General features: G+C 43.1%; 1 protein-coding gene across 1 annotated transcript; it reads right to left on the reverse strand.

The window, feature by feature from the left end:
- Positions 1 to 9,099: 9,099 nt before the first annotated feature.
- Positions 9,100 to 91,689, reverse strand: LOC118291414 (cadherin-12-like). The gene is made up of 12 exons (XM_035619669.2): positions 91,311 to 91,689; positions 60,289 to 60,692; positions 45,516 to 45,810; positions 42,295 to 42,414; positions 40,167 to 40,334; positions 37,787 to 37,974; positions 25,709 to 25,962; positions 21,576 to 21,712; positions 18,075 to 18,196; positions 14,017 to 14,137; positions 12,141 to 12,392; positions 9,100 to 9,837 (listed from the first exon to the last, which is right to left on the reverse strand). Exons 2-12 carry the CDS (start codon positions 60,535 to 60,537, stop codon positions 9,326 to 9,328), a joined length of 2,418 nt encoding a protein of 805 aa, XP_035475562.1. The 5' UTR covers positions 60,538 to 60,692; positions 91,311 to 91,689; the 3' UTR covers positions 9,100 to 9,325.
- Positions 91,690 to 144,179: the final 52,490 nt, after the last annotated feature.

Here is a 144,179-nt window from a genome sequence, read left to right on the forward strand (position 1 = left end):
GCAAAACTGACACGGGTCGCGAGTTTCCTCATTTTCCCGCGGCCGGGTTCCATTTCAGCGACGTCGCTGCTTTTGGCAAAGTCATTAGAGTTGATCTTGTGCGACTGTCTGATGATATTCTTTCTTGTCTCCGACCGTTTTCAGGAGAGTCTCTAATAAACCGTGACCGTTGACCTTAATACAAAACACGTATGTTACTAATCCATCCATCCATCGTCTACCGCTTTATCTATTTAAGGGTGGAGGCTGGAGCCAATCCCAGCTGACATTGGGCGGGAGGCGGGGTTCACCCTGGACAGGTCCCAGCCTATCACAGGGCCACAGACGTGGATTTTCCACGTCTCAAACCTCAAATGTTTGGACGGAGTGAGACGCCGCCGACGTACCTATCACGACGACTAACGAGGTTTCAAAAAGAACAAACCGTGAAACAACAGAAATTGTGACAAGGAGACAAGAGGATGAGGATTTTCACTGAATGAAATGACGAAGAGAAGGAAACCTGGCTCGCGCGTCGGATGGGTGAAGTTTACTCGACGTGGGCGAGAGAGGCCGCCGGCGAAGTGTGACGCGGGGGGAAGTAGTGCAGCGGTCGTTTGTTCGATACCTTTCATCCCCAGACATCATCCGACCGGCCGCTCCTGTGTGGTCAACCGTCGCGACGCTGGCCAGTTAGTTTCGGCTCAGCGCTTCGAAACCGCTCCCGACATTGATTCCTTCCGTCCGATGTGAGACTGATGAACCTTCGAACAAAAGTCCGAATGCTTTTCTTTGCATTTCAACTTTGATGTGCAGGTATATATATATAAAAAAACAGACAACCCCTTTGTATTTCCACAGAAGAAATTCCTAGCGGAGGCTGGTAACATTTGCATATAGACACAGACGGAAAGGAAAAGACAAAGGCGTCAGTCAGAGCTCGGCTTTGGAAGGAGACGAGGTGACGAGGTGATGCAGGAAGAATGAGGCCCGTGCTCCGATCCCAGCAGGAAGTGGAGCTCCATGGAACTGGTCCTGTAAGAATCAGGTGCTGCACAGAGAGACTTCCCCCCCTGGAGCCAAGACGCTGGTGGTGGTGTGACTGGAGGGGGTTGGAGGAGAGAAGTTTTTAAACTTTGACAGCCTGTGATTGGCTCTAGGCGCGCGTGTCGGGCTGTGATTGGATGAACATGGGAATGAACTCTACGTGTGTTATAGGACAATTAACTTTTGCTTATAGCTTCATTTGTACATTTTTGTCCTCCACATACCTGAAATGCACAAACATACAGTCTGTAGATTAAAAGATAATGTAAAAAACATTTGTAGGGGGCATTTGGAGTGAATCTGAATAAATGTTGAAGTGACCGCTCAGGTCTATGCACGGATATCATGAGGAGGCAATGGAGGCGATGGAATCCGAGTAACGCGACGGTTATGATTAAGTTACGAAAAAATCTGGCAAAGGATGGGAACAAAGAAGTGACAAGCTTCGCCGTGACAACATCGATTACTTTTAGATAAGTGCCTCATATTCCTTCGTTTTTTTGAGTCTTCACTGAAATGTGAAATATTAGATTCTCGGAGGAAAAGTGTCGGGGGGGGCAGAAATTCTATTCATTGCACATACAGTCCCCCGATTGAATGATGAAGACATAATTACTGTTATTAAATTGTTCACGGACATCACATGTCACTGTCACGTCTTTGTGTGGATGCCGGGGGAAAACGCAGCCGGCACAGACGTCGCGGAACAACGGGGGGGGAAGTTACTTTTATTTTTTTCATCCACGTCTTTCTCGCTCGTAAAAAAAAACGACGTGGTTCCGTAGGGTCGCTGATATTTACGCCGGGGGTTGACGATAACCTTCATATTTAAAGAATGAAAAATTGACATTGTGTTCATGATACACATTTGGTAATGTGTTCACCAGCGAGCAGTGAAGACTTGCATGGAGACATGAATGATTTGACTTATGTAATTATTGACACTTCATAATTTAACTATTCAGTCCATTTTACATAAACCATGAGGGCAAAAGTATATTTTGTTAAGATTTACCAACATCGAAAACCTGCAAGATGACAAAAACAACGGCGACTCCCTGTGAATTTTGCTTTTCTGTCCAATATTTTACTATGTATATCAATATATGTCCTTAGACAGCGAGCGCACCTCGTCTCACAACCTGCCGATGATTTTCTGCCAGTTGTACCGTAGCCTGCGCTGTAGCTGGCCATTAGCTTTCTCCGTCTTTCTGGAGGTGTACGGCGATTTCCATTTTCAGTAATATTTAATGAAATATGACTATGAAAACATAGCAAAGCTTTTCTGAGCCATGTCTGAACTGATGTAGTTTCGGCTGTGTTTGAATCTTGTGCTAAACAACTGCACACACGTGTTGTTTCAAACAAACACTTAATTACTAAATATTAGACTGTTGCATAAATATATAAATATATATATATATATATATATATATGTGTGTGTGTGTGTGTGATGTTGACATTATTAGTGACTGAAGGTGTGGGATTAACAACAAAATATCACGGCTGCATTATTCCTTTTATAGTTGTCTAATTATTACCACAAGACTATTTTTGTTTGTCCCAAATGCATCATGTTTCACTTTCCTCAAACTCATTCAACTTCATTCATCAAGCACTTTAAACACGCACGAGTGTGATTTAACGTCCTTCGCATAAAAACAGAAGCAGCGAGACAAACGGAATAAAAATCCAAAAAAAACAAAAGTACGAAAAAAAAAGCACACAGTCGCAAACACAAATCATGTAGCAGCGATAAAAACACCCACGGAGGCTTCAGGGGGAAAAACAGGTGAGATGAGGCAACGTTAATGTCCAAAAAGGTAAAGAAAAAGAAAATAAATAAAGTTGACAGATTCAGTGAAACTGGAGGAAGAAGGAGGAAGAAGGAAGAAGAAGGAGGAAGAAGGAGGAAGAAGGAAGAAGAAGGAGGAAGAAGGAGGAAGAAGGAAGAAGGAAGAAGGAGGAAGAAGAAGGAAGAAGGAGGAAGAGGAAGGAAGAAGGAAGGAGGAAGAAGAAGGAAGAAGGAGGAAGATGAAGGAAGAAGAAGGAGGAAGAAGGAAGAAGTAGGAAGAGGAAGGAAGAAGAAGAAGGAAGAAGGAGGAAGAAGGAAGAAGGAGGAAGAAGAAGGAAGAAGAAGGAAGAAGGAGGAAGAAGAAAGAAGAAGGAGGAAGATGAAGGAAGAAGGAGGAAGAAGGAAGAAGAAGGAAGAAGGAGGAAGAAGAAGAAGGAAGAAGGAGGAAGAAGAAGGAAGAACGAGGAAGAACGAGGAAGAAGAAGGAAGAAGAAGGAGGAAGAAGGAGGAAGAAGAAGGAAGAACGAGGAAGAAGAAGGAAGAAGGAGGAAGAAGAAGGAAGAAGAAGGAAGAAGAAGAAGGAAGAAGGAGGAAGAAGGAGGAAGAAGAAGGAAAAGGAGGAAGCAGAAGGAGGAAGCAGAAGAAGGAGGAAGAAGGAGGAAGAAGAAGGAAGAAGGAGGAAGAAGACGGAAGAAGGAGGAAGAAGGAGGAGGAAGGAGGAAGAAGAAGAAGGAAGAAGAAGGAAGAAGAAGAAGGAAGAAGAAGAAGGAAGAAGAAGGCCTGCACCTCTCTACTTAGTGCCGGGTCACGGGGCAGTCAACAGCCTTTGGCCACGTGACCTCGGGTCGCCCACAGTGGAACATGGAGACAGGAAGTCAGTAACGGTCACTATATTCCCCTTTGTAGACAGCGAGCAAACAGACAAACAGAACAACAATCCAGAACGTGGACGAGTTAGGAGTCTTGTTGCAGACAGAATCAAGACAAATGAGCGATGCCCGGGTAAAGAGTCGCAGTAATCAAGACTTTCTATTTGGAGCTTTGTTCGTGTAATTTATACACGGGTCGATGAATATGAATCACGTCAAGCGATGTGTTTGTGAGTGTCGTACGAGCTGTAAACTGGGTGATACTGTGTAGATGTGTTGAGAAAAATCAAACAGACGGATTCTCCTGAGGCATAACAACGCCTCACGTCACGTCCTCTGATCATATGTTCTTGAATACGCGATAATGATCTGCCAAGTAACAAGTACCTAAAGCGTTCGGATAAAAATATTCGAACATGGTCAAAATGACAAAAGTGTGTCTCTTAAAGGGACGGTGAGCCTCTTAAGGTGAAAAATTGGCAGATTTTTTACAAAACGTGTATTGCTTCAGATTCGCTTACTGCCCCTTTAAATGTAGTGGAGAAGAACGATGAAGCAGCATAGTGTGCAATTGAATCGACTTCATTACCAGTGAACAGCTAAACACATTAAACAACAGTGGGAACCACTGTTTTTTTATTTTGGATTCAAATAATAGAAATATAATAACGAAGGTACTCTGTGGCCTTTAATAGTGAAATATTCATGAGCACTTGTTGCCGTACCACGCGAGCCCCCCGAGGGCAGCCCCCATCCCCGCCTGTTTACATCCCCACACGTCCGTGTTTCCCCCCGGAGATTTGACTCTGCCACAACAAATCCGTCCGGCCTGTAAATACGGCAATGTTATTTTTATAATTACAACATTTCATTCTGCATCTCCGTCGTCTCATCATCTTAAAAGTGTTGTTGCAGGTTAACAGCATGTGAACACGTTGACCTGATGTAATTGAGACACTTAAGTATTATTGTTACATTTACATTGATATATTTGTAACTTATTTTACTATTTATTCTAGTGCTTTATTAAAACAATCTGACTCACGAAACATATTCACTACTCATTCTAGTTTTTTCCATCTTCACGTCCTCTGTGTTTGTTTTTATGTTTGCGCCATGATGTAGCATTTTTTTATTCCGTCGTATGTACTTACAATGACAATAAAGTCAATGCTGGTATTGACTTTATCTATATAGATATAGATATAGATATCTATATCTATATATCTATATAGATATATATCTATATCTATATAGATATATAGATATCTATATATCTATATAGATATCTATATCTATATATCTTTATAGATATATATCTATATAGATAGATATCCTGAGTGTTGGCATCACAGAAGCTAACCTTTTTTATTGTAAGACTTCTTGTTGTTGAGTGTCAAATCGTATCTAATCCCTCTTTCCTGTGTTTTGAACCACATTTCTTCTTTCCTGATGAAAAGCCCTTTTTTCTTGCCTTTGTGTTTCGAAAGGTGCAACACCTATAAACTTTTCTTTCTCTATTGTATCGTGCAGCCGTTCTTTCTCTCAGTTATTCATTTTTTTTTCTTCATCCAGTGTTGAACTTATAGATCTGCGTGTTGCTTTTTCAGGGAAAAAGAAAGAGCAATAATTGCTGGGAGGGTTGAGGTGTAATACCTTTTTTTTTAAATGACACAATCAATCTTGTGTTTTAGATTTCCAAACTGACACAACCATGTACTGCGGGCCGCTTGTTAAGGTTGTGGAACCGTCACAGCTCGGTTCAGGTTCAGCCTCTGAATCGAACTGTTTCGGTAAAGATCACGATGAGAGTTAAAAGTAGAACTCACATCTCCGCCGCGGCCCAACAGTTTCTCCAACTCCAATCAAGCAGCACCAGATTGCTCACACGTTGGAACATCAACAGCCTAAACATCCCCGAATTATTTTGAAATCAAGATCTGTGCCCCGGGAAATCTGTGAAAATGACAAAAGAAATCACTCAGTGAAAATGTTTGGAGTTGTTTGGATCACAACGCTCGAGAGTTGGGAATTCAAAGACGCGACATCAGAGGAGAGTTTAGAATTTTTCCACACATGGATATTTCAAAAAGTTTAAGGATGGATTTAGCAAAAGAACCCCAGTGTTGCCCCGCAGCTGAAGTCGAATGTAATTCCTTCAAAGGGAAAAAACACACAATGCTCTTCATCCGCCGGCTGTGCCTCTTTCAACCCAAGTCTGCCGGTGTAACACCGGAGATGGGCTTGTGTTTCGGTAGCTGTGACTTCTTAAAGTGATTTCAGCGCAAATGAGCCGCGTGTGCGTGTTCCCTCGGCTTTGCGCTGTCATCGCTGGCTTTGAACCACAATGGGGGGAAAAGAATAGAGTCTGTTTTCACCCTCTCCTTGACTCCCAACGGGCTTCGGCACCAAAACAGATTAAGCGGCAGCAGATTCCAGTTCTCTCTCCCGACCCCCCGTCGCTTAACGCGGTCCCGAACAAAATAGAGATATAACACCTTTTTTTCTCCATTGGATCGCATTCGATTTATCAATCCAGGTGTTCCGCACAAACGTCTCCATAGGTTTATGTCCTAATCATCGCTGTTAACGACGACTGCTGCGCTCACCTACGGTCCGGCGTCTCGCCGCTGCTCCTGCACAATTACCAGGGGTGAACGAAGGTCAGTGGCCTCGAACACTGGCGTCTTCGCGCACCAGCATCGGCACAGTCCCCGCGAACGCGAAGCTGTCAGCTTAGAGAGCGCTCGGGCGGCAGCGGTGACAGCTCCATTTTCGTACGCGCCCGGCGCTCTCGGAAAAAAAGGGAAAACCTCAGACGCGGAATAATACAAAGTGACTGGTTTTTAATTAAAGCACCCATATGTATTAGGCGGCCCTAATCCCTAGCCGCAGAGCAATACAGGGTTTCATTGGGAGGCGCAGGCATATTTTCCGTGGCGCGCCTGAAGAACGAATAATAAAAGAGTGGTCGTGGTCGTGTGTTCATTTTGTTGCAGGCTAAGCAGATTGGTAAGTGCCGCAGAAGCAATAAGGAGGGGTTTATTCAAAAGGAGGCGCGGTGGCGACTCGTCTTTGTTGAGCGATGACAGTCCGCGGCGCTTGCACGCGCTTGTATCACTCAAAAATTTAAAACAAAAATGGAAAGCTGTGAACACGTCGTGCTGCCAGGGTTCGTGAATGCGTTTTTTTTCTCCAAAGACAAATGTTTGCTGCAATGTCTCTGTCCCCCTCTGCGTCGCTCCTTGCTGCGATGACACCTCCGATGAAGACGCTGCACCGCGGGGGGACGTTTCGGATTTTGCATACAAAGCGTCTGCGGCCGTCGTCGCGGAGAGAAGAGCGAGAGAACAGGCCGAACGATGAGACTGGACCGAGCCGCTCGCCGGAGCACAGAGGCTTGAACCTCGTCCAACACAAACAGTATCGATGCCATCGCTTCTTTCTGCTCTGGCCTGCCCTGCCCCCCCCCGAGCTATGCTGTGCACACAGTGCCAGTCCTCTCATGTTTATGCATTGGATGGCAGCACCACCACTCCCACCACTCCCCCCCCCCCCCCCCCCCGTTGGTGCTGATGTCTGTGTTTGGTCATGTCCGCGCAGCCGAGTGCCACTAGACCGGCTGACTCATAAGTGGTGTGGAGATGATGCGTTTGTGGGGGAAAAGGCAAACAAATCAGCAGGGGGGGGGTGTTGTAGTGTTTCAGCGATCACAACCTCCTGTTGTGCCCATTGAAAGACTGTTTTCATCAACATGAGCGCTCCTGCCGGACGATAAACTGAGGACACACAAAGTGCAGCGTTAGTTGCAGTCACTTAGTCCGAGTGAAGCGTTTTTAATTGAATACGAATTTAAATTTGTGCCGATGTGGAGGCAAGATTCAGAGTCACAGCTAAGTGGCAACCCAGCGTGACGTCAACCTAAATATGGAGCGCCATTGAGAAAGATAACATGATGTTGTATTGAAGAAGACTCGAAACTAGAGATTGAACCACCAGAGTCGCCCTCTGCTGGTCATTATATTTTGTCTATGGTCACCCCACGTCAATGCGTTAACGGTAAATCTGAAATTAGCCAAACGTTTTTAAGGGATTAACCGTCCGGAGGTCGGTAATGTGCATCGTGGTGCCAATCCGTTCCACAGGAGTTTGGGTTATTTCACAGGGTAGCTCGCATGTACGGCTAAGAACAACAATGCAGATCTGTACAAAAGGGAATGGGACAGAGAGAAACTACAAATCTTCACATTGGAAAAGGAACTCCAAGCGATTCATTCTGACTGTGTGTCGCTCTTGTTGCCGCGAGGGTCACAGATTACTCACCCTCCGTTCGAACGCACGGCCGCACCTCCACCGAAGCCTCGAGGTTCCCCTGTTGAACGTGACGGGGAGAGACAGAAAGGGGGGAATCACTCTGGGATCCGTTTGGTCTCGGACTCGCGAGTTGTGTGTCGCCGGCTGCTCTGGCTCTCGTCCAGACCTTCCATTACGCCGGCGGCAGACCGCTGCGAGAAAACGGTTTCAGCCACTCTGCTCAACGACGGAGGGAAATTGGGGATTTTTTTTTTTTGGTACCTAACTGAAAAAAACTGTGCGACTCGGCGGAATCATGTTTAGCAGGAATCGGGAGGAAACACTCTCTGAAAGCCGTTATTTGTTGACACGTCCGGGGAAAGGCAGTTCCTCTCTTTCAGGTGTGTGGGGAACAGGGACGGTAAGTATAAAAGATGTTGTTAGTAGTCCACGAAGGCCGGAGACCAAGTCCTCTGCAGGGTTCGGCCCCTGAATTGGGACAAAGCCGCAACGTAAAACTAAACATTTGAACGCAGAAAGAGATTTTTGTCCAAGTGTGGTTTATTTGAGAAAACGGTGTTTTTATTACACGACTGAACTGCAGTATTTTTAGCCCTAATGAATCTTTTTTTTTTTTTTTTTTTTACAACTCTAGTACAAGTCTATTCACAGGACCCACCTAACGGAAACGTACACTTTCATGTGGGCCTTGATTAAATTACAAAAAATTACTCGAGTGTCTCCAAAAAACTAAAAAATACAGATCGATGACTTGAGAGAGATAAATAGATAAATAAATAGAACAATAAATAACATTCAAAAACATCTTTGGCCAAACTCGGGCCACGTCGTTGGTCTTGGGTGCAGATGTCTGGGCCGGACTGACATCAGCTTCACCTACCGGGTGGGTTCTGAAGGAGCAACACTGGATATGTGGCATGAGATAGCAAAGAGAAAGAACAATTATATTGAGGCACTTATAAGGATGTCGTAGGAAATGACAACATTTCCACGTGTAAGCGTGTTTTCCCCCGGGGAGGAAACTACGTGTGAGACGAGAAACAACGTTCAATAGAAAGATAATTGAATGGTTGCTTTTGCTCGTCGGATCCAGACGTTTCCCTCGTTTTTCTTTTATTCTTTTTCTTTCTTTTTTTTTTTTTACAATTTTGGGACTGAACTTTGTTGAAGTACATAAACAAACATAAGAACAGTGAGCTGGAAAAAACATGAGAACGAACAACACGGGAGGAAAACAATGAGCCGAAACGTCGCGTGAAGTCGGCCGAAAGAACATCGTTACATATTTGCCTCTTTTTTTTTTGGAGTCTGTGGGTCGACATCAGTGGGTGTTCTCTGTGGTGGTTGAGTTCGACTGAGTGTCCGACTGCTCCCCAAATATCCCCGCCAACGTCTTAAAGCGGGGCCCCCAGTCGTTGAGGTAATCGTAGTCCTCCTCGAGGTCGACGGCGAGCGACTCGATGGAGCTGAGCGACTCGGCCACCGAGCCGTCGCCCTCGTAGGCGTACGTGGCCAGCGAGTCGTAGGGGGGCGCCGACTTGTCCGTGTCGTGCTCCGTCAGACGCTGGTTGATGAAGTCGCGGAGGTCGGCGCTGTCCTGCGACACGGCCGGCCGGGGATCCCTCTTCAGCTCGGGCTTCACGTCCCGGCGGTACAGGTTCTCTTTGACGACCTTGGGATTGCGAAGCGTGCCCATGTCGAAGGCGTGCGTGTCCTCCTCGCCGCCGCCTTCGTCGTCGTAGTGGATGACGTTGTCGCGGATGTCCTCCTTGGACGACATGAGGGTTTCCTTTTTCTTCTGACGCCTCAGGCCCACGTAGAGGACCACGATAACTGAGGGGAACAAATCAAAAGAATTCAATGTTAATGTATGTTCCCTCAACCTCATGTTCCCTCAGCTCTATGTTCCCTCAGCTCTATGTTCCCTCAACCCTATGTTCCCTTAGCTCTATGTTCCCTCAGCTCTATGTTCCCTCAACCCTATGTTCCCTTAGCTCTATGTTCCCTCAGCTCTATGTTCCCTCGTCCCTATTTTCCCTTATCTCTATGGTCCCTCAGCTCTAGGTTGTCATTCCTCATCTGTGAAATGTCTCCAAAAAGGACTGGATGGATTGCCATGAGATTTCGACACAGATGTTCACGTCTCCCTCGGGATGATCCGTCAACACTTGGGTCATCCCCCCAACATTCAATCAGCGGGTCAACATAAATCACTTACTCCGCCGAATGACTTTCAGAAAACGAATCACATTCCCATCAGCCTCGATGCTATTTAGCAAACATTAGCTTGTTGGTCACACGCTAAACTCACATAAGCATGTTCAGCATGCTGGCATGAGCAATTAGCGCAGAGCAACACTGTGTACACACACAGTCCTGTTTCTGTGTGTGACCTATGGTTTAACATTATTTCCGTGATGTGGTGTGGAATGCAATCTTGTTGAAACAACACAGTGTGCAACCTGCATATTTGCATTTGTCATTACTTTTGCAGCACAGTGCAAATAATGTGCCGTGCCAGCGTTCCACGCACGAGAACTGTAAACACCGCTGGGGGTAAATTCTCACCGCCGAGAACGAAGCCAAAGCAACACTTTACTGTTTTAGCACGCGCCCCTTCAGGGGGTTGTGTGAGGAGGCTCTGCATATTTTGGGCACAGTAAAGTGCCACCGTGTGATTCCTTACACACAACGTTCCCAATAAATTCTCTCTCTGCTCTCCTTCTTTCTCCCGTCAGTGCGATCTGTCTCCCTCCGTCCCTCCCCCTTCTCCCCTGTCTCCTCTGTGAAAGATGCAGTAAAATATGTGGGTTTCCCCCCCCCCCCTCTGGGTTTTTTTTTTAATATACAGTTACATCTCGGAGGAAGAGCAATGGCAAGGACATAAAAAAATGGAGTCATTCAGATGAGTCCAATAAATACATTCAGACTGAAAAGGAACTCTCAAGTAGGTCTCTTCACTTTCATCCTCCGTGTACATCCCTTCTCTTTCACGCCTTCCCTTCGTTCTGATTTTTATCTCGCTGTGTTTAGACAGTGTGTCGGCTCCCCCCAGTGGCACCTACGTAGACTTCGGCTGTGGGTCACGCCGGCTGAAGCGCAGCATGTGAGCGTGGAAGGAGAAAGCCGTGCAGATGAAAGTCTGCGCGCCGGTCCGTTTAATTTACCTCATCATTTCTCGGCGCGGGAGAACTGCGACAAACTGGGTCATCCTGACAAATCCTGCGCAGGAACTAAGTGGCTCTATGCAAATGTTCTGATTCATTTCTTTCCTCGCGCCGGCCTCACCCCTGGGTGCGAGTCGAGCTTTGAAAAATGTTTTTTCTACTCAGATGACGTGAAAACACCCACGCGGCTCGTGTGCTTCTTATGTTCCCCTCACATGTAAAAAACAATGAAACCCCAAGCTGATGTTCTACATGAATATGAATGAAAAGAGGATCAATGCTGGAGCACGGTCGCAATTGCCTGGATGATTCTTTTCTTGGAGTCCTATATTAGAAAAGTAATTACGGCTCAATTCAAAGGTCAGGGCCACCCCTTGACTTCCACTGTAAAACGTGAACTTCTTTAACAGCCGACCATCCCGCACTCATAATTTAGAAAATGGCGCCATAAACCTACATTTACTTCTTCTCTCGCTATGCAGATGAGCTTGGACATTAATGGTGGGGAATTAAAGAGGAGTTTTACAAGTATGACCTTGTGGGGAAATGCACATTAAAAGAAGCCTGGGAAGCTGCCACAGGGCCAGAAGAATTGGATTTAGTTTATGGAGCCGAGCGACCCTCCCTCCAATCTCCAACGTATTCGCTGAATGACCAGAATCATACGGGCTCGGTAATTAACTGCACACACTCCCACATAGATGAAGGCCAAACTGTGGTGGTGAGGAGCTCAGCTAATCAACCTAAAAAAAAAACTGATTCAATATCCTCCTGTTATGCTAAGACCCAAATAATCACAACTACTATTTCTGGGAATTAAAAGATGTATTTACCCTTTTAAAAAGCCAAACATTTACCTTTCAAACCCAGGTGGAGCTGCCAACGTGTAGGTGTTACCTTACACTTTGAGATCAAGGCAACACATATGAAACGCAGAGTGTTTACAGGCCGGGAGGCGACGGCTCTCACCTAACAAGATGATGATACACAGGAGGATGGCAATCAGGGCGCCGGTGCTGAGGCCCACGGGGAGGAAGATGGCCTCCGCGCTGCAGGTTAACAGGGAGCCGTCTGATTCGCAGCCGCACACGCGGATGGTCAGGGTGCCTGTGCTGCTCTTGGGCGGGTAGCCATTATCTTCAATCACCACGGGAAGCAGAAAGATCTCCTGTACACGCCGTCTAAAGCCACTCCGCCTTGTTACGATTCCAGCCGTGTTATCTAGGAGGAGACGGGGAGACAAGGGGAAATGTTTCTCTCTTACATGCGGCCTTGGATGAAAAGAGTCTTGCATATTTGTATGGAAAGGCCTGAAGAGTGCTCATTCCTCGGTCTGTACAGGTTAGAGGGTGATCTGACCAAAGCAACAGGAAATACACCGCCCTCCGCAACACCTCACACCAAACCCCCCGAAAGTCCTCTGAGCTACGTTACAAGTCTCCAGGTCCAATACATGAGCCAGATAAAACTTTTAAAATGTCCGATAGCTCTTTGTGTTTGATTCGAGAGGCGCCTCTCGGAATGTGATGAGGAACTGCAACGAATCAAAGACTCGGCTTATCAAAAGCTCTCGCCCAGTTTTTGCGCCGCTCGTTTCAAAAAGACGACAGAGCCAAAACCATACGAGGCAGATTATTCTCTCACGTTTTTCCACCTAACCTGCACTCTGAGAACTACTTGGATGCGTTCTTATTCTGCTATCTGTTTGTCCAGGAAGCGTCAACCCCGGAGAAACAGCAGATTAGCAATGATAGCTAATAGATTCAAACACACACACACACACACACACACACACACACAGGGAAGGACTGGGGAAGGGAGCCTAAGGTGTAAGGATGGCGAGCGGAATAGAGGTCGACAATGCGTACGAGAGCGAGGGAAGATGTCAGGTTGGACCAGCCTGGTTCTGCCGGCTACAGCGCGACTGTCTGACCCCTGTCAGGCCCGGTTTGTTCCTCTGACGAAGCCCGGCACATTTACTTGGCAGGAGGTCAGGCGTTTTAGCACACCTTGCATGTTGTGCTCAACTGCGATTTTGCTTGTGCTTCCCCCCCTTCCCTCCCCCGGCTCTCTCTCCGGCTGAACCTGTCCGCCGTGCCAGTGGTGTTTGCGCTTCCTGTCCCTGCCCATCAAGATCTCCAATCCCAATCTGGAGAGTGTACTCGCAGTGCCCCCGGCCGTCGGGAAACTGCAAGACAAGTGTGTCCAAAAGGTAAAAACTGGATCCGAGGTTCGGACCGGGGCTCGTCGAGGATGGTGAACGCATTCGTCTCCCCGGCCGCATTCCTGCCATGTCCCACTTTTCATTACCCATCTTTCTGGTGCCACTTCAAAGGGCCTTATATGCCCGTGACATACCGACCACAACGTCTGACCGCATGTGTTCGAGTTATTTTTAGAACAGGGAGTGAAACATGCCACTCTCCACGCTCAGAGCGGCAACATTTTCTACTAGTTTTTCATTTTTATTACAGCTTTTAACAAGAAAAAAATGCATTTGTGAACCACGCATGATGTAATTTTCACTTATCACATGAAACCGTACGATGGGGAATAATTTCATGATCAATTTAAGCTTTAGATTTTCTCCCTAGCCCAATTATTCGTGAGCAACATCTCGGGAACTTGTGTATTTTGGACCATGTTTTTGTTCTTCTTGACCTTGAACTTTGCCCAATCAGCTCCAAAAGTGACCTGGAGATACACTCCCAAGTAATATCTCCACCAAGGTTGGGTGCGAGCTGTGAGCTATCGAGCTGCCGCAAGGCAATATGTTCAGGCTCTACACTTCTCTGAGTCCCCACGACACGTGACTCAGCTGTTGTCGGAGTGTGAGGACGCTTACTTCCAAAATCCCGGATGGTGAAGTTCTTGTTGTTTTTCAAATCCTCCTTTGGCGATTTGAAGGAGAACTGTTGTCCAGAGGTCGGTAGGTCCTGGTCTTTTGCACCGAAGGTTTGAATCACCTGTTGACAATGAACAACAAAATGACTGTTAATAAATGATTATTTAAAAGAAAGATGTTTTTCATTGAACTTTTTTATTTATTACATTTGAACTCAGGGCACAATGGGGCACATTGGGTAACCATTTGCTCTACTTCCTGATGTTCACGGAAGGTTTTTTTTGAAGTAGTTGTTTCAATGTCAGTTATTTTTCTTTAATGGGAAAAAAAGACCATTGCTACAAGTCAATTTGTTCTGCTAGAAAATGTGAAATTATTCAACATAGACCACAAGTCATGTCCGACCTGTCAGTGCAGGAACCAGGCCGTGGTACTTGGCAGTTTTTTGGATACAGTCATTGGGCACTTGATTGAAAACTTCTTGAAGTTCCTAGATGACTTCAACCCACAGTGTGATGGAGTGCGTTCATCCAAAACTGCTGCCGCTCGTTCAAAAACAGTTGTTTTTCTGTTGTTCTCATTTTTACAGTACGTCTGTTATAGGCCACAGAAAGACTCACAGTCAGAGAAGGAAAAAGACCAAAATGTGATCATTCCGACAACAAACTCGATCATCTATGTGTGAAAATGTGTTAGTGAGACAACAGCCAGCCAACCGAAGGACTAAACTCTCTGTACTTCCACCCGGCTTAGACACGGACTGCCGACTCAGCCACCTCTGTACCAGACCGCCGACGGCTTTCTGCTTTCGTCTTTCCCCTAAGGGTCTTATAGCTTTTTTTCTGGAGCTGGCTGTCCTGTTCTACCAGCCTGCTCCTCGACGCGCGCTGGGCTTTGACCTCAGGGAGAGCCCCGATGCCCCCAACATGCAAGGTGGGGGGCAACTAATCAGCCCTCCTGCCCCGTTACATTAACCCGACAATGTTGCTCTCCGTCTCTCTCACCTCTCTGTGTTTGGATAAAGTCCCCCCAAGGGGAGTGAACCCGACTCCAGGTGTGATGAGTGTTCGTTGTGCTCCCCGCAGCAGCTGTACACTTCACACTATTGATTTCCCGCAACCAAATTAGCTCTGTGATGAATGAGTCACGACTGCTGCGACTAACAATTACACTTTCGTGTAATCTGTCCAACTCTTTTTTAATGTAGTAAATCACTTATGTTAGAATGAACGGCTCATCAATGCCAATCAAACGTCACCACAACCTCAAAATACTGTCTCTCCAATGGGAAAGAGTTGTCAAGTTGCGTCCCATAAAACTGCAGCGTCCCAGCTGCAAGTCAGCCTGTGATTTCAACCCATTACATTATTAACTACAAGCAACAGAATACCAGGAAATCATATATTTTCTGAAAAATAGTCCCAAAACCCAAATATATTCAGTTTACCACAAGTTTATACCAAAAAAAACCTTTGGCATCTTACTTAACGAATGACAAATACTTAAAGAACCCCCTCCAGTCACGTTTTGAAGTGTATAAGAATAATCTGCTATGCCTAATATTTAGTTTAACATTGTTTACCCCAAAAAACAGTCAACGTCAAATATGTTAGGGGAGAGAAACAGAAGAAAAACTCTTTTTTGAGTGGAGTGGCACTTTAATTAAAATGGTCTATGATGAATATAATCATCTGTCATGTACAAATGCTGCTTTTCTTGCTCTCTAACATGCTTCCCATCACAAGAAGAGCCTTGCCTGCTGCTGGTATCTGCTTATTATCGGCCGCTATTGGAAATGTAAAATGGCTTTAAGTGTCTGCTGCTTTTTGCACTCAGCTGCATTGTAGGTCGAGCCAGATAAGAGCGTCACGCTAAATGCCCTTTAATGTAAAATGTAATTATTCCTGCATAACAAAACTGATTCTTGCCGGTTAGCATTCCAAGCGTGGCATTTGGAAAAAAGAGGCGAAGGACCGGCATTAAAGAACGAGCGACGCGTCACCGCTGTAGCACCCGTCGCCTTCAGTCCATTCCTGGAAGTCCACAGTGATAAATGCCTGTTGTTTGTTTTTCTTTGTGCCGGATTCTTTTTTCTCATTTCACACATGACCAGTTGAGCGGTCAGGCCGCTTAGCACAGTAGATAATGAAATAAGGAAATATTCTACTTTAACGCCACAGCACTGACCCTTTCCCATTTGCAAATCTCCCTTTAAAGTCTTATGTCTCTCTTCCTCCTGTCCTTACAAGACAACTGTCACTTGGTCTGGGATACAGATTCTTTCCCACGGGATGCCGTGCCACAGCACGATCCACTCCAAAACAAGCGGTTTGTATGGGGTTTCTTTTGCAGAAAAACACTTAAAGGGAGCAATGTGATGGAGAGGAGCTGCAATTCTTCAACATCCACCGGCTGTGCACAGCCCCTGGTGGACTCACGCTGCGGAAACACCGGAGGAAAGTGGGAATTCAGCACCGGAGGGCAACAGAGGTGAGAGGAGCAGGAGAGGAGGAGGTAAAAAAAAGCAGGAGATTAGACTAAGAAGATAGAGGAGAGACGGGGACGACTTTAAAAATACGAGGCCCATACTTGTGCGATGATCACAGCTGATCTGAACGTGACGCTGCACTTGTTTCTGTCTCTGTTGACTTTGACTTGTCTTTGTGTCGACGTATTGTACTTTTCTACTCTTGTTAAAAACCCGGACAAAAGGAACAGGGAGGAGTGGATTAAATGATATGGACCTAAACTGTAATATTTCATCTTTCTGATGAATTGAATAGATTAAAGGTGAAATGTGACCTTTTTCAGAGTAAGACAAGGATGTGAATATAAAGATCTGTTGATCCTCGAGGCTCCGGAAAAACTGTAAGATCTATATACTATATAGAAAATACTTTGCTTTGAATAACAGCCTATGCCTGTGGTGGTTTATCGAGTTCAATTATCTTCTTGAAATGTGTCCAAATTGCATATCTGCTCATCCTCCCCCACTGAAAAAAAAAAAAATATCCAGGTTCTGTCAATGTGGCTAATTTCAAAAGTGTATCTAATGGACACAGAATGTCTCCTACTTGAGTTGAAATGTCTCTGTGAATGTGCACCGGGAGCTTCCTGTGTTCCTGTAAAGGGACACGACAAGTAGGTGACGTCAGTGGACAGACAACTTCAGAAACATTTAAATGAAATGTTATCTGGGGCCCTTTTTGTATTGTGATTTGATTTGTTTCGCAGCATCAAATTGGCGTCTCTCTCTCCTCTTTCCTAAGTGTCTCGAATCAACCCCGAAGGCTGAGAAGAGGAAGACAGCGATGCCTTGAGATGCAGGCTGCCGCGTTGATTACAACAGGCCTGAGGAGGAGCGGCGAAAAAACATCCTCGGCCTGATGAGGATTCTATGGTGCAATTTGAAATACTGCCAAAGGAGCTGTTCCCTCGCGACGCTAAGTGCATATAGATGCTAGTTAATGGGCTAATTTACCGGCACGGGTGGTTTACGAAAAAAGCACGTGGGGGCGAATTTCTCCGCCCGCATCTCGACTATATCACCGGAAATGTGCACCAGGTTGCTGATATGCAAAAGCGCGGCGGCGCTTCACGCTCGCTCCTCCTGCTGAATCACACTGTTCGACTCGATCAGTTCCGGATTTGAAATTCACACCGGGGCTGAAGAGTTCTCCGCAGGAGACCCTTGAAGAAAACTAGTGACCTTGTGTTGAAACAATGGAGACCATTAACCCTATAGGTGTACAGTGATATGGTGCCTCAGAGAAATGAGCAGGAATCACTGAATCTTTATCTCCATCACATCAGCTGTTTATTCCTGCCCGGGTGTAAACAGTGGCTCTTTGCCGGCGCTCATGTAAATCAACACCTCTCAGATTCAATTCAGCACCTCTCCATCGTGTCTTCCGACAATCCACGTTGAAGCCATAACATCTCTGTGGGCAGGACGAACAGCATCTATGGTTGTCAACAACGCCTTTTATCGCTGGAAAAAAAATGGTTGTGTTTCGCGCCACGAGCGCATGACGCGTGCACTTTTTATGCAAACGTACCTGTCCTATTTTAGAATTCTCACAAACAAAGGTCTCGTAGGGATTGGAGAGCTCCGGCGGGAACTCGTTGATGTCCAACACGTGGACGGTGACGGCCACCCGGCTGGTCAGAACTGGACTATCTGTAAGAAGAAAGAAAACACAAAACAGTTTCAGTAAATCACATGTTTGCGACCGGGACTGTGTTACGAGAATGCTGAAGAAAGGACAACACAGGGAGTTCACAGCACTGCACTGACATCATGTGGATGAGTTTGGTACTAACACCTTCCAAAGCACAAGGAAGCAGGATGGTTAAAGAGGCCCGCGCGCCTCGTGCCCTTGAGCAGATGCTACACCGCCGCTGACAGTCGCTCTGCTCAAGTACCAGGAAGGAAGAAAAAACCCCATCTAGAAACCCCCTGACGTGTGTCTGCAACATGTTGATGTGTAAATTGCACCTGCTGCTTTTTTTTATGACGCTCGTGATTGATGATGAAAAGCAGAACGAAACAAAAACAAACAGTAAAAAAGGCATCCCACGCGTTGCCTGGCAAATAAAGCACGCCTCACATTATGGGATATGGCTCTACGGAGAGATCGTTTCTTTACGGCGGGGGGGGGGGGGGGGGGGGGGGGGGGGGGGGGGGGGGGGGGGCGGTTGTGCTTCTGGTATGGGCTTTAGCCATAAGATGTGAAGCAGCCCATATTAATTATGGTGGGAGAGGGACTAACTGGAATCCGGGGTTGTTTGTTACGGTGCAGGGGCACAGCGGGGGAAAGGTTCTTTTCATGTGGAAAGCCCAAGTACAGGTCAACTTTATGGATTTGATGTGGGAACGGGCTTTTTCTCTTCAGCGGGGGGGGGGCTTTACAAGCACTTGTTTGTGTGAGTGCTTGTGCGTGGGTGTGAAGGTTTGTGTGTAGGCGGTTCGGTTGAGAAGAATGCGGGGCGGGGCCGCGGGATCTGTGTGGTCGTCGTCTCAAGGGGATTGGAGACGCAGCCACGGCTCAGTTAGTAACCTGTCTTTGACCTTGATGGCACAGGCAATGTTCCCACAGAGGTAAAAAAAAGAAAAATAGAAATGACACCGAGCATGGGGTTCACTTTGCTTTGCACAGACTGAACTACTATCACTGATGCTTTGGCAGCAAAAAAAAAAAATAATACAAATGTACAGATCTGTTCTGTCAGAGAGGTCCTGAATTCTTTGGCCTTTAAGACAAAAAGCTGCAGCAACAAGAAAACTTGCAGAAAAAAAAAATGCTCCAAGAGTCTCCGACCTCTGCACACAAACATTCATCATTTCCTCCTCGTCTCATCTTAAAAACACAATGCACTACAGCTGACGGACTCCCAGTGTCTCACCAGTGATGAATCATAAAGCCCACTAGATGGAGCAATGGTACCGTGGTTATATTCAGATCTAATGAGCATCAGCGTTTCAGCCCAATGACACGTGCTCTGTTTATTTCGCTACATCAGAATCCTGTGTAATTCTGACCCATAAAGTTACCTGACCTTAAACAATATATATACATATATATATATATATATATATATATATGGGTTTTTTTTTAACTAAGCTCATTTTATTAAGAAAAACCTTAAATTCAACTACAAATCTATAAAGTTTGCTGGAAAACAGAAACATCCCTGTGGATGACAATCGGTTCAAAAAGGCAACCGTGGCTGGAACGAGTGAGACGAAGAAAGAAGACAGAGCGACGACAACGTGCACGTTCAGTGCGAAATTAAAAATCCAGCTGCCGTAAATAGACGGAGAGTTCAGCCTCCTCGTTGCCTCCTTGCCAAGGTTGTCGTTGCATTAACTAGATCTTCCTCTTCTCTTTGACTCGTAAAATCGCCGGTGGGCTTAAACGCCCAAAAAGCGCAGCGTTAATGGAGCTCTCCTTTAGCTCGCCTGCTGCTGCTGCTGCTGCTGCTGCTGCTGCTGCGCCGCCGTGTCCCGGGAGAGCAGCAGACACTGCTCGGGTTTTTTGCTGCATGACTGCGGTGTCTCGCGCCGGCCGGACAGCTCTCCGAGGGCTTTGTGAGGGGAAGAGCCTCCAGAACTCAAGGTGTCGTGCCGATCATCGCGGGGTGGAGAGGGGGAGATCGGATGAATGTTAGAAACACAACAGTGTGTCAGGGGACACAGAGGAGAAATGCAGAGACAGGGTCAACTGCAAAGGTTAATTCGTTGTTTATTGGAAATAGGTGCGGTGCCAACCGGGGGGGAAAGAGTCGTGACCCGCTTCCTCCTACACACAATGCATCATTCAGAGCGGGCCTTGGAGGCCTCCTTTGTTTTTTTAGCATCTGTCGACGCCCTTCATGGTTCAAAACCCAAAGAACAAGGCAGCGGCGGTAATAGAATGTATCACAGAGGAGCCGTCGGAACAACAATCCAATACTCGGAACGCAGAGTTCTGCCAAATCTCACTCGCAAGGTCAGAAGCAAGATTTGAACCCACAAGTCGGGAACGTGAACCCCGGAGTGTCGGCGTTATGTCGATGCCTACTGCACCGGCGCGCACACTATTTTTGAAAACACTCAGGGGCCGGACTTTGCGGAGAGGTGATAAGGAATCAGTGAAGTGTAGGTGTGCGAGGTGCAACATGTGGCAAAACGCCGCTTGATCCCTGCGTCGGGAGTGATCGTCTGGAACACGCGACGCTCTTAACAAACCGCCTCCATCTCCCTGCGCACCGCATCCCTCCCTCATCCTCCAAATCCCTGACACTCGTACACACGGGCCACACAAAGAAAAACACACGCACACACACACACACACACACACACACACGTAGGAAACAACATTAGCATGTCACTGCCATGACCTTGAAGGGAAGTGAGTAATTCCTGTTGCCAAGGCGACGTCGCTGGATTTATTTTAACAGCACCATATTTCACAGTGGATCCTAATGAACATACAGCGTGGGTAATTTTGATTGAGCACCAGCCTGCCTCCGGGATAATGACTTTGACGGTTCTTAGCAGATTTGATGACTTGATGACGACGGATTTGCTTATATATCCGGGAAATTTGCTCCATAAAAAACAAACATAATTAGCCTGACGACGAGTCTCAAAGCCACGGCTCCACATCAGCTGGCTCCTCTCGATGCTCGGGGTTCCACGACACCTTTTTTTTTTAGTTTTTTTTTTTTTAACTGCAGTGTAAGTAAAAGTTGACTCTGCCAAGGAACAGCTCCCTTCTCAATGCCAATGTCGTCAAACGTGTTGAAGAAGAAAAAAAAAAGGCAGTTAAAAATGAAAACAGAGCTAAGGCGGGTCCGCTAGAGGAGAAAAAGGTCCTGAAGATACATTCCTCTGGGGGAGTCATCATGGTTTATAGTCACCTATAAACCTTTCCAGAAGAAATGGGATTGAGTATTGACTTGAGTGAAAAAAAAAAGTGCGTTAAATCCGTCACACAGATTATGGCGGTGGGAGGGACGGGGACAGTGACACCTGCGTGGGTCACAGCTATCCATCCCCCCGTTGACATACTCACTGAGTTTGGTCGCCACGACGGACACATTGTGCTGGGCGATGTTCTCCCGGTCGAGGAGTTCGTTGGTGGAAATCGTTCCCTCCACCGGGTCGATGTCGAAGTAGCTGTCCATGTCGCTCTTCCAGTCGATGGAATACCTGCCAAAATATATATATTTGCTCAATGACATTCAGTTCCAACATAAACCGGAGAATTAAACCACGGTGATCCCCCCCCCCCGACCCCACCTCGTCCCCTGGGCTCATGAATTAGATGTAATATAATGTTGGCATAGCCTTCATTACTCATTCTGAACGGTCATTTCCAGAAAAATGTGCTGAGGAGCGCATATACATTCCAATCTAGTAATGGGGCACATGTACTTTGGACCATGCTGAGCAAACGTTTTTTTTCTTCTTCTTGGGATCGTGAATGAATTTTTTTTCGGCACTTTTGAAAACCATATCAATCTCTCTCCGTCGCGGGCCGACGGCGAACCACGAAAGGCTCGGGGGCCGATCTGAGAGCAGAGGGTGAGGCGTCCTTCTCCGTGGAACGCATCTCTGCATGCACAATGAAATACAAAAAGTGATCAAAAAACCAAACCGCGTGCCGCTGACAGCGCCATTCATCACCGCGTGCTATTGGAACTTAAAAGGCAGATTTTTTCCATCAATAGTTTTGTCGTCATCGTCGCGGCGGACGGCAGCGTTCCCGGAGGAGATAACATCTTGTCTTTTCTTCCCAGAGGGCCAGAAGGGTTGGGGGGGGGGGGGTTTAGTGCCCAGTGTTTCTCATGGGCTGGGGCCTTTCAAATGAAGAACAGCCTCACCATCTTTTACACTATAGAGATTCCAACTGGACCCGGTCATCAAGAGAAAGAGGCCGAGCGCACAGGTCGACTTGGGGTACGAGAACGATGGTGAAAGAACCAAACGCTTCAGCAGAAATGTCTTTTTCTTCCTCTTCACAGAAGCGTTTGTTCCATCGGCTTTTCCGTTTCAATGCTGATATGTCCACGTCCGCTCTTTCACTCCCGCGTTGCGTGCAGCCTCCGAGCGAACACGGTCGCGTCAAAAGAGTTTTAGCCTGAGTCCCTTTGATAAATAGCGGAAGCCAAACTCCCATCAGGAGTTCAAAAGATCAACGGCTTCCAATTTTTTTTTCTTTCCTCGGGGCAAAACTCTGGTCCATGCCTCATAACCGGAATATTAAAAGGCTGAATCACAAACAGTTTGAACGAAATGTTTTTAAAATTAACCACAAGAAGAAAACAAACCAGCTCACTCACAAACACAAGTTTTTTTAAATATATATATATATGTGATTTGGATAATAATTCAACCTCTTAGATATGGAGCCCATCAACAGCTGTGAGAAAGACATCACAGAGCTACTTGGGCTCCAGTCAGCACTAAGGGCTGTAGATATGAAAATTAATTACAGCGTTATCTCCCGCTTTGGACTGCAAGTGATGTAAATTCAGTGCAGTCACGCACAATACATGAGGTAGTCTGAGAGAAGAAAAAAAGAAAGAATAAGTACCGCGTGAGTTTATTTGCAGTTGTGATTGATCGTTAAGCAGTTTTAAGCTTCTTGCTGCGGCAGCGGCAGAGCCTTTGAAAACCCGGGGCCACTGTGATTTGTGACATTTTGGACAGAGGGCCAAAGAGAGCAGTGTTTAAAACTCATTCAAACTCTAGGGGGAGGGACGGCTCTTTAGAAACGTCCAACAATGCAGTATTCATGATGCCCCTTTGTTTCCCCCGGAGATAACTCAGCACTGTATGGCGCTAAATAGCAGAATCAGTAAGCGTCTAAGAGTCTAAAAGCGTGATTCCCTATGCATGATGGGTCATCGGGTCTATTGTTCTGAAGTGAAGAATGCGCCGCTGCTCTCCGAAAGGCACACGGATGAACAATGTCAGCTGTGATATTGATGAATATTTAAAGTGCTGCAGACAAAGTGTGGGGGGGGGGGGGGGGGGGGATCCACTGAGCTAGGGGCTTTAAGCTTGTTTGTTGTACAAATATCTGAAATTTCCCCCCGTTCTTTTGTTGTCTCCGCGATAAAATATTCATAATAAAACAACTCTGCGCAACAGGTATCCTTCCTTCGCCCCTTTCGCGTTATGCTCGGCTGACGCATCTTTGAGGAAACCATTACTACCAAGCAATCTTGCCCGAGCAACAGCGGCTAATAGATTTTAAAAAACAAAAAAGGGTTCTCATTCATTTTTTAATACACTCCTTTTGTCTTTTGCAAAGGACGGTCTATTGTTACCTAGCACTCAGGTTTAATGCTGGGATAGAGTGTGTGTGTGTGTGTGTGTGTGTGTGTGTGTGTGTGTGTGTGTGTGTGTGTGAGGTGCATAGTAAGAAACAGAGATTGAGAGTGAAGAGGAACGACTCGCCCTGAGTTTAAATCAGTTGCGGAGTCGGTGATGTTTGATCGTCTCACCTCACAAGCACCAACTAAAGATCCACAATAAAGTGACGTGTATAATATGTACTGTATGTGTATTTATGAATTTGAAATATTTGAAAAACGATAAAATAGAAATCAAAACCTAAGGAACGAATGTATTAATTAGAAGGGTAGAGAAAGGTGCAGGTGGATGCGCAGTGGACGAGCTCTCGTCAGGCCCCACCACAAAATATGGTTACTTCTGGTCACAAAAAACCAAGATAGTGCCTGCCAAAACACTAAACTCTGCCGTTTCCAATGGTGACGTCATGGCGAGCCGCCACTTGGAGGTGAACTGATGGTTCTTAGTGAAACTAAAAGCAAGTAAAGTTTTCAAATCAAACGTCCAGCTGCAAATACGGCATCTGAAAGCATTAAAAATGCAGCTTTAATATAGTTTGTATCGGTCACTGTCAAAGTAAACTCAAGATAATATGCACTCACATGCAGATTTTTTTGAGAGTGCGTATATCAGGTGCAGATATGCAAACACGGGGCCACGTTAATAATATTCTCCGTCGCACCGCGTCACCAACAGCTCCGGACCTGCCAAGACGTGACGCCAGCAGGATTTGTTACATGACAATGTCAAATGTTCTACATAGACTGATTAGTCCTCGAGCCGATGAGTGAAACTGGCAATACTCTCGAGATTAAAAGTCACGGTGACATTGATGAATGGAGACTGGAGACGTTGATGAATGGATTAGAGTTCCTAAAACTTTCAATCACTGGTTTCATTATCACAGCACTGCGCCCCTTAAGCTCCTTTGTCCCCTCGGGAGTAACGAGGGAGACTCGGTTCGATAGTAAATCCTCTGGAGATGAAGATCCAGGCCTTCTTCATTAGAAATAAACTTTTTATTAGCCACAGTGGATTACACGAAGAGTATTTTACATAACCCACTAGATTTTCCAAACTGTGGATCAAACTGACGTGGAGTTTCTTTCTGATATTCCCTGATGGCTTTGTACTGGACTGAAGTAGCAACACACCAGTAAGACGATCAAACACTGAAAACACAGTATCCAGTGAAGTGAGGTTATGTCAGATTACTTCATCTGACTACTACAAAACAAAAACCTGAATTAAATTTCATCACTGTAGATGAAAAACTTGTTTTCTTGATTTGCTGTTTTTTTTTATTGCAGAAACTGTGATGTGAATTTCCCACCGTGACCTTAAAGTTTATCATAAAACGGCAATTGTTTGTCAATTTTTGCATCATATTTTTGGTCCATTTCTCAAAATTTTAGGGGAAATACACATGAAATTATTAAATAATTGTATTGGTATTTTCATGTTTGGCTTGTCTGTGATAAAAAAATGGACTTGAAAAATTCAGTGAAACTGCAGACGAATGTTTAAAAGGATTGAATTATTTTTTTTTCCAATGAATGACATGTATTTTTCAATTAAAAGAGCTAGACTCCAATCTCATCCGCAAATTATTCTGATATTTAAGCATTTTTTTTTAAAAAGCAGGTTGTGAATTTGAACTGTTTGCTAAAAATATTTAACCACAAGCTTAGAGAAATAGTTTTCCACTAAATAGAATCTTAATGCTGCTCATCGAGAGTCAAACTTGCTCTTGCCTCTGACTGAATCCTTTTAGAGCAGGTGTCTGTGCAAAGAGTGTGTGTGCGCGTGTTAGCGTGAGTGTGTTATTTCTGACAGTAACTTTACCTGACTGGACTGCTGCTGGCGTCCAAATCCTGCGCCGTCACCGCTCCGATGATGGTGCCCGCGGGCGTGTCTTCGTACACATCCATCACATACAAAGGCTTATTGAACACCGGCGGCTCATCCACATCCAGAACGTTAATCTTCACCGTCGCCGTGTCTTTGAAGGCCCCGAAGCTCTGGAACCGCGGATCCAGATGAGCGTTGGAGGCGTCTACTTTAAAGGTGTACGCCTTCTTGGTTTCGTAGTCCAGCGGCTACGAAAAGCGAAAAACAAAGACGAGAGTAACCAGTTAGAGTCTGACTTTACACCGAGAGTTTGTTTTTCGAATCGTTACTGTGTCACGGTCGAGACCGGTGTCAGCGCTCCTGCCGTAATGCCCCTTTCCCCGTGGTGCTCATCCCCGTGCGAGCGGAGAGCTCTTGAGGAGACGCTGTAACTAGGAGTAGGAGCATCGGCGTTGACGGCAGTTTGCCCCTCGGCTCACGTTTCGTTAGTCTGGCATTTACAGGGATGAGTAACTGCTATCGCATGTCAACGTCGGCCTCCTCATATCAAGCCGGTGCTTACTTGCTTCAGCAGAACTTCACCTCTTTGCAGGCGCTCTGCAGACAACAGCTCAAGGGGGGGGGGTTCAGGCGTTCCAGCCCTTCAAGCCCCTGACATATCAGCTCAGGGTCAATTAGTCAAAAAGCAAGGGGAAGAATTGGCATCCTCGGCATGTCTGGAGCCGCCGCATAAAGATCCGACAGCGGTGACACCTGTGTTTCCTGCTTCTGCCCGTCTCCTGCCCGCTCGCGTGTGACCGAACCGCACTTGGCGCGCTCGCGGTCGGCCATGCTCCAGCGGCCCTGGAGTCACATGAGAGACATTCCTTTCGGTGTATTCTCAAATTGACTAACATGTAACCGCTGTGGCGGCAGTGCTATCTTTCTGCCCCAGGACTTGAGCTTCTCTGGCATGTTGTTCCAAAAAGAGGCACCGGGTGAAAACAGCTGGTAATAGATCTGTGAACTGTGCGGTGGGAGGTGCACTACAGGATGTAGAGGAAGAGAGAGAGAGAGAGAAAAGAAGCTCTATGTGCTGCAAGATAAATACGACCAATCATCTGTCCAAATTAAATGCACATGAATTAGCGACGTAATTAGATTCCAACCACTAGAGGTGATCAGAGGCTGTGTACAGTCGTGATTTCACGGGGATGAGCAGATGCTCCTCGAGCCCCTCGGTGTCTCCTCCTCCATCTCCATGGTTTCACAGTCTCTCTGCTGCAGCAGGTGTCCGAGACAGAGGGAGAGAAAGAGAGCTGCATGCAGGCAAGACAATCTGAAACCAATCACTGACCATCAACCACCATGATTGGTCTGATTGCAGTGCGCCAGATGCAACTGGCTCGGCACGGCTCTACGATCCTTCAACAGGAAATACACTCTGTCCCTTTCAATCTCTCTTTCCAGGAGTGACAAGGCTAGCAGGAAGAAGACCGAGCTCTGCGGAGCTACAGTCCTCAGTGCAAATACTGAATTCATTGCAGGTGCCGTTCAAATGATGATCCCCCTGCGTTTAAACCCCGGAGACTTCCTGCCACGCGACGCGGACCAAAGTGGCTGCGGATGAGCAGCAGTCATTATTTCAGTTTTTCCGAACTCCCCGCTGGTTCCCGCTCCGGCTGGAAATAACCATCAAAAAGGGAACTCGGTGCACTTTCTGCTCTGAAAGGGAACACGTTTCTAGAGATTCCAATAGATGCATCAGTCTTACGATCAACACATTGCGGCGATTTGAAGTGGGTGCGATGCAAAAACCCCAGGTGACATACAAACTAATAACGCCTGATGCCTGATAGCAGTCGATAGCAGTGCCGCATATGATATTGTGCCCAGACTGGCGCGAATAGACGAGCACATGCCCAGGTGGAGTGCGAGGAGGGAAGGCGATGCTGCGGAAGTTGGACAGCAGGAGGTGTGTACACCGGGATTCATTAGCCACGAGTCTCGACAGGGACAAGGCGACAAGGCCTTGCTTTCCACTTCAACATGCTGAATCATCACACAACTCTCGCCATTTATTACTGAGTCTGATTTCTATGTATTAAACCAGCGAGCACCACCAGGCATCCTCGGGTTCCAGTCGACGATTAATTCGATTGAAAAAATGTCCTAATTTAACATCAGCTGAGCATGAGAAACATTGTTAAATGTTAAAATTGACAAGTTTGAAAAGATATTTGAAAATTCCAAGAAGATCCTTGACCTTCAAAGGCATCGTCACTCTCAATTATTTTTGAATTAAGACGCCTATCAAATACGTATAGATATGACACCACAAGCAAGTTGCTTCAGAACAGGTGAACCCCTTTTGAGAAACTGCACTCCGAGATTAGTTGAAAAGAATTAGGGCTGAAAGCTTTTATGACTATTAGTTAGCTTTTGTTTAGAGGACATTCTTCTAGTTGAACATTTGCACATGAGGAGACTACAAAAACACATCAAAATGGCTAATTCCCTGCAAAGAAAACAGCACAAAAACAGTCAACGGGGTGATATATTTGTTGACTATGTGATAGCATGATCCAAATCATCAAAAGTGGTGATTTTCACAATGGCGGTTGTGGTTTCCTGTAGTTGGGGGGATTTTGAAGTGTTAGGGGGCCTGAAGCGAAACGGGAGATGAGAACGACACTTTTACGCCTCTACCCCAAAGTCTAGCTCTGGTGTTTCAGACTGGGGGAACTTTTACACCCTTTTTCCTCGACAGCGCATAATTTACCAGCCTTGGTGCCAGTAACAACTTCTGAGTGCAATGCTGAAACTACAATGCAAATCAGATGCCGCCACTTTGACAAAAGTGTTGTTTGAGAGAGTTTAGTTGGCCAGATGCTCCGACGACGAGGGCCGGTGCTAAATGATCATCCAGGTCTCCAGACCTCTGTCAGGTGATTCTTTGTACATTAATTCATCATTACATGGCCACCCGTTATAAGATTTATTTATCCACGTAAAACAGTATAGTATTTTTTGTGTTAAAAAGGTGATGGAGGAAGCAGAGTGATGGAGGAAGCATGATTAAAATGTCGTGAAAATCCCCGATGATTCATTTGCAAATCCAGTTTTCTGGGGGGCAAAAAGCAGTGCCGCTCCGAGACGCAGGCCGGTCCGAGTGTGTCTGGGATATGTTGTCGTTAGATAGGAATGAAATGAGGCCAGGAGGGGGGGGGGGGGGTAATGAGAAACTCTGCGTTAATGAGAAGACGTGCTAATGTGTCAACACTTGACCTGGGGAGGATCTGGAGGCCACAGGGGAATTCTCCTTGGCAGGCGGAACGGGGAATGGTCACTCATTCCGCAGAGTCTCATTTCTCGTTTCTTTTCTTCCCCCAACCTCATCCTTGAAGATGGCCTACTTATGCACACGGAGCTGTGTGAATAACTATCGGCCAAAATCCACACGCTCGCGCATATGTCATAACTTTGAACAGCGCCGCGGACACCGGTGCGACGTCCAGTCGCGCGTTTGAAGTGTCGCCTGTGATGCACCTTCTAATGGGTTAGTGCGGGCGCAACGCGGAAGTGTACCGAGTGTAGAATTTGTAAAGGAGGACAGAGCGAGTTCCTCTCATGTCAGTGCTGCTGCTCTTCAACATCACAACAGAGCACACTTGAAATTCTAGACGTGGCGCGGCGCCCTTTGATATGTAAATGTGCACCTTCATTGCACTGGCAGTGATACTGAATGAAGGAACTTATTTTTTCTTCTTCATGCCGGTTGAACCTGTTATATTTTCCAAGGGAATTTGTTCATTTAGGACGAGGGGACTAATAAAGGCATCGCAGTCTCACAGGTACAGTTTTACACACACGTTGAAAAGTCCTTGCGTCGCCACATCCACGTGTGAACAAAGAACAATGGATGCGAGATATAACAAGAGGAAATCCATGGACTGAAACATGGTGTTCACCTGACACTAAGGTCTGTCTCTTTTTTTGTTCCCCCCGGCGTGGTGGTTATTTTAGGGATGGGGCGATAAGCAGACTGATATGCATATTTAATAAGTTCTCCGTTTGTTTGTGTGTGTTCACTTGAGAAGTACAATAGCAGGGTTCAATATTCCTTTCCCAACCTTCGCCAACTGATATGGGGGAACGATCTTGGGCGACTCCAGACTTTCCCCTGGAAGAATCATTAACGCGGCACAGCAAGTCATTAGCAGGCTGATTTCGTTTGTGTTTGTAGGAATTACCTGAAGAGGCTGCTGATAAAAAAACCAAAAAAAAAACCCACAGTGTAACCGGTGATACGCAGAGCAGCCCTTAAACCCATTTAACCACAGCATTATATATTTACAATACAACTTATGAATCATCAACACCCCCTCACAAGACTCGTCCCCCGAGAGCGAGTCAAAGCTCGGCAAAAAAAGAGAACATGCCAGGAATATGGCATGTTTCCTAATAAGCCAACACATTTCTCCGACCAGAAGCATTTAGGACTCGTCTGGCTGCTTAATTCTCGCAAAGTGGCAAAACCTCTTGATCCCACACGACAGCAGCCATCAGCGGGGAAGAAAGACCAAAGATTTGCCTGTTGGGTTGCGACGGAGCTCTAATAGTGCCAACTATTAAGCTCAGCTCATTATTTCTGCAATGCAAAGCCGCCACAGTGAGGGAAGAAATTTCTCTGAGATTCTGAGATAGGCAATTAGAACTCTGATGTCTGCGTTGTGAACGAAGGGCGTCTTCATAAGGTCACCGCAGTCAATGACTGACAGTCAAGAGATTCTGCCAGGCTTAAGAGCCAGCGTCGTGCCCGTCAGCAGTCAGCTGACCACAATGAGCTTATCATCAGAAGAGAAAAGCTAAACGCTGGGCCCAGAGAGCCATTTGATGTGCCGCCACCCCCCCCCCCCCCCCCCCCCCCCCCCCCCCCCCCTCTTAATACCGGAGGGGTCCTAACACTGTGGCCGAGGAGACGCTCACTTTATTGTGCTGCCATCAGTCACATCGGTTTGTGTCCTTGGCCGCCTCCGAGCGTCTCCATCGCGCCGCTGCTCACGACGGCGGAATGCCATCGGAGGGGCCTCGCCGGCGGTGCCCCGTCCGCGCTGCAAGTGGAGTGACTGTGAGAGGCTCTCTGGACAGGACACCACGGGATGAGCCCTCGAGACACCGGTTCAATCTATCACACCCTCGCCCTCCCCTGGGCCACCAGGGGGGGGGGGGGGGGGCACTTCATCGGCGCCAAAAGCACCACCTCCGCCTCCTCTTTCTCACTCCCGTCCGCACTCATTCTCCCGCACATGAAGAAGACGCGCGCTCTCCGTCCGGTTCGCTCGCTGAGTATTCTTCGTCTGCGTCGGGGGCAACCTGGATCTCCTGCTGCTGCTGAGGTGTTGTTTCTGTCTTTAGCCCCAGCTTCGTTTGACTCCTTTCACACACACACACCCACACACACACACACCTGGGCCTTAAAATAACTCATTTCACCTCCCGCCGGAACGTTCGGCTCTATAATCAATAGATTAGTTTCAACTGCTCGTCTGTGAGCAAGACTCCGCGAGTCGGCATCATGCCGCTGGATGAGCTCTCAGATACAGGGGCTATCAGTCTTTACAATGTAATATCCTGAAATTGCCCCCGTGGTAATACAGAGATCGCATACGAGTTTCTGTGACTCTTTTCTCAAGGTGAGGACATTCTTTAGTATTCAGCCAACACATCTCACTGTTTTTCTAGCCTTCAGTCCAGTTCGCAGTTCGCTCATTACCTATGGTAATTTGGCCATGTTACTTCCTGGTGGTATCTCATCAAGACTGAAAAGGCGGCTTCCATTCTCTGAAATGATTCACTCCTTCAAACAGCCCAGTAATGACATTTCTGATAGAGAAATGAGACCGCACTCACTCTCTGGTTTTAGAGAAATGAAGTCTTTAATTGACGGCGGGGAGGATGAAAAGGCTTCTTGCCTCGACACTGCCGATGGCTCCGACTCCAGAGGGAGGGAGGGGAAATTGTCTGAGCGGAGGCAAATCCGGGCAATTAGTTGCAGATATTTTGTATGCAAATGTTTGTCAGTTTCTGTTGGTGACGAGCTCTTCGTAAATGTCATGCGGCGACATAACATTAATCACCTAATGTGCTGTTCTGGGGCGAGGAGGAAAAAATGTCACCTTATGCGAGATGGATAAATCACTGCATACTTTTTTTTTGGTTTTCTATTTTAGACTGTTGCCTCATTAAGTATCAGTTTCCAGCGGTAGAGCAGTTTGTGTATTGTCTGGAGCCTTGGACTAGAGTCTGCTAGAGATCTCGCTCCCTCCTTGTTTTGAAAGTTTCAAACATTTACTGAAGTTATTATTTTCTAAAAAGTTAAATTAAAAAGGTTAAATTTGTGGCACAAACATCTACCAACACCTTAACAACCGACGTGGACATCGCCTATATGACGAACGCTCTCAGAGCATCCTTTCATTTACACTTGATATTAATCTGTCTCCACACTGAGGTCTGTGAAGGTCCAAGAAGACAACAAAAGAAAGATGGAAGAAGATTGTCGGTGAATCTTGGTTACTGCGTTTGCTTTCTCCTCGATTGGTCTCGTCCTCATTCAGTCCACGAGAGTCTTGATCAGGGCTGAGGACCTATTCCTTAGTTTACAGGATAATGGCTGCTGCCACCTGTTGCGCACGGTCAAATATTTCCGCCAACACAGTGGTTTCATGTGGATCCATCCCCCGTCACCCCTGGAGGTCCGGCTGCTCCCGTACTTTCGTGTGATCCAATCAGGTACAGTGCACATCGCCAGGAGATGTGAGGGGTGAAAAAACGCCCCAGCCCCCGAGTCCCAGCTGCCAATCCACATTGAGTATGCAAACACCATAGCAACTGTGATCACTGTAACGCCTTGGCAACAAGTCTTAAAATAACCTCACAACACTTCACCTGCCCCCTAAAGAACCGAGCAACCGACAATTTACCTTGACTGTTTTATTACCGTAAATCAAACTGCACTGTAACTTTTGCCTATGTATAAAGACATGAACATGTGTCAGTTGGCAGTTTACAAGTCACCTGCCCTCCTCTACATTGTTTTCTGAACGCCTGTGACAACGCGGGGCAAATGGATTTGGAGCCGGAGCCAGAGGTCTGCGAGCGAACGCCCTTCATCCGGTGCACTGTGGAGCGAGAGGGGCGCGAGAGATACAGTCATGTTTTCAAATGGGTTCCCTGAATGCGAGCCAGCAAAAGATATTGAGCTATACATGCTGTCGCTGCGCACACACTGCGCTGTTCCCCTTTTGACGACTCAGAAGAGCAAATTTCAATTTACGAATAATCCGCAGCCGTTCGCTCCCCCGGGGAGGAGGGAAATAAACATGCAGGAAAAGAGGACAAGTGACTAACAGTTCCTCTCAACACGACCCAAGGTTATCGTTCCAGGCGCTGCCAAGGTGCGGGAGTGCTCCTGCTCCCCCTTGTACGCACGCCGGTGTTTGAATAAAGCCGTGTCCCTCCACGTGCCTTCTTTTTTTTCTTCATGTACAGTATGTCGCTCCGTGTGCTCACATTTGTCTGCGCGATTCCCCGGGAATTCATCGGTGGATTTACCTATTGTCTCGCATAATCTTGTGTTTTGCAGATGGGATGTACAAACCCCCTCTGTGCCTTTTTCCCTTTTCTCTCTCTCTCTCTCTCTCTCTCTCCCCTTCTTCTGGGGAAAAAAAGATGATCATCCTTTGAACCCATTACTCAGCCTGATCCTCTTATCATAACCAACCTTCCTGAGTCTTTAATTTGGGATCTGCCAAAATTCTGCTCTGTGTACAATGTGGCTTTCGTCTCTGTCCTGCGGTATTATTCGTTCTCAACGTGTGTGTGTGTGTGTGTGTGTGTGTGTGTGTGCGAGTGAGGCAAGTGCAAAGAGAAAGAAACAGACGGAGAGAGAGCAAGAGGGGTAGAGAGGAGAGGATTGTCTGCACACATTTGCACACCTGTCTCGGGGGATATTCAACCAATCTGAAATAAGACAAGTGTGTGGGCGGGTCAGTATTCTGGGAACACAGTGAACATCTCATCTCCACAGCTACCTACTCCCCGCAACCTTTTCCAACGCTCAGCTCGTTCTTTCCCTCCTCTCGTTCTCTCACTCTGTCCATGTCCTGCCAAAATCCCAATCTCACATGTGTAGGATCACATGTTGTTTAGTGAATCACACCGCAGGGGGGGGGGGGCTGGTTTGGACAGTTAAAGTGGCTCACGGTGTCCCCCATCAACAGTGGCTTTGTGCAGCCGAGTCCCACTGTGGGGAATATATCACTCGGCCTCATTGTTATAGTTATGGCAGCGTATCAAACGCTGGACGTAAAACAATTAGAGGAAAAGACGCGTCCTGGCCGTCCGTCGAAGGGTATACACGACACGAACAAATAGCCGCAGTCATTTATGTCATAATTGCTCTCTGTCTCAGTCTGTTATTCCATTACTGCCAAACTGCGAAGGTCACCGTACGGTGATATATAGCCGTTCACATAATATAAGCACCAATCATAAACACATGCACACATGCATGATTTACACACACACACGCAGGAGGTGTTTTTGTGAAGCACGTGCACAGCGAGAGCCGAGGGAGCTCTTACGCTGAGCTGGGAATCAATTACTCACTCAGATGCAGATTTTTCGGGGGGGATCAAAGGATCTCACACACCTTTGTGTGCTGGTGTGCTGGGGCATGTACTAAAAATGCTCCCGCTAACGAATGCCTTAGTCAGGTAGATCAGAAAAACAAATGCAGATTTGCATTCACGCCCCCCCCGACCCGAAAAAAATGTTTTAGACACTTAAATCAGAAAAAACCCTTAAAGGCACAAAACCAGAGAGAAGTGGCTGCACAATTTTTTTTGTCCATTACTTTTGCAATCAGATGAAATTATGGCCTCTGCTTGAAATAAAATAAAGTGACAAAAACAAACTCCTTGAGAGTATTTTTTTTCTACTTTGACATGGAAAAGGCCAGATTTCATAAGAGAGCCACAATTTAAATCTTCCACAAGCTAATTCGCGTTTAACAGATAAAAATCTTTATTTGAGCGGGAAGTTAGATCGGTCACGGACGTCCTTCTCTCAGATACGACCCATACAACACTGCACAATAATACACACCTCGAATCAATGGTTCTTTCATTAGTTTTGGACACAAAACTACTTGGTTAGATTGAGGAAACGTCACCTGACGTCCTCCTTCGCTCCCAGCATAATCACCGCGGCCACCAGAGGGCGCTCAACAGCAAATACGTAACTACAGTGCGGCCTGCGCAGAACAACGGCAACAGAAAGAGCAACACCAGCGCTGCGTCAAATAAAAGTAAGATTTCCATTATTGGTAACTATTATTGTGTGCTCCCAGACGTGACGGTAGAGCCGAATGGCGTGTTTCGTAAAGTTGTGACATATCCGTTATACCTTCCCTTACACAACATCCTACCATCTTTTGAAAATGATGCCACAAACCTCCTTGTTCCTATATCTCAAAAAGGGAGAGAACTCCTCCAGAAATCCATCTCATCCTCGGAGCATTAAAGCATTGCATCGCAACGCAGCTTCACTTCCAATTTGCGCTTGTCGCATTACGCAAACTTTGCATTGCTCTGCAGTTCTTGTTTCCCCACTCTTCTCTATTGAACCACAGTGGCAGTGACAACAAATGGCACATAACCTCACCACGGGGATTTACTGCATCCTGCCAAAGGGAAGTGCAGCACGGAGAACGAGGGAATGAATGTGCGAGGGCTTGTGTGAGGCCGTCGCAGTCTGAGAACGTTACACACAAAAAAAAAAAACCCTCAACAACTGAAAGCTTTGAGTTTTCTTGCAGGTGTTGTTGTTGTTGTTGTTGACAGAGTAGCACAGCAAACAAAGCTAACATCAGCGAGCCCAGATTTCCTTATATTCAGATTATTGAATGACAGCGAGAAGCCAGTCTAATGACGACTGCATCAGTACAAATCATTTAATTGACGCTGGCCACGCTGTTAAAAGCAGGCGTACCTTTCTTTAAGACAACAGGCCTCGTGAAACCTTGACGGGACCACGCCGAGACTCTTTCATTGTCTCCCTCGCGCAGCTCTCACAAAATCCACATTACCCACCCACTGTCGCCAAGCTGAAAGAGCATTTGGCGTCTAAAGAGAAATAATATCACCCTCTCGCTTTGCACAGTCGAGCTCGGGGGTTCAGAAGAGTGATATCATTTCTATTAAGTGCGTTGGCGGGTACGATGGAGCTGGAAGTCTTTAACTAGGCATAAGGAGGCCGTCACAACAGAGCGCAGAATGTACACCAATGAGGGCAACACGTTTCCTTAACAAACCGCAATGCATGTGTCATCTTATCACAGTTCAGAGTTGGTGTGATTATTAATGGCATTGTTTAGAAAAAAATTGAAATGAAATGATTAATTCCTAAAGTCTTCAGGTCATGATATTAATTCAAGATCTGAATTTCGGAACAGAGCGTTATAATTTTTTAATATATAGGCTAAAGTTAATTTATTCCTCAAAATGCTGTTAGTACTCGTTGCACTGGACCCCTCTCTCTCCCCGTGTTATTTTAGTCTGTGGCTGTAACGTCACGTTATCTTCACCTCGTGCGGTCGCGTGTCCCCCTTGACAGTGAGATGAAAGATCTCAATGGGATTAATACGAGAACTGAGTACAGTAATAAATTCCTCTAATATATGAAGATGCTTTTGAGCCACTTGCCACTTTGCAAAGCGACACCACGGCTCCGCAAATGCTACATGTTGGTATTAAACGAGATACTTTCGTGCTTCAAAGAAAAGTACAAGCACAGAGCGAGACCTCTCTCGCTGCGGGTCACTCTGCACTGGATGTATTAATCCTCGCAGCGAAAAAAAAGAAAAAAAGAACATGAGGCAAAGTAAATGAGCCCCGAGATGCTGAGCGAATGCTTCATATAGCACAGTCGCTCACAGGAAGTAATGCTTCTACTCAGAACTGTGCTTTAAGGTACCGTACTGATGGCAATGAGACAAACTGCTCATACGTTCATCCCTTGCAACTGCCAGGTGTCCTGCGGAGATTCCATCTGCTCACTTAATTTATTCTATGATATCCTATTTGTGGATATTCATATTTAAAAAGTTACGCCTGCATTGATTTGTCCTGTTATAGGTTACTGAGGTAAATGCACGTAAAAGCATTTCCATGGGGCTCGACGGCAGCAGCAGGCACCGGTGTAACAGCATCGGCAGGAAGTTTCAAGGTGTAAATGTAACACACATCATGTACCTGTGGGATGTAGCGGGTAAGAGCTGCAGCACACCCGCCTCCAAGTTGCTGAGGTAGGCTCCATATATATGTAATGTTAAATATAAATATATGTGTGTGTAGTTGCAAGATTTTTTTTTGTTCAGCAGAAATGCTGAAGTTCAGTGTGATGAGCAGATATGTGCTACATCTTACTATAGAATTATTTTTAACTATGGTTTTACATAATGTGAGACTGTTTGACGGCATGATATGGTTCTGTTAAGACCTGGTGTGACTTATGATGTTGTCAACTTAAAGGGAAGCATTTAATTAATATGTTTTGCAGTACGTTTGATAATATTTATATTAAAGTTGTATATAAAAAATAGAATATAAACCATAAACTCTCAAATACATCCCTAGATGAGAGACGAGATTAGATGACGTACCCTCATCCCTTCCTCTTCCTAAATTCAAAGCTCAATGAACATTTCACTACAACAGCACATCTGTACTTCACTTTAACTTTCAAATAAGCATATTTTTCACATTTAAAATATTCCAGCCTTTCCATTATTGGTCGGCTGTTAACGTGAAAATTCGACAGGAAGTCTCGATCTTCTTTGGCAGCAACTTAAGATCAATTGTGAAAAAGAAAAGTACAAGGACTGGAAATAATCCTTGGATGAATAGAATTCAACTTGTGAGCTGTTCAAGAAGTGTTTTTGGTTTGTATTAGCCTTGATTGAACTGTTTGTGCAGTCCAACTTTTATTTGATACTCTGCCTTTACTTAGGTTTTTGTGACTTCCTACCCTTTTGAGAATGATGATGCCCTCCTGGTTGTGGCTGCTGGTGGTGATGTCGAACATGGCTCCTCCATCGCCTGGCACAATGGTGTACTCCACTTCGGCATTCTTCCCGATGTCCAAGTCGTGGGCCTTGATCCTCCCCACGGCCGAGCCCACTGCAGAAGACTCGGGAACTCTCAGGTGAAAGAAACCTGCGATCAAGCACAAAAAAAAAACCCATAACATACTGGCTTCTTGACATCGGAACGGAACTCCTGAGCTCCTCACATCCTCCGTCTTTCATGTGGTCTCTCTCCAACCGGAGGAAGTCTTATCCGCCCACAGGCAAGTAGCCGCGGTGCTCTCTGTCTGAAGTCAGGCCTGTAGCTATGGGCAAGACATTATTCAATTTTGATGTGTCCGGACATCAAGGCTGCTGAGCTCCTTATAATTGACAGACTCAACATGTGAGACCAACAAACACTAGAGCCCACGGGCTCCGATATCCCAGATAACACAGATCACTGCTATATGCCAACCAGCAAACAGTGGACTGCTCGGTCGTCACTGACACCTGACAATCCACAGAAATTAATCTTTCTTTCGGTGTTTCCCCGCCGCTGCTCGAGCCTGAGACATTAAAGCTTTTGGACAAGTCTTTGACACTACTTGTTCATACTCGACCTTACGGAGTGCCACAGAGAGAGGATGAGTCTCTAATAATTGATTCTCTACCTCTTGGAGGAGGAGGACGAAGTTGAGCACACAATGTCTACAGTGCTCCAGAGTGTCTGACTCTTGGAAATAAACTAGCTGTACTGACACAAAAACAAAATCTTAGTTTATTGGGAAAATGCTGCATCAAATGTTGTCTAAGTCAATAGAAATACATGAGCTCATGCTTCCCTACCTGATACTAGTCTTTACTGTATTTTATTGGATACTGACGGTGAAGGGGAGACAGGAAACGGAGTGATAGAGTAAAGGGAAGACCGGCAGTAAATGGTCCTCACCCGTTGGGAGTCAAACCGGGGACCTGCTGCTCCAGGCATATGCTCCGATAACCCCCCCCCCCCCCCCCCCCCCCCCGCCCCCGTCACGCACTGTTTATGTAATATCACTCCTTATTTGTCATTCCACCATTTTATCATGGATTTTAGGGCTTTTCCTCCGTCTTGATCCCAGGATTTAGAGAGGGATGGGGGGGGGGCTGACGCATATGGAGGAATTTGGGTACCATCATTTCAAGTACACTCAAGGACATGCATAAAAAAAATGTTTTTTCTCCGGTGCTCAAAATCAATCCGACAAAAGTGAACAAGCAGCTGCCGAGATGGCATCAGTCGGTCGGTCGGTCGCTAGGTAAACAAGCGTCTGGGATTATCAGGCAAAGGCAGATTAGGGTACAATACGGCCTCCGCAGGCTTCGCAGCTGCAACTCCCCTCTCGCGTCATCGTAAGAGATTCAGGGGATCGACTGTTCACATATGCATAATCTATAATAACGAGGGTTAAAAAACAAACAAGCAGATGTGTCAGAGATTCATGCAAAAAAAAGAAAAGTGAAACATTCTGTGGTTTCCTCTAAAGACACAATAGAGGACAAAGAGAGAGGCTTTGGGCCGGGGGGAGGGGGGGGGGGGGGGGGGGGGGGGGGGGGGTTGGGGCAGAGGAGCCGCCGCACTTGGCCCAAAACCTCTGTGCTGTGACAGCAACTATGGAAATATCATCTTTCCCACACGGCCTACAGGAGCTTGACCATCTGACTGCCTGCATTGACATTCAGAGGAAGGCACGCGGCGTCACCTCACCATACCTGAGGAGACTGCATCAGCATGAAGCCAGGTTTTTTTTTTCTCCTATCACGCGTTCGCTGTTCTACGATATGATATGATATGTAGAAAGGCCTTTTTCACAGATCAGTGCGTTTACAGCCGCGAGTCCAGCTTGGATTGTCGCCACGACCTGGGGAACAGTACAATCACATTAATCTGGTTTAGCAGAGCTTATATAAAATATGGGATGAAATGCAGTGTTTTTTAAATACACCGACTCGATCCCTGGCGCAGCGCCATCACACTCAAACTGTGATCTAAATATAGAAAGAGGCCCCCACGAGTGAAATAACACCAAGTCTGCCTCATTTGCTTGAAGAGTACTGTAGCTGCAGATTCAATAAACAAACAGACCTTTTTGCTTTGCGACAAAACATAATGACGAATAACGAAAACCAATTACAAAGAGTAGGAATGAGGCAGAGCCCCCTGCCCTGCTGTAATTGCAGTGCTCATTGCGTTTTCATCAAATGTGTCAACCTGTGTGAGGCCATCACCGTTATTAGCGTTTTCCAGGAAATGAAAATTGACGCCGTTATATTTAAAAACATCTTTAATTGAAAACTCACTTTTGGAGAACCTGGGCGGGTTGTCGTTGACGTCGCTGAGGGTGATGTTGACGGTGGCGGTCCCGGCCAGCCCCCCCAGCTGGCCCCCCATGTCCTTGGCCTGGATTAACACCTGGTACTGTTCCTTCACCTCTCTGTCCATATTGGGCAAGGCTGTCTTTATAACCCCTGGGTGCAGAGCAAGACGGATGACAGACACAGATAGTAAAAAAAAAGAGCACAAGAAGGAGAAGAGACGGTGGGAGACGGAGATGGCGGGATAAAACGAAGAAACCCCCCCCCCCCCCCCCCCCCCCCCCCCCCCCCCCCCCCCCCCCCCCCCCCCCCCCCCCCCCCCCCCCCCCCCCCCCCCCCCCCCCCCCCCCCCCCCCCCCCCCCCCCTGAAATATGTTTCACGCCACACGCACGATTTGCTTCAGCGTGCACGATAATATTTCAAACCTAAAGGAGTCGGCCTCCTCGGACCAAGGCTGAAATAGAGGTCACCTCACAAACTGGAGACACTTGACATTCAATAGGGGGAACTGTGGTGAAGCCATATAATGACTCACCTGAGGATCACAGAGCGTTTGTACTGCAAATGAATAGGCCGGTCGGCGGGAGGTTGGCCGGCTGAAGAGGAAGCGGGCGGCGCGGGTGGGTCTGCACTTTTCTACTCCATTCAATACGCTGCGGGCTTGAGGCCTGTCCCATCTGATCAACACACTCTCAACATGTGTGGGAAATGAAAGACTGTGTTTATTTTTGAAATGTCAATCAGATCTTTTTTTGGGAGAAGGAGGGGTGTCTGCCGCTGACAGTGATAATTACCGTGACAGGCGTTTCGCCGCCTCCGCCTCCGCCTCCCTTCGCTCGCCTTTCCTTTTGTTTCTTCTTCTCCCCCCCGTCCCCCCCTCGCGCTGCTTGTCGACGTGTGATTGGAAATGGATGCCGGCCCAGCGAGGGCAAACATTTTTACTTTAACAGTTGGATTTTTTCTTCTTCTTCCCCTGAATGAAATGCTGTCACAGGATGTGCTCTGTAAGCGGCGTAATCAGCAACAGATTCCACCGGATCCGCCTTGTGTGATATGTACCAACCTATTTTCATACGCTTTGAACTGTCCCAGATAGTGGAGCCAGCAGCGGCCAACTCCCGGCAAACACTGACGGCATGAAGGTATTTCAGATTTGGAGCAGCCGTCTGCTACACCCCCACCTCCTGCTGCCGCTCCACAGCCTCTTCTTTTTTTACCGCCACTTTCTCTCCGATGACGCCATCCTGCCTCACACGGCAGGTAGAACTAAAGTTGAAATACAGTTTGTGTTTCAGTTGTCGTGCTGCTTGTCTTTTCTTCATCCGCCTGCACGGTCGGGCACTTTGTGTACATCTCTGAACTGCTTCTACCTAAGTTCAGTTTTCAGACATCAGATACTCTGGAAAAGTTCCAGGGAAATTGGGACAGGACTTTTTCTTTTTCCAGAGTTCGTCGCTCACATGTGACGGACGAGGGCAGGAGATTGTCCGAGTCAGACGCGTTCGAGCCGGCGGGGAACATTTCTAGAACGTTCTGTGGCAACTGTTTTGTTCGTTTACAGCCATCAACGCGCTCACCGACTCGCTCTGAATTTTCCAGAGATTTCCCCGCCGTCCTCTCACGTGGGCTCACTTCCCCGAATGTCCACTAGGGGGCGGGCAGGAAAATGTCGGGAGCAACATTTGCGCTCTCACGTAAAGCCCCAATCCGGAAGAGTTCAGGAGAGTGTGCGGACTTCGGTGAATGATTTCCTCATCCAGGGTTTTTTTTGGGAGGTTTGATTTCATCACAAGTGACCCCTTTAATCTAATACCTGTCAAATAAATAATTCACTGTCCTATCTTGAGCGCACGCGTCCTTTTGTGTCCCAAGCGTCGACGCAGGGGTCTCGTTATGTTGTCCTGATGTACACGGTTCCCCGTGTCCACATTACCTTCCACCCATTAATCATGAAGACAACATTTCCATGCTGCCATATTTACAGGTGCACATAAAACAGAAGCACATTTCCTCTGACGCGTCTGAGTCGCAGATTGTGAATAATATAGAACCTTGTTTATGAACTTCACACGGGGCTAAATCTCCACTTTGAACGGAGGTAGAGCGCTTTACCTGTTTTGGGGTCGACGGAGAAGTAGGGCTGCCCGTGGAGGATGCTGTACACCACCCTGGCACTGTTTCCGTAAGTCGGGTCGTCCGCATCTGTGGCTGTCACTTGCGTCACATACGTCCCTGCGGAGACAGAGCGGGAGGACTTATTGACTTTGACTTTCCCCTTGTGAGACGGAAATCCACACTCTTTTAAGTTCACCCGTTCACCGGCCGATCTCACCTGACACTAATGAACGTTGAATCGCAACTGAGACAAGCTGGAGCTTTAACGCGGAGCAGTCAAAGTCCCTGATGCAGTGCGGAGAGGAGAGACTGAATGCGCCGGGGAGAGGTTCAATGTTCCTGCAGTGTGTGCGCGTGTCGTTGGGTTGTCTTTCCCACTTGCTCATTTTCCAGCATCACTAAGTGGCTATTATTTAAGAAAACAAATAAAAACAAAGCAAGGGGGTGAAAATGCTCTTGTGCAACCGTTCGTTAAACAATGCGCGCGTTGAGAAAAACAAGAGCTCCGTGGGAGGAATAGTATCGAGATCGTGGCAGTCTTCCAAACTCCTGCACCGACGGGGGGGAAGGAATAATGACTCGCAGGACGGTTTGGCTCATCTCCCTTAACTAGCCGGTGTCGAGAACACACCGTTCCATTAACACGCTGCTCATTCGCCAACAATTTTGTTTATCCCACAGATTCAGTCGGAGGTATCCAGTTTGGGACGCGGAGAGAAACACGGGCCTGGTGTTTTTTTTGAGGCAGATTTTTCAGTCCAAAACTCCTGTTTGCAGGATTTGTGGAGACACTGACCTGCTGGGATGGTGAGTTTAAAATGACCTGCCACAAGCTCCGAGTTGCCTGTAAAGTACCCGCTGTATAACAAATGGGCGCTGCGGTCTGAGCAGATGGAAACAATGGCATTAAAACATTGGGTGAGAGAGATGAGTGTCTCAATCCTCCCGAACAAAGCCACACTTTTCCTCCGTCGACACAGCGGGAGTGCGCCGCGCTCGACCAGCGATACGGTACATGAACATGTTTTGAGATAATACACAAAAGAGCTGAGATGAAGCGAAAGTTTAAAAAAAAGAGCCTTTTATGCACGGCTGACGCCCACGCAATCCTTTACCAGGCAAACAAAAGAAAAAAAGTCTAACAGCCTTTTACTTGGGTGTGAGACTGTAAACACTGTGAAATGAACATCTATTTGCATAATTATGGAAATTCAGGTGCGTGAGTAAAAGGCCTAGGTGGCAGCAATGCTGCTGCAGAGGTCACTGCTGGTAAAACAAAAAAAAAACACAGCAGAGGAATGCGGAGAGGAGTGATGCTAAATATAGAATTTCTATCTTGCAATGCAGAGTAAAAAACAACTACTCCAGTATCTAATGGACGCAGATTTATTGAAGTGTAAAACATATTTCAAGCGTTGTAAAAGTGCAAAAGACGATTGGCAGAGGACTTATTCTGCAGAGGTACAAGTCTTGATTGTAACAAATTAAAATGCAAGTCTGTCGACGGACGAGGAGCGGAATCGACAAATCCATCAAGCCGGCGACGGCTCGTGGTAATTGCAGTGTCGTCTCAGGAAAACTCTCTTAAGTATTTTCTTTTTTTTTGATATTTGTCACTTCTCTAAATTAATATCTGGGGGGATAAGCTCACTGCTAACAAACGCAAAAGGAGCCTCTGGATTATTGCCTTTTAGCAAGTTTACAATGTTTGGCCGTAGATTAGTCTTCATTACCAACCGGTAACGCGTATTTATGCTCGGCCTCTTTTCTCGTTTCAGTATTTGTTTTTGCCCCCCGGTCCACAGAGATATTCCAGCTAAAGACAACAGCGGTTAATGAAGCCATTGATTACACGAGTCACGCTGGTATAAAACACAAGTAACGACTCCGACTGGTGTGGTGGGTCTTTTTTTAAATTTATTTTCTTTACAATGGTTGCGTCTCCCGCAGGGTGCGATTTCAAATTTTGCAGAGGAAGTAAAAGGGTCTCGCTCGAATTGCAGGGGTACGTTTTCAAACTCACAATTGAATTCCCCAATAAAGATATTTCCAACAGATGTCGCGCACTGCATAATTCTGCACCATCGACTCTAACGTGTGACAGCTCATTTAGTTTTGTTTTAATGATCAGAACCTCTCATTTGCCCGACTTCAACTGCACCTTTGTGGGACTCGGCTTGGTTTGTACCTTGTATTATTTATCATATTTCCAGTTCCAGCCACAAAGGCTCTGACAATTTTCAGATATTTTTTGATGAGTTATCATGGCCAAGATCTTAATGTCACTTTCTTAGATGTATAAAATACCAGTTGGGATTTTCTTTCTTTTCTGTTTGTTAAAAATGTAATAAAATGTAAATTGAGATTTAGCCTCCAATTTAAAAAAAAAGTCTGGATAGAACACTTAATTCATTATCACGCCTCATTAACTTTATTCTCGTTTATGAAAAGGGGTAGAAATCCTCCAGGTCGTAGTTTTCCACAAGGGGGTTGAATCGGAGGAGAAACTTGACCTGGTTGTAGATTCTTGAAGATGTTTCACCTCTCAGCCAAGAGGCTTCTTCAGTTCCCTGTTGAATAAGGACAAACTGGACTTGGTTGTCGATTCAGTTCCCCGAAGAAGCGTCTTGGACTCGAGGTGAAACGTCTTCAAGAATCCACAACCAGGTCAAATTATGAATCCGCCTATCATCTACTTGATCATCTGTGTTTAAAGCTAATCTCCGTGGCCACCCCGGATGTGTTTTTGATTAACTCGATCTCTGGTTCTACCAGTCACCGGTTTCAGAGGAGTATAGTGAAAGATTTCAAGGGTTCATGGGGGCTATGGGCTGTGTTGTTCCTGCTCCCTGCTCGTACTCTATGGACTGCTGATTGTGGAGTTTTCGAGGGGGCTTCATTGCCATTCAGATCAAGAGGAACCATTCTCTCGGCGAATTAGCTTGATCGGTTCTCCCTGGAGGGCGGGGGGAAGGGGGAGGATGGGGGAGAGTGCATAAAGAGAAAGCTGTGAAATGTGCTAGGGGGCACACCAAGAATAACTTATTCTCTGAAATGTCGAATTCGGCTGGGAGCAGCAGCTTCGCCCCCTCTGGTTATACCACTGATGGTCCTGAAACTCAGTTAAAGAGGAGAGAACACTGCAAAGAATTCAAATTTGTGAATGAAACATGCCTATGTTTAGTGGGCAGATCGTGTGACTGTAGATGGCCACTTGCCTACTGGTGACATCTCGGGGACGCTGGCCGTGTACGGTCCCTCCAGGAACTTTGGCTCGTTGTCGTTGATGTCTTGGACCTTGATTACAAATTCAGATTCCGGCTCCAGGGGCCTGTTGTTGTTGCCGTCGACGGCCTGGGCGCGCAGGGTGTAGTAAGGCTTCTCCTCCCTGTCCAGGCTCCTTAAGGCGTGGATGTCCCCCGTCGTTTGGTCAATTGTGAAAATGGAGCCAGCCCCTTCACCGGAGAGAGTGTACTTCACCGCGCTGTCCCCCCTATCAAGGTCGGTGTGCAGCTGCAAGACAAAAGAGGGGCGAAGACAGGTTGAGTGCAAACATTGGCACAGATAATGATTCATTGAGAGGCGCCGGGGAAGCGCTGTCAAAGAACACTATTTCACAGAGACAGTCATGGAAACTGACTGCGCATCAAAGAGCAAATTCGTGTTTCTGCAAAGATCTGCAAAACACTAGGTCAGGAGGAAAAAAGAGAACACTTTCAGGGTGTCGCTCAGATTAATGAGGCTAAATCTGTAATAAATAATGTATTCTCTCTGAAGTGCAATTATGCCGCAGTGACAACTCCTCAACATTGCGGGACTCATTTCTACTCGAGCACGACTGGAGCATCCGCTCTTACGCGAGATGGGAACATTTTTTTTTCTTCCCTTTAAGTGGGTAAGATCAGAAAACTGGAGGTAGGTATTTACTCTCGACAGGAACCCGTTCACCTGACACGCCGAGGACCTCGACCAGATGACTCCTCGGCACAGTTGCAAAAGTATCACCGCCCCAGTCGGAGAGAGCACCATCGTTAATATAGGTCCGGGGGGCCACAAGCGGCTCTCTTTGTACCAGACAAACACATTCTGGGCTGTTGGCAGAAAGCCTATTGATACAGTTATGTTTACCTCCCCTGCAGAGGCCCGCCACGCAATCCGAAAGCATTTTAAATATTTAAGGGCTCTAATGCAATGTGATCATCAGCATGTACGGCGTGGGTGGGTATGGATTTTTTTGCCTTTTTTGTCAATGGCGTGAACTTTCCCCCGACACTGCTAAGCGGCAAGGACACGAGAAAAGATATATTTTACAGTAAGCACTGAAGCAGGAACATGGATTCTTCCATAATTTGATACCTCTGGTTCTACACTTTCTTTCATTTCAAGCACTTTTTTAATTGAGTCTCTCTGAACCCAACCTTTGAGTATAGAATGCAATGCTTTGCACATATACTGGTGCCAGCCAGGGAGAGGACAGGAAATTCGAGATGCAGCGATACATTCTCTCTGTAGGTTGCCGTTCAAAAACAAACCAGAGGCGAGCAGATGCGGGCGCCAACACACCGGGAGTGATTGGTGATTCAGTGCAAATTGCTCAGTTACCCAATGAGCAAAGCACGAGGTTATTATGTTCTCACCCGTGGTGCAGTATTCATTGCTATTCAAATGAATGACTATTTAGAACATGACCCTTATTGGTTCACAACTAGGTCCCTTAACATTTCCTGCGGCGGGCACACTTAGCTGAAATGTAGATTATATATATATATAGTCTTTGAATAGTGTGAAAAATACGCTACTCCACCACAAAGTAGACAGCAGCAAAACGATATTCCATGCTGAACTCTGTGTTCATCCTCATCCAGAGCTAATGCTGGGTATGTTCAGGCAGATGTTGTTATTGTTAAGTTCAGGCAGGCAAAGCATTCTGCTCGTTAGAAAATATGAAGAATTGATATTTTCACAGCTGAAGCCCGAAATCATGTGTTATTGCCAACCAGCCCTTATTTGAAAATGTGTATCCTCTACAATTTGCTTTTTCTTCAGCACCAGCACTAAAGATGACCGTAATTCTTACGATAATTACTATTTTAAAGCGTTCCCCGGTCATACCCGGGTTTAATGAGGTTTAAAATGATGTGTCACTTCCACTCATGATTAACAATGGGGAAAGTAGGGTGTCAAGCGTATTAGTAAATATGTCCATAAAACAATTTTTATAGCAGCGTATGATTAACACGTCCAGTCGCCTGAGAAAGACCGAGAAGAACGTATCTCATGTCATTTACCTTAATGGCTTTTTTAACAGGTCTACTGTAGTTCACGACATGTAGTATTGACCTATTACCGACTTAAATACAATCATCTGCGAATAATACGCTTTAATGTGGCATTTCCTGACTTCAGGAGTGTGAAAGAAACATCTCAAATTTCTGAGGACTGCAAAAACATTCAACTCGCTCAAATTTGAAGCATGGAAACCTGAAGAAGTAAACAATGCTTCAAGAGCCTTTTCACTGAGGCAAATCTCACGTGAAATAATATAGGTAAACAACAGGTGTAACTAAATAATGAATGCCTCGCAACTTGATAGAACAGAAGCTCCATTATTGTCATTAGTAACACTCGGTTTACCTTCTACTTCATTGGAAATATCCGCTGTTTAAAAAAAGGAATGCTTAAAAAAGAAAAAAAGAAAAACTTAATCCCAATCATGCTTGACCTGTTTCATTTTCTCCAGGACTCCTCAATGATTATTAATTAGGGCTTCTGTTTTTTTTAATTTTTTTATTATGTGGCCTTAATTAAAATAATTCAAAAATATGCTCCGGGGCCCTTTTTTCTTTTCTTTAACAGCCTGTCTACAGTACAGAGCAGCCCTGTGAACCAACAGAAAGTCAAAGGGGATTTATGTAAACAAATTTACATATCACCTGCAATCTGTAGGATCACGGAAAAACACCTTTACCCTTCCACCTGTGCAAGGAAGTGGGGTTGCAGGTGAACTTTGGAACATGTCAAGTTGAACCTAGCATTTTGGACACTTGCTACAAGGAGATAAGATGAGGAAAGAAGCTAGCTAACCAACCAACCAACCAACCAACCCACTCACTAACTAACTAACCAACCATCTAACTAGCTAACTGTGGAACATGTCATGAGGCCGGGTTGCCAGGTTCGTGGCTTTCCCATGGATTCGGGGTTTTCATTTTTCCTCCCCTGCGGTTTGTGTACACCTGTTTTGCATACAAATAACAAAGATACTATCTATAAATAAATAAAAACATGAACCAACATCCTAAATTGACTCGGGCCCGGGTCCGACCCCGCCTTCAAACCAGTAAACCATCTTTCTGCGAGGCAACAGCTCTAATCCCTGAAGATTGGTGCCGTCCCGGGGGGTTGCCACCTGGGCGAAAATACAGTTGAGTCTGTGCTTCGGTGAATCGGTCACCACGTTCACAGAGCTTCCATTTTTAATTTGTGATTGATGATTTACCGCGTCTAATTATACGAGGCCATTTTACGGCCTCGTTGAAGCGATAAGGTGCTCTCAATGCTGGCACACTACAACATTCATATGCTTCTTAATGTTGTGTTTGTAGATATTATAGCACAATTGGGCGGCCGTGGCTCAGCAGTGGGAATGGTAAAAGTGTCCTTGGGCAAAGACGGTATGAATGTGACAGAAAAGAACGCGGTAAAAAGAACCATTTGGCAATGATAGTAATGCTGTTGGACTATTTTGAGTCGTGGTATTGCTTGTTTTGTCACGCAGACCTGGCAACCCTGTCAAGAGGAACCAAGCATTGTAGGCAACTGCTTCAAGATGAGGGGAACAGGAGAGGGGGTTTAAGCATCCACTAACCTGGCAACCATCCTCCCCTCCCCCCTCAGTCAATTAGGGGTTTCCCCTGCTCATTTCCAGGGAGAGATGGAAGTGGGAACACCTGCCAGGTGATTGACGGCAGCCTGGGCCTCCAGGAGGAAACACTCAACAGGAAGAAGTTCTCTTTGAGCTAAATGAGGCTGATGTTATTATGTGGAAGAACGCGTTGTTGGCCAGAGAAGATGAAACGTTTAGCCAGGCAATGAACGCTGGATCAAACTAATACAACAGTGGTTGGGCGACATTTTGAACTGACCGTGACTTTCTTTTCTCCTTGAAGACTTTTTCGGCGGCAAAATCAACGCGCAGTTAACATCGGACCCCCCGCCCACCCTGGGAGACGGAGCTAGCACGACGTTAGCATAACGATGCTAACAACTGCGTCACATTCGGGACGGATACCTTGGACGTGACCGGTCGTTGGGCTCGGAACACGGGGACGTCCTGAACAAAACGGCGCGTTCTCCGGGGGTTCGGAGGAGTTGGACCGGAGCAGCAGTCCGCGGACGTCAGTGGACGATGGAGGCTGGACAAGCGTGGACATCGAGAGGTAGGGCGCCATCATTTTATTTTATTTTATTGTATTTTTTTAAATGGCCGCCGTGCCGAGATTATTCTGCTGTGTGCGTGCGTGAGAGTGAGTGCACGTGCATGTTTGGGTGTGTGCGTCACATGATTTGGCTTGAATTAATTGACCTTAATTGAAATTATAATCCGTTAACATCTCCAGTTTTTTAATTATCAAAGGGAAATTAACGATTACAGCAACTGTTTCAATTTTCCAAGTTTTAAAATTTCGAATTTTTTTTTTGTAATTGTTTGTGTGTTGTTGTGAACAAAGTTTGTGGCATTTTATTTTTTGTTTCGTTTTTTATGTGCAACTTTGATTGCATTTGACATTTAATGATACAAATGGGAGGGGGGGAAAATGGGACTAAAATTTGTGTGTGTGTGTGTGTGTGTGTGTGTGTGTGTGTGTGTGTGTGTGTGTGTGTGTGTGAGAGAGAAGGTTCACACATGCTGCGTTCCACTTTACCTCGGACCCCGGAAGTCCGGGTGGAGGTTTTATTCCGACCTCCCGAGGCGGAATCGCGACTCCCAGGGGCGTTCCATTTTCAACTTCCGACTAGGAGGTCTTAATTCCGAGTTCCGAGATCATACTGGAACGATAAACCCGACTTCTGACTATAGCAATATTCACAGGCAAATACTTTGGTATCGTAGTGACATTATATTCTGAGCTGTGCTGTTTTGGTTGATGGCCGCTGTGCCACTTATGCTTTGGTTCGCTGCTGTGCTGCTAATTTGCCTCCCGTGCATGTGTTTGTGTTGAAGTGAAAATATGCGACTTGAGTTTGCTTTTGTGTTCTCAAAATGTTCTATTTTTTTTATTGCATTGTTTGACTTCTCATTCTTTGAATATTGTCAAACCATGTTTTACACACAAACACACAAATACACGGCCCAGGCATGAGAAGGATGTTTTCCAGGGTTTTGCACACAGGTGGACCAGATGGCAGATTCGACACACTTCCGGAGGAGCTGTTGTGTTCCCCGACTACAAAAGGTAGGACATCAGTCCATTCTGTGCCGGTTCTGTTTGGCCGCCGTGCCATTTTCATACTGGTCGCCGTACTAGTTGCTCGTGAGCATGTGTGTGTCATGGTTTTGTTGTCCCACCTGCTGTGTAGGTGTTGTTCTTTTATTCTTTTGAATGGATTACAGTAATGGACATTTGTGTTCCGGGATGTCGTTGTACAAGTTCGGGGGAATACTTTGTGCTGCAGAGGTCGTAATATGTTTGTGAGGTGGCATGACTCTAAACTGTGTTCATTTATTATTCAGCACCGGAGCCACCAGGGCTTTTCTGTGAAAGGTGATGTAGTGATTTTGTTTGGCTTGTATTTGTCGATGTGTGAAATGTTCAGTGCAATGCAGGGATTTCTCGTTTGTTTATTTATTACTTTCAGATGGAAACGGATACGGTGCATGGTTTTGCTCCTGGATGGATTTTTATTTTTGATACATGTTTCTATCTTGTCTTTTGCACAGATTCTATTATTCACAACCCTGATCTGTTCTTTTCTTGGGTTTAGGACCATGGTGCCATTATTTTCATGGTACCTGCATGTGTGTATGTGTGCATATGAGCGTATGTTTCTCATACCTTTTTGTTGTCTTTCTGCAGTGTTGTTTGCAATGTTTTTTTTGGTTTTGTTTTTTCTTTGCTGGAAAAGGGTTCCAGAGTCTCTTAAGAAATGGTCCGGGTCTTGCATCAGGAAAGTTAGGAGTTGAGTTGAAATTATCAAAGTTATACATCATTTTGTGATATAATTTCACAGGCATGTCTTTAGGGGGAGGCTGCAGAACAACAGCGTCTAGTCTTCCTTACTTTGAGTGATATTAGTCTTCGTAAGTGTGCATTTAACTTCTAAAAGGTACCATGGGGTTTTGGAGTCTTTGTTATATCGTACAAACAAAACACAATGATTGCGACGAAAGTTGAGCGAAATGAAAGGGAAGTATTTTTCCGTCGTTCTCTTTGCTGTCAGCGGTATGTTTTATTCATCTTCTCCCCAGAAACTTTGTACTTCCTGGTTTGCCATATGTATTCGTACTTTATGTTTTAGCCGGGCACTGACGGCCAATCCTGCACGAGTGGCTGTCGATGTTCATTTGTTATCCATCTTGTTTCCTATTTGTTTTGTAATCCTGTAATCTTTCAGCAGATCCATTATCTGCGACCTCATTATACCAGATTATCTCAAGATTGTATTGTTGCAGACTTGTTCAAACAGTTGTGTCCTATCAGACAGATGAAACGACAACAGCGGGGAACCAGTCTCTTTCTCTCTCTGAGGCTTTTGTGAAAGTCCTTTTTTTTCCTTTTCTTTTTCTTGTGGCACATCAGAGTGACAGACGGACTGTCGGAACAGTTTCGTCATAAACCCTCCCGACAAAACCCCACAGTGGCTGCACACAACAGCATTAAACACCTGTGTGCAAACTCATGCAATCCAGTAAAAATTGCCATTGACATAGTTTGTGATTTTAACTCCATTATATTACAAGATATCCATCCGATTATTCCCACTCACTCCCGTTGGACAAAATAATAAAAACCCTTACGGTAAAGTTTGTAGTGCTGAATCCGCGTCTTTGTGACTCACTTAAAATTCTGCTGCAGGCCATTTGTTTTGGATTGCATTAAAAATTGGGTGTGATAGTTTCCGTGGTGTACCAGGTTTGCACAAACACATTTGAGGCGGAAAGAGAAAGAAAGAAGGATTTTCATAATAGATAATAATTATTTTTTTTAATTCATTTTTTTTATATATTGATAACGGGCTGTTCAGTCTAACAAGCTTTTGTTGACTGGAGCAGCATGTGGCACTGGTGTTTCTGTTGTGTGGTAGCGGAATCATATTTTGTTTACTGAATAGATTATGACTTCGTATTCATGATTAATCTGGAGTTTACATTGGCCGTCCTCTGACTGACGATAATAACAAATAACAAACACATCGTACCCAAGAGAAGCACCTGCAAATTGATTCAGAAACTGCACAATTAAAGACAATAACAAAATTTAAATAAATAAAAAAGAGAGAATAGGCACGTCGTGTCTTTAATTATGAGTGGAAGCCGACAGATATTAATTAGAAATTCCATTACTCTAACAATGGCAATGCGTTACATCAAAAGATTTGTTAATAGGGAGGAAGACAACGGTTTCTTTTAAACTACACAAGGCCCATTGGGCAATATCTGCAAGAGGCAGAATCACCAAAAGAAATTATAGGATTCTACCCAAGAGAGGGAAAGAAAAAGCCACTTTTCAACAGTTGTTTCCAATTTACAACACGTGAATCGACAAAACAATATTAAATGCATGCAGAATTCAAATGATGGGAGTCATTGTGATAACCTTATGTAAATCCAAACAAGCACACATGCGTTTGGTTAGCATAAAGCATGAAGCAGAGTGACTGGATGAGAGCTGAGACGCGAGCGTGATGATATGCACATATATTACAGTGAAAATGTCCCAACACTCCCATTTCTCATGATAAGCATAATTAGCAAGATGCTCTGCTCGGGGTACCAGTTGACATGGCAGCTATAAAAAGAAACAGGTAGCGCGAGGAAGTGGAATAAGATTTTCTTTTCACCATCCAAACTCCTGCCATCTGTTTTGAATAATTACGTTTGCCACCAAATTTTTTTTTTTCTCCCTTGTGTTCACAGTTTTTCAACATGCTCAAGATGCTCTGTCGCACATTTTACATTAACATTTCAGACAGGTTGTTGAAGCTTCTTTTCAAATGGATGGTTCAGTGATCTTGAAGTAGTTCTAGCATGTATAACATCATTTTTCTAGGATGTAGGGTTTTTGTTATTTATGGACTCTCAGTCGATATTGTAGGGTTCCAAAGCAGTGACTTGCAATTTCCATAATGTTCTCTCTAATCATGAGTGTATCTTTGCCCCGTCTGCAACAGTTGAGGGGAATGTAAATGGGCCTGTCGGTGCATCAGCAGTGTCACGGTGCAGTGCATTAGGGTTGTTGTCAAAGACGATATCGGCAAAGCCATTATTTATGTCCTATTAATCACCAGTGCAAAAACACGTCTATTGACTGAAGCTACTCGACGACGGGTACAAATGTGGAAGATGGACGCCCGTCTCATCGGCTGTTGAGAAGCCACATACTTAGGAGTAATGGTTGTCCTTAACGGGGAACTCTCAGCTCTGAGACACCGCGGTGTCCTCTCAGGAATGCATGTGGAAGCCACAAGTCTTGGCTGAAAGCGAGCCAACATTGTTCCTTGAAAGAACCAGCAAGCATATTTACAAATCAGTAAACATTATGAAAACACTAAGAATGATTTAAGGTTTTTGGTACCGGTGTCCAACACGAGCTTTTTATTGTAGCTATATTTTACATCTTTGAAGTCATGATCAATTTTTGGATGGGTTATGGTTTAAGCAAGTGCAGGGCGCCAATTATATATACCACATATATATATATATATACCACGTCTCCCGTCATGATTCATACTGTGTCAATCAAAATGTATTTTTATGCTGCTATTCATTACTAGTTCTCACTACCCTTGAATCCGTCAACGTCCGTCCTAGAAAAACCCAGTGGTGTGGCGACAGAGCGGCAGTTTGTTGCCACGCAGGTTGTCGTCATAGAGTTGGTTCATCGGATTGCCAAGTTCCCACCACATCATGACTGCTGATTGAGTGGTGAGTTTTTTGACGGGGTGGACTGATGAACTGCTGATGGAAAGAAATCTCCGTCAAATGCTGCAAGCTTATTATAGCTGATCGATATTGGCCGGCGAGCCATTTCTTTGCCGCTGACAGCTCGCAGCTCGCTTATCTGGGTTGTGTCATGCCTCAGTCAGGTAATAGGGATGGAGGTACAAAAAAATAAAATACTCGCATACGCACAGGAGTGAAGTGGTGTGTGTGAAAGAGAGAAAGATGGAGAAAGGACAAAATGGAATAGATTGACAGACATGGCCTCAGGTGTGTGACAACAACTAGAAACCATTGAGGTGTATTCACCTCTAAAGCTTCATTAGTGTACATCTCACCTGCGGTTGTAAACAGGTATTTATGAAAATCTCCTCTATTAAATTCACTGTTTGGAGATTGATCAAACTTTTTAACCATTGATCTGAGTGTTAAGTCAATAATCTTATGAACATCACACATGAATAATGGTGACCTCGTCTTCTTTTGCATAGCAAGTAACGTGGCCTAAGGATGATTCCTGACACATGGCATTGATGTACATGATTGTTATCGATCTCAGGGAGACTCGGGTTAAGGCTTGATTCCCCCTTTTTCTCATATCACACTTGATTAGGCAATACAGTGATATTGATACAACATACAGAATGCAATTTTCTACCCAGAACCACAACACTTACTAACCATCAATGTCAAGATTCAAATGGGGAAAAAATTGTTGACCACGCCGCTAAGTGATACAGATTGGGACATTAGCCCAACATTTGGAAATATGATCCGGGGGCAATTCAGAGGGGGGGAAAAAGTCCCATTACCCGCGAGGACAAAATATATGAAATGTATTACTTTGGCAGGACAGATGAATGGTATCATTAGCTTTTATTTCAGGTGTTCTTTCTCAGAATCTACCGCCACATTCATCATCAACGCGCTTTACAATCATGAATGTCCTCGGCCTGTTAATATGTTCTAACGAGCGGCTGAATCACTGGCACACACCTTGTGCGTATTCCTCACCAGAGCCATCCGTTCAAATTACTTCACGTTTGTCAGTGAATCACTCGGGCAACACATCTCTGGATGAGTTAAGGGATATAATCATTTGTGAGCATTTAAATTGTACCCATTTTGCCTTTTTAAATCCTCTGCACGTTTACTGTACTTTCTTAGTACGCATTTAAACATATATACATATATATTTTGAATAACTATTAACATCCAAGTGTGGGGTCATCCAGTTGTTGACTATCTGTACTACTGTATCAGTTACTGCCTTGGACAAGCTTTATGGATGTCATGGTAAGATCAGAAAGATTATTATTTGGCATTTGTTTTACGTAGCAGCCTTGCTCTTAGCAGTAGGTCACCGAAATGAGACCTGAATACAGTACAAGGCAATCAAATTACAGAGCATGCAATTTTTTTGGAGTTGATATGTATTATCTGCTGGCTTGCAGTTAGTCCCACTGAAGTCTTTTACAACAGTTGGTATCATCATCTCGATGCCGTGTAAACAGGTTTGCTGCTCTTTATAAGGTTCTATTCGGGTTTTCAAGCATTTTACAGCAAAAATGTTCAGCATTTAACAACGTGGAACACACCACCACCACTGAGCCTGGTAAAATTTCATGTGGTCAGATGATGGAGTCTCTCTTTGTTGGGGCCCGGTGCATAAGTCTTGTTGAAAAGCTTTTTTTTATGTCCTTCTTATAGGTCCTCATTGAAAGATTAAATTGCGGCTCTCAACGTCGGTGATGATAAATCTCCAGCCAGGTGTGGGGGGGGGGGGGGGGGGTCGACCTGTGGCGGGAAGAGCCCATCAATAAAAACCAAGGAAGGATGGCCATTCCTTGTCAGGGGGCAAGAGAGGGAATAAACAAGTTGTGGGAGAAACAGGGCTGCCCTTTCTAGCCAAAGTGGTTTATTGACTGTTATTTAAATGAGCGACCTTTTGTGCAAGTGTAAGGAATGAGGCATCGGACCGGACCGACTGTATTCGCAATAAACAGTACGGAGAAAATTTCTCCTTCCTTTTTATAAGTGTGACTCTATCAAAACTGATTTGGATTCCTCTTTAACCTTCAGTGCATGTGCTGCTACGGGCATGATGTCGGCTTTCTGAACTTAATGGCTGGAGCCTCTGTGAATTTCATGGAACTGATTCCCCTCACTGCGTCTCCTCGCCAAGTGTATAATTTGTTCATTTCTCCTTCGAGAGGCTCGTTCATTTTCCTTCGCCATCATGTCTACCCCGTGACTTGTATGGAAAGAATGATGGATAAAGAAAAAAGGGAATCTAAGGATCGCTTTGCTCATATGTGGGTCCAATCCCTCATCAGTGAGATTGCAAGAGGATACGACTGTGCACAAATGCTCTCTCAGCTCTCTCTGCTTTCCATCCAATCGTTTCCATCTCTTTCATGCACAAAACAAAAACTCATGGTACAAAAATGCTTTTTTTAAAATCATTTTTTGCCGTTATTCAGATTTCACTCATTCATCACCGTGACACATTTTTCTGCCTTGTTTTGTCGCACACCCCAGTCACAAAAGCCCCAGCGTTGTCGGCGAGCCCAGAGAGATGTATGGGATTCAATTACGCCTCTCCTGCCAGTAAGTGTTCATTATAATATTTATAATGCATCGAAGTGACGAGCAACGGCTTTTCTTTAAGTGGACGCTGAATTGCCACATTGCAGTAATTCTAGGGGAAATATGTCTAACAGCAATTCACATGCATTATGTTGGAATGGAGAGCGCCACACAGAGAAAGGTGCTGAGAGTTCAACAGAGCGAGAGGAAGCAGCTTGGCTGCAACAAAAAGGCAAGATTTTTCTTGCAGATAATCACTGCTCAGCACTGGGGAAAAAAAGGGGGCCTCGGCATTATCTAATTGCGAGTGCACATGGTGTTCCATTAACCCCCTTAAGCCCTCTTGGTTTTAATTGCTAATCTGCAATAATGTGGCCGCTGTCAACAGACGATTGTCAGAAGCTTCGCCGCACGAAGGCTTCAAAGTGAAATGTTTGTGCTCCGAGTGATTTATATTATTCTTGTGGCGCCTTTGTGTCTCAAATGAGAAGAATGATTGTTAATGATTTGGTTTTTTTAAAGACTGTAGAGATGAACTGTCATGAAATTCTAATGGTAATTTCTGCGTTATGTTATTGTTGGTAGTCGCACAACTGGAGCCTGCGATAAGTGGTATCAAACCTTTTCTAAAAAAAAAATTCCAGACCTGTTTGCCTTTATTTATACTTCAAGTCCCGCGTGTTCTCAATACCAAGTAAATCTGATCTGCCCTAATGGTGCGTTCACGAAAAACCAAGTCAATGCGAAGACACTCATTTTGCCCCGGAACGACTGACGCGAATGACGCGACGTCAGTAACGCAAGAATTCGCGGCATTCGCTTGTGTTGAAATATTTGAACTCGTCCGAAATATTTGTGTGGCGTCATGACACGACAGCCAACCAACGTCGAGATTCTCCTGAGTGGATATTTGCAGCTTGTGTTTGCTCACAAGTGATCCTGCTGCTAAAGTCTTGCGAGTAAATTTGCTTTGCGTTTGTTGCGAAAGCACCATAAGTAGCAATTTCATGTCCCACAGAGGACTCCTATTGGTCCAGATCCTCCTTGAGAAAACGATAAACTACCGCTGAAGGTCACTGCCCTTGAGCAAGGCCCTGGAGAAGTTGCCCACATCAATGACAGCGGTAAGGAGCGGCAGTAGTAGTAGTGCCGAGGACCGTGCTGAATCCTGCCATGACCTTATTCGCACCTCGGGGAGCAAAGAGGATAATGAAATAAGTAGTGTAAGTACAGCTCCCAGTTGTGACCTTACATTCCTCTCACGTTTAGCGTCTGCCACCTCAACCCGCCTGATGAAGCAGCTGTTAGAGGCAAGAATACATAAACTCTATAATAAATATCGAGACGAATTATAGCGCGGGTGTGAAATCAATATGAATATATCAACCATACGTCTTGTTTTTTCACAGGTAGACACTTTCAGTGTGTGTTCTCTCCAAATTAGGTCACATGCATTAGATACTGTAAGAGCCCGCGTCTAAATAAAGGCTCTCACTTTTATTTCATAGTTGTACTGTACCTGTGGAAAAGCAGACTCTGCATATTTTTTTTTTTCCTCTGGTGTCACAGGAGGAAAAAGAAAATGTTGCTTTGCTTGCACTCATTAATCTAAAATAGACCAGACAGCACGTAAAGAAGAGGAGAAAGAGAAGGTGTGCACATGGAAATCGCCAGTGCTATAAGGTGTATGTTTGAATATATCTGTTTTTATTTCATGTGACTATACAGAAATATTCATTATGTTTCCGTTTAGTACCTTCAATTATGATTTTTAATGGGACCCGCGGTAATTAATAGAATTTTGACTCCTGCAATCACAGTTGTCAGTTATCCATTTTTGGTAGAAACGAATTTCAGCAAGACTTCATTGATATAGAACAAAGAGATGCAGGGGGAAACAAATGCAGTGTCGCTCCTCATTATAATCGCTGAGAGAAATTAATGCTGAGACCAAAAGCAATATTACCATTAACGATGTTGAAATCTCTGCAGGTCACTGGATTGAAATCATGTTTTACACTCCCAATTGAAAAACGTGATCACAATCAGGCGTCGCTCCATCGCAGGGCAGGCATTCATTACAGCAGGAGTCATGGTTCATTAGAGGTCGTTTCTAGGTCACTTGATAACTACTTAGATGACATCCCGTCCTCTCAGTCTCAAGGCATTAATTCAGCCATCATCCTGCAAACATTATAAAGCAAAAAAAACAAAAGGCCTTTCCTCTCTCAGTTTGTCCTGACAAAGAGGATCTCATCTCCAAATGCTTTTCATATGGCATTGAATCAGTCAATTATGATGAAGCAGTGCAGCCGTCCAGGATTAAGTGACTTAGGAGTGCAGCGGACAGCGGACTCCCGCCCTCCCTCCCGCCCTCCTGCTTTTAGCCTCCGAGACTTCCACAAACAGCGCGGCTTGTCAGGGCTGATTGCAGTGGCACTGGGGCAGATAAGTCAGTCTTACTATTATCCCGTATAAGCTAGTAGTGCCAAATTACAACTTTAGCCTTAAACCCCCCACAGAGGTTGCTGACGAATGTTTAAAGCCACAGCGGAGGAAAAAAAAAGAAGAAAAAAAATACTGGATGGCCAAGGGTTTGAGGAAAAGATTGGACAAAAAGTTGTGTGCGATGGGATGCATGTATATTGGTTCTCTCTGCTGGCGCTTTTTTTTAAATTTATTGCTGTCAGCGTCTTCCCCCCGACTCATAACTATGATGTCCTGACAGCTTTACAGGGACTGTAGTTTAGATTTATCTCCACCGCCATCGATTCCTCTCACCACTTCACTGTCATGTGTGTCTAGTTAGTTTAACACCCACGTGTGGGCACGGCTCCATTAAAATATATGGATTTCCCCCCCCCCCCTCCCTTGACGGAGACATTTAGAACTTAAAATGCTAACAAGCTGGGACGGTTTCACAATAAGAGCCTTATGGGATGAGAAGGTTGAGGCGAAAATGAAACTGGGTAACTATGCGAGTAAGTCAGTCTTACCCTAAAGATTGTCCCCGTTTTTCACATTTAGATCATTTTTCTTATTAATAATAAATACATATTTCGTGGACTTTATTTTGTTGAAGTTGCCCAGCGTGGCTTTGCTTTTCTTCTTCTCCCTCACGTTCTACCGCTCCCTCCATTTACTACCAATCCAATTTCTCCCAAGCTCCTTACTTCGTGACTTATGGCTTCTCGCGCACCATAAATAATGGGGGGGAAAAAAATAAGGCTTTTTATTTTTACCTTGCCCACGTACTGCGGGTCTGACCCCATGTATTCCTCCAGCACGAAGAACTGGTTCCACACCCAGCCCCTTTTGACCCGCTGAAAGCCAGCCGCCCCATTCCTCATCGGGCCCACCAAGCTCCTGGCGTGCTCCCTCCCCGTCCTGCTCCGTCCCGGCGGCGCGGCGGGTGGACGTAACGACGACAACACTGAGCCTGCGTTGACGAGAATCCACAGGAACAGCAGCAGGCAGTTCCTTGTCAGCATTGGCGATCTGTGAGGTTCAGGTCCCCAAGTTGAAGTCCAGTGACGAGAGCTGAGCCACGCTGAATCGACTTGTGGAGGTCGTAATGGGGAGCGGGTGGAGGTGGAGGTGGAGGGGTCTGTCTGGGTCCCACTCACAGATTCATGGAGCTCATCACCTGAAGGAAACAAAACGAATACATAATTGAGAAAGGTTTTCATTTTGCAGAATCTTGCATTTGCTCAATTATATATTTATAATGCAGTGTTATTTGACTGGCTTCATGAATGCCTATGACTGCCATGTCCCATATTTTCTTTTTCCCCCATCTGCGACTGTGTTTGCATTCTCAAACATAAAAACAAGCGACACTTGTATGGCATGTGTGATCTAATTAGCTCGATTGGCTCATCTTAGTGAAATCTGTGACTTTATTGTTTGCTGTCGTTTACATGGCACAGACCTGTCAGCGTTCCTTTATTACCAGTGAAGGGTGAAAGTCATGCTTTATTTAATGACACTTATGAGAAGATGCTACAGAGCTTTTATGTTCTGATACACAAACTCAGTGTCTCAGTATTTTATCAGGGGGAAAAAAAGATTTAAAAAATGGCACCATTGTTACATCAGTTGCACGCAACCGTCTCAAAGATATGGAACGACGCATCGGCAATTCATACATCAGCGTGTGACGCGTGCCGTATGAGGTGTCAGAGCAAAGCACCGTGCTCGCAGTGATTTCTTTGAGATACTTTAGCTTTTCTCTCAGACATCACTCTGACCAAGTGCACAACAGATCTGACAGCCGTGGCCATGGGAGAGTGCTCCAGTCGCTGCGACGTGCCTTTCGACAAGACTCCCTTTTTTCTGTCAAAGCCGGGTGCTCATTCAGAAGATTACCAATATGTAATCTGGCACATGGACGTGTGATTGAAATATTTAATGTGTTTCTTTCTTCCAATGTGTGTTGTTTATGTCTTCACATGGCTCAGTGTTAAGGTGTTGTCACCGAGTCTGATTTTGCATGCATGAGCACTGCCTGATTTGTCATCTCAGTGGTATGCGTAAAATAAGTCATAAAAAGATTCAAAACTATAACTCTAGAAGTCCAAAAGGCTCATTTGGTTTTAAGTCCACAAAAGGTATTTTTTTCTTCACCTGTATTTGAGTTATGTTTGGACATGTAGCCCATTTTATGTCAAAAGGACTATAATGTGATTTTTCTTTTTTGTAATTTAAAATTGGTTTGATGCTTAGAAGAAAAAAGAAATACGCTAAAACCCTTCAACGTTGTTAAGCCTTGTTCATTACTGAGCAAACAGCTATTGTGCCGTTGCTGTTCGCACCTTGTTTGCGATTCCTCGCTGCCACATCAACACTCGGATCAAGCGATTCAGCTCTGGACTCGTTACAAACACTTCATCGCTCCGCAAAAAAGAGAAGCGAACAACACAAGGTTGGAATGAAGGAAGGAGCTAATGGTTTCCACACCCTCGCTTCGTGTATGTATAACTTGTACAGTAATGGAAGACGGCGGCTTCTAATTTCATAACCTGAGCACTCATTGACATCATTGTCTTTGAATAATCATACCGACTTGTAGCGTCCGCTTCACCAAGGTTAGGCAGCGCACCCGGATCCATTTATTCTCTGTCACCCACAGTATCTCGGAAGTCAAAACCGATCTGCAAAAGTTCTCCGTGCAAAAAGAAAAAATTGGTAAGATCTATCTGGACACGGGTCAGACGTGCCTCTCCCGCCGGGTCGCTCCTCATTTGACGTTGACATAATGGAAAATGACTGTTCCAGTAATTCCTGCAAAATCACGCCCGCTGCCACTGTACTGGCCTTGGGAGGGCTCGATGCATATTCTATTAGAAGTTCATTAGCATGTGTCGGCCCCCGTTTTTTTTTTTTTTTTTTTTGCGAGCCCTGACCCGCGTGTCTATACTTCAGATAACACGACGCGGCGCGCTGACAGCGTTCTCGCACACCACCTTCAAAAATATCAAAGAACATATGGCTCGCCGATCTGCTGGTGCAGATTAGCGCCCACAAGAGACTCCCACGGAAAGTTATTAGTCGTCAAGGCTGCCATAAACATGACAAACAAATAAGTGGGCATTGACTTCTAGACTGGAGGGGAGTAATGAGTCAGTTCTTGTTTTGCATAAACTTTTAATTTCCTGTTGGATATGTGGGCAGAGAGATACAAAATTATTTTAGCAACTGCAGTGTTTTGCATCGTGGACTGACATGGTATTCAGCGACCTGAAGAAGTCATGGTAGTTTTAATAAGGTCATGGAGCTGCCTGCTCGTGGTTCCAGCAAGAATGTCATCACTGAGGGGTTTTCAACAAAGCTTGTGAAATTGTGATATTTGACTAAATTTGAAGGATGCTCTGTATGTATTAGGTTATCGCTTTTGTGTCAGTTTAAGGGGCTGATTTTTATATTTCTTATATTTTCATTTTTTTTACGGCAGCAGTAGTTCAACCAATGGAGAGCAACACTTTAAAAACATTTAACATTGAACTGAAACAAGATCACCATTTTTTTGTTTGTTTACATTTTAACAACTAATCTAAGAATCTAATAAATAATTGACAGATTAATCAATAAGCATCTAATCAATCTAACTGAAGTGTTGTTCAGTATGGATTTCATATGCTAACAATGTCATCAACCAGATTTCATTTGAAGTAAACTCAGCAAAAGTGTCGTCGAAAGCTAATGTAAAATATGAACAACACATTGTGGGCGTTCTTCTGAGATTTGATTATGTCAGCAGAAATAAAAAACAAACTGAAAGCACCTGTTCGGCAGATGTCATCTCTGTAATTAAGTCAGAGAAAGAACAGAGTGGCATAAGACCTAAGGTCTCTATTAATATGTCTAGTGCAGATCATATTATTGTCACCATCTGATTGTCGAAGCAGAAGAAAGGCTCCTCTCATAATAACAGATGTGTTGATGTTCAGCTCCGTCACCTCAATGATCACAGCGGTGACCTCCCCTGAACTGCAGCTCAGACTGATGAGAAAATATGTGCACGGAGGCCGAGGGCACGATGGAGAAGTGTTCGTCACTCGGGGAGACGACTGTGAACTGTGAAGACATTTCCTTTGTTTGGCTAAGACGGGAAGAAGACAGTAATATCAATGAAATCCTACAGGGCAGCAGTGGGAGGAGACGGAGGCGAAGTAATGGAAACGGGGGTAACAACACAGCTGGCCAGTCGGGCCAAATGATCAGAGAGCACTTCATGCGTAGGTTACAGCACAAGCAAAGTAATGAATAGTGAACAAGACGACTCTGTTAAGTACTTGGATGCAATTACTCATTTGCTCTGCGGCTCAGCTCCGGCCTTTGTGTCGGCTTGCTGCAAAAACATCAGCTTTTAGGCGTGAAACAATGCATCGTGTTGCCGTGTCCGTTAAAGCAGATATCTATTCAATTCCCTTTGTGATATTCTTGGGATATCTGCTGTGCACAAAAACCTTAGAAACATTAATAAAAATGCGAGGAGTCGTCTTCCCCACTTTCCCCAGCATCCCACGCACATCATGTGTGGGGAAGCGCCGAGGGATGCCTTCGACTCGCATTACGTCCGGGCAGTCGTGAAAACTTATGAAATGCTGCGGGCGCTCATGCCAGGAATATGATGAGTTTTTGTACCTGTTCCAAAGTCACCGATGCTATAAATATAATAATCCCCCCCTTTGGGATTTCCACTCTGACCTTTTGAACAGAAGTTATGCATTTGTGTTAAAGTCACAATGCAGGAAGGAGAAGTTTTCTCTACCAACAGGAGAGGGATTTGTAATTCTGCGCTCAAACCAATGTTTTTACATTGCGTCACTCGTGCGAGTTTGGCGGACCGATCATTTATATTTACGTGATAACGCTAATACAAACAACCCCAAAATATCCGCCTGTTCTATGTTGGACGTGGACGTCGGTGACATCGGGAGGATTTCAGCGCTAATTGGCTTTCGCGACATCGCGTCACAGGAATATTTCGATGAATTTCAAATGTTTTGACTCGAGCAGGTGAAGCATTGCATTGACCTTGTATGTAATGTCATCGCGCAAAGAACTTTGTTGGGTTAAGTGTGAATGCACCATTAGACCTAACTTTCTGGAAGACTACATTTATTTTTGTTATATATTATATTCTTATATTTTTGACCTCAGCATTTTAAAATAATCTTGTTTTTTGGGGGGAAAAAAGACATAACACCACTATTGTTGAAGTTTTCGAATCCATAGATGTGTCCCGAGGAACACCTCTATCTTTCATTGATTTCATTAAAGCACTAATACAGCGTGCCAAAACACATTCTTTCCATAGTGACAAACGGCGACTTCCCTTGTGGCCAAGGCTATTTTTGTGATGAATGTGCCCTGATGCTTACTTTACCAAAGTGCCATGTCAGCGGAACTAAGACTTTGCAGAGGGAATTATAGTTTTTACAGTCGGGAAGAACAAAAAAACTAAACAAAAAAAATCGTTTTGGGACTTTGGAAATGTTATGCTCAAGAAGACAATCTTCATATTTATCCCAAAGATCTTTTGGGGGAGAAGAATCTCCAGTCACTAACACCACTCAGTTCAGCCCGAAGGGTTTTATTTAAGCTTAATTCATATCAGATCAATAACTTAAGCTAGTCAGTGTAGTCTTTTTTAAATCAAGCAACTTGTCTACATTTGCTATTTCAGTTTGTCAATTGATTTACAATAAGTTCAATATAAATATCAGCTCAAACCTGGAATCAGTAGATACAAGTTGTTGGAGGACTAATACCTGGATAAAAATATTGTGATCATGACCTCCTGAGTCTCTGCAGCATTTTTCCGCACAGTGTTTATAATGGAGAGGGCGTTGACAAGCCGACTGCCAGAAAGCACAGTGTGGCAGTGAAAGCAAACGAGACAAGGTGAGGTTTGCCACAGCAAGAAATACAAAATGTGTCCCCCCCCTTCTCTTTATTTATGAAATGCCTGTCGCTCCCATCACTCCTACGTTTTTCTCTTTGACACCTTCCTGTCAGAGGGAGCCGTTTCAGCCTAAACCCCCAAAAAACAATTCAGTGCGTATTTTTGCGTCAACAAACATCCTGGAGGGAATACGGGATATTAACCTTTTCTTTTTCATTTAAAAACAATATATCAGTATGTTTAAAATATTGGAATAATGAATAATATTTACACTTCAATAAGGGAAAAAGTGGATTGGCAGCGCAAAAAAGTTTCTTATATTTATGCGTTAAAGAATCAGTACATCAAATCTCTCCTCCCGTCAGTTTGACTTTTAATCCGGCGCTTTATCACGTCTTATCGTGACATCATAAGTTTTGACGGATACAAATATTCAGTCGGGAGACACGATCTTCCCCCGGCAGCGGTGAGACGGAGACGCGTGTGATGAAAGATGAAATGGAGCTGCGCTGCTGCCCTCGGGCGCCATCAGGGCACAGGCTACTGTTCTCATCCAGGCAGACGCACACTCTCTCAAGCACAAACAATTACTGACCCCGTGACACGTGCTGCTTGACCAGTTTTTGAGTTCGTCTCTTCTCCTCCCATGACATTCTGTCTCTTCTGCTTTTACGTAACTCGTGAGCAAGACACTCACCGTCTCTCTTGCACCTTCTTCTAGACCCGCTGCTGCTCATGCAAAGCGCGTCACACCTGCAGCAGGGTCACTTCTCTTTGTCTGCCCTGGTTGTATGCAGCCACAGTAAGGCCGTGTCTTCTAGCTGTAATGCAGTACATGACATGCACGTTGAAGTAGAAGTGATGCGTAACGTTTTTTGTGACCAGCAGCGCTAACGCGTCGGGTGGAGACGGCTTATTGTAGAGACTTTTACAAAGCGGCTGCACTCCTGCCAACCTTTGGCGTAACCGGTACAAGTGCGAAAAACGTCTTTGTGTTTTTGCAGCACTTAAGTCTTTGCAAACGTCCTGCCAAAAGCAAGGGAAGTGTTCCCCCTCTTTCGTCCGCCTTCAAATTCGTTTTATTTTCTTCTTCGTGAGCAGGGATTGCTGACAATTTTTAGCTAGAATCTGTTAAATCGATAGCAACTCATCGGACCTCGATTTTGTATCTCCCGGTTTTCCGTCCTTTCTCCTGGAGGCTGCTTCACCAACCAAGCAAAAAAGGCAATTCTTTGAAACCCCCCCCCCTCGCAAAGGTGAACAGACTAGTCTTGATCCCGAGGGGAAATGTAGGCATTTGCAGAGTGATGTTAATGTACCGGCAAGATTTTAAAAAGGGACATGAGTTATCTTATTGTTTTTGGCACGAGGTTGGATTCTGAGACGTTACTCAAGGTCGGCAGGTCGGCAGCTGACGGACGTGAGCTTTAAGAGTCGTGACTGATTCTTACGGAACCTTGAATTTGAATTTAACACTCAAGACAATGTTGAAGCCACAATCATTAAATCTCTGCCATGTTCCTTCCTTCTTCACAATGCTGCCCTACAGGGTAGAAACAAGCCTCTTCCTGATATATAATGTTGCAACCTCTGATTCCCTTTCGCACATTATCTTCTATTCTGCTCTCATTCAGAAAACACAGATTTAATTTCTGTGTTATCCAACTGGAAACCTCTCATGTCAGTGAGTGTTACATACACAGCCTCAGATAATGTATCACCTTGACTGTAATCCAGCGTTGATGATGAATAAATAAATCAGCTGTGTATCCTGCTGAACGAAGGTTGCCCCTACGTTAAAGATGAACTTTTCCCCCCTGAATAAATGGAAGGCTTAGCCGTAAAGACAAAAGTGGCCCGAGGCAATAAAGAGGCAGCGCACTGACTCAGCTCTACCCAGCGTGAGCACACGAATCCCCTGCCAACAAAGTCTGTGATGCAACAGATATGGCTCCGCTGAAAGGTTATGATTAAGGAAGGAAATATAAGCCTTCAGATAGGTGCCTGGGATCTGAAGGATGGATTTTTTTTGTTTTTTTTTTTGTTGCTATGAATAACCTGTGCCATATTGCAAAAGACATATCCATAAAAAAAAACAGGTATCTCTAAAGTCGGAACAAGCTCATGCCTGGTTCCCTGAAGTTTGTCACAGAGCTGCTGCTGTTCTCCGAACTGAATGAATGTACGTGGAAATAAAAAGGTGTGAACTCGGAGACCTGTCATCACACAGCTTGACTTGTGGCCCCACAAGCCAAACTGACAGTGGGGGGGGATCTAGCTGGGTTTCCAGTGCAAACCAAGATAGCGCTTCGACCCCTCGCTGCTTCAGTTTGAACTAAGAAAAGAAGAACTACAGCGGGTGAATTTTGAACCCTGTTGGTGTGTCATTACATTTTTGCTGAAGGCAATGTCGTCTCCTTTCAGAGGAGGTTAAAGATGACAAGTCGGATTATAGGAAGACAGATAGCATCGGGCAAACGGACAAAAACTGTGTCTTATCTATGTACAAAAGAAAAAAAGATGGGGGGAGACAAATTTGTGGGAAACCGCCGGACATAAACTGTGTCCTAATACGCTAGAAATACCCTCAGCAAGGGGGGGAAACTTCCAAAATCATTCAAAGACATCCTCGCATTATAGTTTTGTTAACGTCACACAAAGATTGGATTTGCAGCCTTGTGAATATACCTCACGTTCATTTTCCAGGTATAAAATAAAAAAAGGGAATGGGAGTATTTCATGGTGACCGGTGAACTGTCAAATAATGTAATAATTAACTTTTTCTGCAAGACGTGCATTAATATCCCACAGTTCCAATAAAAAACATGATTCAGTCAGGCGGTTAAACCACAAATCATTTTTTAACGGAGTGACTCCCAAGTTTTAAGGAAAGCCTAGTTGACAGGGGACCAACACTTTAATGTCTTGATTATCCCTAATGCACTATAAAGTGAGAGACATTTAAATAACTGTTTTAATGCATCGGTTATCCAAACACACTTTGTCAGGAGAGATTTAAGGCACCTTTAAATAAAGTACATTAAATTCAGTTTATTGGTAGAACCTGTTAACGAAGGCATAAATTGAGGATGCAAAGTGTCATTCAGGGGATTTACCTTTGAAAGACTTCATTCATTAATATTCAACCTTGATACATGTATAGGAATGTAGTTGACGACATATAAAAAACGTTTTACAAGACCACAAAAAAATGATAAGCTCTTAAAAAGTTTGACTTGATTTTGTGTGTACTCCAAAATTCCCATCTGCTCATCTTCAGTAACGTTCTTGAGTGAAATTATATCAGGAAATCAATCTACAAGCTTGCTCCAGAAAGGGATAACTTTAAGCGTACACAACTTTATTCAAACTTTAAACGGTCTCGGTTCCCGGCAGCAGAACAGTGACAGCTTGCCAGATAAGGCTGTTATGCAGTGAAAAATATGGCTTTATTTGACACAAAGTTGATTAATGCATGTTTCGCTCCGCAAAAGAATACCGCAAACTGCAGATACATGTACCTTGTTCATTTATTTCTATTGAGGTGACAAGTTATACGTGCAGTATGGAAAAGCAATCAGCCGCTCAGCTGCTGGTAGATGTAATGTTTTAGTGTTGAGCCAACTGGGTGCTGATACAGTATCGTGGAGCTGATCCAGCACAGTAATTAGCATTGTTTTTTTCATCAGATTATCCCCAAAAAGAGCATTTTCACTATTTAAGGTCTTTTATCAACCCTTCCGTTTGTGTAGTAGTTTTGAAAAATATATATTTTGTGAGTATTTTGCATGTGCGACCTTCATCAATCATCTGCACAGATGAAACTCCGCGAGGAAAAAAATTGATGCACTGCCGGTTTGGCCTCTTTAATCACGGATGAACAGCTTTTTCCCATTACAGCTGTTGTCTTCCTCCTCTTCTAATTACCCTGATCTAATAAGAGCATTTGCTCGCTGCGACAGACAGACGTATAACCCAAAACTATTATGACGTGTCATTATCCGGCCGCAGCATTTTTCAGCCAGCGCCGCCGCCCCCCCCCGCCCTCCCCCCCCCGCCCTCCCCCCGGTTTTCGCTTAATTAGACATTGCTAAATGTGAACAGATAAAGCTTGGGCGAGCAAGTCAGCCCGCGTTCAGATTCACACCCAGGCCCGGCAGATGGCGGTGAATTAGATATGAGACAGAGAGCGGGCGAGCGGGAGAGGGAGAATGAATGGGCAGCGTTCCATTCCCTTTCAGTGGTAGAAAACACGTAGCTGCCACGTTCACTCTCGTGGCGTTCGGAAGGTGCCGGTCCTTATTGTAATCAACAAGTGTGGAGCCGGTATCATAAGCGGTTCCTCCTCCTCCTTCCTTCCTCCTCAACCGAGGGGGAAGTTATTTCATTTTATTCAGTTTTTCATTTGCTCCTCCAGTTGTCTGCCAAAAAAGCAAAGTGTGGCAGCTTTGATGTTGCCTCTTTTATTCAGCGTTTAGAACCCGACGTTTTTCACCCCTGTGACATTCTTCACGTCAGCCGCTGTGGTACTTATGTTGATGCAGTGAACGGATAACTGCCATTTGGCACTTATGCTGTGTTCACACCAAACGGGAAGCAAATTTTTTCGCCACCCGCCGCAAATAACGTGAATAAACACAACCTGCCAATATTCGCTAATTCTTCCCTCCTTCCCCCTCTCCCCGACAAACCTCTGAATGCGCGCACACACGTAAACATGAATTGTTGAATGTAAAAATAAAGCAGACAGGAAAATGCCGATGGGAAAGCCTCGCAAAGTGGTTGTGCTAACTGGCGCGAAAGCTATAGCGTCCAACTTCCTCGCCCACTTCCTGCCAAGCTCCTCTCCTCCTTCGCCGACACACTGCGACAATAGTTTTATCCCCCATTTCTGATCAAACGTCAGTTGGTCGGAGGACAGTGACTTAGGGAGGGTCTCGACGCTCATTGGCTTTCACGACAACGCCTATTCTGCGTCTTCACGTCATCTGCGCCTTTTTAAATACATAAATTAAAAGCATACATCTGTTAGATTTTCCACTGAAAGGACTAACGTCTTCACCTCCTACATTCAGATGGTTCACTGTTTCTCCATTCGTGACACAAGTGTTGTCTTTGTCACAGAAAATTGAAAACACCAAACACTTCCATGCATGTGTCGGCAGCATCGGGCATAATAGCAGTCGGCTCATTGTTATGCTGCGCTGCAGTGACGCAGCTTGAACAGTGAGTACAGAATAAGTTAATTCTGAATAAATTTCCCTGCAACTTCAGTTCAATTGTTCTTCTTTTCCTTCTGTTTACATTTCCCCGTTCCAGGGTAATGAATACAGTGGATGGGGGAACTCTCCACCTGATGAACGCCTTTTGTTTGATTGTTTTAGACAGCTGTGTGTGTGTGTGTGTGTGTGTGTGTGTGTGTGTGTGTGTGTGTGTGTGTGTGTGTGTGTGTGTGTGTGTGTGTGTGTGTGTGTGTGTGTGTGTGTGTGTGTGTGTGTGTGTGTGTGTGTGTGTGTGTGTGTGTGTGTGTGTGTGTGTGTGTGTGTGTGTGTGTGTGTGTGTGTGTGTGTGTGTGTGTGTGTGTGTGTGTGTGTGTGTGTGGCTGGCTTAGCGATGCCTAATTAAGTGGCTCTGATGCTGCGAGCCGTCACTTTCGCAATTGGAGGACGCAGCAGAACCGAAAACAAACTAAGCCCTTTTGGTTTGCACCCATGACAACGTGGTGCTCATGAATATGAAAATCAAACGCTTGGCACGGTGTGGCAAAGAGACACTGGAGATGGTGAATCTACTTTTGTTTTAGTTGTGTGGCATGCATATGTTGATAAGTAATAATATCAAAATTGGACTTTGAGTTCATCCAACCATTTGCCGGTTATTGTTAAATAATTATGAATTGATTATGGCTGTTTGATTACACATCTTTTCATACAGATTCACCCTGAGCGTTCAACTTTACCATTGTATTCAAAATACAGCCACATTAGTACAGAACAAGATTCATCACCAGGGTTTTTTCTATTACCACGGTAATCTAAATGCAAATTCAAACTGGCCCCCTTTTTTCCACCAGGATGATGCCTCTGGCACAGCATGTGCACTAGAATTGAGATGTTTTCTACTCCCCATATTGTACCTCCGTTACATGGAAATGCAATCTCGGATGAAGACTCCTTATCATGTTGACATATTTTGAGAAAAAGATGAAGAGTGAAGCTTATAGATCGTGACACCAGAGACACTGTCTCCACAGTCTCCACAGAGCTCGTCAGTCAGCCGGGGTGAAAACTGGGAGGAATCAGACAGTTGTAGTCATGGATCCGCAGTGGTGCTCTTCCATGATCTCGCTCTCAATTTTGAATCCAATTAAAATTGCAGTTTAAATGCACGTTTTTTTGTAAATAAAAATGTTTAAATGCAATCCTCCGGGGGAAATACGCCACGTTTACCATCTGGACTTTAAATGGTTGCTTGGCAGAGTTTTTTGACACCAAAGGTGTCCGTTCAGTTACTCTCGTTGCTCAGGGAGGAGGAATATACACAACATAACACTCTGTGTGTACACACACACACACACACACACACACACACACACACACACAGTGTGACGCCACAGCCATCCTGGATGCTCTGATATGGATGGTGGCAGTGAAAGGCTTCATCATTCCTGCCTTCCGTCTTGCACCTGCCATCAATTTTCTCTGCGTGGGACACGGTCCTGAGTGACACCTGGCGAGTTTCTTTCTCCCGCCTCCCGCTCGGGACTGTAAATTTCATCCATAGAGCTGAAACATACTCTGTCCTCGTGTAACTTAAAAAACCCACGTGTCACTGGTGCGATGCCAATAATCTTCCTCTTGCACATGGCGTCTCTTGTCAACGCCGCTCAACTGCAGCCGTTCATCGTGGTCAGGGCCGCTGGCCGTGGCCCTTGTCATCATCATCTCCTTTTCATCAGAGATTTGTAGACTGTGGAATATCTGTATCCGCATCATTCATTTCTGAACAGTTTTTTTTTAAAGCTAGGCAACATTTATTCAAAATGAATTCCTAAGTTCAAGGTGTCAAGTGTTCGGAAGTCCAGTAAGTGTTGCTGTACTCAAACTGCAGAGTTCAGAACAAAATGTGAAATTGTGGCCTGAGCCCGACAAAGGAAACTCTTACGTGAAGGCTGAACACGCAGCGAAGAAATGATCACATAAATGAAAGCGTTACACTTGTTAACAAGGTCGCTTTCAAATAGGATTTTTAAAAATCGACTTCTGGGAGCTTATTTTGCAAAGCAACAACCACACGGTCCACTCTGTTTACTTCCCTACAAAACTAGTAGAGCTGTCTTCAAATTGGTTTACCAATATTTTTAGTGCAGCCGCCCGCCAGTTATTTAAAATATCCCAAGAGAGTGACACAGTATGTGACAAAAAAAAACCTTCCTTCCAACCCTTTTTTGTTAATGAGTCTCATGGCACAATTGTTCTATGTTGGTGAAATATAAAAATCTTAAATCTCTTTTATGGTGTTTGGATCCAAAATGTCTTGAAACTTTCTTATAGAAAGAAAGGAGGAAGTATAAAGACCTGTATAATGTCAACACTACGAGTTTCATCGGTGCTGGTAGAGGTACTTGATAAAGGCATCTCTGAAGTAAGGCTAGTTACATCTTTTACAGTGTTTGCTGATAAACTGTGCTGTCCGTGTGTTGTAAATGTAACATTAACATTTGTTACATTTAGCTGCAACACAAAATCAGCTTAGGAATAAGAGCTGAACTACAGTAAACACTGATCGGAAAGGTGTACAGCAACATGAGCCAACACAGGGATGTAGGAGGGGAGCATAGGGTGACTCGAGGTTATATAGTGGCAGGGACGCCAGACTATAAATCGAATTCCTCTTAAACGCAATTTCTAACGATTGGACTCTTTCCATTTCTGCAGCACAGTAATAGTGTGACATGCCTTAAGGTGAACCGGCAATTACATGGAGCTGAAGCCTAATGAAGTCAGAGGCAGAAAAGGAGAAAGGCTGGACATTGTTACTTGTTATTGTGTTATTGAATGTGCACATGAATGTAATTAGATGAATCCGTTAAGAGATTTGCTCTTATTTATATTTGTATATTTAAGTATACTTTAAACTGTTAACAGTAAAGTTAAAGTTCCAATTTGCCTCAAAAAAAATTCCCATGGTTTGTTGGTTTAAAAAAAAATAGCTGGCATAGATATTGGGGAAAAAACCCGAGCAACCACTAACCCAATAAATAACATTTTCCTTCTCAGTCGCTGTCCATGGTGCTGATTCGTCTTCCAAGTAGCAAGTTTGATTGTATTTGAATGGCCACATGAACATAAAGAACAATATGATGTACATGTGGTACAATATGACACTGTTATGTTAAGGTAAGTTTCAAGGCAACGTGTAGAAACCTTGAAATAAAACCGTCAATAACTCTTTAAATATCTTCTTGTCAAAGTACTTCCTGAATTTGTCACAGTTAATGTGAGATTATTTGTAAGCATTTTGACAATATTCCAGTAGTTTAAAATTGGTATGCCCATGTTGAACTTTACTTTTTAAAAAGATAAATTATTTCATGCAAACATTTGAATCATTTCTGATGATGATTATGTTTGAGAGCTTACCGGCGGTAGGCCATTAAGCAATATGGAATAAATAATGAGAACATTTTTACTCGGAAAGAGCTGCTTAATTATTTAATACCTCCAAATGGAGTAGTCTACATTGAATGGAAGATGGAGGAGTTGACCAATGTTTGGGCTACAGAAGTTTTCCACTGTAAAGGAAACTGCTAATTTACAACAACAAAAAATTGCCTCACATATACCCCCATCTTTCAATACAGTTAAATAAATGTCCCTAATTCTATTTACGGAAATAAACGAAAGTTTAAAATTAGTTGCTTTTAGATAATATCTTAGTGAAGAGAGGGCCAGTAATGATGTCATAGATTTCATGCTCCGGCCCGACTGCAGGATTTCTCCCGGTGTTCCCATTTGCCAGTTCGACGACAACAAGTTGTCAATGTGTGGCATTCAGTTTTGATTATGGGCTGCAAGAAATAAACCACTATAGGAAACACAGGATGAACTGTGATTTGTGTCTTTTGAAGTCGACTGTTGACTATAAGCCAACCCCACAGGTATTGTTATTGTTGGACCACATCTGCAGCAGCAAATAATCACAAAGGCTCGTAACTGCAGGGAGTCCGCTCTAATCCTGGCACAGGAAGCGGCACATTAACATGTAAATGTAGGAAACACAATCCTTAATCGCTGTGTGTCGGTTCAGTTTGTTCCTTAATTAGTCTGTTTGACAGGAGGCTAAAGTATTACATGTTGCATCGATGAAATGTTTGACATTTTACTGCGGGACAACCGAAAAAACCTGCGGCATATTGAAAAGTGGCATGACCTACAATGTAACCCCATGTAAAGATTTGCTGAGATGGATTACTGTCATTAAATATCGGCATGGATCAAATGGAGATACAAGCTAACATGGTACTCCTCTCTCATTTCATGACTTTGGACCTTTAATCATGACCCAAGTATTGAAGAACCTTTACCATTGTCCAATCAGATGAGTTGTGGGCCTCTCAATTTTACCGTTGCTTGGAAACAGCAGTGATGGAGGAGAAACTAGAGGTGGGTTGTTTTCTGGATAATGGGAGCTTTAACGACTGCAGTTACCATAATTCAAAGAGAAAATGGCAAACCCAGAGGCAAATTAGTGCAAAACTCAAGATTTCTGGAAAGTTATTGATTAACTGTACCAATAGCTAACGGTTAGTACACAGTTCACGGTTTGTGTTGACATTGGCTCCTTTATCGTTTCCATAGACAGACCGCAAGACATGTCTGAACAAATCGCAGCCTCGACTACTTTCTACCAGCTGTCGGCTCGTGTTTGCCTGATGTGACCCCGATTAATATGTAAGTGAGAATATAGACCGATACAATATAAAATAAAACAAAAATCCTTCAAGGCAACAGGTAAAAATGACATCTCTTCAGTGTCAGAGCGCTCTGGAATACAGGCACTAGAACTATAAATCGAAGGACAGTTTAATTAAATGTATAGTGTGCAATTTTAGCAGGCAATTTTTCATATAGCTGCAGCCAGGTTGAAATTTCCACTGAATAATAACATGCCTGGCTGATAAGTGATAAAACGCCAGTGTGACCCAGAAATATGCAGCTTTCTTGGCCTTGGCTCCAATTATGTGATTGAGAATTAATACATTTTCTGCACTCTTAAATTTTGATAGATTTTACATTATGTGTGGAGATTGCAGCGCAGATAGTTAAACCAATGCCCCTTGAATGTGCAAATCAATATTCCTCCCAGCTCAAGAGTGTCAAAATGTCAGCACAGCAAATTTGTCTTGGAGGAATTAAATGAAATCATGAAGACCTGCGTTGTGCCGCATGTATTTTGCTTGCAAACTTCTCCTGTTATCAGGAATGCCAGTGATCTGCTCCAATCCCACGAGTGTCATTGGGTCAGTATTCAGTTGAGTAAAGAAACCAACTGAATGATTTAAGTTTCTGAGTAACAGATATGAAGTCTGATAGATAAGCAATAAAAATATCAGAATTTATGTGAAACGCAAGGAAAAAGAAGAAAAAAAAGATTTTAATGTCACAGCCTTGTGTTAACATAACAGTTACCCTACAATGATGAAGCTAAATTTCTCTCCATCTTTTTTAGAAGTTTCTACACCTTGACTTGAGTCCAACTGGACAGATTTGGGGAAAGCACACACTTGTATCAGTTACCCACAGGATTTGGTTCAATCTATGGTGGAACGAAGACAGGGGGTAGGGGGTGTTGATTATTGGAATTGCCCAGTGAACATGCATGCAGTATTCCCTCCATGCGATCCTGACAGGTGTTAGGCTGAAGTCTGCCCACCTTCTGAGAACTGGACGCCCTTCTCGGAAATATTTAGGCTAGCGTGTTATGTTCTGATGCGATGCGATGCAGAGGTCTGACTGCCTGCTGAGGGCAGTAAAAAACTTTATGGGGTGTTTTTGATGGTCCACTGGCCCCCATACCAACGCCGCGGGATCCAATGATCGGACCGACTATGACAGTTGGGTCGGTGTGCTTGTGAGAGTGAAAGAGTGACAGCTGGGAAAAGAGTGCTTGCACACAGCTCGATAACAAACAACAGCATAAAAGAAGTCGGCCATCTTTTATCTCGGTGTAAAATAATTTGTGTCGTTATGAAAACGATGGCCGGCCGCCACAGCGTAGGTTATTAATGGGAAACGCTGATCTCACAGCTGACGAAGCTTATTGGATTACAAAACACGAGCTAAGGTTGAAGGGAATACCTGTCGAGGCGAAGAGTTGGGGAGGGTACTAGCAAGACGAATCGCTAAGGTTTGTCGAAAAAGTAGCTACAGTTGGCGATTGGTTCTTTGAAAAAAAAAAAGTCTTCAAGAAGGTCTGAAAAGATGGTAAATATCGCGACAATTATGCCAAGTTGCCAGTAAACACGACCCTGATGACGCTGTATAATCTGTGCCAAATTGTTTTCGAAACAACTAAGGCCAATGTGGGAACTCCCAACTCTCAGCAGGTCGACCAATGGTGTGGCTTTCCCTGCTCTTGCAGCCGTAAAGGGCGTCAAATGGGTGCCCCCCAGAAAATACAGCCAACATTAACTCCCTAATATTAGCCTGTGTAACTGCAAGGTAGCTGTTCTGTGTTAGTGGCAGTTTACCTTAGGGAGAGCAAGTCCCTCTTGTATGTGTGTGTGATCTCATGCACATTTTAAAAACTGCCAGGAGCCCGATTTGTTCTTTTCTCTTTAAGCGTGTTTGCTGTAATGCTCTTTGCTTTGCCATATATTGTTTCAGCTCTCTGCTGCTGTCCATCAGCTCCACTCCGCCTTCGAAGCAGCCTCATCCTTTTTCCGATGCATCATCCCCAGATAAAACGCACGGCTCAAACATGTGTAGTGCTAATGCGCTTTTTGAAAATACTCCTCTTCAGGGCCACGATAATTCAACATGCAGAACACACATTTGATTTAAATCGATATGTCCATCAACTTACTGTACTGTGCACCGGTGTGTGTATTATCCTCAAGCAAGGAGCTTTAAATGTTTTATGTCTTCTCTGGATGTAGAAATCCCCTTTTTTTAAGAGGCTGAACAGGTTTCATTTTTTCCACTGGATAAATAAATGTGCACATCAGTAATCTTAACCTGGTTGATTTCTCCCCCATTGCAGTTATGTCCTTGAAATGAAAACCTCCCGACGAAGCACTCTGGTCCTAATTTCATTAAAGGATTTTTGCCAAGTCAGTGAACCTAAAATGATGCAGTCTCTGTCAAGAGGAGAGGGTGGGAGTGAATCAACCTCGGGGAGATGTTACCATACTGTGGCCCTCCAGTCAAACCTCAACTCATCAACACGTTTCAACCTCGTTGACCATTTTCTGCTCAGCTGTGCCACAAAATAAAAGAAAACAAGAATGCGAGATACACACAGGAAAAAAAATAAAATGTTTTTTTTTCTCTTTGCATGGTGTTACGGGTTATTAGGCACACAGTCACATTAAGCTGAGCCTCATTATCATGGCAAAGATAAACTCAAAAAGCATTAGGGTTGGAACTCACTCATGTATTGCTATGATCGTCACATTGGTTATGCTAATGGGTGTCAGTGTTATTTCTTGTGTGTGTGTGTGTGTGTGTGTGTACTTGCTACCATAACGGCCATATTCATCGGAGGCATCCGTGTTTGTACATATGTGAGTTGATGAGTTTAGAGGAGACATATTTTTTCTTACCTCAAACAAATTCTGCACACTGCTTCACACTGGAAACTATAATAATCATGTAATTAATGAATGCAGATTAAACAGTTGCACGTCGAAGATAATGTGTGCTAAGGATCTTTTGCCCGGGGCAGCCCTCGGTGACCACAGTATGTGATATAAAGGATATGCCTCATTGAATCTCATCTTCCTCCCCTTTAGCAATCTGCTCCGCGAGCTATTGATGTTTGCAGCCGTGCACTCTGTACTGCCGAGCGATATGACTCTCACCGCCGGCACACAAAAAAAACAAAAAACTCCACTTTAACCCGTGATACCTTTTGTGCAAAGAAGAGAGGAGAGTCACTTTGAGAGTCCCACTCTGATGTGGATGTTCTGTGGGATTATTGCTTTTGAAACGGTTGTGATCTCATTCATTTGCCACTGCCTGCTGTCATCTGGCTCTGATTACGGAGAACAATATGTGGCACAAAGCATTAGGAATGGCAAAGGGTGATGTGCTTTCAATTAGAGAGGAAGTGTTGTTATTGTTTTATATCTAGCATGATGACGTCGTCTCGCTCTGTGCCATCGCGCGGCCCGTAAGTCTGAAAGTGACAACAGATTTTATAGGTAAATTAAAAAGTTGTTTGTGTTTTGTCTCTGAGCAGAGCCATGGCTCTCCTCTCTCCTGAGATCCCTTTTTTCTTTTTTCTTTTTTAAGCTGTCCCAGACCCTCCATCTCAAATCACAGATAATCTAATGGACCCTCAGCTGAGCCTGGCTACGACCTCAAAAGCATTCGGCAAAGCTACGGGAGCACTAGTGTTTTCCAGCACTTAATTAATGTGGCACGAGCTGAATTCCCACAGCGTTTAGTCAAAGCGTTCTTGAAGGTATGACAGTCTCTTCATTTTCACTGGAGTGCTCTACTTTTTTTCTTCCATAGCCTAGTTTTTTAGTGAAGACAAACGGTACGACATGAAACAATTTAGAATAGAAACATATTTCGTTAGAGATGTTCTGATACCATTTTCTCAATATAGATTCCAATACATGGATTTGTGTTTTGGCCGATACCGAGTACCCATCCAATATCTGTGCATTTAAAAAAAAAAAGGTATTTTAATAGCCGTTTGCCTACTAGCCCTTTATGCAAGTGATGATTGCTATCATTGTTGTTAGGCCTGGCTCAGGAGAATGAATGTCATTGTCATAACTGAATAACAACGTAAATTAAGAAATTGAGGAGTAAACAACAATTACTTCCTTTAAATAGCTGTTAAAGTGCAGCCACAGCTTATCAAAATAAAAGACCTTTAACATTTGACAGTATAAAATAGCAACAGCAACGTCAAAACTAAATACATCTAGGAATGAATAACAGTCCCTTTAATAACTGTTAACGTGCAGCCACATTACTTCTGGGTCTATTCTGGCTAATGCTACAGGAGTGAAGAAGTGATTTCTGGAAAAAGAAAGTTGCAGTTTTATCTGCGTGAAACCACTTCAAAGACGTGGCATCATATCGGTACATAGATTTTCGGAGGCATTTCCGATACTGTTATCGGAAAATATCTAACTTTCATTCAATGTGTTCGACCTACACTGTGAATTATAATTGCCAGTGACATCCAGTGTGTGGTGTTTATGAAAAAAACAACTTAATTTGCATTGTTCATTGATTTAATATTTGAAAATTCAAAGGGGCTATTTTGCCACCGAGGGCTCATCAGCATTCGAAATCGAGCATTGGAAGTTCAACATTATTAGCCTCAAGCAGCGCTGGCATAATCAGTCAGCCAGGTAATATTAAAAGGTTGGCTCTCTCTGGCTCGCGAGTGACATAACTGCCTTAATCAAACAGTTATCACGCAATGGGCCAGGGGGGGAGGGGGGGATAATGAGAAAGCAATATCCTAGATTAAAAATTAGTCTTTTCAGTAATGACTCTGTCTCAGTGGGTCAATGGTGCGTGACGGCATAGCATACAAATTTGGGGGAGGGGGGGGGTAAATAACATTTGAGCATGGCGCACTGGGGATTCATGGCCCAGGATTTATTTGTCCCACGCACCGAGTGGGAAAAGTGAGAAGTTAATGTTTTGCCTGGTCATAATCACCACTGCCTCCTTTTTGTCTGATGGGCTGACTGCGTCAACGGCTCTATTTGCCTTTGCCTGTGTGTAGTAAGTAAAACAATAGGAATTGACCATTTGAAAAAATAAATGAAAAGTACGACTTTGAAACGGAACCACATCCGTGCTTGAGTTCTAGGAAAGGATTATTCTGTGTTTCAGATACGATGCGATATCTTTGTGTGTGTGTGTGTGTGTGTGTGTGGCGACAATACTGGTCCTAAAAGTCCCACAGGGAGGAACTCCCCCACGCCGTCTCTTTTCCATCTGTACTCTACTCTTTTGTCGAGCTGTATTGAAATATTGAAAAGATGGGAGTCTAATGCTGACAGTGCCTGTAAAAGGCTTATGAATAACTTCACATTCGGCATTTTTTTCATTCTTTCCTCTACATTATTCAGTTTCAGTTAGCGAGTAAACTTTGAAAAGCCATTGCTATGTATTTAAAGTGGAGCAGGTTGAAATACAAGAAAAGATAAATCCTCGCCAGAAAATTTAATTTGTTTATCTGGAAAAATATATGTACATGTATTCTGAAAATCAATTTTTTCTAGTTACAATGTTTATGTTATTTCTGACTCCACACATGCAATTTTAATAATCTTTATTTACATAAAGACCTCGACGTCTGTGGAATGGATCATTAATAAAAGTTAACCCGGCGTGTTCAAAGATAGTGAATTCCTAGAAATTACATTTCTGAACTCCTGGAAAATAAATCATGTGTAACAGGGCTGTCTGGTCTCAGCCACAGTCTGCTGTATAAGTGGGAGAGAGAGAAAAAATGAATCTATATGCAGATTTTTTTCTTCTTTCTTTTTAATGCAGAGGGAGAAAATTGATTAAGGCCTGATGAGCAGCAGCTTCAGCGAGACGTCGTTGTCTTGTCTGACGTGACGACATTTTTCTTTTCTTTTTTTCTTTTTCCTGCAGCTTCCAGGCTCAAATTATGATTTCCCCAGAGCAACTGTTAATTATGTAATTCATGCTCAGCTGTTAAGAAGCCAGATCATCCATGTGTTCTGTTTGAACAAGTCCCATGTCTCAGTTATTTTTTTCTTTTAACACAGTTATCAAGCATGATGTTGGGATTCTTCGCTGCGACGCGCATCACCATCTGCAGCGACTATAAATCATATTTCTTTGAGGTACAGTAAAAGGTGAAGGAGTTTACTGAGGGAGTGAATAATTACAATAAATCGAAAAATGTCTGTGTTTATATACAGAGACTAATATATTTTGTTATTGAAGTAAATTTAAGTGTATAGCATACTTTAAAAAAAACCCCATCTAAACCATGAGAGCTCTGAAAGGTTTTCTGTGTATGTACAGTGAATGCATTATGGATTGAGAGTAAATGTACCACATGGCAGAATGCATTCCCCATCAGAAGATGAAAAGGGGAAGCATCACTTTCTTCAGAGGCACTTCTGCATCGAGGTAAAAATCAATATTTTCAAAATGTAAGCAGGAAAATTTGATGTTGACAGTGTTGACTGTAAAACATTGACACAACCTTATGTTTACAAATTGAATTTGTTCAGTTATGACTGATTGTTGGAATCGGTTAGAGCTGCAACAGTTAATCGATTACTAAAGTAATGGCCATCTATTTTGATAATTGATTAATTGCACCAAGTAGTTTTTATGGAGAAAAAATGTAAAAATTATCTGATTTCAGCTTCTTAAATGTGAATGTTCTCTGGTTTCTTTGCTCCTCTGTGACAGAAAACTGAATATCTTTGGTGTGTGGACAAAACAAAACATCTATATTTGGGGTTTGGCGAAACACAATCAACATTTTTCACCATTTTATGGACCAAACTACTGATCAATTAATCGAGGAAATAATCAAAAGGTGAATCGATAATGGAAGTAATCGTTAGTTGCAGACCTAGAATCGATTGAATGCTGTACATCCAGAATCACCACTGAAGCAGATTATTGATATTATTATTATACAAATGGAATAAAAATGCATCCATTTTAGTAAAAGATGCTTCCTTAACACAACCTGAGTGATTTAAGGCTCCCTGTAAGAAAGATGGCGGATCTGTCGCGTGGATTGTAAATAAGACGAGCGGGAGGTTGGGCTGTTGGAGACGATGGTAGTTTATGCTCCGCACAGTGAAGTCGCAGGACCTTAACTCATCAGCGAATCCCAGCAGACAAAGTCACAGCTGTCACATTAAGAGCCTCAGACCCTTTGGGGGTGTTTTTGTCTTGAGTTTCGCCTCCTCTGACTCATTGTTCTGCTCTGATGAAGAAAACAAACAGCCTGTGGAGTTTAAGTAAGAACAATGTTCTCTCCTGTGCTTGTATGTCTATTTTCATCGTGCCAACCTTTTTCTGCAGCGCCACTACAACATGCAGCCCTCGGAACATGTGCATTAATACTTAAAGACGCAGATGTGTACTCGGGTCAAATGCAGAAATAAACTGTGCTGCAAGTCAAATCAGATCGGCAGCCATCTGACATAAATTCGACTTTGTTGCGGTTCTGGGTATAAGGTTTTCCTACATGTCTTTTCACAAACTAAACTTGTTTCTTCTTAATTCTTTGGAGCATTTCTGCTTCATTCCATAGCAACAGGAGAGAGTGACAGGAGAGAGAGAAGGGATGGACATGAACCCTGTGCTGCGTTGGTTAATGACTCAACCTTGTTAGTGGTTCGTGCACCACCAGGTGTCCTACCAAGGTGCCCCTTCATCAATTAAACTCTGACCCGACTACTTACGCCAGCTGATGTTACACTACAGCAGATAATCTTGGTGCTGTGCGCCACCTGTGTAAGCACCACCATCTGCATGGGCTAATGCCCATGTGCTAATGCTGGCACCCGGAGTAAGCACACACACACACACACACACACACACACACACACACACACACACAAAGCCACAGGAACCAATACAGTCATCTAGCTTTAACCCATCGTGGGGCGCTTTCACACTTCAGGCTTGTTCGATCTGGACCTTCAGATTTTTCAGTTGGAAATAACGGGTGTGAAAGGTGGCATGATTGCTCGCCATCTTCACCTATATATTTGGAGCATTGGCAGTGCGGTGGTTGGTGACGGTGGTAGTAAAACCAAATCTAATCGTATCAAATGTAAACAATGTATTAATGATTCTTGTTCCGGACGCTCAGGCCCTTCCATGTCACTTTCAGTACTACTATGGTTTCTTTGCCGACAAAATAATTTGACTAGAGTAAAACTTTGACATGTTTTGGTTCCATGTCGGGCTCCTAGCACCAGTAATACTGACCAGTTTTTTTTTTTTGTTCAAGGGAAGAGGAGACTCATTTTCTTCTGTCCGCGGCACTGACCGAAGCTTCTGATTGTCAAAGGTCCAGACTCTGCCTGTTCGCAGTCCTCTCCCTTTCCAAACACAGCTCTCACCTTTTTCTCCTCCATCTTCTTCTGAAGAAAATATTTCGACCCACTTCATAGTGAGGCCAGTGTTGGGACTCGACTCATTTATAGGTGAGAAAAAATACTCCCATGGTAACCGGAAAAAAATTTAACTCGTAGGAAATAACCCATGCTATGGTGAGAAGCATTCCTTGTAAACATCCCTCTGCTCATTTCGCTCTTCACACTGTCACATCTCCACATTTAACTCTGTAGACTCTCTGCTGGCACGATGTGTTGATTCCAAGAAATGAACTTTTCCCCTGTCGGATCAAGCTTTAGTGAATCCTCCATTTCAAAATGTACATGTCATTATTTTGAATCAGCGAAGCCTCAACCTGGGTAATTAGTTGATACTGATGATTCATTTTTCCGGGGGTTCATATCTTAAATGAATAGCTTTGCTGATTCTTCAAAATGGTGAAAGTGATTTCAATATTTTCAATCGAAACAAAAGAAGCAGATTTTAGAGTTTATCTCAAACTCGTTTGTGATATTAAAGGGAGGGTAAGCGATTTTAAACCAGTGCCCGTTTAGCAAAAGTTCGCTAGCTGTCGGTTCTGTGAAAATAAAAAAAGTAGCCAGTCCTGGCTCTGTGAATATGGTAAACATCACTCCCACACACCTCAAGACAAGTGCCACCGAATGAGGCTACGACTCCCATACCCGAGGCCTCGGGTTCCAGTTCCGGTCAGTGCAGTAAAATCATCAACAACAACAGAGAGAGAGAGAGACGAGCTTTCTCCAAAATCACTTACTGCCCCTTTAACAGTTAAAAAAATGGCCCTCGGCACTTGTTGCCTCTTTAATCTTAGTCACAACTGAGTAACAGCGCGTGTGGCCCCATTGTGCAGGTAAACACAATACACATTAACCCCCTCCTCCTCCTCCTCCTCATCCAGCTACACCTTGTCCTATTCATCACAGGCGCTGAACACACCGAGGAAAGCACAATGATGCTGACCTTGAGCAAGTCGCGCTCACGAGAAGACTCACCCAGGCCAAGATCCGGGCTCTGTCAAAATGATTTCTTAGTCTATTTAATCGAAGAAGTGCTATGCTTTATCACTCCCCAGGTTCACGGTTTACACAAGGCGTACGGGCCGGCGCTGTTGAAACGGCGAGCCGTTAAGTCCAAAAGCCTGTACACAAAACGGATGTCCTTAAGAGTCACGGTGATTTAGGTGTGAGGAGGGGGGAGCCAATGGGTAATTTTATGTTAAACGGGCCCTCTTCTGAATAGTAAACTAAGAAATGGATGACAATGCCCCCTATCTCCTCAATGACACTTTCCACCCAGGCATTTGTTGGGAGATAAGCATGAATGAATAGGGAGGGGGAAGCGTTTTTTCGTCCTTACGCTTTCATCCAACACCACGGAGAAGAGTTTGATGCTCTTCCTCCAACAAAAGTTTCTTGACTGGAGAGTTTTACTTTGCCGGGAGCGTTGATGACAGCAGTTGCATTACGTTACCATTTTCTTAAAATGCTTTTCCATAATTAATAATTACAAAAACAGGTGGAGCTAAGTATTACTAATATTATCAACAGTTCTCTCTGTTGCAACTGTTTGTGCCACGTTTTCACTTTTTAACTAGTCAAATAAAATGTATTGCAGGGGTGGAACAGTACACAGACACCACGTTTCGGTACGTACCTCGGTTTTGACGCGACGGTTCAGTATGTTTTTTTCTGCAAAGCGACAACAAGAAATACAAACTGCTTCTTTTTTTTGTCTTTTTGTATTCGAACACCAGTTTACTGAACATGGCTTTCATTCCTTAAAGTCTGTAATACAGCCGCATCTGAATGCAAAAAGTGCATCGACATAAATGCTCTCTTAAACAAATAGACCAGTATGCAACGAGGGTCCCGTACCGAAGATTTTCAGTAAAAATACATGTTCCGTTACCCCCCTAATGTATTGCAAAAACCATCGTCCAGCATTATTGATTCAATGAGTAACAAGCCAAGTCTGTAAAGTTCCACAACATGTTCAACATATTTTCTGCTCATATCAGCAGCGGCTGACACGATGGGGCAGTCTAACCCTGGCACAGCGCAATGATAATAATATAAATGAGGCTGATATTTCACGGGTGAGAGTTTTGTGGCGCCGTCCTGCCAGATCTCAAACAATTGCCTGCTGTTGTGCTAGCTCAGCCTCTGTTCTACTCCAGTAAGTTACGATGTAATTTTCCCCCTCTGCCACGATAAGGATAAGAGGAAGAGATAGCAGGAGGCGCGACTTCCATGGGGGAAATATTTTTAAATTAAACTCCAGCACCTACACACAAGCCGTCTGTGAACACCTCTCATATATTGTAGATCACACGGGGCAGTTTCCTAATGTGTATATCTTTTTTTTTTTTTTGTCAGTTGTAGAAACATTTCTAGTTGTGTAGAGTTTTCCTCCAACGCTCAAAACGTCTTAATCGAAGGTTTTCCTCTGCAAAATGCACCGTGGCATCCACGTCTGCAATGCCAACGACACGCTAATGATATTACTGAACATATGGTTATATAGACCATATAATATACAAACATTTATGCAGCACCAGTTGCTTTCAAAGCAGTCCGTATGCAAGGGAGGGGCAACGTGCTCAAGTGTGTTAAGCTAAATGTGAAATGTTATACTCGGTGAGAGGTGCTTCACAGGACGGTGGCGTCTGCCGCACTGGGAAATGATGTGATTTAAGGAGCACATTCTCTTTTAATGAAATGAAGATGGGTTTTGACGTGGATGAGTAAAAGTGAAAATTTTATGTGGCATACAGTAGAGGGCAGAATTAATTGCGGAGGCTCCTCGGAAAAGGAGGCCAATGGAAACTGCCGAGACTTTTACATCCTGTGTTTTAAATCCGACTCTGATAAAGTTTATTAAATCGTTCCTTTTCGAAATCATCACACCTGGCAAATTATTTTACCTCTTCACATGGATAAATTGTTGAAGGGAAAGTTGATAATTACAAATTCCCCTTTACCCCGAAAACACATTTTGGATTTGTTTAGACGGATAATTGGAAAGATTACTGTACCGGAGACATTTAACTCATTTCATACGTGATTTGATTGAACGATAACAAAAAAGACAGAAAACGAATCGGCAAGAAATTTTTAAGTCATTTACATTCACTCTCACCAAAAACTCTTGGTCATTTTACAATTATTCATAATTATTCGGAGTTAATCTAAATCTGACTTGACTATAGACTAAAATAATAATCCTATTCAAGTACGCCAACCTGCTTCTTTGTGGTCGTCTTATTTTAAACCCCAGCTCAATGAAAATATTCGTCTATGAATTTTTATCGACCCCTCAAAGCAATTATCATTTTGGTCTGGGAGTCTCCAGCAAAGATTTAATCAATTCCCCCAAAATTGGACAATTCCATATGTATTTCTAACTCGCACTTTCCCGCCACAGAGCGCCAGCGCTGCTCGGCCCCTATAATGAAAGCCCCCCCGACCCGGCAGCCTCTCAAGAAATCATTACAATCTCCCTCTACCTCGAGGGTCAGTAAACTAATAGTCACTCACCTGTGTGACAGGAAATCTTTCCCAAGTTGCCATTGGGCACTGACCAGGTTGTGTTTAAGGTTATAGTCGACTGTTTATGTTGGGATGGATCCTGATGATTAAATGTTTTTGTCGCATCACAAAAAATGCAAAAGGCTGGGGATTACGTACGTAACCTGCTAATCGCCGGTCTTTCTGAAAACTGGTGAGCAATGGAATGCGCCAGCCAAATATGGAGACTCAACAAAGAATAACTTCCTAAATAGTAGAGTAAACACATTGGCAAGGGAAGCACCCTCCATCATCCTCTTGTGGCTGCGCATGGCCTCCGGTGATTCTTTTCTTTTCATGACCACAGCCATGCTGCCCACTGTTGGCCGTGGAATCTGTGGCGGGTTTCTCACAGGGTCGGCACAAAGGCTCTTTGTGGATATTTTCAAGTCTTTGCTCTGCATTTTTCAAAACCATCATGGAGGAAGATTAATTTAGAAAGGACCGCAACAGAAGGAGCTGACCTCTCTTTTGGATTTCCCTTTTTATTTGGTTGTGAATGGAAATGTGGACTTGTGAATAAGCTCAACGTCAGTGAAGTTTAATATGAATATAAATAAATTCACAGTCAATTCTCAGAGGACCTGCCCACCTCCATTGTTTTATCTTCTGAAGTTTGTCCTCGACATAAAATAGTACCTTCAGGTAACTGCATTCTTCCTACTTCTATTTCCGCTGCTACTTCAAACAAAACGTACCACTGGGGAGGTTATATTTGTTTGCTTTCCAAGAAGGTAGGCTTCAGGAGTTGCGAGGTTCAGTCTCTGCGGGGTGTTCCTGCCACCGGGAGGAGGAAGAAAACACCACGTCCCCAAAACAAGAGACAAATCTATATAAATAATTGCGGCATGGAGTGAGCAGGAGTCGACCATCGTTCAGAGCACAAGATGCGCGCAATATCTCCTGGCGATTGAGAGTCATCCATCCCTGTAAGACTTTCATTTGCGATTTCTAGGTGCTTGTTGGTGATTGCCTGAGAGCCTTGTCTCAGGGGTCAGCAGGGGTCCTGGCCCGCTGTGGGGAGGGGGGGCGGGGGAAACCTGACACAAGTCACATCCATACAAAGTATAATGGTTTCATCTGAGATTGGCCTGCAAAACCTCAGGTGGATCAACCAAATTCCGCCGTCTGATTAAGTCTCTGTCATTTAGCTTATGGCGCTGCAGACAGACACACTCTGGCGCACACACACACACACACACACACACACACACTGCACATAGGACACACCTCATTTAGAACAGAATGAGTCCACCGAGCGGGGGGAGGAGATTGGAGAGCCCAAGGTAAAAGAGAGTCTGGAGACTCCGAATAATCTCAGGTATTGATTCTATTTAAGCCCCGAGGCTCTTGATGGACACTTGCTTTTTTTCGAAACGCCACGAGAGGTGGCACATCTTCTATGACCGATCGCCGCAGTTGTGCTTACGGTAAAAGGCTACGCACCGTCCATAAATAACAGCCCACACAGTTTGTGGGTTGACATCACGTTCACCCCTGCAAGTTTTCCTCCTGTGGTAGATTTGTATATATATATATGTCAGGCTAAGGAGGCTAACGGCACGTTTGTCTTTGCATTTAAAACACTTTGGTTTTAAAGGTGAGATATTATGCAAAAAGTGTTTGTGCACATAAATCTGTGGAGCCTGCCGGAGGCCACCCTGTCGTTTTTTTGTGGGCTGGCTAAACCCTACAGCCCAGCCCCGAACAACTGGTTCAGAGTTCTCGTCCACTGTGATGTCACAGTTGGACTGCAATCTGAGAATCTCGCGTTTTATATGAGATTTTTATACGTGTATGAGAACACCGATGCCTTTTCTGACCATTAGAGCATGTGAAACCTTTTCAAGTGGTGACCCAAATTAAAAGTGTGAACCCGAATATGAGCATAATAATATGTCACCTTTTAAGACATTAAACGCGTCTATCCTAATGTGAGATGATTCAAATTGGTCAGAGACTGAATCGTGAACGGTCAACTCAACTCAAAAGGTGATTTATGAGCTTGTGACAAAAATCCAGCAAAAATCCAAACCTGCACACGCTGAAATAATATCACTGAATCACAAGAGGAACGGCGTCTGGATCAAACCGGCGTCAACAGTGTGGTGCAGTGTGGAGACGAGCTGCTGTAACACTGTTCACTCCAACACACTGTGATAGGAGGCTGCTTCCTGACCCTGCACCAGAAGCTTTCACCTGCCAAGAGGAATTACAGAAACTTATCGGCAAGTTTTTAACTATGATCGCTAAAAGGTTTTCTCCCACTTCATCCCGTCACTCCATAAAGTGACATTTCTGTTATGATACGCACGCGAACCAAGGCACTGACACTGTTACACACCACCAGTGTATTGCATGTCAATTCATTTATCCCCCCTCTAATGCAGTTATAATACCTGGCTTGGCTGATGGCTGCATTCCCTGAATGCTCATTTTTTTTCTGCACAGTGGCCTCTGTGTACTCTGGGAGGGTCCAGCCCCCCCCCCTTGCAAAGGACTCCTTGCAGTGTAATTTGATTATTCCAAAAGCAGGTGTTTTCATCCGCATGCCTGATAAGAGGGACTCGGTTCCTTCTCACACTGAAGTGAGTTACATTAGATGAGCTTAAAGTGGTGGAAGGAAGGAAGGCAGGAGCGTTTTCCTTTTTTCAATCTAATCTGTAAGCGAAGACGGGATTGACTTTGAAAAGCGCCGCTCGCAGTCACGAGGTATCTCTCCATTCAGAGTGAAATAATGCTGCACACAATCGAGTTAGTGAGAATGGGCAGCGAGTGATCCGCAGCGTGCCTGGTGTAGTCATAATATTAATAATAATAATGATGATGATGACGATGATGATGCACACAGCTTCAAAAGTCCTTTAAAGTGGAGGCAGTCGTGTGCCAGCTGCTCAGATGTTAGATGCTTGAGATGAGAAGTGTTTGCAGAGGAACTTGCAGCGTGGCCGCTGACGTAACAATCCAATCTGCAAGTTCACAGCAGATGCAGAATGTGAACATTACTGTATTTTTTTTGGTGCCCTTTCATTTTCCTCGCCGGCTCATCTGAACGAGCGTCTGCCGCTGCGGAAAGAACCAGGGGCACGCGGTTGCATCTGTGATCCCACGGTCCTCAGCAAATCAGACATTCTGTCGAGCCCTTCTCTGATATTCCCCGTCTCTCTCTAATCCCTTTTCCAAACCGCAAGCCGGGGTCTCAGCCACTAATACAATCCCTGATGCACGCTGTGTGCAAACAGAGGGAATAATCTGGAGCCTGTGATTGAGCCGTCGGACTCTCGACTGTAAACGGTGAACACACTCTCGTTCCCACGTGTCAAGTAGACTTTGCTAATTAACCGGCGTTCACCAGTTTCATTTTAATTGTTTAAAAAGGCAAAAAAAAAAACCCACCCCACAAACCCTCATCATCATCATCTTCCTCACGCACAGCTTAGACCAACAGGCCAAAGACCACTTGACGTGCCGTCAAGTGTGATAGCCGCCGTTGAACGCTCTCCAGCCCTCGGGAGTTGAAACGCTACACGGCCCCTTTCATATGCGGATGAACTGTAATAACTTCCGACCGGCGAACGGGGTCAGCGCATTCGCGGAGTGGGAAGCGTTGCTCGACATGCGAGCCGGTCTGGTTTCAATTGACACTTGAGTGGATCCTCGCTCCGCACGACAGTAGGCACAGGGTAGACACACACTAACTACTTTAGTCAGAAACACTCTTTCAAGGACACGGCTCAGCCCCCCCCCCCCCGTGTCATCATCTCTCAACCAGCTGTGAGAAAGATGGTTGGGAATCGGCATCAGTAACGTAAGTGAAGCTGCTTCTCCCCCATGAAGCTCTTGTCGACGGCACAAAACCAAAATCAGTGCCATTTCTCTGAAGGTGAGAAGCAGGGAGCGTGTGAGTGGGAATAGATGAGAGGGAGAGATTGGCTTACCTTCAGCGGGACACTTCGGAGCAGAGACGCAGCCACTTTACATCCAAACGTTCCCTGGATCAAACTGTCCTCCCACCTTTTACGCGCATACGTGGAGAGAGAATCGGACTCTCTCCTTTCGCTGCTTTCACTCCTCTCTCTTTTAATTCCCTCTCTCACCCTGCTTTCCTCTCTGGTGCCTCTCTTTCATTATCCGGCTGTCTGTGCACAGTTTGACCCCACGCTGAAACGGAGACGGAGACGGCGGCTTCGGAAGAGCTGGAGAATACGCGGCAAAGTGGGAGTGTGTGTCCGCGCGGATGCAGAACGACGACTGAGAGGGAAAGAGAGGGAGAGCACGAGGAAGTGAGAGGAGAGGAGAGAAGTGTGTGTGTGTGTGTGTGCGCATGAGAGAGGGAGGGAGGGAGTGTGGAAGAGAGACCGCGAGCGCTGCAGGCTCAGGCGCGACTGTGGCGAGCGACACTCGTGATTGCATTAGCCGCAAACTGCCGCACCACCACCACCTCGTCAGATCCCCTGAGCACCGGGCATCTTCCAACTAGCAAGAACCCCCAACCCCCATCACAACCCCCCCTAATGACACACACACACACACACACACACAGCCAGTGGTGTGTGCAGTGGTCACCGGGGGACATTCTAATCGGGGAGACACTTGGAAAAGGTTTTTCTTTTGTCCAGAGCTCATGTGTATGTGTCAACTGAAATTATGGAAACTTCTTCCTCCGCGCAGTCAGAAGTGAGTTAACTAATCCTTTTTCGTGGAAAGGATGAAGAAGACGACTACATCCACTAATGTCGTGTGGGAGAAGTTGTGTGGTGGTGGTGGTGGAAGCTTAGATCAGCCAATTATGCAAATGTGTTCTCCATCCAAGTAGGTAGATGCCCAAATGGCAGAACCTCCTGGAAGACGCACACAGGGGGGATTCCCATCCGTAGAGCCCAAAAAATTTTATTTGAATATATTATTTTAATGTATTGTTGTGAAGTCCCCGGTTGTATTTCCTTTTTTCTTCCTTAACGCAAAGCAACACAGCGTTTAGACACCAGCTAAAAGAATCCCATTCATTTTAACTGGGACTCTGGGGAGATTTTTTTAATAACCATATTCCTGCATTTTCATGTTATTGTGAGAGGCATTCAAGGTAAATTTTCCAAAGTAAAGAATTTTTGTACACATTGCATTTTAGAGTCCAGGGGTCAAATGGAAATTTTAGTCGAGCTGAGATTTGGATTTTTTATTGATGTACAGTAGATGTTCAGATGACATTTTTCCCTTTCCGATACCGATTCCGATACCTGGACTTTGTGTATCAGCCAATACCAGAGCGCATATATATATATATATATATATATATATATATATATATATATATATAAAAAACATATTTTAACAGCTGTATGCTACTGCCCTTATATGGAAGTGATGAAAAACAGATGCATATAGAGAATGAATGACTTAGAAGTTCTTTTATTATCTAGTTTGACAGAAATAACAGAGAAAAACAACACCAATGAATAGACCTAAGATACTTCCTTTAAATAGCTGTTAAAGAAAATTAAAAGATGTTGCCATTTCACTTGTGGAACTTTCCAGTGGGAAAAAATATTGAAAAATGGCCAACATCTTCTCTCTAGCTCTGGCTAACAATACACTACCAGAAATCACTTTTCGTAGACTCGACCGATGCTCGACCGGTCATTCTCTGCAGTAAATCGAAGGCCTTTTTTACGATGCTGGCATTGGTATAGGTACATCTTTATGAGGCTCTCTGAGTACAGTTTTTAAATTAGTTCTGGCTTTAGGGTTCAACCAGGTATCGGGATTAAAACGATATTAGGAACATGGCGGATGGTCAACGTTAGCAGAAGTTATACGACATCCCAGGGTGCCGTAATGCAAACTGCGTGCGTGTGCATGGATATATTGTGGTGGTCATGAAACGTGACTTCACCTGTGCGGTGTGTGTGTGTGTGTGTGTGTGTGTGTGTGTGTGTGTGTGTGTGTGTGTGTGTGTGTGTGTGTGTGTGTGTGTGTGTGTGTGTGTGTGTGTGTGTGTGTGTGTGTGTGTGTGTGTGTGTGTGTGTGTGTGTGTGTGTGTGTGTGTGTGTGTGTGTGTGTGTGTGTGTGTGTGGAGGGGCTGGGCTGGGCTGGGCTGTAAAAGAGGTGATAAAGCACAGGGGTGAGCAGGACGGCCTGGGGAGGGCTGAGGGGCTGTGGTGGGGATCCAGTTGCACGAGGAGGCATCAGCTGGTTTCTGCTAATACCAGAGCTAATAAAGAAACCCAGCACCTCCTTCCCTCTATTCCCGACAGATATTACCACAGAGAAAAGAATTACATCATCCAAACATCAAAACTTTTACGGCTTTTTCCTCTGAAGTCTGTCAGTTGTTGCTGACTGTGACCTAAATTCTCTTTTTATTTTCACGTCTTGCATGATTCAACGCGCCGCTCACTCGCGTCACTTTGTCATGCAGAACACAAGATGTCATCTCGTCTCTCTCTCTCTCTCTCTCTCTCTCTCCGCGGCACGTCGAGGAGCAACCACCAGCTTTAACCTTTCACAAATCGGACCTTGATACGGTGGAGGAATTAAAGGTGGCACAGATCACTCTGCGGCAAAAGGTTATTGCGGCGTTAGCATTTAGTCGCCTCTATATTTCATTTTGACCGTCTTGAAGTTGGACAGGGCTCAGAAGAGAAACATAATTTCCCCTTTTCTTTCTTACAATGACACTTTTTGTTAACGTGGGAAAACTCTGGTTTAATTTGAACACAGTCAACGTTGTGGAAGATTCACAATTTCACCACAACTTCATTCTTTTTCTCTTTCTATTCTCATGAAAATGCAAATTAATAGAGTGCTTGACGGCAGGAGAAGGAAAGAACACATTCAAAATCATGGAGACTTCCCCACTTCTTCTTGTTATATATAGCAGCATATTTCTTTTCACTCTGGGGGAAAAAAAAAATTGTCAACAGAAAAATTAAAAATGAATAAAAATAATCTGTTTCCACTCCAGAGAGAAAGCAATATGAAGGGATGGCAACGTGTAAACAAAAAAAAAAAGAAAAAAAAAGAGAGCGCTCAATCGTATGAAAGCGATGCCTTTTTTTTCTCTTTTTTGAAAAAAATATGTAATTCTCTAAAGCTGAAAGCTGTATTTCAATGTAGTTATGCAGCATTTTATACACTCAGCAGTCCTGGCTGACAACCCTGCGCCCAGATCAACCCTGTCCAGATGGCATGTCGTGGCCCCGGAGGACTCCATTTTTAATCCTCTTGGCACGGGCTCCGCTAAGCAAGAGGTGGAACGGACGCTCCCAGTCAGGCGTCAATCAGGGCAGTTCAGAGTGCCCCACTGCTTTATGGGACACGCAAAAAAAGAAAGAGTCCCACGCAAGTTAACATTTAAGAGATGGAAAAAGGTGGAGATGCATCGGCCCCCGGTCCGTGCGAAGCACTGGCTGACATTCAGTCGGAGGTCGTGACACGTTGTTGCTTGGCCGCTCATGCTGGTCGCTCATGCTGGTTGTTTTGAATAAAAAGTAAAATGCATTGTAGCGTGCAACCACGCCACGCCACACCTGAACACTGCTCACATTCTGTAACTTTAGTTCGGCTCATTTGAATAGTAGCTTTTCATGCATATTTCATTTTCTCATAGTTCAACAAAGAGTTCTACATTAAGTTTTGAAACTCATCATAGTCTCATGAGAGTTTAAAAATGCCACCTGAGATTTGAGAAAATCTGTGAACATACCATAGACTGTGTGTAAAGATGGACGTATTCACCGGGTCCGGAAAGTAAACTCGATCAAAAGCGTCCAAAACCGCTATTGTCTGTAATAACCAGCAGAGGGCGACTCCACTGGTTGTTTCCATAGAAGTCTATGAGAAAATTACTCTACTTCTCACTTGATTTGTATCGTCAGTAAACATTTAGTAAACATAGAGTTTTTGTTTCAATCTCTATTTTCAAGTCTTTTGTAAATCATGGTCCCATTTCGAGTAAAGTAGACGCTAAAGCTCTGTAAACATTAGGGTGTGGATACAGCGTGATTGACAGTTAGTACCGTCCAATGGGTGCAGGTCCCTGGTGTAAAATGCTAAACTCGAGGCCTCACAACGGCATCTCACGAACCAATAGGTGAAGTCACGGTGGGCTGCCACTTCCTCTCAGACTGGGACGAAAACGAGAATTTAAAGAATAATAATATTGATGAATATTAAGATATGAAAATGCACATCTATTTTAATGGCATCCAGACTGGCTCGGGTTTTCCTCCATACGATCCACGGGACAGAGCCATAACCATTCGATTGAGTTATTCAAAAGCAATATTGCCATATCTGAATCAAAACACACTGCGTGGTGAATTATGTCTGTGAATTGTTAATAAGCTCGGGGAGCTTTTTACACAGTCAAAGTAATGCACGGTAATAATTCTGAATTAATTGCATCTGGTTTTATCTGTTAACTTTAATTGGCCACCGGAGGAGCAGCAAACGGCTCATTCTTCTTTTTTGTTTTAAAATTTCACACTCACATCCACACTACGTTCAAATCAAATAGGAAAGGAGTGAATCCTGAACACACCTGGATTTCCGATGCATTGTATACAAGCTATAGGTTATGATATACAGGGCAATAAAGATTCAATTGTTCATTCTGCTGGAGCCGGCTGCATGACTGGCTATGAGCTGCAGGACAACAAGGACCCAGGTGTAGCTCTTATTAGCCGCAAAGCTAATGGAATCACTCGTCTGCCCCCCCTCGCTGTGGATCACGCAGCTCAAGACGCGACCAGCCTGTCCTGAGGGAGGGTCTGGCCCAGAATAGGGCATCTGGAGCTCCGGTCTGCCGCCTCCCGTCTGACTCACCGCAATTACCAGCAGGAGAGAGAGAGAGAGAGAGAATCAGACATTGTCCTGCAACACGTTCACGGAATCTGTGGGTCGTGATCTCTGCTCGTGGTTCCATTTAGGTCGACTACACCTATTTTTGAAAGAAGAGAAATTCCCTTTTTGTGACTGAAATAAGTCCTGATGTTTACACACCAGTCACTGTTGCTACATAGAAACCAGTTGTCTTTATTCAGGGATTCAGCATCAACAATTTAGATTTTTACAAATTGACTTTTCCTTGTTGAATCCCCGAACTAATCCACATTCATTGTGTTCCAGTAATCGCTCTCGCGTGAAGACAGACACTTCACAACCAGGACCCGAGGGAGGTCCGAGGAAAACCCCACTCAAATTCTGAACATCACAGCACAGTACCAATTGCCGCATTGCCAGCCAAACGCTCCTGTCACGTCTGACGATGCCCTCTGCAGCACAGGTTGCCATTAACAACAATCAGTGCAGTGAGTCGTCGGCCCTAATGAAAGGGATTAAAACCGCTTATTTGAGAGAGGCCGGCTGCACGTTTTCCCTGATGATGTTTCTCTTCCTCCAGCCGAAGATAAAAGTGCGGTAATAAAAGCTGGAGGAAATACTCCCGACCAGAATGTGAGATGTGGAACATGGAAATTCTTTTAGGAGAAAAACCAACACGCGGTTTGACTCGCTGTCCTATCGGGTTTGGTGTGAACGAATGTGTATGTCAGACAATTTTTTTTATTTTTTTTCCTGGTAGGAATAAAAAAAACTTGGATGGTTTGACAATTCGATCAGCGATCTCTGTTCGTAATCACTTCTGGCAGACACAAGCCCACTCCTGTCAGAGCCACGGGTTGCTGCCAAATGAGCACATATTACTTTGTCCGCCGCGAAAAAAAAAAAAAGGCTGAGGGATGTGTGGTGTCAGGCAAAGCGTTTGGGCAAAAGGTTTGGAGTGGGGAGGAGGAAACACATTAACTACAGTGGAGATATGAAGCGGCCGGTGTACGCGCTCCAGCCCTGCAGAGGGTGGAGGTATATTGAAAGAGTTGGGGAGGACGGGCTGAGGCGCCACGAGGGCTGTGGTGCAGAAACTACGTGGACTCACCGCAGGCTCTGAATTTGTGCTCTGCAGCTGCAGCATATTACCTTTTCATGCGGTCTACCTGAGTGTGCAGCCCGCAGCCCTCACACTTGACGCTTTCCAGAGTATTTTAGTCGATCACTCGGGCAGCATAATTTCACCTGCAGCCTTTTCATCGTGAAAAGGGACTCTGTTCCCTCATTCGAAAAGAAGTAATAAACCCAAACACGTCACCGTGTGCTTTTTGCACCGAGGCGTTGTATGTTGTGCATTCGCAAAAGACCCCGTGGCGTGTGCAAGACACAGTGGCCACTGCTGTGTGATGTGTCGGGGTAAGTACTGAGGTCTGTCCTATTAACGGTGGCAAGCCAACTTGGATGTTGCGATGAAAACGAGAGACGTGTAATCTGCGAGCGGAGAACCATGCCAGGGAAACGGCTTTCCTGTGTCCAGAGCACAGATTTAGATCCCCCCCTCATCCCGTCTCTCCCCCCCCACTGCCTTCACAGGCTTATTATTCTCTGAATTCCCATGGCGTGGCCAATCAACAGATGTGTTAAAACAGAATCCCCCTAAAACAGGGGGATATTCTGTCATTTAAGCGGACATGGCAAAATTTGTCATGATTTGCCAAGGTCTTGTTGGCAGGACGGACACTGAGCAAACGTTTGTCCTCAGGCCAAAAATATCAAACCCAAAACACGGTTGTTGCACCAAACGGTCCAGAATACTTTGCCTCTGCGTCGAATTCTCAGCAGCGCGCCACCATAAAGTGTCCCCTGTCAGTCGCGCAGTTGGTTGCAGTTTGCAACTGTACCACCAGATGCCGACAGAAAATTACAAAAATGACACACTGGGACTTTAAGTATACAACACAAGATCTATTGAAACATCAGCAGGAATCTGTCGTCATGGCTGACCTTTAGACAGCACACATTAAAGTTAGCTCTGCCGAAATTCAGCAACCCCGAGCCCTCATTGTCCCGCTGAAGATTATTCTAGCAATTCCCTTGTAAAAATAAGGTCAATAAATTGCTGTCTGTCTAATTAATTTGGCAGTGTGTCATTAAAAATCAAGAATGATGCTGCTGTTGTGGCACCGCTGCTTTTCGCCATTCTTGGCTAGCGGAGTTTCAATTAATATTCAGCTGGATTGGTTTGCACACATGGACAGACAAAGCGAGGGGGGCAAGGGGGGAGATTATGTAAAAACATATGGTACCAATATAAGCTTATTAGTGTCTCCTTCAGGAAAAGGGACCCTGAAGTTTTGGGAAGACATACTGAGCTTCATAAACTTGTATCGCCCGCTGTAATTCATTTGTACAACAACTCATAAACACATAAGAGTGAGTGTTGCGACTCAATCTGCCAGCTGCTCGGGTCTCTTATTTAAAGCAACATCCTAAAAACTTGTGGTGGCAACATCCCAAAACACATTTTCACACCAAATTATCAATTCTCTACATCATGTGTCATTTGCGGGAGTTGTTAAAGGGGTTGTCCAATCCATTTAGGCATACATGCTTTATAAGTGGTCAACATGTGTAGTAAATTTAATAACGTGATGTTACTCCTTCATATCATTTCTGCAGGGGATTCTGGGGGAGTTCTTGCTAAAAATGCCACCCAATTTCTTTCTGTAATCTCCACCAGCGTCTTCTGGGACTCGGTGTTGCCTATGAATGTGTAAGCGAATAGTGGAATATCATTCGCTATGGTCCATGGCTGTGGATATAATTCATAGTCGACACATATTTGTGCTCCATAGCAGGAAGGAAAACAGGCTTTGGATATTGAGAATCCAGCTCTTTTTTTCGGCGGGACATTTTGTGATCTGCTTACATGGAAGGGAATTTTCTATTTTCTTGTTTTGCCAAAAGGAAATCAAGTTTTTTAGATGTTGTGCTTTTTTTTTTGTGTCGTCGTCGTCATGGGAAATCACAGGCATTCTTCATAAACATCAACAGGCTTTTGCACAACAAATAATGCCGCTCTTGCTTGAAAGCTCATAGTGACTTTAAGATTTTAATCTGCACTTGTTTTCCCATTCAGACAAATCCCCAAAAACCGGCTCTGCTGTGAATCCTCGCTGCCTCGGCTTATTATGTTGGCGCGCTGCACAACACACCTAAGAGTGGGTTTCATTTTACAGCATTTCAACACATCCATCCATGACCTGTCATGAAAAAGTTCCAGTCGGCTCGGCGTGAGGTCCGGTCATTATTGCACCTGGCTGGTGGTGACGTTGAGTGCGGAATCATTATCAAAAGGTTTCTTCACACAGGCACAGAAAAAAAGAGTTGGCAGCCTCGGGCGTCAAGCTGCTCAACCCTACGCTCACTAATTGCTCTCTGTCAGGAAGGCCAGAATATGTCAGTTAGCGTTGGGAGGCTCAGGGAGGAACCGTGGTAATGGAATGACGCTAAGACGGGGGAAATAAGTGGATTTGCATGAGTGAAGGAATGTAATGCTGAATATTGATGTGACAACAACAAAACCATGCTCTTCATGATATCTTTTAAGAATTCAGACATGAATAATGCTGTGCTCACACCAAAGGCGAAGCGTATTTTCGTGTCACGTTACCCGCAGGTTAATTTGAGCTTATTCATATGAATTGGGAAAATATCAACACTCATTTGCTTTTGCGTCAACGGCGCCCCCAATATAAAATCGGATAAAGTTATGCTAAATATGTAGCAACATAGCCTCACAGTATATCCTTGGAACGAGTAGAAAATCTGCTAAATAACCATAACAACTATTGTCACATACACGAAACACTTATTCCAACACCACATTTAAATTGCATCGCATTAACGCATATCCCCGAAGCTGGCGATGATACTTAATGCTTACAACACAAGCATACATATGATGAGAAAGTCCGCAGACTACAACAGAGTGTTTTGTGTCACTGAAAGTGACGGAAAGTATCTGAAGTTTTTTAATGAATTTTATTGGTTTTTTTGTTTCAGCTACAATCATTTTTAAATATGAAAAACCATTGGTTAATTTGTTTGTATTTTTTCCATTAAAGTAATAAGACATCGTGCAGTAAGTAGGTATTTCCTTTTGCTTAACTAAAGGACGTTAACAGGAATATTAGGACAATTACAAGCTGAAAGTCTCATGAAAGCTTGAGGTTGTCATCATAACACAGAAGTAGACGTTCACTCAATGCCGTTAACAAAATAAATGCAAATTTATTACAGCAGTTGACGGGTTCCGTTATAACGTGGTCCTACAATAGGCAACTTCAGGCATTTGTTCAAGCACAACTCACACACTTGATGTGAAATTGTTCCCAGACCCTTTGACTGAGCTTCACAGCACTTTACTCCTTTTGTAACTCGCTTTGCTCCACTAACGGGGGAAACTAGTTTAGAATGAGTAAATACTGTGACTTCTGATGACTTTTGTTCTGCTTTTTTTTCCTTAGCTGATTGTGTTGCTGAGATCAGACGAGAGGGAAAAAAATACACACCTGGTAAATCTGTGGCGCTTTTAAGTGGAAGCTGCAAACTGGGCAATCAACACCTTCCCCGGGCCAATGGAGGCAGTAAATAATCAGATAAACAAAGATCAATAATGCAAAGAGTCCAAGGGAAAAGGAAAGAAAATTGAGGATTTGCCTTTGGACATCACTCATGCACCAGAATCCCAAAATACATTTTCTCTGTTTCACTTTAAAAAAGGGCTGCAGGCCAAACATAACATCAATCCCTCTGCTTTACCGCTCATCCGCTGAGGGTCGCGGGAGGACTGGAGCTGATCCCAGATCACATTTGGTGACACACAGTAAAACTAGGGGTTTGAACCCAGAACTTTATAGCTGTGGAGCGTTAACCACTGGACCTTTACATAAACAGGCACTTCGGGAACGCTCAGTGCTTTTCCTTGGGTCAAATGGCTAACTTCTCATTTAAGTCGAACTGGTTCTGATAAAATAAGATGTGATTAGCCATACCAATTTTTTTTTTACAATCTCTAGCCCCCTCTTTAAAACAATGTGAGAATGACTACAGAGAAATGAAGATGATATAGAGAAATATGCCCGTCTGTGGAAGTCCTGCCGCCTCACGTTCTGTATTTCAGGGGTGAGGAACCACTCTCCCCAAGGCCATATATGGTCTGCTAGACAATTCATGAATACAAATAAAGCAACTCAAAAAAACCAAACCAAAAGATGTTATGACGGTGATAAAAGAAAATATCATAAGCCAGTGGACTGACATGTCTGTCCGGGTGGACCCTCTGGCCGTATGGCTGTTGGGTCACGTTTAGGGTGAAGGACATGCACACACATACACACAATTTCCAAAAGAAGTGGAAGAGTGAAAGAACAAACTGTTTGCGGGGTTGTAGAGTCACGGGAGATGTTCACAGACATGAACTCTGCAGCAGGAGATTGTGCAAGAAACAGAAAAGTTTCCGGAACATTCTATGGTGTCGGGGTAGTGGCAGGAAACGGGACAGATTTCATTTGCAGGAAAAGTTGCGTAAAACATTTGCATTCTCACATTACATCCCCAGCAGATAGGTTCCTGACTTCAGTACATGTCTGCAAGCAGCTAGTGATAGCTGGACACATGGAGCTATACTGGACCAGGTGCAAGGACAAATGCTCTCGGACAAAGTTAAGGCTCTTTTGGATGCCCATCTCTTTTTGGTTTTACATTTTTGAGTATTTGAGTCCACTCGTACTGCTTACTGCCCATAAACGTGGAGTATAGAGAAGAAAAGCAAGAGAAAAGATGGCTCCCAAAAGGAATCAACATGCCTCTGTGGTACGATGTACCAGAGGCCACCAATAACTTTTACATCAACTGGCAGGCTACTCCACATCCTTGTGTTAAATCCCCCGTGTTATTTTTCAGGCGTTTACTGTTTTCGTGCATAATCTTCCACTGATTGGCTCCTCAGGCGGTCTGGTATCCTCGGACACTCTTCAGTTACCTGTAAACAACGGGGGATAAATGTGCCTTCTCATTATGAAACAGCCTGCTGTATGGTTGCTTTTCTAAAGAGGTGCATGAGTAAGACGGACGCTGGGCGTTGGAATCGTAACATGAAAATAAATAGCGGATCATTGTTGCTGGGGGCTTTGTTTTATGTAGACACAGTTGAACTGCGGACCATCCACTAGTATATGTGCATATAAAACGGGGGGTTGCTTGCTGAGATATTCCCCATTACTGCCTTTTGATCGCCTCTTCCCCTCCATAGTGTAGATCTCCATATCTCCCCTCTACTCTAACAAAAAAATAGAAAAACATAAAGAAGTGCCATTATGACAGTTTCCTTTATTACACCCCGTGTTGCCTTTACCGTGTTCCGCCCGCTTGCACATAAAGATGATGGAGAGGAAGTAAAACTTTGAAGAAAAGGACGTCCATTCTTTTCTCTTTTTTTTTTTTTTTAAAATAAGAAAAAATCACACAATCCATTATTTATGTGCCAAATGTCCAGCTTGAGATATCAAATGCACTTTTGAAGTCTGGAAGGGTGTATCTTTCCACCTCGTTTGAAGCTGCTCCCAAACAATATAAAAGGCAGGTGGGGTGTATACAGTGAGAAAATATAGAGCTGCAGAGTGTGTTTACTTATTTATCCGTTTCATGCATTTAGTCTTTCAGGGCTCAGTTCACAGGAAGTGGAGGATGGACATCTGAGCCTTTTGGGTGAGGATATTTCATAAACTGCAATAAGTGTTGTGTGCAAGCGGAAACCTCTTTCTCTTTGAAGACGATTCAGAGTTCCTCAAGGAGTTACTTTTTTCTGTTCCAACTGGATTGGCAACGAATTAAGTGACAAACTTTTAACAGAAAAGTTGATATTTAATATTGATGATAAAGTAATGCTCAACAGTGTATGTTTACAGAGTTCCTCCGAAGTTGCTCTTCAGTTCCAAGCATCCAAAGGCCATGAGACATCATTATTGTTTTATTGGCTTTCTCCTCTGACCTTTGTTTTTGATTGATACGTTTTGACCTCTAAGACTGCAGCCACCACAAAGGAGGAAAAAAAAAAAAAGTATTGGCTGAATTCTTTTTCCTGCCTGGTATTGGTCACTAAGCTCTGGTCGCACACAATCGATATTTAACCCCTCGTGTTTTGTTTTATTCTTCTGATGCCATATCTTTTCATGTTCCTTTTGTGGGAATTATAGTCAAATATGATATAAATCTGACAGATTTTTTTAAGTACATATTTCATTGTTGAGTAATTGTTTTTAATGCATAATGATAAATATATTCTGAACGTGTTAACACTATGTAAAAACTTTTGATTTGGCTGGACAGTGTGTCCAGGTCTTTTTCGCCAGATATGTAAAATAATAAAATAAATTGTGACCTAGTGAATATATTTGCGGGACAAATGTGACATTTTCTCATGTTAAATCATAAAAAAGACAAATGTAAAACTTGTTATATCCGGGCACTCATTGGTTTTTTAGTGTACTTTTATTATGCAATGGTATAATTCACTAGGCACGGAGGTTGTTGATTGTTCATTAATTACCTGCGGTCGCCACATAATGAAGGTCTCGCGAGAGCGGAGCTCAAGGCATACTTCTCTGGTGATATATTTATCTGGCATACTTACACATGCATACACGCAATAAGAATACAAAACACGTTAGCGGTCTATTTCTCATTCACGCCAACCTTTAAAAAACAAGCAGACTTGAGGAGAAAGAGATTTAATTCAAACATTGGGTTTACAATATGCTCTCGCCGGGTATGGACGAGAGCTTCTGCGTCTCTTTAAGCCCTGTTAGCCGGAGCTCAGTTGTTTTTTTTTCTCTTCCACATATTTCCCCTGATCTGATGAGACATAAGTCCTGTTTTGCTTGAGTGTCATCAAAGGAAAAACAGACCCATTTGCTCTCCATCTGTTGTAGAGGGAAAAGATGCAGGCAGTGTAATCGCTGGTTTACCCTAAATAAGTCTATGGAGTTTGTAGGCGTGGCCGAAAAAAGCAAAAAAAAAAAAATGAAAAGAGAAAGCATGACAGTAATGTTTCATAATACTCCTACTTGGGCTAAGCTGTGACACTTTAGTAAATCTAAGTTTGAGGCTCGCTCCCAAAATCACAGATTCAAAAAAAATGTATGTGAGACCCATCTGTGAATCCTGTAGCTCAAAACAACTAATAACTCTTTAAGTTTTTTATTCTTCTTTGGGTATGAAAATCTTTTTCTTATACAAATTCTAATACTGTTCAATGCAAAGCAAAAATGTTGAACCTTGCTTTCTGACTGCTCAGCATTTCTGGCCATCTGTCGGCCATATTGTTTTTGACTAATTTGTGTTGCACATACACTGGCTGGCCAGTGGGTGGTGGTGTATGAGATGACACTCTAGTAATTAGGACCCATAAGATACCACTGATATAATGAGGCGTATTGACCTTCGCTAACAATAAAGTGCCCTGATTTGAATTCTAAATTCCCCTTAAATAGTTGAGCTTTAGCATTTCCAAAATTAGGTTTTATCTTACACTTAGCACTCTGTCTGTGGTGTAAAATCCCAATGCCAACGTCTATTACTCATGCTGGAGCAGGCCCGTGCTCCTCACTTTAGAGGGGATTTAATGTACTGCGCTTTCAGGGTGAACCAGTAATGCGGAAATGGAAGAAAAAGTTGCAAATTAAAGTCCTTGCTTCCTCCAGCAGGCTCTTTTCAAGGGGAGCTGTCGGGGGCTCGACTGGAGAGTTGATTTCACTCAAGAAGATGATAATTAAATAATGGAGGCCCACGTCTCGCAAATTCCACGGTATGGATTTGGGATTTCTCAGCAGTTTCACCTTCTCTACTGTGCCACACAATCAATATTTGATCAAGGTCCCAGTCATGGGAGCCTACGCATCCCCCCGTTTTAACTTTACATTACCCCCTCAGATGTGTAATTCCCTTAAACTGGGATGGCAGCTTCTGCCAATATTTGACTTTCTAATTGTGCAGCCACAATCATTGCCCCCTGAACTGTATAATTTCAGGCATGAGTAGCTTCCGTGTAGCGAGAATTGACCAGAGATTGGTCTATGAATGCATTCGAGGCATCTGCCCACACATCTGCCACATGCAGAAGAAAACACTGAGGACAGGCGACGCCTGAAGTCACATTGTGCCTGTGTCAAATCAATTAATGCAAAACGGCAACAAGACACAAAATATTCATGTTCGCTGGCCGGTATTAATCCAGACACCAGACAAATACTAATCTGAGTGAATATTTAGATTTAATTACATTATACATTAAAAAAAAACGGTATAAAAGTCGACTCACACAAGCGTTGAGTGAGTCGCCGATGAACAAAGCAAAATGGATGGTTGGCTTGACAGTTTGTAGTGAGCCAGTGGGTGTTTAAGTGACTTAAAGCTATTGTCAGTAGACAAGAAGGTGATGTGTATGAAGAAGTTTCTGCAGAAGTGATGAACTGGAACTAATTAATTTCTTTATTTTAATTTTTTTTTTAAGTTTTCCTATTTCATGGGAGGAAATGCGGCTGGGGGAAACCAGAGGATTGGTGCATGCGTTCTGTTCCCTTTTAGACAAGCGCTTTGATGACACTTGAAATGGGCAATAATTAAAATCTTATTTGCATAATGTTCCTCAAAAACTTTGTGGACAGCAAATTTAATTAAATTACCCTACTTGCACACCATGACCTTGCGGTGACTAAAAATAACGAGATACCTTTTTTCTGTTTTTCTCGCCTTTCTAATTGCTGATTACACCATTCACCCCTTATCTCCATTTCAATGCATTGGTCACATAAATAATCATCAGTATGGTACTGTGAGTTTGAACCAGTAAGCTCGACAATTAGAAAGCTCTCAGCGGTAAATATCAAGTGGATACTGAGCATTTGACAAAAAAAAAACAAAAACGAGGGATTAACTACTTAAAATGTTCTGCTTGATCCCTCGACTGGACTTCAAAGTGGAGTTACACTGGAAGGGGAGTGTTTAAGAAGACGGGACATTATCTGTGGCCCTGTCGTGTTACTTCTGACACTCTGAAGTTACAGAATGCTTCCAAGAAAGTTTGAACCGCATGAACAGTACGTCGGCATCACAATGGACAAATGAGTCGTATGGCATTTTGGTTAAAAAAAGGTCTATAAATTATATTCTCAATATACAACAGTTGTATATTTGCTGTTGTGAATATTTTGTCTTCAAGGATTCGGGGTAGTTGGCATGAAGAAGTCAGCAGCTGATTGTGATGGAAGTGAATACTTAGCACCAACCAGATTGACTGACAAGTAATACAGTTGTGTATTAGTCTTTGTATTTAAGTTTGCTGCAGGAAAAGAGATTCAATAAAAGGTTGGGTTTTTTTCTGCACACTGGGTTTTTACCTTCTGCTACTTGCCTGGACGACCTGTGTGGGCATACCCTGCAACACAACAAAAATAATGAGCGGCAAATGTTAAACGATTCCATATCGCTCAGTCACATATAGGCAATAAATGAATACGTTTTTTTTTGCTTCTTTTGGGCATGAGCCAGGCTTCCCTTGCCGTTTGTTTTTCGTCCATGGCTCATTTTGCTGCCGGGGGTTTGAGACAATCACGCTCGTTATGTGGCAAACTCTGAGCCCTACACAGTCTATATGATTGCTTCTTTCTTGGACGAGCGCAAATCAAACGGTGGCAATACAGTTCCCTACGACCGTTAGCTGCTGTTAAATCTAATATCCTTGACTGGTGTGTTGATTTAGTAAATCAAGTGATCTAATAAAGCTGAACAAAATTTGCCCTTTGGAAGCTGCAGAGAAAGAGAGAGAGTAACATCTTGGATCGTCTCCTGTCAATTCACTCTGAGAGCACAAAACTTGTAATTGCTGGCTAGAGGCTTGAAGAGCAACATTTGCCAGATGTGGTTCCATTTTTCAAATTTAATTATGTATTTTCTTTTTTTTTAAGTATGTGACAATATAATTCCAAAAGAAATTCAAAGAGCACAGAGCGTAAAGCAAAGTTGAGGCAAATGGCAAACTAAACAGCTGCTTACAGAGGTATATTTTAGATTGTAAGACATTTTCAACAAAATCTGCAGCATTTTTTAATTACATGAACATTTTCTGAAAAGGCTTTTACACCAGTACAGGACCACAGTTGAACATTGGATGGTCTGTATTTGAAAACCAAGGGCATTAGTCAGCAGCAACACTGGAACAACTTCATTTAAGCTCTGCTCAATATCGACCAACGGCTTTCACCGAAAGATCCGGGCCAGCGGTGTCACCGAGGTCACAGATGTTTGGTCCTGCTGGAAAAAAAGAGCAGAAGCGAAAGGCACGACACGGCGGCAGAGTTTTAGCTCCGTTTGGAGTGAAAAGACGTGTTATTCCCAGCGATACCTCCTCAGCAGGGCCCACTTATTATTTCATACCCACCGTGTTTGTTCAGGAGAGAATAGTATTGACTCAGTCCCGGAGGAGACCAAAGTAGTCTAATATTGATACCATCAATTCTCTGAATTGTTCCACTGTGGGAGACATTATGGCCACACAGAAAAGTAAGTCGGCAGTAGTAAATATACATCAGTGACACATTTTTATTGCAAATATGCCACAGCATATAGCTGCAAATAGTTAATAAATAAATAAATCTTGTATTTTCTCTCTTAACAAAGCAGAACAAGACAAATTGTCGCCGGAAGGCCTGGTGTTGAAAAGCCACGTGATTGGTTTCAATAATCTCGAGGCACATATGTTCTTATGTTTTTCCCCGGGCCTTACTACGCTCCTCAGACCAGATTCTGCGATCGTGTTTTTAATTTCCCCATGTACACAACCCCAATAAAAACTTAAATGTTGGTTTGCTTAATTTTACAACTGTTATTAACTGTCATTACATCTCGGGGTCATTTACGCCACCTGCTTCTTTGGCCCCTCATAAACTGCATAATCACTTTGTTTTGGAAGACGACCAAGATTTCCATTTGCAGGTGTCCCAGTGGGTTCAGATGCTGCCGCTTATATTTCACCTCCATTGTTTACCCGCCAAAAGTAGGGGAGGAAAAGCATCTGGAGTTTGAGCAAACTCCTCAGAACATGCTGGCTCTCAACATGCCTTTAAATTTTAGAATTAAATCTTTGTTGAGTCTATTTTACTGACTCCAATTCAAGCATCGCTACAGCTGAATCGAGTGTGTCTGTGAATAATCACTCTGTATAGCAGCTGGAGAAATCTGTGCACTGTTGAAAGCAGCCTTTAATCAATTATCACATAATGAAATAGTTTTATTTTTCTTCTGCCTGGTTTTAGAAGAAAGTTTTTTTTTGTTTTTTCCCCAAAAGATGGATCCCCATTTAAAGTGAACTCCAAATGCGGAGAATCTATATGTATTTAAAGGGATAGTTCGGATTATTTGAAGTAAAGTAAATGTTGTTCAGCTTGGGGACAAGAGGAACTTCTTCTTGAACCGCTTCAGTTCAGGGTTGAACTTTAGTGCCGTCCAGCGAACCAGCCTTTTTTCCACCTGTAATCATGGACATGTCATAATGGAAGGATGATACCCTGGAAAACAACACCTCAGATCAGAAGGGCCTCAAATGAAGATGACCATTCCTCTTCAAAGTAAGGGTTTTGGCTTTGGCTACTTTGGCTACCAAAGTGTCTTAGGCTGTTACTTTGTCCAACAGTGAAATATTAATATTTGTGTTATTTGATGGGCATTTTTTTTTTCAGTAGCTGCAATAGATTTTTTGCTGCTGACCTCGGCAACAGCAGCACACGGTTCACCTTCTGTGCTGGTACTCATGCCATGTTCTTCAAACTGGGAGCACACTGACCCAAATCTCCTGCCAGTAATAAACTGAAATGGATAAGTACCTGATACAACCCTGCTTCAAACAATATGAACGTTCCTTTTAAGAATAATCTCCAAAATATAATTGAGTATTTACAATTTTAAGCATGCAGCTGTGTTAGCTGTTTGCCATTTTTGCAGTGCAGTAGTCATTGTTATTAGGGACCAGACTCAAAGAAAACAAAAATTCCCTTCCGGCTTTGCCAAATGTGTTTGATAAATTAGTGGTGGCCGATGGCAAAGCTGGTAGCTGTATTCTCAAATGCCTTTGGTAGATTACATTTGAAATTCTAATAAATGAAACATACTCCATGAATCAGCTTGAGCAAAATGAGCTAGATAAAAAGAACTACACTGCAGTCAGATGCATAATATCTCAACACAACCAGAGGTGAAACTGTGGACACGTGTATAAATTATGCATGTATACAAAATAATAGCACTCTTTAACGTTTGACTTTCAAAAAGTAAGTTAATATGCTACTGTATGGTTTCATAAACTCACACTCAAATTCTCATCGCAATCCCAGAATATTATTAAATTAGTGGCTAGTAAAGAGCTGAAATGTTAAAATAAAAATCATTTTTAAATGAAACCTTGGCATGGAACATTCTGTCAGTCATGAAAATAAACCTGCTGGGACCAGGACCCTGATTGGCCCTCTGAGTATCTTATTTAAATGTTAAACCTCCAAGGACGAACCTGTTCTGAAGCAGGAGTGTTCAGATTTTAATTATGTATGTACTTGATAACGAGAGCCCACGATTGAGCTTATGGCAAGGTTCTTGCTACCACAGGTCAAGGACTACTACAGCCATTCACATCAAGTACCAGTCCCTCCCCTTATTATTCATTTTCAAAATTACAGCAAATTGGAGCCAGTGAGCAGCAAAAATTTACACTGTAGAAGAAAAATAATAATAGAATTTAATAAACAAACATACCTAAACATCATTTGACTTTTTTTTTTCTAACCGAGGATCTTTCTAAGAAATCCTTTGCACGTCGGAGAAAACGGGCTTGTTCCAAAGAAGCGAAAGAACAAAAAGACTTGGCTACAGAGATAAAGCGCCTGCGCCTTCCGCAGCTCCATACAGTAGACTTCTCTGCTGGAGATCTAATTTCAGTAATTAGAGCCATAAAGGAAGTGAAATCTCATCACAGTCAGTAGATCAGATCAGACACATCTAAGGCTGCTTTAGATCTTCTATTGAGCTTCTTCAGACAAAGGGATCGTGGGTAATTAAGTCTGGGAGCCCCAATGGCTTTGGCTGATTCACTATTATTAGTAAGGCCTGCAAGAGGACAATGGCTGGAATGATAAGTCCGCCCTGATTATTTAGCCATATATTAAGTCATCAAAAAAGAAAAAGAACCAGAGGGGCAGCGCATACCATAACGCATCTGCTTTTAAAATGCATTATCAGTCACACGTTCTTGCTAAGCAGTATTTCACGGCATTCTTGCATAGATCTTAACTGCTAAATGAATAACATAAGAAATTATAGAGGAGTGTGATTTGTATGAATTGTGAAAAGGGCTTCATTTCAAAATGTAGTTCCCGAAACAATCCTTTCTGTATTCCAACAGTGGCATGGCTTGCTTTTACCGAGCCCCAGCTCTTCCCCCCTTCTTATCGCCTGCAAATGTATTGCTGCAGCACGTCCAACTTTTCAGACATTCATAATTGAGTAGCACATGATGAATAGCACAAGGGTGTTCCATTTTAGGCTGACTGGAAAACAGTGGCAAGATCCGCAGTGAGCCCAGTGCTTTCTCCCACAGCTATCCAGCCCCATGTATCTCACTGTGGAGGACAGGTAGCAGCAGTCGGTGCACGAGGAGGAGGAGAAATTTATAGCAGCACGACATTTTCAGCACTTACGACACTTTTTAAGATGTTGTCCCAAATCTTTGTCATTGATAATGTAAAGCATTTAGGAATGGAAACATCTAATGGGTGGGGATATAGCATAAAGAATATATTTTGTTAATTCTGTTGAGCTGAAATTACTTCTTTTATAATACGCCCACTGTGTTTGAGTGGAAACTACAAGTTGGTTGCTTCGTTGGTTGTCAGAATTATTATCCAGGTCCAGTTTGTGTGAAATTCTCTCCGCATGTTTCATAGATTTTATCCGCTCTCTCTGCGCTTCCCTGCCACTCAACACTTTGAACTTGCTCTTCAACAATTTGCTCCCAAATAAAACCCTAATACTTGATTTAGATTCAGTATTGTGTAATCAGCAAGGTGGGTGGTAAGGTTGCTCCACTCAGGAATGCTGTTCATATTTAATGTGGGTATAAAATTAATAGCCTCTCCTCGCAGTGAAGCGCCTCAGTCTTACACGTCTGACCTCGACTGTCTTCCTCTCATATAACTGAGCTCGAACTTTTTACACCTTCTGAATGTGACCTTTTTCTAAAATAGGAAATCCTCCCAAAGGTGAGAAAGATGGTGATGGATTATTATTATGTTATTTCTTTGTGATTCACCAAAAGGCTGCTGTCATTGAACTAATTCATCTCCAACTCCATATTCAGAAAACATTTTTTGCAGTGAGATTTTATCAAATGCTTTGATTATTCATATGTGATATTTTGGAAAATCCTTGTGACTTTTGGACTATAGCCCAAAACAGACACATCTGTGATTTTCCAACTACAAGAGCTAATATCTAAGTGTTGTTTTTTTTTTATTAAATGTTGAGCTTTGATTTCTAGTTGCCTTAGGACCATCAACATGGACATATTATTGTGTGTACTTCATACAAGCATGTCTGGACATTAGCTGGAAGTCGTTCCACACTCGGAACATTTGCTCAAGTAATGCCAGCACATCTTGTTTTTCCCCTTTTTTTGAGCACTTTAGGCAAAAAATGTAAAGTGTAATTGCACAGTTCTGACACTGTAGTCTTTAGAATAGCTAATTTATGGCAAATTACTGATTTATTGCCAGGCATGCACCTCCTGCCTTTGGGGGAGCCTTAACAGCCCTATTGACGCATCCCTCTTAATCCACTAGTCATTAAACAATGGAGGATTTTTATATGGTTTTGTTCCTCGTCGCTCATAAAGTCTTCCCATCCCCTGTCAGGTGACACTAAAGTCTTTTCAACATGAATGCCTCTAAAGTTTAACCTAGGATTTATCGGGACGTGATCATAAGATGGCCGCATAAATAAAAGCATTGACGGAGACATCACCACCCAAGGGTCACACGCAGTCTAGCACTTCTCAGCAAGAAGTGTTTATTAGCGGGAGCACTCACTTGATTAGAAAATGATTTAGATTGGGATCTGGGACGGGGAACATTTAGCTAGGTTCATTATTTCTATACAACATAATGGGAGGTATTAAAACATTAAGGTCCTATAGGAGGTGAACGCAGTTATTGCGAATCGCCGTACATGCTGCGGTGACATAAATTAACCACATAGCTCAAACCATAATTTTCGCTTCTGAATCACTCATTTTAATTGGCTTTCATCAGTTAGACTAATCATTTTCAACGGGCAGTGTCTTGAGGACATGACAGGTCAAAGTATACTGTCTATGCCGGTGAATGCATATTTCATAACACAATAAGACATCTGGTATACTGATGTCTACTGAATTAGAAAGTGTTTTTTATCCAATACAGTCACGTCGTCTTGTATTTTCTACAATGTGCATCCTTCTTCGAGTCACACGCTGTCTTTTTTTGGACATTAAATCAACAGAAGCCTGTTCTATCAGTGGTCTGACACTTGCTCCAATTATATTTGTCCCAAGTTTAAAGTTTCTGGAGGTCAAAACTAAGGCGCAAGAGTTAATAATATTTTTGACCCAGTGTTTTGTCCTACACGGACAGCTTAAATGCAGAAGGATTACGTGGTAGAAGGTGAGAGAGAAGGAAGTCTTGAGGGAGCTTTGATCACTGCTTCAAAATCTATTACTACTCAGAGTAGACGAGGAGATCCAGCAGCATAAATTATCATCAAAGGCTCATCAGCTAATGGGTAGAGGTCTACTGGCTCCAAACTCATACAAAGCAAAATGAATATACCGATATCTACCTGTTCTAATTATTCGACAAGAAACAAGAGCATGCCTTGAAGCTTATGTTAAAATCCAGAAAAATTGATTTCCCCCCCCCATTCTTTCAGCATTGGTGTGATTTTGAATCATCTTTACAGGAAACAGAGCACACACTCTGTTGTTCCAGTTGAACAACATGTAGCACGAATACCTTCAAGGGATTTAAACATACACGTGGCGCCACTACAGTATGCACCCCTTCCATAAAAAATTAATTAAAAATGAGAATTCTTTATTTGACTTTTAACTTCTAATATATGACTTGCGAGCATATACTTCAGTATATATTACAGTTAGATTATCATAAGTAGGACATGGTTACTTACTGTATAGTGCTCATTAAATGAAGCCTCTCAGAGTCGCCTGTAATATTCAGGATCTCAGCTTTCAGGGAAATGTAAATACCACATCATTAGCATACCATTAACATAGCTCATTTTATTGTGTTTGTTTATAGCGGTGCCATTACAGAATAATATCTCAACAATGAAAATGACCTGGTGTGTAAACTTTAGATGGAGTAGATACAGCGGGAGGACAGTTATTTAGTTGAACCTGTAATGTACAGTTGCATGCTTAAAGCAAAACTTCAATTTCTTGTATAAACCATTTTCTGTTCCCTCTGTCTTTTAAGTGGGACTTTGTTGGAACAAAAAGTGATGCAGACGGACACATTGTTTCTTCAGGGGAAATGTATTTTTTCACAAAAACCAAAAGGGAAGATTTAAACAATACAATACCTCTTCCAGCTTAATGCGTTTTGCTTTTCTTCTTCTCTTTATCCGATGAAAGTAGATTCCAGTATAGCTGCCGTGAGTGTTAGGGCACAGGACAGATTTATATAGTATAAATCGGTTTGACGTTCCAGTTCCTCAAGTTCACGCTACTATATCTAAGAAAATGCACACAGGTTACTTTTATTGGAGTCTTTTATGTTCAGTATCAGGGATGATAATCTTTGGTGATTTTTTTCCCCCACCTCTCTTTTATTTTAAAGATCAATCCATGATGGACAATTTTCTCAGTCTTCCTCTGCAATCTCCACGATGGTGCAGCAATATGAAGCTGATCAAGATGTACGAGCTGCTGCATCCTTTTAGAATTCCTTTTCCCCCCCTTGCAGGGCTGTGATTGGCACAGTAGACGTGATGACAGATACATTCCCCACAAGGCAAGACCTTTAATTAACTGTCTTTTGTCATTAACAGCAGCAGCCAAAAATCTCAATGGCTTGTGAGGACGGAAGAAAACTAAAACCTCCATTAGCTGTTACAATGCCTTCCTCGTGAAGTGGTGAATGTAAAAACAAATGAGCATGAGGAAGAAAGAATACTGAGCATCCTAATGTCATGCATATTGAACCTCCCAGTCCAGCACTATCCTGTCCTCTTTTCACTCCGAACTAATGACTTACCCTTGGAAGTAATTGTCGTATCAGTGTCATTAACATGGAGGGTATTTGTTTCGAGTGCTTTACCATGCTGAATAGGGTTATGGTGCGTTCACACCAAATGCAACGCAACGCAATCAGATTATATACAAAGGGCAATGCAAATGGCGTTACGTGAATAACGTGAGATTGTGTCATTTGTGTCACTCGCTCCAGTTGAAATATTTGAACTCAAGCAAAATATTCACATGACGAGATGTTGTGTAAGCCAACTAACATTGGGATCCTCCCGGCATCACTGACGTCCATGTAATACAGAGAAGGGGCGGATATTATATAAATACAAAAAATCCTGCAGTCCAACTTGTGCTTGTAACATGATGCGAAAATTTGCTTTGCGTTTGGTGTGAACGCAAAGTTAGAGTTCCACTCTGAAGCAGGTAACTGACCTCATGTATTTTAAACTTAAGTGGCGTGTACAAGCAAAAACATCACATATTCAAACAATAATTTTAACAACATTGTGAATACAGTGTTAACCACTTGCTAACTAGTTCAAAAGCGCAAATATCTCCTCTCATTTATTTCGAAACAACAATCACAATTTAAGTGGAAGTGACAGTGTTGTTTAACAGAACGGAAAAAGGTTTCAACTCTCAGGTTGATTCCCCTCCATCACCTGTGGTTTTACCACTGCACACTTGGGTACAAGTCTCCACCACGAGGTTCTGTGTCACACCCCCTTCAAAAAATGGTGATGAACGCAAACAAGAGGGGACGGCTGTGGGCGCAAAGGGTGAAATCATGTTCCAGTTGTTCCGTGTCAGCGCCAGCATCTTCCTGGGTCTGACAGATCGGACCAATTAACCTTATTTACTGCGTCTCCCACTCATCCTCTAACGAGCTCCGCTGGGCATCTTTCTAATGAGCTGCTGAGATCGGGGACCCACTGGTGTGTTGGTGGCAGTTGCGCTTGTCCTGCAATTATTAAGGTGACAAGAGAGTGGCGCGTGCACTCCCGTGCTGCCTGACTGAGACTGTCCACGCTGTTGCTCACATTGTTTCTTATGATTGGTATGCCTCGTGCAGAGTTGGTTGGACTGCAATTAGCATACTGTAGTGAGGTGTTTATTCACCCAATTGTCAAATGGTTTTGGTTCACAAGGAGTGAACTAATATCAATATGATGGGATTATCTTCACTGCACAAATAAAAGCGTAATGGGAGCTCTTCACATGATGTTTACATGCTTGAGTAGGCAAGTGGGAAATTGTTAATTTAAATGTCTTATTCAGCTGTGAGACTGCAGATTGACACTAATCAAGGTCTGAGTGGCCTTTTCAGATTTTGGATACATGCGTTAAAATTATGTAATTAGATGCACCACATTTACCTTCAAATTGATGTTTTTTTAAAAACATTTAATGCAATGTACTTATGTCAATCATTACCGTACAATAACCAACAAATAATTGTCATATATCCCTCCTTCATTCCGGTGAAGGAAAAAAAAAACGTTTAACGTTGTTATGGGTTGCAAATTATTTTTCAGTGGTGCAACAGAGGTGTCATTTTGTCTTAATGTTTTTCCTATACAGGTGAAATAGTTTTTGGTTGTACCAGCCGAGCTCCAGAGCTCCATCCCCCAAATGTCAGTGAATGAGAAAACCAGTCAAGAGAATCCATTGTTCGGCTGAGAGCCGTGTGATTGACTAAGGTTACATCATTGGCCAGCTCAGTGTTGGGAGTTTCCCCATTGACTGTTGCTCGTTTAAATGGAATTGGAGAAAAAGCTTTCTGCTATCGGACTTTTTTAAGAAATAGTAAAAAGTGACACTGGCTGATTCTAGACAGAATGCAAATATGACGTCATGAACATGTTAAATGACATGTTGCTGTTTCACAACAGTTTTCAACTTTGACCATACGGTCCAGCCCTTTGCTAGGTTTGGACTTATGACTGACTCATGTTATTTTTTGGTAAATATATGTATAAATGTTTGAAAACATCTTCTCACTACTCTTTCTGTAAGTCGTATCTCTACCTCGATCTGAGGTGATACATTTTCTGTTTGATATGCCTAAAGTTTCACCTGAGGTAGCAAGAAAGCATTAAAAAAATAGTTTTTACTTCTGATCAATTCAAGCGAGCCTGCCTTTCCGAGTGCATACATTCTCCGCTCCATGACATTCTCCGGACAAGCTTTGGTTTCAGGCCTGTGATTTCCAGGTCCCCACTGTGTTTGGTGTGGATGCCTGTGGAGAAACTAATACAACCCACAGAGCAGAACTTTCATATGGAGCAGGTGCGAAGACCCGTCTTTTCCAACCTTCAGCCTTTTAGAGGCAAGTGAGAGCACTTAACTAAGAGAAGAGACCACTACCATTGTATGAACGTGTGCGAGAGCATTATTTATCTTAATACCTTTCGTCTAGTTTATTGCCCTAAATGCCTCTCGGGGCTTTTTTACTCACTTATAAACAGTCATTAACCAAGTCAATATGCCCAGTTAAAGTTCAGTCACAAAAGCCAATACATGGCGGCGTTCCCTACCAAGTGAGGCGCTTTGTATTGCCTTCAGGTTGCTGCTGCAGCAAAGCTGTCACATGATGTGATTTTTTTTTTTTTTTCATAAAGGGCTTATGTGTACCTGATATGTTCAGCCACATTCATTTGACTCTTGTGGCTGGAATAAATTATTTTTAAGTAGGGATAAGGCTTACTCTCACTCTGTAGTCAAACAAAACAAAACAAATATGTTTTGTTGACAAATACGCAAATAATAATTTGTCAGTTTATCAAAAGCCAATTATGTAATACTGAATATTTAAGGGTTGCAGACTGTTGAAACATAATTAGCTATATGTTCTTCCTGATATTAACTCTGGGTTACAATACAATATTGTATATGTTATGGGGTTACAATTATGGAAATTCTATCAATCATCTCAATAAATCTAAGGAAAAAGAAGGTAATCTGTAAAATAAATCTTCCATAGTTTGTATATATGTAAAATGTTTGCTGTGCTACCAAGCTCTACAGCTTTGACTACTATATGTATATAAAAAAATGATGTGATTTTTAATACTTAGTAAATCTTATTGTCATAGTTTGAAATAAGGTTGTCACTTATTTAGATATTAATTTTCTCCATAATATCTACAGTTAGCCATAAAAAGAAAGCTTCATGTCACCCTGTCAAACACGAAGAGAACTTCTTGAAATGAAAGAACAAAAGCACTTCAGTTCCAATTAGGAGCCGATGGAAGATTGTGCCTCAGTTTTTGTGAGTTAATAGTAAATATATATTTGCCCGGGCCGTGAGTGCAACACAAAACCCATCTTCAAAAGACCAGTGGTTCCCAGGCAGTGCGGAGACATCAGAGAAAATACAGCATGTCATCTTCTCTAATGCAGCAGGAGCCATCTGATAATCAAGCTGGCAAGCTGTACACACTTTTATTTGAACTGTAAAAGTTGATGAATCAGACTTGGCTGCACAATTACAAGCCCTCCAGCCTTTCGCTCCTTTGTCTGTTGCTCGGCCAAGATTTGTAGGCCTCGTCCATCCTATTAGGGCACCGTGCCCTCCAATATGCTACCCTGTGAAATCCGCACAGAGGGATCAATTCTACCGATTTGAATCAAGATGAGAATGGGAATCATTTGTCCCTAAAATAAGCATGTTTAAGCTAATATTAACACCGTATATCAAAGTGATGCTTGTGTTCAGTTGCTTTTGCCTCGACATGGATTAGTGACTTGTTTTTATGTGATATAACAAAAGTAGGGCTGCAAGAAATCTGCCAATTATTTTTAATCAGTGGAGCAGCAATGGCACAACAAGAAGTATATGGGAGTGGTAGCATGAGGGGAGATTGTCCACTTGTTAGTCAATCAATGACCCTTTTTTTTTTTTTTAGCAAAAATGCTAAAATCGGTTGCCAACTATACTTTGGCGGTTGTTATTATACCTGGGCGGCCAGCCCAAGTATGTCTAATCTAGTGTTGATTGTCTAAACAATAATTCCACTAATCAATGATTAAACACAAAATGAACTTAAATGTGATTACTTTTCCTTTTAGAGTGATTTTCATCTGTTCCCCATTCATCGACTTGTTTCCAGTTTGTGCAAGTAAAACATTTGGATAGTATTCCTACGAGCACTAATCCTATTTTATAGTTTTACCTCCTCTTCATTTAATAATGACCCAAGTTTGAAGTATCCGCAGAGAAAAGATTACCGCACACCTCAAAAGCTGTAAATTAACTTTGAAATTTATGAGAGCTGAGTCATGAAATTCAATAAAGTGGCTTTTAAGAATTGCTTCAACAGACCGTTGACAGAAGTGAGGGTGTTGGGAATTCCTCGAGGCTTTGCGGGGGCCTCTGCGATACCGTCCCTGGAAGGTAAAAGAGTAATCACAAAACCTGTCCAGCACCACAAAGTCTGCAGCTTATTTAAGACCGGAGCTCTTTTCCAGCTCACTGTTATTGCGCTGTCTGCGCCTGGGCTATACGTCTGAAAAGATAACATCCTAATATTTTCCTTTGTATAAAAACATATTGAAAAAACTCCCCATACTCTGCTGCCTTCCCTTGTACTGGCTTGTCATTTGCAAAAAGGATAATAGCACAATAAGCAAGCAAGAGGTGTCACAAAAGGCTGACACAGCAGTGTTCTCTCAAGCCAAGACAGCTACTTCTTATTACACTTCTTTGCATCATGATACAATTGTATGTCCCTCTACATTTTTGGTTGTGTCTTGCGTCTAATTAGCTGTCTCAGCCGTGCCTTTCATGGCAAAAAAAAGTGTTTTTCTGTCAACTCCTACGAGAGATTGGAGGAGACGCATTTTCCTGGTGTGTTTGCAATTACTGCTATAAGTACTTTAATAGATATTGTAGGGCACTTGATAGTCACCTGGAACTTCCCCCATAATTTGCTTTTAAATTGATTGTTTGAACTTTAAAAAAAAGAAGCTCTTAAAGGGTATAAAAGTGGCTAATTTATTTGTGTCTGCAATGATGGGAACGTCCCAGGTGGCGTCACCCATTGGGTTGTTTTGAATCCTCAAGTTTAGTGTTAAGACCAGCCCCCTCCTGTTTTTTTGAAACAAGAAGTGACCATATTTGGAGGGGCGGGGGGTGTGGCCTGACTGAGAGCGCATTACACTGCACGTCCATCTACAACTACAACCATGTACCTATTGGACGGTACTAGCTGTCAATCACAAATTGACAACGCACCGATGCGTACGGTGCTTTATCGTCTAAATGGACCATCATTTACAAATTTAACATAATGTTTTATGGAGAGAAGACATCAACTGACGTCATAAATCAAGTGAGAAACCAAGTCACTTTTCTCATAGACTTCTTTAAAAACGAGTGGAGTCGCACTCTGCTGGTGATTCCAGAGAATACAGGTTTTATTCACTTAAGCATTGGTGTCACTTTTAGATTCTATTAATTCTCCGGAAATGTGAATTTACACGACTTGATTAAAAACTGCACATTTTTCACTCACTGCCAAAATATACACGTCCCCCATATTTTGCACAAGACTTGTTGGCAGCTGCAGCAGCAGCGATATTTACAACCACATCAGACTGCGGGAGTGTGAGCGAGAGAAGCTGTGTACTAAATACTGTCACAGTTTCCTGAAACAGGAACTGTATCAGTACCCCATCCACTATACACTGACTCACAAGACTGTTATGATATCTCAGGCAGTGTGCCATCTCAACAGTCCTGGCTCCTGGGGAAGCACAGATGGCCTGCTGTGGTCCGCCTTCATCTTTTTGTTCAGTTTTTTTTTTCTATTTCTGTCCTCGAGACATGATCCTCATTGTCCGTCGTCGGCCTCTGCGATTGAATGGCCTCATCAAGCCTCCCCAGAGTCTGCTTCTCTGCTGCAGTCTTGGCAGGAGAGGGGGACAGCTGATGCTGCCTATCTCTGCCTTTCTCTCAGAAACGCTGTGGTATCACCGCTGATTTCCAAATAAATGGTTTGATTTGTCCGAGCGCTTAGATGAGGGCCAAGGCGCTTAAGTCATTGTTGCAACACTGACATCCTTGTCGTGTCCTTGGAAGAAAAGAAGAAAAAAAAAAGGTAGTGTGTTTAGAAAGTTTGATATTTAGTATTGCACCATATCTCTGTCCATTTCTTTGTGCTGAAATAAGGTGCAATTGTTTTTATTCTAACTGAAATAAGTGTCCGACTTTGTCCAGTAGGCCCCAATTTATTTTAACAAAGCTAAAATAAAAAGAAGACAAATATCATCTTTCCATTAGATTGGTCTTCCGTAGTGAGATTAAAGTCTTTCTAGGACAGTCTCACTGCAAGTGTCATCACCTCAGGCGTTCGTACTTTGCCTTTTGTGTTTTTATCTTGGAAAAATAATTTCTTCATTTCGTCTTCTGCATTGATTTCCTCACTGAATATTCCTCCAGCATACGTACGAGGGACTCAATAATAAAATCTTACATCTACTGTCAAGACTCTCTGGCTTCTACCCCTTATTCATCAAGCATTCACCCACGCGCGCACACAATAGCAGTCGCGTCGCAGAAAGCTATTTAAAGAAGAGCGGACCAGCCAGCGCGGTGGTCAGATGTTTGTATCTCTTGTGGAGCTTGGCGCTCTTAAAGAACATAAACCCCTCTTCGCCCGTCACTGGCGTCTACTTGTGTAAGTGCAGAGGTGGACAGATTGTGTCGGGCCTTGCGTGCACGTGCCCTTTTGTTTCCAGTCCCCGCGGACCTCCCTTCCGTGACAGCCCCTGTGTTCAGGTGGAAACCCTGCCGAGCACCCTGCTGGCAGGTTAAGTGCTCTTGCACATCACCATGGGGACTAACACGGACAAGAAAAAAGGGCGTTTTTCTCGATTCTTCTCTTAATGGTTTCTCGTGCGGCAGGCCTTTGTGCGTTGCTAATATCTGATTCGGTGTTTTCAGTTTTTCCTTTTTTTGTACTTTTGACGTGTGGTACAATCCCACAGGTTTAAGGGAAAACTTTCTTGAAGTTGCAGTATTTCCTGGTCTCTCTCAGAAGAACAAACTAAAAGATACTGGATTCCTTACGTTTATGTTATAAAACGTTGCTTGCCCCTCTGTCAGATGAGCTCAGGGCCTGCTTGGTCCTAAGGCTAGTTTTTTGCATCTACAGACGTGTTTGGAAAACCATGATCTGCAATGTGAACGTAGCCGGAGACGAACTGTTAATCATAAACCCACTCTGCTGTTTCCTCCTCCATTGTTGGCCGACTTGTGTTCTTTCGCCGAAAGGCAAATGCTGAACAAGCGTCTTTCTCTCCGCCAATTTCTCCGCTGTTGAAAATCTGAAACGCTTCGACGCAAACGTTTTCACGAGATAATTCCCAGAGAGCAAAGATTCAATTAACTGAGCTCGGTTTTTATTTTCCGTATCTTGTGTTCGTCAGCGTCGTGCAATCGCAGAACTGAACCGTTGCGTTTCAACCATTTATTCCAATCAACGCGAATGGGCACGGTCTATGACTCATGCTATTAGTGTTTAATGAGGATTTTGTCGACGAGAATTGTATGTGCTTGACTTTACATACGACACAAGTGAACTTGTGTAAAGCTCGGATTACTGCATTATTAGACACGGTGACAGAAACTTGAGCTTCTAAAAGAGCAATGTAGGCTATATGAAAGTGAGGAAAATCTTATTTTTTCTATTTCATCATGGGTTGTACTGTGTTTAAACTTCTTCAACACTGTCTTTTGGAGATACACTCACTAAACTATCATTACAGATGTTCCGATACCAATATGGGAAATGTCTCTAATACTGCCAAAGATGGCGGGTCAGGAATTGGCTAGTACGCAAATCTATGTACCAATGTGTTACCAAGTTTTTTTTAAAGTTGTTTCACTCAGATTAAACTGCAATTTTTAATTTTGCGGCTGTTGTGCTGTACTGCCACTGGCAAGTTCTGTTTTTAGTGCAGAGAATAAGTAATTTCCGGTAGTGTAGCGTTAGCCAGACCTAGCATCATTTATAAATGTCCGCAATTTGTCAATATTTCATTGTATTGGAACATCCCTAACTATTATGGATACTCAGCTCTGAACACTTTGGAAACTTTTGGAAGGAGCTAAAAACATCATTCAAATTAGCAATTCACAATACCATACCCAAGCAGGAGAGTTAAGTCAATGTGCTGCTCTGTAGAAGCGGCTATGTTGCTCAGCCAACTATAGAAACAAATTTTCATAAATTAAAACCTGCAATAGATGATTGACTCTCATGCAGTAGCTTTGCCAACAACATATTTTACGAGTGCTCTGAAAACACACAGCTATCAAAAAGCCGGCCTTCCTCACCACCCACACACTCCCCGGATCCTCCTCATTATCGAGCTCTCCTCTCCCTCTTCAACTCTGCAATACATGTGACTTGAGGGATCCGAGGGAATTTTCATTTACCTGAGACTCAAAACATGTGCTTACTTTTTTTTTTTTTCTTCGGCTCTGAATGGATGTTGGTATGATTGCATCCCCACTGACCTTATTATAAAAGGTGGGAGTCATGGCGAGCGAGAGAGACGGAGGGGGTAGAGAAAAGAAATGGGTCGGCCGCATTCATCTCTGCAGGTTCTCCGTCAGGCGGACACGCGGGCAGCGATGTGACTAATGCTGTAAATGTGCCGGTGTGCTCACACCGTCGGCTCCGCCGGCCTGTCTCCTCACCTGCACATCTCAAAATTCATCGGCAGAAGCAATTTAAACTTTTGTCTCACTTGGTTTTTCCAGTTATACTCAGATGTCACAGTGCGAGATCATGATAAAAAGTACAGGGTATTAGCTTGGGACATATTAGGAGAGACAAAGAATAATGAACGAGATACCTGCCATTCATATCTATCGATGTACGTTGTTCTGGACTGATTTATAGTATATTCCGTCTGTCTTCTGTGCTCCAAATGAGACCAGTGGTTACAGCTGTGGGCATGGACATTACACAGTGGACTCCCTAACACCCTTCAAATGATCCTCTCAGTGGAACAATGGCGAGTTTAAACACATGCCTCCGGTTTAGCTCGTCCCTGCTGTCACATTAACTCACATCACTGCCTTCAAGCATGATGGAACTTTCCTCATCTGGAAAATCTTTCAGTCACAGTCTGGCAAGATTGACTCCTCCCTTTTCCTTCTTGTGGGGGGACGGCAATAAATGTGAAAATGTCAAATGTCATTTCCACGTCAAGAACTAATTAATTGCATTGCAAGTATTTCATATTTTTATTCTGATATGATAAACACTTTTAAAATGTAATTTTAATGTCTCCATATATTTTTTTAAACAATATGAATATCTGCCAGTTGGGTGGTATATTCATTTATTCGTGTAAGATTAATTTATATGCCTCTACCTTTTAATAATTTTTATATATTTAGGTCTATCGCATAGTTTTTCACTTATTGATTTTGTACTTTAAGTTCCTTATCATTCTCCTTGTACTTACATTACTTTGCTTTATCTGTCCACCTATCTTTTCTTTTACATCACCCAAGCAAATACCTTGTATGTGAAAACCTTCTTGGCGATTAACATAATTCTGATTGTGATTTACAATATTATCAGGTTTAACTTTTGCTACCTTTTAGGATACTATTCACTGATAATAGACAAAAAGACTGAAACCTCAAATTGTAACATTGTAATAGCTCGTCTATATTTTCCAAGTGGTTGATTCTTTCTGCCGTTGTCACTGTTCCAAGCTTAATGCACTCGCTTTACACGGTTCTTTAAAATAAAAATAATTAAATAAAAAACGTCAATGCATGTTTTTGGAGTGAAAAGTATGAAATGCATTAACTGTATTAGGTATGTGCGTTTAATTCCGTGCAGCCTTTTAAGGGGGGGGGGGGGATGGGATACTTACCATCTGTTTCCACTAACATTTATTATTTATTCTTTTTTGAGAGCACGAAAGTGTTTTTGGTGACGGGGGCCAATATCTAAATGTGTTCTTTGAGTGCATCCAACGCCAGGTTTTCCCCTGCACACTTGAGGGCATCCTGTCACTGTAGATTTGTTAAAAGAGGCACATTGGGTCCCTTTGTGACAGTTATTGCTTTGACCATTTACTCCCTGCTAGTCTATTAGGGATCACGGACCACAGGACTATTCCAGCCTTAAGAAATGGATGTAATTGGAGTTTCCTCATGTTCCTTTAAAACATAGCTTACATAGACAGTTTCAATACGAGGGAAGCATAGCTTTACAAAGTGGACATTCAGCTGCACAATAAATGTTTCTATATCAAAAATGGAGAAATTTCCTTTGTTTAATGTGAAAGATGTTGCACACACCCTTGGCTTTAGTTAAGATCATTTATTTGCACTCATAAAAAAAACTTTATACTTAATAAAACAGTTATACCCTGGGAAATTTGTTGAAATATTTTGCAATATTAAAGAAAATGTTTGTTTTTTCGTCCTGGATCTGACCATTTGTCACAAAATTCTTTCTTGGTCCATGTCCCATCCTTCTACCAACTTTTCAGTTAATTCAGAAAGTAGTTTTTGCGTAATTCTGCTGATAATCCAAATAACCATCCAACATTTCAAAATCATCCCAAATGTCCTTGTTGTGAGACCAATAAAGGAATATCTTATCTTTACGAATGGACAGGGTGAAAACGTAACCTCTTTAGGGGAGGTAATGAAGCGTTTGCATCAGTTTAAAATAAATAAATAAAAACAAGATATTTTTGGACCTCCTGTTTTTCTTTTCTTTTTTGAGCCCTGTATTCATGCAGAAGTAGTCCACAGGCACATCCCGCTCAGTGTGACAAATTGCAGAAATTACTCTGATGAAGTTCATGGATGACACCATTATGATGATGTAATAATGAGTGCAGCCCACCTGACAGGTTCTAATAGGAAAGTGCCGAAGGACATTTCGGTGATGGGTGAGTACCCCCACCTCCCCAAACCCCCGTGCATTGCCCTGTCGAAATCAACTACAACCAGGATCTAAATAAACCTTCATCCCTAGGGTTTCAAAAGTCCTAAAAGTTGGGATGGTTAGAAAAAACGTAAGATTAAGTAATGTTGAATTTGATGTGATTAGAAATGTACTTAATCCAAAAGATCACACTTCATTACTAAAAGTTATTTTAGGACAATTTGCTACTTGAAAATTCACTCACTGCATCTCTATTTTGACCTACATACACCCACCCAATAATCTTTTTAGCAGGCTGTGAATCTTGTCCTTTTTTGTTTTTCATTCTTCTCTTTATTCAAAAGGACTCCACAGTAGCCGGTTGTCCGGACACATCTGATGCAGCTGTGTTGCCTCAAAAAGTGTTTACCTTAACAGAGTTGCTCTAACAATTGCACTGATATCTCAAATCCATTAGCCTCACAGGTTGGCTTCAATTACACCAGGAACACTCGAAGACCCCCTGCTGTGGAAGGGCCTGCAGGAGCAGCTGAGCGCATGGGCAAAGCAGCTGGTGACCAACCCCCAGACCCCCTCACTGCTCCTCTAATGGCCCCGCTGGCTGCCTCGCCTCGCCGCCACAGCTCGCTAAAACAATCTCTGGAGGGGGGAAAGAGGTGGCCCCCGTCAGAGGACACAAATGTGTATGAATATTCACCAAAAGGGAGAGAGCCAGTGACAGCTCATCAAATATGAATGTTCCATCTTCTAGTCAACTAATGTGTTTGTTCATAAGTGAGCCCATTAGGACTGGGATGGTGTGAACTGCCTGAGGATTTGTGTTGTTTTGAGTAATGAACGGACATTGAATAGATTTTAATGCCGTGTTGCATTTGTGGACTGAAAACAATCTCGGCTCATGTTTAAAAAACTCTACAGTTTAAATTGAAGTGTGTTTGAAGCCTCTAGTAGAGTATTTTTTTCAACGCGGGGGATGTGAACTACCATGACTTACTAGTGGTTTATCAAAATGGATATTTAGCCAACTTATTATTTTGGGGGGGTGTCAAATTTGCTTTGTTGATTCTTGGTTCAGGAGTTAACTTTATGCTTATAACATTTTCTCTCTCTGGTGGCAGTTTGCTGAATAAAAAGAGAGAAGTCAATGCTGGTCTTTCTCTGAGTTTAATTGGGTTGTACTTTTACAAGAACATGAGTACAGAGAAAAAAATATGAATATTCTTTCTCCCCACTGGTTGGGTCACATATTTACCTGGGTTACATGTCTCCACCTTGAGAAGCGTCTTGGCGTCTTCCAGCCCGTCTCATCTCGTCTTGTCCCTGCTGATATCGGCACATTTCATCACTTTGTCAATCTGGGTCAGAAGGGTTGATAGAAAAACATATGAAGAATTCATAGGATCTAAACATTTGTACCACAGTGAATGAAGTGTTAGCACGGATCTCTTACATCCAGGATGTGGAAGGGGCTTACACGTCACCACTGATTTAAGACGTTACTGCCAGCACTTGAATGCATCACCCTAAACACTAGTCAAAACAATCAATACTTCCAGCTGAGGTACCTCACAAGGATAATCTGAACAATGGATGCTATTCGTCAATGTAAAAATGTGGTGTTGTGTGATGGAGGAAAAATGGCACAGCCCCCCCAAAAAATCTAGATAGATAAATAACTCTTTATTTTTTTAAAATATAGAACAAGAGTTGATCACTAGACTAATTTCACCCGTGTCCATTTATTTTATTGTTTTCTTGTGAACAGGATGAAGCACAAAAAAAAAGAAAACACCTAACCCCATTTCACAAAACTTGGGGATATAAAACAAGTAAACACAGCCGCTACCGTGACAAATGCAAAATTAGAAAAAGGAAAATCATAGAAAACATTTAAAATGTATATATACAACATAAAAACGCAGAATATATAAAATAATTAATAAAAAATACATATTTTTATTCGTTTGTTTGTTGTTGTTTTTATGTAGCGTAGTAAAAGTCTTCCTGTTAGTTTAATGCAGCATTACACCACAACCAACCTCATGCCGGAAGACAATTGTGCTGTCAGCAGAAATACCTCTTACACCTCATTGCTTCCATCTGCACCACAAACACTCTGGCAGTTTGCTTGACATACAGATGCCAGATGCAGGCATTACTGCTGGACGGCTATTCCACCTGTTCCGCAAACTTGTTGGGGAAATTTCTCCCATCAGATTTAAGTTGTTGTTGTTCTTTTATGAGCAGCACAGATTTAAAGTGCACTTGGTACGAGTCTGCCTTATGTGTAATGATATTAGTAAACTAAAGACCCTAACCCTAAACGAGTTTTAAACACAAATTAAATTCAGAATCAATCAACTCAACTAATCAAAGAGTACTACTATATATACCACAACTGTTATGAGTTGTACTCTGATCCAATAAATTATACACTTCAATTTGAAGCTCCTTACTCATAACTGTATGTGTAGCAAACTACAGTTGTGGGATAATCCACAGTCTCATGAATTATTACATTCAGACATGTCGGGTTCTGTATGTTTCGTGTCAGACTGTGTACTTAAGTCACATCAGAGGGAAATGAAAAATGTGTGCATTAGACCTTGCCGGTTATCTAAAGCCTTTGTGTCAACACCGTTAGGATTGAGAAGGAATGCGGCCGCCTTGAGTGAGCTCCGCACCTCGGCGGTTTCTCTTGATAACGAGGGGATTTTTATCTCGGGAGTGTGATACTCACCAACGGCTCAGACACGATGAACCACGTGTGTTTATTATGCAACGTCCGGCTCTTGTTTGTCTTTCGTCTGGAATAAAACGCACTCTTATACTTTAGGATAATTTTTCACTGATCGATCACCAGAGAATTCTCGGTTTTAATTCCTTACATGTCAACGTGTTCAAAATTCAATTCAATTCAATTCGGCTAAAAACTAACCTGGGACGTGGGCGATGGCTGTTATTGAAATCCGGGCCACATGCTTCAGTGGAATGTCCCCATTGTTTTGGATTTCTTAACTCTTGAATATAAATGACATGATAAGCCAAAGCGATTGCCTGACAGGTAGTATATCTCCTCTAATTGGAAGCATTTGAAGATGCGACCCTTTATCTCCTACTAGTGATTACAAGCATGTTCTGCCCTAATCCATTGACTTCAAAATATCACTTCAACGGGGATAGAAGATAAATGTTTATCACCCACTAATCCCCGACTGTGATATAAGATTGCTGCTCAGTTTCCCAAAAAAAGAACCTTGTATGCAAACCACCATTAAACTGGGGAGAACACACGGCCCCATTGAAATGAATCTTTTTCTTTTTTTCTTCTTCTGTCATTGTCAAATAATGTTTTCACCTTCATAAAGCATCTCATACGGCGACATTGACACCTTCTTAAAGGAGCATCAAGGCTGTGTCCGGGTGAGCTGTCACCAAAGAGTAAAGGATGTCATCGTAATCTCTTTATGGCCGCCGGCGCCACATGGCTCTGTTACACAAAATGGCTCAGTGTACTGTACGTATTTCACTCCTGCACAAATTAGATGTCCTGATTTATGGAGGACCATGAAGAAATGCTGTATAAATCACCGCACTTCACTTCTTACTCCCAACGATTGGAAGAATTCCCAACTCCTTCTGCTCTATGTAAACCATAAATCACTCTGCTTCTTTATGCCCGCCCGGGTTGGAAGGTTATCTTCACAGAGAAACTCCAACGGCTGCTCGAGATAGCTATTTAAAATATTACCTTTGAAGAAATCTTTAAACAAGCGCTGTTTCAATTTGGTTTCGGAATATGCTGTATCATAGCAGGAGGGCAACTGTAACAACCTATTTTTTAATGTAAAATATATATTTTTTTCTTAATGCATGTCACTTTGTCGGGAGCAGAGGCTTCCTGAAACCAGATCAAGATGGACTCACTGTCACACCTTAAAGGCTGCAACACATTGAACTTCTTCAAGAATAACATCCTCTGCTGAGCGAGTCAATGTGAACCAGTCAATGACCTGATTCATTAAACGCTCTTTTTTTTAAACGGTGACTCATTTGCAGCACATCTCTATTTGTTTGGGATGACGCACAATGTGTTGCTTTTAGTCACCTGCTTTGCTTTGTTTTTTTCATCAATCCTTCACCTGACGAGATGAATTCATTGATGCATTCATCATGTTTTTCAGAGGAAGCTCTGGCTGTGAGACAAACTGAAGCGAACTCGATTTCAAGTTTAAACATTGTAAAAACAGCAATTTCAAACTACCATGTGCAAATGTCAGTTTTTAATACGATATACATACTTCTTACAATATGTACTTACGTTATCCTTCTTCTTGAAGTCATTCGGGGACCAAGGTGCAAAATGGAGGAAGTTATAAAAGCTACAAAATATTAAAACACAATTTCAAGTTATTCCCAAGTTTAAATCCATCCAAGACATCATCAGGATGTTTACGCTGCTTGGGTTTAACAAACCCTCCAGGACTTTATGTGGCTTGTGTCTTAGATTCTCTGAATCCCAATCCTGCAGTTACTCCGAGCGTTTGGAAGTTAAAAAAATATACACTTTTTTTATTGAGGCTGTGAAACAGGTGCTACTTAAATTCTGAGGCTGTTGTTGAAGTGATTGTGAGTTTGCGATATGTTTAGTTGCCAGTGTTTGCAGTACGATTGGGGTTATTTTCCCTTGATGCTCCTGCAATATAACCGCTGGCTGTACAGACCCAGTGTTCCTTTGACATTACCTTTAAATGTGTTGGATTGAAACTTTTGAATTTACTTTTTGTTTGATGACTCATCCGTTGAGTTGTTGGCTATAAAATATATTACCTCCACCACTGAGGTTATGCTTTTGCCCCTGTCCGTTTGTTTAGAAGGATAACGCAGAAAAAAAAAAACCTTGAGAGAATTTCCACAGACCTTGGTGGAAGAATGGGACACGAGTCGAGAAAGAACCCATTACATTCTGGTGCAGATCTGTACAAAGGGGGCACAATTTTCATTTTTTATCATTTTCTTTAACATTTTGAGACATTTTGATATTTTCACAGATTTGTCATGAATAATTCATTGATTCAGGTGAAAACATATTTAGGAGCCTGATATCTGTGCGTGTTGGAGATTTGTTGTGGCTTTAATATAAGGGGACTGTTGGGCCTTGAACTCTACAAAAAAAAATGTATTTGTTAATCTGTGCTTGACAGTAGCAAATACAGAGCATTTTGTTTTAGGTCACATTTGAGAAATTAAATTTTGGAGGATATGTCTTTTCTTTCTTTTAGTTCGTAGTGACTTACTAGTTTTCGAGTAAGTTCTGTATGTTTTTGCCCCGTTTCAAACTGCCTATTCACGCATGGCATTTTAACAAAAAATAGTCAGACGAGGGTGTAATGGCTTCTATCGACAAACTCACAAAAAACAACTTTCTGTGTTTTGACTGAGCGCTGCATCATCAAAGCCAGAGTAACTATGTTGCTACCCATTCGAACTGTGCCTGTCGGTGCGTGGCCAGAAACACCAGCCTGATGAAGGTAATGGTTTATATTTACGAACTCACAAAGCAACTTTGTGATGTGACTGTTGTTGTCACAGTCCTGCAGTTTGTAAAAAAAAAAAAAACCTCTCATCCAAATCAAATGAGTTGACACTGCACTAACCTCCTGGTCCTCATTCAGTCAGACTTTTATGTACTTTCTACTTCGTTGGACTGGTGCAGTGGCCGTCACGCTGAAGCCTGACCCATGATGACATCATCAGTGCCATCATCGGGCCGTTGGTACTCAATTAAAAAAAATACACTGTTACCACGGTGACGGCAAGTACAGTTTTCGATTTTCTCAAAATGCAAAAAGAAAAAAAAATCCTACAATCGACATTGCACTTACTAGGGTCCTCGTGAAAACATGCTCCAAGGTATAAAAGTAGACAGACAAGAGATTCCTCCATTAAATGTTGGACGAAACAGCAGCTTTCTTCCCGTGGGTCAGTGTTGAGTGCACAGCTCAAATATGTATGTGCATAGTACAGTTTACTTAATATTTATTGTGGATGTAAAGGAGAGATCGAATGCACTTGAAGTTGTCTTTGTATTGGCACTGAAGGGTTTTCTTTCCACCTACACTACCCAAAGCGCTAACACAGTCTTCCATGGATATTTGCTTTACTTCCCATTTAGCTTCGAACACCCTGAATCAAATGTTAAATAATGTAAATCCTCAGATGAAAGTTGAATTTGTTCAATCTCAAGATTTTCTTCTTCTTTTTTTCTAAATGAAAAGCTGAGCCTTTTATTATACAGGACGTCCGCACGTGTTTGCCCAAGGTCGATTTGAATGTATAAACTTTCCTTTTGAAGTACCGTTCAAATTGACTGGGGCCTGAGCAGGGACTCGGGAATCCACAGCAGTCCTCTTACAGATCGCTGAAGGCATTTTAATTCAAACCCTTTTAAAACTATGGCACATCCATAGACACTCGCTCACTCCCATACAGAAAGACAAAGAGATGGAGAACGAGATCAGAAAAAGTGACATGTTTCGGTTTTTTGATGGATGATGCAAGCAAGTCCATGCAAATGAGATTCACAGAATTCAATGCATATCCTGTATATCATTGAAATACGGTAAGTTTTCTAAGAAAACTGAGGTGTTCAGGAGGAAAACAAATCTTAAATTGAATGTAAAATACCTATTGCAAAAGGTAGGTACTCCATGTTACAATCTCTCCATTCAGATTTTGTAAAGTGAAACACAATAACTACACAACCCCCATCAGTTTAAAACAATACAATCGCTGACATTTCTTATCCCAATTAGCATTATGCTAATGCTGGCACCTTTATTTGGATTTCAACCAATTTCATTTTGACATCAGATAGAGATAAAGAAGGCTCATTAGCATCTCTCTAATTAGATCTCTGCCATGACTCTGTAATTGGCAAAAAAAAAACACTTCTCAGATCTCCCAAGTTACATCAAAAGGGAATATTTCTCAATTAAAATTCAGAGTCCCATGTAATTTTCCCTTTGTTTACCTTTTTCTGAGTAACAGTCTCTCCACACTATTCTGCAGATGACAGCTAGCATCCGTAAGATTTCCATAATTTCCCTCCCCCTAACTAGTGGTTCTCTGCCTGTTTTTTGTTTTTTTAGAGACATGACACACTATGGCAAGACTCCCTCAGCAGAACTTATGGTGTAAAAAGTTGGGCTAAAGCGGGCCCGGATACTTCGTAATAAGATGCTGGTTTCAACACATTTACATCACAAAGCATCAATGGCAAAATGCAAAGGTTTATGGTTATTTATAGATTTTTCAGCAGCTAAATCCAGCCAAGCAACTTAACCAAGGTGTTTGGATCATTTAAATCAAAGCACCTTTGATAAACAGAGTCCAAAAAGACGAAATACATTTTGTTCAAAAGTGTGCAAACTGCTGCTCAAGCAGAAACTTTGTCCTCATCGACACAAGGCCCAGGGTTAAAAGAAAACAGCGGGAAATAGTTTTTCTGAAACAATCTCGGTGTGGATCAATGTGGTAGACGGACATTAATCATACCAATTTGTATGATGTCTTTTTTCTGATCAATTGTCAATGATTCAAAATTCCTTACAAAATATTTAGTTTCCCTCCATAATAGTGACACACAAACCACATTTGGACCCAACTTTTTTTTTTAAATTCATCGTATGTTAACTATCTGATCCTGCATGTGACATCAAAAATCCAATCGCATCCCTTTGCCCTGATTTGTTAGGTTCAAAGTTCTATATTGTCAGTCCAAACATGTACACGAAAAGAACAAACTTTTCGAGACCCGGGTCCCAGTGCTCAGTGTATTATAACAAGTTCTGCTCTGTATTTTTTAAAGGTGCAAAAATGATATACCTGTAACTTGTTTCTAATGTTAAGCTGGCTGCAGTCAACTCGGTGAACCTGAGTGTATACAGTACAGTGAACTGTGGCTGAGACCTTTGGGTCAGACTCATACAGTTTGTTGCCAACTCGATTCTAGGTTCTCCGACAGCCTGAATGTGAATGTGCAGTAGTTTCCCCATGAACTGCAGGAGTTCAGGAGTCTTTGCAGACTTCGACAGAGTGGCTGACATCACCTTTCCAAAGGCCTCATGAGTACCTCGGGAAATAAAAGACATGGCAAACCTGATGATCTACAAGATACGCCCTATTTCCTACAACCCCTATATCTTCTTGTGCACATTTTTTTTGCTGCTGTTTTGTATTTAAAGTCTGTATTTAAAGTCTCACTGATTGTCATGTGACACCGAGAGGAAGGCAGGGACTTTGAGTGACCCACTCTATTAATAGCGAATTATCCTGTCACTCAAGTCTTTTTGCCTCGCCGTAGACATGTCATGGTTTTCAGATGTTTCTCCCAGGGCGTACACACTAAAGCTGTCACAGAAAATGATTTGTCGAGAGGGGCCTTTTAAATATGAAGTGTCCGGCAATATTTAAGGGGAGTGGAGCACATCATTCAATGACATATCGCCCAAAGTGGAGGCTTGTACGACTTGACATTTGTCAGCAGGCTGTTCTATTATTTCTCTCCTTTCTGCGAGGTGCAGTCGCAGACGTTAAGTGTTGGAGGTGAGGGGTCAGTGTGTTTGTCACAAATAAGGGGGCTCGTGTGCCTTTTTATTATTTCATTTTTCTGACATTTACCTTGGCAGAATTCATGGCCAGTCTCCCAATGTGCCACAGTCCTTGTCACGACTGACACCATCTGTTGACCTCAGGTGTGTACACACTGCCATATGTTTCCAATACATAGATATTCATCAGCCGCGTGTTCTCACCTGCCAGTCAGTGGCTTCACCGGGAGGCCATAACACGTGGAAGGGTTCACACCGTCTCCACTGATCTAACAAGCACGTGTTGAGCGACTACAAGATGTTCGCTCGCAGATTTCCCCCTATGACCACTTCCAGTCGAGTTTGACGGGACGTCAGAGTCACCACAACAAGGACTTCAACCTGGAACTCTGCAGCGGCAGGGAAGTGTTCTCCCTCATTTCCATTATTGACCCTTCTGCCATTTATTTTCTGGATTAATTGCTTTGTCAACAAAATGACAGCTGAATGGTTAAAGTGCGTACAACACGGGCATATTATGCCAGAGGTAGCAAGTTCCCCGTTCGATTATTTACTGCCTGTCACTACCTCCTCTCTCCCCACATTTCTTAAAAAACTTTTTTTTTCTTCTTCAAGTTTGGAAATGTTGGAGAAGTCCAAGTTGTTTTTTCCAGCCTCAAACCCATAAAATAATGGATTTCCTATCACCAGTGAAAGAAAAACAGTGAATCCTCAAAATTAAGAAGTTTGAAACGTCAAGTTTTTATCTTTTGCTTGAAAAATGACTAACGATTACTCCTTAATTTTCCACCAATTCCAACCAAAACCAATCATTTAAGCTCTCAATGTCACCCCGTATCTTAAATAGGTTTTAAATAATGTGGTTGTGCCACCACTCTGAAACCACTGCAGAAACAAACTAATTAACTGGACCAGATAATAGATGGAGGATGTATGAGAATATGAAGAGAACATTACGATTCTTTTATGATTGCTTCGATCACTTTATGGACATTAAATAAAAGGGATTGGACATGCACAGAATAGAACTTAATGAGCAACACAAGCAAGACATTAATTTGGTGCAAGTATATAATTCAAACCCATGTTGAAGACTGTCATGATTCTATTCCCCTGTCCTGTTAAATTCATTCTAATTTAATGACAAAGATGTTTATGTTATTGATATCTCCTCCCACTCCGTCTCATTCCCCCAGTCCAATTAATTCTTCAAGGGTTTTTCTTTAGGATACCAAAAATACCCAATAGTCCAAGTTTCTCTGCCTCCACACTGAGAAATTTGTTGTGAAAAAGCAGATTGGTTTTCTCAGCTGCATTCGAATAAAGACTACACCCTACATCTACATAATTATGTTTTTTTTTAAAGCGTATCACTATTTGGAAAAGCTGCGGACCTTGTTTTAGTCTGAAAACTTCAAGGCTGGGTTGTAGTGTGGACGGGCATCCGCCTCAAAAACATGACCACCAGAGTATTTTCCGAGACTAAGCAACCAACTGCAGAGTAAATGATCTGTTTCCTGTTTACACCGGAGCGCATGTGCTCGATGTACGTGAATGGTCACGTTATGTACGTTTTCAGGTGTGTTGGTATGGACTGGGATTATTTCTGATACGGAGCTAAAACGCTTGTGTGGATGGAAAATCATTTTACTTTTGAAACACCGTTTTAAAACAAAAAGATAGTATTATGGATTTAACGACCTAAAACCAACATCCAAATGAATAACAAACACTGAGACACTGAAATCAAGAGGAAGATGGTTCCATTTTGTAATTTGACCAGAACTGAACGTTTGGCCACGTTTAGTGTAAATCAATTATTCGAGACAAGTTTGAATCCAAAATAGGCTCGATGAAACTAGAATTTGGAGCTACGTGCAATAAGCAATGATTTGATTTATGCTTCATGCCTCATATTTCAAAGACGGTACTTGTTCACACAGTCAGTCAATTTAACCAGAACCAAACCTGGACCCAATAGAAGCGGAAAGGCTCATCACAGCAAGTCACAGTCATGGCATTAGAGTGCATAATTACCGCTGATTTCACAGCAGTCTGTTAATGAGTGAAGGCTAAAGTACCAATACCCCCAAAAGCCATCACGTGTTCATTTATAAGCCTACATTATTTCTCTATATCCAATTAGGAAACCGCCTTCTTTGTAGAAAGAGCTGAGTTGAGGTGTGGTGGGTGGGTGGGGGGGAATAGACAGGATTACAAAAGGTGGAAAATAACCACAACCTGAGGCTGTCACACGGAAAACCTTGTGAATTTTCACTCCAGTGCATAATGTAGGATTTCAGGCTATGGGCTTTAAAACATTTAAAAAAAACATTTAATAAGAAGATAAACACAACAGATTGGTTGCAATTCCAATCTAATCTTACACTGCATGTTTTATGTAAAGCCCTATATATGCGTTTTAATAATTGGAGCAGAGACGTTGTGTCACAAACAAGCCAGTAAAAGTGTTGACTCATAAATTAGACAAAACACCCAACATGAATGGAGAAAATGTTAAAAGAAAGAGCAGCATTTAAAGATGTTGAAATAATTTGAAATCACACCAAAAAGTGCAGAAATTGGTGATTAATATAACATATATATGTACAAACAGATCTAGCTCTCCTGGCGTAGGATTCCATCTGATCTCTGTATGATGACACCTTGATTTGTGGCTTTGCAATATATATATATATATATATATATATAAAACTGACAACACATACCACACACTCTACGATGTGAAGTAATTTGCAACTGCCACTGACACATGCCAATGTCCAAAGCTACACTGGGCTGTAATGTATTAGTCGCCAGCAGGGAACGCGGGGGTGTTGGTTGTTGTGGCTCGTGACTTGCTCTCCATCTGAGGCAGCCCCGCTGTCGGAGACCGCAGAGAAATGTTGGCAAGAAGCATGTGAGTCTGACACGCAGAGAACTGTCAAAATGCTAACAGGCCTGGCACGCTGCTCCGGAAGGCCTGGGAGGCAGAATGATCCATTTCTCCCAGTTTAACGTGACCATGTGTCGTTCCCGGCCAAATCAGTGTATCCTCACTCAAGCTGAAACCATGACTAAGAATATATAAAAAAATTTAAATAAAAAAAAATACAAGAGTCACTTTGAGATGGAGGCATTTGGGAAATAAATACTTCATTGTACCCTGGCAGCATAACATGTGCATAATGTATTTCCCAAACCCATTAGGAAGAGAAGAAACCTATTATAAACATTTACTGCCTTGTGGTCCTTCAATAGGCTCTTGACTTAAAAAGGGACCATCACCTCTAGAGTTACGTTGTTAATTAGCCATATAATCATGTTCATCTGCTTTATGTTAATTGTTTTGAGTTGAAAACAAAAGGCAAATGTCACTCCAAACTATAATGGCTGTAGTGCATATTAATTATTAATAAACACACTCTAGTTCAAAGCTGAACCTTAGCCGGGGTTAGTGGTGATGGTTGAACGGAGGGGGGGCTCATCTGTGCTTCTTCAAAGTGCCAATGATTTTCCACTGTATGGCTGTGCAGCACAGCAAAGGCAAAAAAAAAAAAAAATCAATAATGCATTTATTTTCTTTGTCTCTAATTCAACAGGGAGGGAGAAGTCAATAAATAACTACTGATTGCAGTAAGTGGGGCTTCCATTTACCTCCAATCGTCCTTTATTTAATAAATGTCAGAGGCAAAGTATTTTTTCTGCCGTTGATCTCTAGTTATATTTCCATACTCTTCTTTTATGACAGATTTTTTTTTGAATATGATACAGCATTTCTGGAATTACACAATGCCAATAGTTTTAGCAGATGATTTTAGAAAGAGAAATATTTTCTTGTCATACCTTTTACTCACAACTGTAAGCATCATCTTGACTGATATATTACCTATATATTTACAAACTTAGCACAACAGATTTAGGTATATCTTAGGCCATGCTTGTAGATTACTGACATTTACCTTTTATTTGTAATAATTATGAAGTTATGACAGAATTTGGCTGCCCATTTTTGTTCAATTAGCTGGGTAACTTTGATCAAGGACACCCTTCGCTCATACCATTAAGTGAACTGTTTTCAATTGATTTACCTTCTGCTTCCAAGTCCTGCTCGGGCGCGGGTTTCTCTGGAGTAAATGCGATGAGTGAATTATAAATCTGCCCGCAGAAGGACAGGTCCAGTGGTGATATTACATTTCAGTTTAAGTCTTTGGGATAATGAGCTTAGGTTTAAGAGCAACGAGCCCGACAGTGCTGGAGTGACTAGTGGAAGAAGCCGAGGGAACTCTGGGGATACAACTTCTTAAATCCTCGTCTCTTTTATGTCAGAACTTCACTGACTCTTGGAAGTGGATACAAGCACCGGAGAAGAGAGACATTTAAATGGAACATTAGCAATTTAGCACGCTTCTCTTCAGTTAAACTAACAGAGGTTTTAAACAAGAAATGACAGCTACACCAGTGCTGTGTCACCCCAAGGTACATCATTTGAATACTTATTTTTGGATCAAACTTGGAACTTATTGTTTAATATTAATGCCAACTTTTAGTGGACGAGTGGAAAAAATGTTACGAATGTATACCCTTAATTGCTAGAGCAAATGTGTATGTGGATCAGTATCAAAGAAACTTGAAAATTGAAGTTCGGAGTTATTACAATAATTTCACATTTCTAACAACTTTCAACACATGATAATTTCCACTTAACTGATTTAAAAAAAAAAACTTATCAAAAACAAAAGTTACATGAAATTCCACATAAGCGCATTCATCCCTTCGTCAACCAGAACCATCGGTTAAAGAGGCATCCATGTGAATCATCCAGCTCCATTCTCCAGTGAAATGCTTCATTGAAAGTCTTTTGCCTTCTGTTCTGGGGTAAAAAAATAAATAAAGCTCACTTAATATTTCTTATTCTTGATTTTTTCCCTTTTTTAAAAATCAATTAAACACTGATTGACACTAGAATGAAACAACTCTACAAGGAGCCCTTGATGAAACATCAACAGATATCTAAAGCAGGGGTATTTAAGCAGTCATAGGCAACTATTGCTCCCACTGATGTCGTGTCCATCCCGGGGGGATACAGTGATGAAAAAAAAAAACAGCATTTCATCTTTCAACCTTATCCAGCAACTAATGGTATTCTAATTCTGTTTAACACCAGAAGAGAAACTGCACCAACAAGAACCAAGGGGAACTCAGAGGAACGTTACCTATGTTAATGAATGCTTCTTTTTTTTTCTTTTTCCTTTTTTCAATAGAGACCACTAATGAGATAGGGATTGGCAGAGGGAATTGTTTTGCGTTTGAAATGCTAATTCGATTTAGCAGCGAAATTACAGTTCGGTCACATGGCAATACCAAGATAGCCGAGTTGAAAACTCAACTAATACACATGGAGTCACCACGAACAACAAAATTAACAGCATATTTATCTTTCTTCTATGGGTTTGGGATTATGAAGGATTTAAAACGCTGTGACGAATTCATATAAAAGCATTACTTCCATTTGTATATGCTTTCTCATGTAAATGAAAAAAAAAATAGAAAGTCTTTATGAAACTGCTTTTTTTAAAAGGTTGCAAAATGCAATGATCTCCACATGCTCTTTAAGCATTTATCATTTTTCCTGGACATGAAAAGCATCTCTAAAATATATTGCAGTTTAGAGGAGGACATGCTAATTTTGGTTTGCCATGGTTTTGAAATGTTACTCAATTTGTGGAAGGGAAAGACGGAGCGCTTGATCCTGTTGCAAATGAATCGTTTCGGGGAAAGTAATCAAGGTTAATTGAGATGAAAGATCGAACAGAAACCACACAATGAAATCTATTTCGTCCATTGGGGACTTGAGTTTACTTTACGCGGCCACTGTCATTGTCTGCGGACGAGCCTTGGAACCGCTGTGCACATTACTTTCAACGGGGCTTCTGGGACTCGGAGGTCGAGCCCGTCTCTGCACTGTCATAACTGCTTCATAAGTAGTTAGAAGTAAAAGCTACTCTGGGAGTTGGCTCAATAAACGGTCCACTGAGATGCAGGAGAAACGGCGAGGATAGACACAGGAGGAAGACGGCAGCTGAGCGTTGACGCGTCACACTTATCTTAAATCAGTCTTTTGGGGAAAAGGTTGAGATATTTAATTAATATTTAGTTGACTTCAGCAGCCCGATAAGAAATGGCAGCTTGTAGATATTAGACTCCATGTCAGCCGGAACATCAGCTACCCTGCTTGAAGACTGTCTGCATCCACTCGGCTCGACTTCGGCGACGCGTTCAAACAACACGGTCGGGCTTCCTGCCTTGTCAGTGGGAATTTGATGGGCGGTTATGATGACTGACGCTGCCGTCTTGTCTAATTAACATGACGTGGAGTTCAGCTGCCGCATGCAAGCTCGGTAAGCTGATGTTCATGGGTTCATGGTAGTTGTTGTCCACGGATTTGAATAGCCGTTAAACGTTTCAGACATGTCGGGACTGTTGGTTTGTCTTTTAAAGAGCGGCATGTTGTTGTTTTTTGAAAATATGCAGTCACTCTCTTCATCAATGCCACTCATGTGTGTTTGTTGAATAAAGTACAGCCTGTACCCAGTTAGCATATCTATGCATAAAGACTAGAAATCAACCCTCCAGCCCAATAAATGATTTAGTTCGTTACACTTTGGTTTGTTGAATGGATTAAACAAACATGATGTAATGTTGTTGTTTTTCAGTCTTAAATGCTGAGCCACACTAAGTGAAACTCAACTTACAGTTTTTCATGAACCACCAAATTTTGATATTCGGTTGACATACTTCTGACACAAATATCTCCCAACACCAATCCTTCTTTCAGATCTGTTGCTCTACTCGCTGCTGCTATTCCACATGTCGTCGTCGTTGTTGTTGTTATTTCTTCCTGTTTCAAATGCCTGTACTACATCTGTGGAACCTTTGCCACATTCATTACTGTAGAAGCACAAGTACACCATCAATTTGGTGGCGACGTATTGGATCTCTTGACATCCCCGCTCTGATATGAAGCTGTGGCATGAATCGATGAGTTCTTCACGAGCACAAGCCTGAGCACTGTCAACATCCCACCAGGCTCTAACTGTGCCATCTTACATTTGTATTCGGTGAACTCTAGAAACCCCCCCCCCCCCCCCCCCCCCCCCCTCCAATTTAAACTTTTCAGTCGACTTGCAGATTGAATAACAAGGAAATCACAACCTCATTTGGGGATAAACACAGTTAAGTCGTCCAGAAGCGCCGCTCATCCTCTCAGGAGGCAGATACTCCGCAGCGGTGGAATACGCCAGCGCTCGTGACACCGACGCGTCGCTGCTCGGCTGTCGTAACGAGAAGAAGCAGCTACCTGCCATTTTAATTGCATTCCTCACTTTTGACTAATCGCAGAAGACGCAGTGGCCCTCTGGGCGGCCAGCCAGCTGGAGCAGGAGGACGCTGTGTCGAATTTATTCCCTGGCAACAAATAAGATAAAAATAAAAAAAGACTGCAATAACGGGCGGGAAAAAACTGCCCCTCCCGGATGAAATGTGTTCATTTTATCACTGTGATTTGATTTCCAGATGTGTTCTTTGGTACACATTCATAAAGTCTGGATAATCAAGAGCATGTTGTTTTGGGCATAAAAATCTACAATGATAAAGATAACACATCTGTGTTGTCATTAATCATAAAGAGCCCACATGTATGACAATATTTTTTTGTTGTAAATGAGTAAAGTTTGAAAGTAATTAGATCAAATCGGAGATGATCCTTTACTTTGTTTTGTTTGTACATTAACTTGCAAGACAACTATTTGCGTAACGGGATGTCGCGAACGGCGATTCGTTTTGAGATTCCTCAAAACTAACGTCCATGTCCGACAGAGAAGGGGTGGATATTATCGGGTTGTGTTTATTATAAGTATTTATATACTTATACAAACTCGAGCAGTGAACGCAGCATATGAACGTATATTATAAAAGGCAGTGCCATTTATTTATCTATTGGTCGGACGACGTTGGGAATATTGATTCGTAATCTATTTGATTGAAGACCACATTGAAACTGATGTGTCTCTTGTATCGTCTTCCAGGGAGACCATAGCAGCCAGAGGAGATAAAAAAATGAATAAAAAATTCTATTGTCATCACTGTGGTCAGTAGTCAATAGCAAAAGAGGAGAGGCCATCTAAATCAATGTTTTCTGACGTCTGTGTCCATGGGGTGCTCCGGGCTGCTATATGTATTAATGGAGTTTGTTTGCCTCACAGCACTTTAATTTTTCCAGCGATTGTCACACACTGGTGTTGTCGTCGTCTCGCAATGTGCTGATATGGACAGATCTGAGATAGATATCCCCCAAACTGCACGGCTCACAGACCCGTCCACCCGGCAAAGCTCCAAAGGGGGCTCACCCCTGCCACCTCACAAACGCTGGCCTTGCAGACGCATCAAGGGAGGAGTAATCTCTATTATACAAAAATGTGGCGCGGTGTGCCAGATCGCCTTATTTCGAAGCCCAGCACACAGAGTGGCGGCGAGCGAACACCAGCTCTTCAGGGTGTAATTACACTCTGCTGTGTTCCGGGGGCTATCTATGGAGCAATTATGCCTCCAAACAAAACACTGTTATTGCATTATTGTTCAGATTGCTGTCCTCGGAGATGATACGGCAGCTTGCCTTAGATTAATTGGGTGGCCGGAACCACGGTGTCCAAAACACTAGTAGGTATTTTTTTTCTTCCTTGTTTTGATAATTAATCTTTTAGGAATTTTCTCGCCGGTTTATTTTTAGGCTCCTCATTATTCAGCCGACCAAAGGTCACGCTAACGAACCCTCTAAGTGACTCTCCGTTAGTCGGTGCGTCCACTTAACGGTCAACTTATCACCGGATTCAATTTCCTAATTAGTTACTGTTAGGGTTACACGGCCGACCCTTAGTCACGTGGGCGGGGGTTTCGCTCTCTACACTAAGCAGCTTCTATTGGCCCTTTAGTGTTGAACATGCCGTGGCCTTGAGAGCCAGACACAGGTACATCTGTTCAAACAGACGAAACAACTTTATTTACAGCACATTGGGGTTTTTGAGGAATGTCTTAAGATTCCCGAAGTTGCTGAGGTTTTCAAAGTGCCGAAACATTTCCTTGAACACATTGTGTTTTTTGGGGGGAAGATGAAGCGCTTGCGCCAGCGATTTTTGACTCAATAACTCATCCGAAATGAGAATGTAGGTGGATTCACTTTGATCTGGCTGAGTGCATCAGTGTTACAGACTGGCAGCACTTTCATAATTAGAACCTCGCATTCAAGCTCACCTGCATTTCACAAAATAAAGTATCAAGTGCACAAACACAGAGATCTTGTTTCCTCCTTGAATTAGCCTCATGTTTCTTATTTGATAACTTTGTGTGCGATGTAATCTCTTTGAGTTTCCTTTGTGCACTTCTGGATCATGTACATTTGCATTTCCAGGCAGTAGCTGGACGTCTTTGTCGAGAGAAAACATCTCAGTTTCTTTCAATTCTGTAAACATGATTCTTGAAAAAGTGATGTCCTAAAATATCTTCTGACAGCTCCGACCAGAATGCAGACGGTGAACTTTCCAAAAAATTCACTCATGTTGCTTGCAGAATTCAATTGGAAGCGTCCGTATTGTGTGTGAACATTTCAAGGCAGCAGATTCAACGGAAGATTTTTATGTAAGTTAAGTTTTGGTTGCTTGCAAATTTCATCGCTTGAGTTTTTATTTTTCAGTCGACACTGAGTTGCGAAGAACTTTGTTTTAATATTGATCATCCTTCTGACGCTCATTGATGATTAGATACATATTACTGCAATGAGGTACTTTTAATAGATTAGTGGTACAGTTGCTATAAATAGCCAAAGCCGTCCTGGGAATATTGTAACCGTTGGAGTCAGAGCACACTCTGCTGGACAAACTGTGCAACGACAACACTGTCTGCGATTGGCCAATATCTGTCAATTAAAACGAATAGATTGGCCGATATCTTGGCCGTGCTTTTGTACGTACAACACAG

This window comes from Scophthalmus maximus, chromosome 21, assembly GCF_022379125.1.
Source record: "Scophthalmus maximus strain ysfricsl-2021 chromosome 21, ASM2237912v1, whole genome shotgun sequence".
Taxonomy (NCBI): domain Eukaryota; kingdom Metazoa; phylum Chordata; class Actinopteri; order Pleuronectiformes; family Scophthalmidae; genus Scophthalmus; species Scophthalmus maximus.

Bases quoted from the DNA above. Each gene is read 5' to 3' on its own strand.
- LOC118291414 (XM_035619669.2), bottom strand. From the start codon at position 60,537: ATGCTGACAAGGAACTGCCTGCTGCTGTTCCTGTGGATTCTCGTCAAC. The intron at 18,197-21,575 runs GTGAGTATGTCA...TTCTTCTTACAG, and splicing joins CGTCGTGGCGACCAAACTCA to ATAGTCCAGTTCTGACCAGC. The intron at 9,838-12,140 runs GTGAGAGCCGTC...TGTTCCCCTCAG, and splicing joins GTGTATCATCATCTTGTTAG to TTATCGTGGTCCTCTACGTG.